Consider the following 122,914-nt stretch of genomic DNA (forward strand, 5'->3'; position numbering starts at 1 on the left):
GATTATATATATATATATATATATATATATATATATATATATATATATATATATATATATATATATATATATATATATATATATCAGAAACATACACAATATAACCCGATAAATATAATATCTGTGCTTGCCTACTTTTGATATTCAAGTACATATAAAAGAAAGGACTGTCATTGTTTAACTGAAGTAGAAATATGAACAGAGGACTTTTATCACAGTAATAACATTTTTTCCAAGGATATCACGTACATAATTCATGTATGTTGTGCACACCTGCTCACAGAATGTGTTTTCTTCATGTAACACAATCAAATATGAGTGCATATTTTTATTAAACTGCACTAGATAAATAATTTGTGACTGTCCTAAATAGCAACTGCCTCCCACAGTATGCATATTCTTGTTTAGTAGACATACTCTTACTCCAAGCTTAGTACTACAAGCCAGTTTTACATCAACAATTATAAGTAAATGCAGAGACTACATGTGAGAGTGTGTTAAAATCTCAATGCAAGCCCACTTAATTATTATAGGTGACTTTCTTTCCGAGTCGACCTTCCCTACGTTCCTTTGTTAACTTCAGGATATGTTTGCTGATGTAGTGATATGTCATAGTGATGTTTTTCAATTAGTGCATGTGCATTTTGCTTCTTCAGATATGGCATTAGAGACATGAAACACACTAAGAGTATGTTCAATACAGGAGCTTTCGCTGTGATGAATAAGTCACTAAAATAACAGCAAATCCGTGAATTTTTGAAATGAAAAGACACATGAGCAGAAATATTTTTCTACTTTGGTGATACAAATGACTTGGCAAACAGATGTGAAGTCTATTTTTTCCAGAAAAGTTAAAAGCAATAATTTATAGAACAACAAGTGGTGAATTTACCAAACGGTACATGTTATGTTCCCGGGGCAAGTCCAGACCTGTCTTCAGTGGGGGCACAATACATGCAGAAAATGGTTTCTCTGGTAACCCTGTCCAACAAAGCTATTGTCCACTACGAACAGGTTGCGTGGGTTATAACGTAGCCTACCAACTGAAACATACCAAACATGGAGAAATGCTAAGGACAATGATGATCCTTTGTAGTTTGGGTATTTTGTATCTATGGAGTCGTTTTTATTTATTTATTTATTTACTTATTTATTTATTTATTTTCTGTTTGAACAATAGCAAAGGGTAGTCTACCTTACATCTTGGTTACCTTGATCCCCCGACCAAGGTGAGTTCCAGTGACGCAAGATAGCTATCTAGCTAGATGTTTAGGCCAACCTTAGCAGTCGGTACTTATTAACCAGTTACTTGTTCGCAAATAATGTCCAAAAGCTGCTAATACCTGTCTAAAAAGAGATTACCGGAATAATGGATTACTAAATTCATAACATTTTTTTTTTTTAATCATTAGCTAATATATGTCTAGTAATAGTTCATTGGCTGGTTTCCATAGGACATATCGGAAGTTATTTTACAGAATACAGGAATCTGTAGTATATAGGTTTTCTTTATTTTTAGTAGGCTACTAGGAGAGATCCGTTCTCTTTCTGTGACAATAACCGTGATATGTGTAAAATGACAGGGCCTATTTATGAAGCATCACCTAGACCAGAACTCCCACAGTACTGTGCTTTGGCGTGCGCGTGCGCGCCTTTCCTCGTACAACTGTGCGAGCAGCGCCCACGTTCCCGCGCGCAGTGGCTCCCGCCTCTGTGGGCGCTGAATTTAAAACGTGTCACAGCTATAAAACGTTTCGTGCTATAAAGCCCGAAAGTGTACCGTGGAGTCCGAGCGTCAAAGTCGAGGATGGCAAAGATGGCAACACGGACGGCCTTCAGCCTGCCCTGTTCATTTACGTTTTCTCTTCGCGTGGTAATTTGGTGAGTAGGTATGTGACCACTTTTGGCTACTTTTCTTGTTGGATCAGAACGACCAAAGCAAACAGGTGCATATGTAGGAAGTAGCCTCCTACTTTCTGTTCCGTTATTTTTGTCACCTTTTTTGTTTGTTTTGTTTGTTTGTTTGTTTGTTTGTTTATTGATTAATTTATTTTATGGACAGCAATTCATAACGTTAGAGTGGCTACTTAAGGTACTTTTTTTTGCAGAGGCAACTGGTCTGCTCACCTGAACCACTCCCAGTGATGTGACGCCACCTGGACCGTGACAACCAGATACACAGTACCGACAACAGAGATGAGAGACGCAATACTGTGGAATGACATTCCATCAGGTCAAGTCTTTTTTCAGGAGTAGTAGTTAGTCATTTTGGTCAACTCTTCCTGTGGATATATGTAAAATGTATCCACTTGGTTGTGCTTTTATTTTTTCTTTATTTTGCAATTAGAAGGCTATACTTATATTACTAAAGAATCTGACGTTTGTTTTTAAAAAATACATTTTATCCAGATACATAATGGTCTAAAACTTAATTGTTACTTAAAGTAATGTTCTTTAATTTAATTTTTATCACATTTTATGGATAACTGAACATGCTGTTTTTTTCTCTACTCCAGTCATCCTAAAAACTGGGAATTAAAGACAGGACTCAACATACTAAACAGATACAGTACATGGAGTTACTCAACTTGAGTTTTTCATTCTTTTCAAACTATTTATTTGCCAGAATATGTATCTATGTCTTTGTGTGTACATTTCATCTGTGCCTGAAAATACCTTAGGTTACTTATGAATGAAACTCCATATGGCAGAAGTGAACTTGCACACATTGTCTGTTTGGTGTACTTTTCTTGCTGCTGTTCTTACCAGGATCGTCTGTTGGGGTTGGTATGTAGGCAGTGTTGTTAGCTGATTGTTTTATACAGTCTGCAATCACTAACCATACTGCCAACACAACGGCCTTCAAGCAAACCTGGATCAACCCACTTCCTTTGCAGCCGCTGTATAGCCTAACATATGAGACAGAGTAATAACGTAGGCCTATTTGTTGTCATGGTTTAATGTCATGGTTTAATATGAGACTCTGAGACTGAAAAAGAGTAGCCGACTGTTTGGTCATCAGGCAGTGTAGTTAGCTGATTACAATGGTCAGTAATCACTAACCTCACTACCGGCTGAACAACAGGCATTGCACGTTTTAATTTATTTTTATTTTATAAGCTTGTAAAGAAATGCATATTCATAATAAATAAAAGCCTCGATTAATAAAGTGTTTGGCTTTTTCATTGTCTGTCTACATAGCCCGTGCGTGATGACATGTTTTAGTTAAGTCGCTAGTTTCAGTGAATGAACAGCTGCAGTCAGTGAATGAACAACAGAGATAGTCTAGATGGCAGAAATTCAGTTACTTTATTTGAACTATAGATAAGTCATAATTTTAGTTCTATTAAACCGTACGCACCTGTGTTATTTTAAACAAAGCATTGGCTGATTTAATTTATTGCTTCTAGTTAATATTTAGAATTTCTTGGCCACATTAATAGCGTCCCCTTAGCAAACTGCCATGTTTATTTCTCAGTTGCCCCATTCTGTCTCTAAGCAAATGCACGGACTAACAATAGCTTGCCACAAATAAACAAATTGAGCACGTCATTTGAAAACTATGCTTGCTTTGTGTTTCACATAATTTAAGCGCACTCTTTCCTTTGTCTTCAGGAAATTATCGTCTCCTTGACTACCGCGGCAAACAACGTTTGCTCGCCAACCATTTAGCGCTTGCAACTTGGTAACCGAGTAGAAAGACACCATGAATGAACAGCAAGGTATACACATTTCAGAACACCTTTCTGATTTTGAAAAACATATGATATTTGAAGGGTCATCGCAAGAAGACGTAGCTTACGCGAAGGTTTTCTGGAACTCTCTCTGCTTGCAGCCACCAATAGAGTCGAACTTGTTCTCTGTAGACATTAGACAGCGGCTGAAGATAGCCAAGGCAATGCGACGTGAGTGGCGACGTTCTGTGTGTTTGTTTTGTGTACCAGTGCGTAGATTGTCAAAAACAGCCCAAATATTTTAGATGGCTTGTATTAACCCCCTTTTGAGAATATATTAAGAAGGGTAGAGAAAAAATAGGGTAATTTAAAATTAGCCTGTTTTGGCCCTGTATGTAGGCCTAAATTAAATAGTACTTCTATTGTTTCTTTTTCTTAGCTACCCAAGAAAGTCTCAACCCCCCTACATACTCCAGTAAGTACCCTGTTTTCATCTAGGCTACATGTCCAGTCCCTTTTTTTGTTACTGCAGCTAATCTGACTATGTTCTCGACCAGAAAATGACGAGGTTCTTCAGAAGGCTTCCCTGAAACAGAGGCAGGACGAGAAGAAGAGATATATGGAAATGGTGAGGACTAGTCCCGCTCCAAAGCGCATCAGTCCGAGTTGAATTCCTTGATCAAGCGTTAAGTTTTATTAGGCTTGAATTGGCCCTAAGTGGAATGTCCGCGTCATGACTGCCTTAACGCTGACTCACGCAATAAATAGGATATGATGAGAAAATTCAAGAGAAAATGTTCCAAACTGCCGCCGCAGACCAAGTGATAACGTGGCAGATTGGCTCTTATTCCTAAATAGAGTACATCTGCATATCACTCTCAAGTGCTTCGTTATGTATCATAGTGCTCTTTCCTACTCTGTCCGAAAGAGGCCTCCATCACTTCTATATGAAAAGATGCAACGTAACAGTTATTTTGTTTTTCTCAAATATAAACGTTACAGTGGAAGTAAAAGAACATTTCAATTTGCATAAAATACGAACCTATTGAAGCAGGCCTATATTTATTTTAAAGTTAACCCAATTTTTATTCGAGTATTTAGAGAAACGAAATAACGTTCCTCCAGGACCATGGTGCAACGCAAAAGAACGCAAGTGCAGACAACAATAAAGACGTAATCAAGCACCAATAATCATTATAACATATAGGGCAACACCTACCAGGGCATGGTACTGAGTAAAATTAATTGATATGCAAAAGATTTAACATATATAAGTATTTAGCAGATATGAATACAGCAACAGCAGGCACTGAAGTAGCAGCCAGTACATCATGTAAGAATACACTATTTATTAAATGGAATACAATATTTATCAAAAGCTGTAGACTTTTAAAGCTTCAGTTATTTCTACAACTGACAACTAACAAACTAACTATAATACAGTTATAGACAGCCTACAGCATACAGCATATAGTCCAGTGAAAATTATGAAAATTATGTTTATATCATGCTGCATTACATAGTAAAAAGTAAGCATGTCGACCAGGATCATTTCTGAAAAAAAGAGCTTTTCTGGAAAATACAGCACTTTGCCATTAGATTGACTTGCAAGTTGAGCACATTATAGATGTGTAATTATACTGATGTAGCATAAGTCTAATTGCATTTTTCTTCTACTCTCCATAACTGCAGACAGCACTGATTGCTAGCCAGCATGCAGTGGGCAGTTATAAATCTGGGATGAAAGATGGTTTGAGATCAAAGGGGGGCATTTGCTGGGTGTAGACCTGGCAGGCAGAATCTGCTGCCTTTAGGCAAAAAAAAAGAGCCAGCGCACTGCATTAACAAAATGAGCCTCCTGCTGGCATAACGGCGCACTTAGGTCTACAGCATAAAGTGGCTTAGGCAGTATCATCCCCCCACACCCCTCCCACCGCCTCACCCCCCACCCCAGTGATTTAGGACAGCCCAGACTGGAACTGCCCTGGCTGGACTGGATTACAAACAGTGCTATGAATCCTTTTTTCAACTGTGGAACATGAGGACAGATAAGAAGATAATATCCAGCTTGCTCATATCTATCTTACACATCATGAACCATTGGCAGCCTTATTAAGTATAGCTCAGTGCAGATTCTGGGGAGGGTCGTCACTTTAAACAGCCTGATCCCCCTGTTTACGGCTCCTGATGTGCTGCTTGCCTCATGTTACAAGCTAATAAACATCCTCCCGACTGAGTGTCTATAGTCTGCGTGCACCTGATGCTTTTGCGACAAGACTAATGTGATAAAAGGAGTCTGGAGCGCTTTGATTTAGAGCACCCCATTGCTGTCTGTCCCATGTAAATTCTCCCTCTGCAGCACACCAGGGAGCCAATCCAGTAATGCTATCCCAGAGGCCGGCGTCTTTAACAGGCTCCTTAGCCCCACTTAGCCATGCGTTTGCATGGTGATTGATGTGCCTGTGGAGTCTCTGTCTCCGCAGCCTGCTAACCGCAGCCACTAATCGGATTAACGGGCCTAGGACTTGCAGCATGTGCTTACGGATCAGTCCATCTGAGAAGGACTGGGAGAATTTAGGAAGGTAGAGCTATCCTTCTGGGGCATTCCGCTAGAGTAAGAAGGTGAAGATCATTCTGGTTGAGACTGAAGCTTTAGAACAGATTCAGGATGCTGGCAGTGCCAAACAAGTGTACTTGAGCTCTGCTGGATTAAGAAAGGGCGCACAGAAAATCTTCCAGTGAAAATTGTATGCTTGAAAATGATTTGTGCCACCCTGAGTCAGGTGTTACTGTTATTCCTAACATTTAGCATGCCACCATCACAGTTCCTCTTGGCTCAGTAACAACTGAACCCCCAGTGTTGGTTGGATGTCCCAAAGGATCATGAAGTTCTAAAATTACTTAGTGTGAATGTTGAAATGTAACCTGCCTTGTATGCATTGATGTTAATTTCACACACTTTTAAGCTCCTGTTTTTTTTTTAACCTGATTGCGCCTTCATCAGCCAGCACAAGTCTGATACAATAAAAGGGAGTATTACTTTCAGAAGTAAATTAATAATAATAATAATAATAATAATAATAATATCACATAGCTAGATAGATAGAAAAATAGAAAACATATTTGGCTATGATACATCATCAGTGAGGATTCTCTATCAGATATAATTTTTGTTCAATGATTTGGTTTGAACAAAGTCTAAAATTTATTTGCTACATAAATGTTTCATTTTCAGGAGTCAGAATCTTATGTATTTGCCAGTGTGTTCTATATGGACCCATTGGTAAGTATCCCCTGGTCATTATCCATCATCTATCTCTCTTCTGTGCAACCCCCACCCCAACCGGATGATCAGCCTGGAAGTCCCTGGATGGATGGCCCTCTAGAGACCAGATTTGCTTCATACAACTGCTCTTAACTAATTGCTTCCCAAGCCCCTCAAAGGACAGAGCTATATAGAAATATGCAGGATTATTAGTAGGAGGAGCATTTTCCATCACTGAAACTCATCACTTGGTACTAGATCTAAAGACAATCATTTTAGCACCCAGTATAGAGAATCTGAATACGAAGATTTAGAACAAAAAGGTTTACACAGTAGATTCATGCTCAGATGGATGCATACTGTGTGTAATTTTATTCAAACAAGATGGTGAATGGAAGAACAGGTTTATTTCACTTTATGAGTGGTTTAGAGGAATGTACTATGAGTCTTATTTATAGCTAATGATATTATTATTTATAGCTAATGAATTTATAGCAAGTATTTTTGACATTGCATTACATTACTATAACTGATTAACCTGCTGTGAAATTATGTCTGCCTGACGAATGGCCACCGAGCTTGTATTAGGATTGGAATTAATCAAATGACATTAATTACAAGCCAGCCATGTAGCAAGAAACTGAGGATGTTAAATCAGTATTATAAGGCTTGTTTGGCAGTGGCAGCCAATGGCTGCCAGCAGAAGCTGGCTACTGCTTTCTTGGTATTGTGGAGATCACATGTACACAGGTCTGCGCTGGGCAGAGATACAGGTAGCTGAAATCAGCAGCTGTTATACAGCCCAGTGTTGATTTGTACTGTAGGTCTTACTGTGTGCCAGATCATTGCTTGCGTTTTTGTCTCAAAGGCGCAAAGACGAGATGTGATCATAGCGCTCTTAAGGAAGCAGAGAGAAGAACGAATTAAGGTAAGGTAGACTACAGATGTGAGACCCACTTGGGTCCTTTTATTTCTTTCTAGCTGCAAACTGAATGTGTGTGAAGCACTCAAGTGACTTTTCACTATAACAGCCTTTGCAGATTCTGAAGGAGCAGAAGAGTACTTATCTACAGATCAGAGTGTTTCATTTCTCTCCTGTCCATTAGAGTGTCCTCTCTCTCTCTCTCACACACACACGCACACACCACTTCTGTCTCTTTCTCTCTCTCCTCAGCACTTTTTCCTCAAAGCCTCAGCATTTCTGAGCGTGCCCGCCCCCATCTCAGTGTTGGGGGACGGAGTGGGCTAGAACATGTCTCTCTGCCAAGCTTTTATATTTCTCCCGTGAAAAGGGTAGTGGTTTGGAGCTTCTAGGCCTTATCATCTTGGTCACATGGAGTCGGAATGTCCAGAATAAACAGCACATGATCTTGCACACATTTTGTACATGTTTTAAGCCTTCTGCTGTTATCATATAAACAAGACATCTCTATTGTTACATGTTCCCAGCTAAACCTGTAAATGTCATGTTCATTCACACAACCATTTTGCTCTCCACAGAAAGAGATGATATCCCTTCAGAACAAGCCGAGACGATCTAAACCAACTGAGAGGTATAGCAGAAAGCCGACCATTAGACTCATTTAGAGACACTGCATCAGATAAATGATGCTTTAAATTGCTTACGATAAGAGGCATGGTGCATAATAGAGCCCTTCATTGATCGGGTAGATGTAGAAGCAGTAACTATACCCTGACTAGGAATTTACTGCTGGGGAAAGTGGGAGGAGAGAACTGTTATGCTGATACTGCTCCAATAAATCACTTGTAATTAAAAGAAAGGAAAACAAATAATACTCCTTTTTAATTCAGCATAGACATTGTTCACCTTTAACCGTACAGGTAATGGGAAAAGGGTTTGCATGTGTGTCTGTGCACATGCAAGAAACATAAAGAGACCATAATTTTTTTTTGCTAAGCACTAAATGTTTATTAAACAATTTTATTTCATTTAGCCATCCAGAGTCTTGAAATTTGCTGATTGATAGGGTGTTGTAAGATGAGTGATTCATTAAACTCATATTGATCATAAGTGTCTGATCTCCTCCCCTCTTTAGAGTTTCTCTCAAATGTAGAGCCCTGGGGAGTTGAGAGGAATCAGGATGGTTCAAACCTATTGATTTACTACAAGGACAGATAAAACATTAGTTGATTAATGTATGCTTCATATGGAAACACTTTTCCTCAGTTACCAAAGGTGGCAATACTAGTAGTGGTATTAGCTGGGAGCTAAAGCTTAGCACTTCTCAGCTGTTGTTAAAAATCTAATAGTGTATGTATATTTAACAGAGAGCCATGACAGTGCTGTATGAGGGGGGTACATAGGTTGTGGCAGTGGTTTCCAGTGCCAGTCATTTGGGCCCTATCCTGTTCACTTTTTTTGCATGTACTACACTCTATCTCAGTCGTTTGACGATGGGTTGAATGAATTGTGCTAGAGTAGGAAAATTAAAAAATATGCAAACGTGATAGAGTCCAGGCCTGGGTTATTGTCAGTGGTACGGGTGCCTGTACAGTGTACAAACAGTGCAGCACAGCAGCGAGTGGATAGACGACAGCATGGATTAGCTGGAATAGGGTAAAGCTTATTGATTATTTATGTCACTCAAGCAGCCTGCTTGCTGCTAACTGTGATCCATTGAATTGTGTTTTTATAGGCTTTCTCTGAAGACACCTGGAGAGATTCTGGATCAGAACATAGTGGATGTCCAAGAGCTAAAGTAATATGTTTCAGACATATGAAACAAACTAAAATGATTTTGTACAATGTGAGTTTGTACAGATATTTCTTGCCAACATCTCTATAAAATACATTTTTTAATTTAAAATATGCTATTCATGTGTAAGCCTGAGAGTAGAAGCCTTGTACCTGATAAGGTTGCCACTTTAATAACCTCTAAAGAGAGGATATCGCACTAACCAACAGGACATACGAGGGTTTGGGGATATGACACTACTACGCACAAAATTAAAACCATAACCTCCTAGCTAGATAACTGTAATTATTAAGTATTTCACCTGCTGATAAAATATATCATATAAATTAATGTTTCAATCACCAAGCTAGCACCTATTGCATTATTTAAGCCTGGCATAGTGGATATGGCAGGCATGAAATTCATCATTCCAAATCTTGTGGAAAAACTGAAGTAGTTTGTCTTTTTGGTAAGTTTACACTATTGCAAACATCCTAACAGACTAGCAATATTAATTAGTTAAAGCAATTAAACACAAGGTATTTACTTTGACGTGTATCACCTAGTCACACGATAAAATAATATTGATCGATAGAAAACAACTACCAGTTCACTCCAAAAGGATGGCAAAAAGGTTACCCGTCCAGGCAAAGGACAGGGCTTAGAAAAACAGTACTGTCCGGCCTAAAACGTCTGGCCACTATATCCTAGAAGCTCGCGATGTAGGCTGCTCGACAGTGACTTCGCACACGGTCAGTATTTGACCTGCTGATAGCTGATGACGTGGTGGTGATCGTCACTGAAGCCATCGTCGCTCGCCCGCGCATCATTCCAGCTTTCTGTGCGCTCGCAGAGATGCCAGCGACTGGCCAAAGAAGGGGTCTCAGTCTTCCATGAACAGAGCTCCCCCTTGGATATTCCCGGACTTAGGTTTAGTGCCAAGGTGTTCAGTGTTTTGTGTGTAACGGAGGCATGAGAAGAAACTAATGAAATGGATTTGATGACAGTGGTTGGTTTCGCTGTGCTGACAATCACTGTTCCAGCATTAGGAGCCAAAGTGCTCCGTGGTAAGTTCACATTTTCAAGCGTTTGTCCTAAATGGATTTATGTTCGAATATTCATCAGCATAGATATAAATCGCAGTTTTTAGTTTGTTTTATGCGTCTTGAATATAGAGTTTATTAAAAGTGTAACCTGTTGAAGACCCCTCCACTTACAGCAAATACTGCTGTTTGATTAGTAAAATAACGCAGACAAGTGGTTGATAAATAGACAGCGTGGATTATCTGGGTATGCAATACTGTGCGTGGTACTGCTTTGCTGCTGTAGCGTACGAAGCGCATTTTGCAACAAGTTGATATTAATTTTTATTAGGCTATATATTCACTTTATGCAGTCCATGTGTGTTTTTTCCATAATACCTGTAACCAAGCAGATGGTCCTTTCTGTAGACGTCCGAAATTGAATCTGGGAGTCGTGTGTGCTTCTTTTGATCATTAAAGAGTTTGTCCTTCCTTTACTGCACGTAAACCTGGCGTTTGGTCCATCCTCGTGTTTTGCAGAGATTTACGAGCCTAGAGGTAGGTCAGTGCAGACCGCTCTAATGAGAGATTAAAAATTGCATTCGTTGTATAGTGAGAATTTTTTTATTCTACAAGTAATGTAGAAATGGGTTTCTTTTAAAAATATTACATTGTCAGTTGTTCGAAAATATTGTTGTCGAAAATATACTGGTTTTTTTTCTCGATCTGTCCAGCTTTTAATTTAAATATTTAATTGTCATTAACATCCCAGTAATTGTCACACTCTGACAATGTTCTAACTTTAGGAAATCACTTTCCATAGGTTCATGTGTGCATGTGTACAACACAGCCTAAGGTAGCATGGAATTATCCATCTATTTCACATTACGTTGGACATTTTTGTGAATGAACACCGTGCGCACGCCTCTTCCCCTTTTTACAGGGCAACGGATCTGTAAGCGCGGCACTGATAAGCCCTGCTATAAAATCGCCTACTTCCAGGACATTCGTCGCAAAGTGAACTTCGAGGAGGCCACCCGATCTTGCAGAAGCGACGGAGGAGAGCTCCTGAGCATCGAATCGTCCACGGAACAGAGGCTGATCGAAGGTTTTATTCAGGAACTGAAAGCTTCGGACGGAGACTTCTGGATCGGCCTTCGCAGGGAGCCAAACTACGAAGAGACGATCGGAGACTGCGCATCTCAGTACTACTGGCTGGATAGCAGCCGATCGGATTTCAGGTCGGAGACATTTTCCACTGAGACTGCCAAGTTTCCATTCCAAAAACGATACAGAATAGAAGTCAGCAGATACGTTAGTTTAAAACAGTTAGAAACATTTCCTGCGGTGGAATAATTTTGCAGCGCCAGGGTTCTTGCTCTAATTTGTAGGGGTCTAAAATGGTCTTGAATGGTCTAATACTCATATATTAGTATATGTGTCATCGCTGAGTGCGATCGTTCTCCTGGGGGCAGGAATTGGCACCGGGACGAGCCCTCGTGTGGCTACGAAGTGTGCGTGGTAATGTATCACCAGCCGTCAGCTCCTCCGGGTCTCGGAGGCCTCTATATGTTCCAGTGGAACGACGACAACTGCGAGACCAAGAACAACTTCATCTGCAAGTATACCAAAGGTACGCAGCCCTTCGTATGCTTTTAGGAGCCACGTGTTTTTGTCGTCGTTGTTGTTGTTTGGGGGGGGGGGGGGGGGGGGCGCATTAGTGCCTATTCCATTATGCATTTAGTAATAATTTTAATATTCAAATCAAAGTTGAGGTTATGCTTACACTGCCCCTTTAATAATTTCTGTTGTACTCTGAAGCAAATCTGCTTTTTGATCTGTAGATCTTCCATACACCTGAAACTGGAGGAGACCTAGTTAGCCCATAGTCCTGAGCACATTAATGTAATTCTGTATATCTCCAAAGCCCCATTCTAAGTTGTGGACTTCTGATTCTGGTATGAATCCCAGCCATATCACTGTGATGCACAGAGGACCATTATGTCACCCCCACAAAGAGTGCATTGGACACCCTGTGTAGGCGGAATAAAGATCAGCTCAGACCTTGACCTAGTCCAGACCCAACAACAAAATTCATAAAAGATTCAGCAGTCATAGGACTGTTCCAGGGTGTTTTCATGCAGTGATAGTTACTGTGATATGCTTTCAGATAGAGCTCCAGTCCCCACCACTGCAGGGAACAGAACACATGCAGGTAATTTGTTAGAGAGATTGGAATCACTGCAGATGTGTACTTGCAGTAAACATTATTGATGTTTTATGAATTCTGTCGCTGAGTTTTTAATTCACAACCTGCCAGTCAGTCCAGGGTTTTGCTCTGTCCCAGATCCTAAGACAGTAATAATAGTGAACACCTGGGACAAGTGTACTAGGATTACTGAGTTATAGCAAAAACATGGACTCTCTGAGTTAGAGTCTCATGAAACATGTACACCATGACTGAAAATCATAAGGCATGTCGCATAGGTGCAGGCAAATAAGGACACCTAGTGGTTGAAAGATTAATTTGGAAGTAATATTTGGAAATCTTGGCACCAACATTGTCGTCATATTCCGCACTTTGTGCTGTACTAGTTCTGTTCATCCTTTAGGTCCCTTTTTCTTGTTGTATGTAGGTTCAGTTTATTAGAAGAATATTAATGCACAGCCATGAGTTCTGATGCCTTACTGTATTATTTTCCTCTTTTGTTTCAGACACGTTGCCAACAGCAAAAGTACCTATGAACCCCTCGGTCACAGTCTCCGATGATGATAGGATGAAGGTCGTTGTTTCTGAACCTACAGGTACAAAAGTTACGGCTGAATATGTTATATGAATAAGGTGAATTTATTCTTGATATTGTTTAATTGTGTTTATTATAAGACAGCAGGGTGGTTTTATCCCTTAAAGCATAGCCTTTTTTCATTTCTTTCAGATAACGTTCTCAACGTTGCATACTTTGTCCTCCCCACAATACCACTACTACTGCTCCTTATAGTTGCAACCGGAGTTTTCTGCTTCAAGCTGTTCACAAAAAGGTTTGCCTTTTATATTTCTTTTGTAATAAATGTTGATTGGAAGTACAGGATGGTGCCAAAAATGTGTACATTAAAACATGTGATTGTAAAATGCAAACCCTTTGTAATGTATTCTAATCTGTCTGTTCTTTCTATCTCTAACAATAGGTAAAATAAGTAGGTATTGTAATCTACCTGTCTACCTGCTCTAATCCCAGATTAATGAATGTCTTAACGAATGGCTGAACATGTTCTTCCTGAGAATATGTTCAAAACACATTGTCGCAATAGGTGGTTTGTTCCAGCATGACATCATCATTGTTGCCTCTGCAGGAAAAAGGAGCGTGAGGAAACCTCAGTTCAGGAGCCTGGCTACTGGGCATCGAATGATCGCTGCCCCAGTCCCAGCCCGGACGTGTACAACGTGATCCGCAGGCAGCACGAGGCGGACCTGGCCGGCACGCGCCCGGACATCAAAAATACATCGTTCCTGGGCTCGTCGCCCGACACGCCCACTGCCGACTATGACAACCTGGCCGGCCATGACACGGAGAGCGGCTTTGTCACACTGGCCAGCACTGAGAGTGGCTTCGTCTCCAACGACATTTACGAAACGTGCACTGGTGGCCGCAGCGGCAGCAAGTACTACCGTGAGCATGGCTGGCTGGACAATGAGCTGTATGGCTACTGAAGAAGAGGGGGGCGTGTCGTTGGGGGCGGGGCTGGACAACAAGCTGTACAGCTACTGGATAAGAGGGAGGCGGGTCTTTGGGGGCGGGGCTCGGCAACAAGCTGTACAGCTACTGAATAAGAGGGAGGCGGGTCGTTGGGAGCGGGGCTGGATAGTTTGCCGCTCTGATTAATACAGTAATGCAGCAGACACTTGATCAAGCAGCTCTTTTCCTTCTCACTTCCTTTCCTTTCCTTGCCTCTTTTTTTGGCCCTGCACTGCTGTTTGAACTTGAATGTTCAGCCAGATGATGGATTGGATGCCACCTTTCATTAATGTGAAGTTTCCTAAAGGCAGGGATTGATGACCAAAGTGGCCCAGAATTTTGGATTTCTCTAAATCCGTTTTTTAAGGATTAAGCTCAAGGCAATCATGGATGAGCATGGACTCTGGCATTGGCATGAAATCAAAGACAATTAATGCAAAGAAAGATGACACACAACTGTTATAAGTCTGTTAGAGTTTCTCAGTATGTTCTTGTTAATTCATTTAAAGTTAATCCTTTAATGACTGTTTATGCAAAGGGCTTCTGTTGTTGTATGCTTGTCAGCATCTTTATGGATTCCCATTACCACATATACTGTAGGTACTGTATGTTTAAGGGGATGATGTTTTTGGTGTTCTCCATCCCCTAATATGATTCTTGTAGGAATACTTACCATCTTCTGGTACCAAATGCCCCTGACTGCAAACAGCTGAGTCAGACTAATGTCTAATGGGGCTGAGGCAACAGGAAGTGAATTTTGTGGAAGAGCTAAGAGCAAGATAGTTGTGTATGTGCTCGCCTCCTCACTGGTGGGGTTGCATGGTCTTGTAATGCTGATCCTTCCATGTTGCAATGTTTGTTGTTTTGGGCTTGAGGATTAAAATATGACCTTCTGTACAACGGCTTGTAGACTGCCTGAGACATGACCTAAATCCAAATATTCTCTGCATTCTCTTTCAGGAACACAGGCATGTGTCTGCAATAATGTTGATTAAAACTATGAATAAACAAATTAAATCAGGTTTTATATATATATATAAATTTTATTTATTTTAATTTTTTTTCTATTAGGAGCACAGTGGCTGCTCCTATTTATGTGCATGAAATTGTTATAGCAATTTGTACGCAGTACAACCAGTAGATGCCGCTGGACACACAAGCGTTCTCAGTTCCCTTATATATGTACGCATTATAAAGCCTTATTCCGAGTTGTAATATGTTCACAGTGCAGATACACAATATATAATTAGTATAGGGCCTTCTTTTTAATGCAAAAGTAAATATCCTGGCTTCAATGTTAAGAAAGGTGTTTGAGGTGAACGTTATATAGTGGTTAATGCTTAATGGCGTGCTTCAAAGCGCATATTTTAGACGTTAATGAAACAATCTAGTTGGCAAATATTCATACATGCTCGTCTGCGCTCGCGAACTTACTGTCACCGAGGAGAAAGCAATAGCTGCTGATTGACGTATGAAGTGGATAAGGTTGTCTTGGTTACTAACTGCTCGTGGACTGTGGAACTGCTTCTGCGGGATCCGCCCCCTTTATAAAATCCCTTTAGCACTGACGTCAATACATGTGGAGCGCCAGAACGTCGCTGCTCACGCCGAGCATCGGGGCGGCATGCTTTCCCCGCTCATGATCGCTGTGAGTGAGGCATTCTGCGGGTGAGCGGAACCCGCGTCGGAAAGCGAATGTTGAAGGATCACCGGCACTGGTCGCGGCACATTCAGCATGCCTCATTCTGAAGTTAGCACAGACATGTGACATGTTGTTCAATTAGAAGGAATTCCATTTCCCCACCTCTCGTCTTCTGGAATCACAGGTGTATATGCCCAAGCACTTCACAACTCCATAGCTAAGGCCACAAGAAAACTACGGCCATGTCCGAGCCAGATCAGAAAGCGTGTCAGCGGGCCCCGGTTCGTGTCGGATTTTATGACATTGAGCGCACGCTGGGGAAAGGGAATTTCGCAGTTGTGAAGCTAGCGAGACACCGAATCACCAAATCGGAGGTAAGTGAATACGTCCACATTTTAAAATCTAGGCTATAGGTGCTGCTGTTTGCGTCAGCGTAAATACATCAAACTTCTTAGTTTACGAATATGTGAACAAGTGGCATTCTCAGGTTTACCGCAGCGCACAAAGGAATAATGAATAAACGAACTAACTTTATAAGCAGGATGTATTACCGAGTCGCGTGGTGTGACTGCTGTGTAGAATTCAAAGATAAATTTGCTGGAACCACAGCTGTTGCAAAGCTGCAACCACATTTCAAATGCTTTAGTCTCAGAGTGCGTGACCGTTTGGGTACTTTAGTTTTTTATTTGACCGTTTGCAATGGAAAAAAAAAAGCGAATATAAGAATAAGTAAACAAATCTGATATCGGTGTGTATGTCAAGGACTGACATTTCGGAGTAGGCAACTTGCCATGAAAAGCAACAGACACCTTTGTAAAGTTTTAGATTGACAGGCGATGCAGCCAACAACATTCATCAGAGGAAACTTAAAAATTCGTGCAGATTTCCTAAACATGCCACCGTCCGTGAATTTAACGTTCAAGTCAAAGTATGTCACCCGCTTAGGAAAAAAAAAAAAACCCTACCTTGGAATGTCCTTAATACCTATTGGAATGTGGGAGCATTACAGACTACTGCGCGGCTTAATGGCATGACGTCAGCGCATTTGTCTTCAGGGGGAACTTGATGTTTCTCTGGTCTTGGTTCTATAGTGTGGCACTGCACGAGGTGCAAAACCAGCTGCCATATGTTTTTGCAAAGCTTACCATATGTGATCCTGATGAGCATTGCAACATCATACATACCTTTGCAATACCACTGTATTCTAAATTATGATGCCATGAACAAAATTAATGTAAGAGAGTGAATTCAAGCTCGTCTTGCTGGAAATTGGCTTTGCACATTGATAAGCAGGTAGCGACATGTCTGCAATGCTGAAGTGGTAATTAACATGTACGTCATCATGCAGGTGGCCATAAAGATCATAGACAAGACACAGCTAGACGCTGCAAACATGGAGAAGATCTACAGGGAGGTGGAGATCATGAAGCTGGTGGACCATCCGCACATCATAAAGCTTTACCAGGTGCATCAACGTCGCCACTCTTCAATGCTCCACCACCAACATCCTCCCGTTTCACTCCGCACCTGGTGGACAAGACTACCTTCAGCCCCAGGCCAGTTTTAAAAGAGGGATTTTAGTAGTTTTCCAAATTTTTCATTCATTCCTTGACCCAGGATTCTTTGCCCGGGTGTTTTGTTACTGCTCAGAGCCGAGTTTATTTTCCTAGTGCTGGAGAGATTATCCCTTCGTCATCAGTCAGTGACCTTGACACTTAACCTTCAGGGCTTTTCTCACATCTCATTGTGTGAGATTTGAAGGAGAAATGCAGGTTTCCTCTCCACAGATGCTGGCTACACAGCAGCAGGACCCACTAAGCAGGTGCTACTGTGGCATCTGTATCCTTAGCCATAATCACCTCACGTGCCCCCTACCCCCATGGGTGTCTAGGTTCTCTAGCTCCACAGGGCGGCAGGCATCGCTGCGTCACTGGCTTTCAGGTCTTGGGGAGGGTGGGTGTATACCAGTGGTGGTCAACAGAAATATTTGTATGCATGTGAAAAATCCACATGTGTGTCAAAGTTTTGCAGTTTGAAGTAGTCAAATGTGGGCCATGAAAAGCAGCAATTACCTTTGGCTGTGCAAACCTCTAGATTGACAGGCCATGAAGGGAACCACACAACAGATGTATTTAAGTATGCCACTTTACATGGATTGACTGAGTCAAAGTTTGTCACCCAAAAAACAAGGACAGCGTAGTAATGTTCTTAATACTTACTGGCATATGCTAACATCAGATACTACCGCTTGGCTTCATTCCATGGCATCACCTCACGGCGGTGTTGATCCTCACTGGACTCATTCAGTTGTGGCCCATATTGGATTCATATTCGTTGGATCCACCAAGAGCAAAGCGTTTACTGCCGCTGCCTCCTTACATTCTGCAGAGAAAGGTGTGGCTGTTTGAAGCCCTCAAAGGAGCTTGTGATGAGTTCAAAGCCTGTTGTTACGTTTGTGCTGGAATTTCTGACCGTACCCACCATGGGTGATATTTTAGGTGGGCCAGGGTGTAAAATGTATCGAAGCATTCTGATGTGTCAGTCCAAAGGTGGAAATTCAACTGCATTTTGTATTATTATAATCAATTATAATAGCATTCACTGAATTTTAAATTATGCAGTAATTTTTGTATTGTGCTTTCTTACACTAGATACTATACTCATTAGCTACATAAGGTGTCCACAACTAGTGCAAAATTCCTCTTGTGTTAACTGTTACACCAGCCTTGAACATACAAAATGATCATGCTCCCTGTTGAGCTTTGACGTCTGTCTGTATTGTGCTGTATTTCAGGACTCAACAGTCAAATATCACATCTAGCTTGTAAGCCAGCTCCCCATGGTGTAATAAAACACCATGTGGTATTATCACTGTTATGGTGAGGATTTGAGCTTTTTTTAATCCTACCATTTTCAGGGGCCTTACAAAACGTTTTCCCTCCCACCCGAGGGTTTTTCAGCATGCGAAATCCAGTTTCCATTAAAGCCAGACCTGCTCCCTCGATTATGATTGTTAAAGATGGTTTTGCGGTTTCATGCTAACATTTTTATTTTTACTGCTCCTTTGCGTCATTGGTTAGCATATCATGTCTGCACGAAACTTTCTGAGCACGAGTGGCACTTTTGCTCTCTTTTAACAGGTCATGGAGACCAAGAACATGCTCTACCTGGTCACGGAGTACGCCAAAAATGGGGAGATCTTTGGTAAGTGTTCCTCTTTATTCTGCACAGCCGATTAGAGGGAAGCCTTTAGGCAGGAGCTCACAGAGACCACGTGTTGATGCTCCTCAAGGCTGTCCAGTCGTCACACGTGCCCTGAACAGATGCCATGAGTTTGCCCCCAGTAATCAGTAGCGCCGCCAGAGAAAGGGTCGTGGTGCTCAAGCATGTTTGCTCTGTCCCTGTAGGCTGCTGCCCATTTTTGTTTATTGCTGTCCGGTCCCGTGCGGTTGTTAAATGGGTCAACTGAAAGTGTAGTTTTACACTCTGATACACAGACAAAGTGTTCACTGGTTGCTCTAACCAGATTGATGACTATCTTCTTTAAGATGAAAGGTCATACAGTAGCAGAAGTAGCAGATATAAAATGGGAAATGAAATACATAAATTGAAATGGAAACTTTTTCACAGAATGTTGCGTTTGATATTGGGAACCCGGCAAGTCAACCAGACTGGCCCTGTAGTGCTTGCCAAGCGTCATGACTGGTTTAGGTTAGCGCTAGCGTATCTTCAAAGCGCCTCACGTTCTTGGCCGGCTTCCCAAAAGCTGGTACAATAAGTCTGCCTAGGAACACAGTTCAAGGTGTCGCGGAGAATAGATCGTTATCAAATGTGGGTTTTGTAATACCCTGCAAGCGGGTGGATGTAGGGGGAAGGACGGGGGGATGAAAGGTTACCCAGAGAGGAGTCAGCTTCTCACGCCAGACTGTTGGGAAGTAGAGCAGTCGGGAACTGAAATGACGTTTGTGAGGCCGAAGTCCAAAAATAAGAGGGGGGGGAGCTGAGAGGAGGGAGTGTGTGCGTGAGAGAAGGGCTGCTTTGATTCAGCTGATGTACTGTCAGACGCTACCAACTTTGGCTCTCCCTGAATTGAAGAATCTTCTTATTTCTTCAAAGGACTTGCAGAGGGTGACTGCAAAGGGGAACGTGGCCTCCAGCACATGGAGCGTTCGTCCTTATTCAGTGTGGCACCATTATGAGGTGCCCATGAGCTAATGTTTGACAGCATAGTATGCAGGTGTGGATATAGCCTCATTTTTAGTTCATCAGAGATTAGCTGTTTTTGTTTTATATTTTAGCATACTTTGCTTGCTTATGTTTTGCTGTGTGTGTGTGTTTTCAATCCGAAAAATGAGCTTCCAGAATATTTGTGGCTTATTTGATCAATCTATCATGTGCATATGCAGACATGCTGTTCCAGCATGTCACCCCAAAAACATATGTTGATTTTTCTAACAGTCCTGATATATGCGTATTGTAATTTACGCTGGGAACATGTCCACACCACTTTCTGAAATGGATGACTTTTTGAAAGTATACTCCGCTTGTTTCCTCTGCAAGCAGTCTTTGCTTCATTTATTAAATAGTATTTTGAGTAATATGCTTGTTTTATTATGTTCAGTGAACATTCATGCTTATATCATATGATGCAGAGAGCGTGGCACAACTGACAAAATTTAATGAAATGAAACAAATGATTTTAATCAAAATGGATAGAAAACAGTTGTACTACAAATGTATCTTAAACCTTAATGCTGATGCTTATTTTGTTCAATGCTGATAGGTTTGACAAATGCAGTCCTAAAACTTTTTATGAACCTTTTCCTTTCCTGATTTGTTTTCAGTTAATGTGCTTGAATTTGAACATGCATTCCACTCATCTGCCCCTCAAATTCGTCACCTAGTCCTTTCTTGTCCCCAGCACTTTTCAAAGCAAAGTTATGCCCTTGTGTTCTGCTAATTTGAAGGACATGCTTTAGAGCATGTTTTGAAGCCCTGTCCCAGATCCTAACCTGGACCAGATGCTCTGTTCTTGGCTCGAGGTGTGGCGTGAATGATGCTTTTGGCATATACTTGTCATCTGTCAGCTGACCGTCATGCACTGTCCCATGCTTGACACACTCGTCAATCTTCTTGTCACACTGACGCAAGGCATATTCCCCCAAAGCCTCCCACACCTTAACACACACACTGGGCGCATACCCTGTGGCGCGCGCAGCGAGCGGCACACACGGCTGACAGCTGCAGGCTCACGCTGACTGTCGAAGCACAGAGAGCTGCTGTTTCATTAACGCCTGGCACGTATCTCTCGTTCTCACTGTTCACTCTTCCCCACCCCCCCCAACTCCCTCACTGCACCCTCTTGCGCTTTCTCCCCTGTGGCCTGATCTTCTGGCCTCTCACTTGCCCCAGTAATCAGCAGACTCTGATGGGCTCTGGAACAGGATTTGTTTGGAGCCCTATATCAACTTTTTGGTTTCCTGTTTCAACAAGATGCCCTGCTGCTGTCTTCCTGGACACATGTAGTGTGATTATCAACAAAAATATAAATTTTTTTCATGCTATCCACCCTGTAATGCCTGATCTGTGCATGGGTTCCCCAGACCACCTGGCCAGCCGTGGCCGGCTGAGCGAGGCAGACGCCCGTCGCAAGTTTTGGCAGATCCTGTCAGCGGTGGCGTACTGCCACGAACAGGGCATCGTCCACCGGGACCTGAAGGCCGAGAACCTCCTGCTGGATGCACACATGAATATCAAGATCGCAGGCAAGTAAGCACTGGTTTACACACACACACGCGCGCGTGCACACACACACACACACATACATACATATACATATATGCACTGTCAAGGTCACACAGCAGTTGAAGTGTCTGCTACAGAGCATAAGGGACATGTGACACTCCATAATCAAGCAAAACCAGAACTCATGAGGCAGGCCTGGTTAGATGTTCCAACAGATATCCATTCAATATGTTAAGCTAAGCAAAATGGTTCGGACTGGGCAGGGACAGAATAGTGTTTGCTGAGTGGAAGAATGGCATTCACTGTTGATTTTGGTTTAAAATTGTTTCCCTTTTTTCCACAAATATATGAATACAGGATTGAAAATGGATGTTCACTTTATTTTGGTGCACTAAATGTAGGTTAATAATATGTTGTGATTTGGATTATTAAATTGTCCCCATAATCTGGTTATATAGGGTGGTATTTACTGTAAAGATGCAGACCATTATGCATTAAAGACAAATCCCTAGCCATCTTCCTTCAGGCATACCACAGTACGTATGTACATGTGTATACACACACACACACACACACACACCAGCAGCAGACAGTCTCAGAGCCACTCTTGTATCTCATATTTACTCAGTGACGTCAAGTGGATGTGAGGCCAGCAGCACTGAGGAATGAACTAATATGCTGTGAGATCAAACGCACACACTTAGGCACGCACACACTTAGGCACGCACCAACACACACGCACACACACACACAAACTGAGCTTGGTGAATCACCGGGCCTCCCACAGTTTGTTTTATAATGATTTATTATATGCATCCTAGGGCTACATGCTACAGACAAGACTTAGCAATTGTTTTGCTATTAACTTGCAACATAATGGATCTCTTGAACACCATGGGGTCAAGATGAGGCTAAACAGTTGTGACATCGTTTAATTTACTTCGTCTTTGATTTGTTACTAGTTTTGGGACTTCTAAGATAATTTTTGTGCTCTAAGAAAAATTGTGGACTCTGTCAGTGAATCCTTTTCTGAGTGCCACTGCTGTAGCCAACAGTGTTTTGTTTAAATCTACTCTTAAACAAAATTCATTGTATTGCTTCCTTTTTTTGTTTTGTATTACAGATCAAGATGTAATGGTGTCACAGTAATGTTAAACATACAGGTGTGTGGGAGAGAACCATCAGGAGCAGCCAAGCTAGTTTTGTCCTGAAAACTTAACACACCATTTTTGAAAAAGATACATACAGTGGCTCCATAAATGCCTTCACACCTCAGCTATAATGTCCTCTCTGCACTAAAAAGATAAGTGTGAATAAGTAGACAATGCCATCTTCCATTGTGGATGGCTGACATACATGGCGATGTTGAGCCCCCGCTGTGATGTCACATGCCCCCCCCCCCCCCCCACACACACACACAGCCTGCTATAATTCTAATAACTATGCTATAACATAAAAAACTACATTTATTACTTGTTACTTACTTGGCAATGAACTTGATCCATAGAACTGAAGTGTTGAATCATTAATTGTTTGTAATCAGTTATTTTAATTTCTTTTTGGTTTTGTTTAGACTTTCATTATTCATGTAAGCATTTTAAAAATAATTCTTACAATAATGCTTTATATTATTGTTTTTACTTTGTAGAATATATATCTCCGGTATCAAAATAAATTCATAGCAGTGGAGATGCATTTTAATTTAAAACTATTGCCTATTAACTAGAAGAAACACTTTAGTAACCATGTTATTTTAAAATGAGGACGTCAAACAAGGTCATACCTGGTTTATGTGATTTTTTTACAAAAACAATCATGAATTTTTGATAAAGGGCTCAATTAATTAATAGTAATTGATGTATTGATGTAAATTGAAACATCATTGGAAAAAAAAGTATAACAAAGCATATAAAAAAATTATAGTACCTTTTGTAGGCCTCCCCCACAGCCCCCCACCATCATCCAACACAGCTTCCCTGTTGACATCTCCCAACCCTAGTGTGAGTCTGTCCCATTAACAAATTTGCTTTTAACCCATCTTTGCTCCACCCTCCACTAACCTCAACCATCAATCACTTCATCTAACCTAAATTCTCCTGCTCGGCTGAGACATGCTACATTTTATGCTTGCACATTTTCTCAAGCGGCAACCTGCATGATGTTTTCTAAGTAAATGACTGCTGTATTCTGACGTTAGAGGCTGTGCCTGACTGACCTGACGGAGTAAGCGGCGGGGAGCCACTGAGCATTGTTCCCTAGGAGTCGGTCCACAGCTGCAGTGTAGAGAAATTGTGTGTGTGTGTGTGTGTGTGTGTGTGTGTGTGTGTGTGTGTGTGTGTGTGTGTGTGTAGGAATGGTGGGGAAGACTGAATCTGTATTATAAGTGCATTATAAGGTTTATGGAGATTTATGAATGTATATACTTAAATATTTTTATCAGATAGCCTGTGGTATTTTTTTGCTTCCTCATCTCATTGCATTATTCTTATTGGCTGTTCAGTGTTGCTCAGTGCTTCAGAATAGTATAGATAGGGTTAACTGCCCCAGCATGCGCTGGAACACTCACATTGAACCTTGTGTGTCAATAAAATCTGCGACCTGCTAGCTCCGGACGCCATGACCTTCTTGGCAGCCTTATTCAGAGCAGTAAATGTCCCCCCACTGACTTTCACTCTGCTGCCCTTTCTCCCCTTCAACACCCCCCCACCCCCCCACCCCCCCAAAGGGTCCAGCTGTTATATGATGGGGCATGTTGGATGCCGTTATAATAGCATAACACCATGCCATCATTCAGTCCGTGTCAAATTCACCCTGACTGCTCCGACATGGTTCCTCATCAGCCCCAGCATTCCGACATGGTCAAGCCCACACCCGGACTATAATCCCTTCTCTTTGGCAGGAAGGTGTGTACCGTGTAGTGGGTCCAACACCCACTCTGGGTTATGTAATGAGTGGTGGCTCTTTGCCACCCTGTCAGTCACGTGTAAGAGGGTGTGTGACTGGTCTGTGCAGCTGTTTGGCTGGACTGGCCACAGACTGAAGAAAGTCTTGTGAAGCCTTCAGGTTCTTGCGCCCATCGGCTCCGCATGAGTCCTCTGCCCATCCCACTCAACTGCCAAGCCGAACTTCGTCCAAACAGTTGGCGCTTCTGTTCCATCGATTTGTACTGCTGACCACTCGTGTCCTGCTTTCCACTTTCAGACTTTGGCTTTGGGAACTTCTTCCGGCCCGGGGAGCCCCTGGCCACATGGTGCGGAAGCCCCCCCTACGCAGCCCCGGAGGTGTTCGAGGGACAGCAGTATGAAGGGCCACAACTGGACATCTGGGTAAGAGGGCACCCAAGAACTGCCGAAGTTCCATAAAAGACAAACCCAGAAGCACAAAGTGCCTGGTCCTATTCTCCATTTCGTCTGAGATAGGAGACTGAGAATTACAATACCCAAGCAGCACGCAGGCACCAGCTCTTAAATCCAGGGGTGCTTGCTGTGTTCTGTTGATGCAGAGCATGGGCGTGGTCTTATATGTGCTGGTGTGTGGAGCTCTACCATTTGACGGGCCCAGCCTGCCTGTTTTGAGACAGAGGGTCCTCGAAGGCCGATTCCGCATTCCTTACTTCATGAGTGAAGGTAAAGTAAGTGGTACCTCTCACTGTGCGTGCAGAAAAAACCCTAATCACGATCACTGTTCTTATTCAAGGCCCTGCTGGGCTTAGACCATTTAAGGCATATAACCAACAAAAATATAACTCAGTCTCAACTACATCAAATTGATTTAAAACAAGGTAAAGGTTCACAACGTTTTCAAAGCTTTGCCAATATGTTGTTAAGTATGTGTGATTGGTAGGGTCAAGCTTCATTCCTGGGCTTTGACGCCAGTGTTTCAACACGCTGAATTATTTGTGTTCAAATGGGAGTGAACTAGGCCAAGGTTTAGAGCCCAATCTTGGCTAACACACTCCTGTTATGTTAATAGTCCAAACACATGACTTCATTGTTCTTATATTTGCCTATTGATTAGCCTTAGGGTTGGTGAACATGGTTTTAAAAAAAAAGTGAACCCCGCCTTGCAAAACCCCACCCCTCCCACGCCATCCAAAGGAATCAGTCACTGACTGTCCCTCCCCCAGACTGCGAGCACCTGATTCGGAGGATGCTGGTGCTGGACCCCACCAAGAGGCTGTCCCTCAGCCAGATCCGTGAGCACCGCTGGATGGCGCATGAGGCGCTGCCCCAGAGGCCAGTGCTCTACCAGCAAGGGGGCGTGGCCACCACTGATAAGGCGGGGCCAGCAGAGCACAGCGAGCAGGTGCTCCGGCTCATGCATGGACTCGGCATCGATCAGCACAAGACCATGGAGGTGAGGGGCAGCTGGGATCAGGTCAGTACTGGCCTGGGATGATTTGTTAGAGGTCCTACCCAGTTGGAGATGTGTTGGCAATATGCCATAAACACAAATGGTCAGGAGCTATTTCAAATGCAGGGAAATACTGTAGCCTCTGTTTTGGGATTTTAGCTTAGATATAGGATGAGCCAGCCACTTCCATATAAATGTAGACTGTAAAAAGTGTGTAATATAACCTAGCAAAGGGTTTTTGCCTTAACTGAATTCCATGCAAAAATATATTCCAGTTTGATGTCTTCCAAATCCTTCCTCCCCATCCCAAAGTCTCTCCAAAACAAAAGCTACAACCATTTTGCTGCCATCTACTACCTCCTGGTGGAACGGCTGAAGGCGCACCGGAGCAGCTTCCTCGTGGAGCAGCAGCTCAGCGCTGACCAGCGCCGCCCAAGCACCATCGCCGAGCAGACCGTCGTCAAGGTAACCGTCACTCGCCAGACACTGTTGCAAGAGTGCAAATAAAAGTCCTGTGGAGGAAGTGCATCGTTCTTTTGATCCTGTTACAGGGATCAGTAATTGTACAAAGTGTGGATTTCTGGTTAGATTGGGATACATTTGCTGAAAACTAACAAAAGCTGTTATGCTGAATTGCTATCCCTTGCAATTGTAGAATTAAGTGTATTAGTAATTTGTTAATGGGGGAAAAAATTCTATTACATTTTTTATATATTTAAAATGTTTTATTTGAGATCATCATGCAGTCTTGATGGCTTGTCAGCTCTGGTATAACTGTTTCCCTTTCCTTTTCCCCATAGACCTCGGTTCTGGCCCAGACGGGAGTCCCTCCGCACCTGCGCTCCCCTGTCCTCCTGCAGACCTCCACCGACACGTTCGGCTTCTCACAGCAGCCAACTTCTTCAGAGCAAGCTTTTGCTGAGGAGGAGGGGGACACTCCCAAGGTGAGTGTGAAGCTTCTGGAATGGGTGTAGCATGCAGCCCAGAGAACCAGAGCTAAGCCAGTGCTCCTCAATGGGTACCGCCGGATGTTATCAGTTGGGCCTCATTTATCCATGGCTCTGAACATCCATTACTGCCACTCCATCCAGGGCTCTTCCTTGTGACTCGTCGTCGTCGTCATCATCATCATCATCATCATCATCATCATCAGTGGAGCATCAGCCCCTCTCCTGCTTCCTAAAATAACCCCGCCAGAGAGGCAGCGTTTAATGTGCGCACGCGCACACACGCACACACGCACACCTACCTAAATTTCCGGGACTTTCCATCCCAGCCTGGCCTGGCCTTCTAGTGGGGTTGGTGGATAGCTGTTTATTAGTCGATGGCAGGTGGAGGTCCCACTACCGCACCATGCCAGCTGCCAGCAATTACGCAATGCACCGCGTGGGGGTGACCCACCCATGTCTGGCCAGTGCAGCATGCTCGCTCGCATGTGCCTCTCTCTCTCTCTCTCTCTCTCTCTCTCTCTCTCTCTCTCTCTCTCTCTCTCTCTCTCTCTCTCTTGCGTGCGCTCTCTCTCTCTCTCTCTCTCTCTCTCTCCCCCACTCCCCCTTTCCCTCCCTCTCATTCCCTCCCCAGCTGTCAGTAGGTGCGACTGAGTACCACCTTTCCAGCTATATCAGGACCCTGGTTGTCACTAGGCAGTCGCCATAGTTACCACATATTTAATTCCTTGCACTGTGGCTCAGCCTTTTTAGCGATTCTCATAAGCATAAGCCTGTTTGTACTTAAAGGAGTACTTCACCCAAAGATGCCAACTAATCGTGCATGAAAGTTAGAACCAGTTAGCATTGTGCAAAGAAGACCGTGCTAGTTTATACAGTCTTTCATTCCATTCTCCTGCTAGTAAGAAGTAATAATGAGGTGGGTTGAAGGGTCCAGAGGTTTTGGTCGACCACAGAAACCAAAATGACACCAGAGCAAAGGATGCTCCACAGTCCCTGCCCCTGTCAAACGCATCGCCAGCCATCTGCTTCTCCAGAGACGGCCGGGTGCCAAAAGCCCAGGGGCATGTGGTGGCACATGGGAGCACTATACACATTCAGATTAACAGATCAGAAGTTATTAACTGGCCCAAGGTAAGAGTCATGGAATGGTTAACACAACTTTTTGGGATGCTTATTGGAATTCACAAAATGTAGGTGCTGATTCCACAGCGATTCATGAATCAGGCACCCTGCCCCCCCCCCCCCCTTTTTTTTTTTCCTGATGCTTTTTATCTCTCTGTGTGTGATGCTATTGTGATGCAGATGGTGTGTGCGTGCACATTTCATCTGCTTGTTCATAATATAATGCTCTCCTCCTTGTCTGTCCTATTTGCATATTGTGTGAGGACGGCAGCATCTCTTTCCCAAGCACCGCCTATCTTCTGCTGTGGGCATGGCCATGTTTCCTGCACCACCTGACCTCCCACTGTCTCAGCATGTGATATCTCTCCACAGGTGGACGGTTGCCTACTGGACCCACAGCCACCAGATGCTGTGTGCAAGCCCAGTATCTCACTCCCGGCCGACGCCATGAAGACGTCCGTCGACAAGGGCATTGAGGCAGAGGAGGAACTGGCTGCACCCATTGCCGCACGACGAGCCGCCCGCTTCAGCCAGCGAAGGCACACGCTGGCAGAGGTCACCAACCAGCCCGCCACAGGTCTATCTGTGTGTGTGTGGTACAAATTCTGACAAAGTGAAATACACTGCATACTTGTATAAATGGAAATATGTATGGATAGATGAATAGATTTAAAAAATTGTATATTATTTAAATACATTTATAAATTAAAATCCAGAAATGCTGAAATCTATGGTAAAATATGATACCATAGAGGCAACCGTGCTCTGTTACCTGTATGCTGTTATAATTGCAGGGAAGCTGCTTTCTATGGGTCTCAACCCATCTCTCGGGAGCATGGACTCAGAGTATGATGCGCACAGTGACCTCAGCTTACCTGAAGAGACTCCTCCTCTTGGAATCCCATTAGTTGCTACGCCCGTCAGTCAAGCGGGCCCTACGTTCGTCTGCATGAAACCTACTAATCCTACCGTACAGACCTTGAGCTCAGGGGGGCGGAATACTCACAAACATTCACCAGCCAGCTTCTGTGAGGGACGCCGTGCCTCAGACACTTCTCTCACACAGGGTAGCTGTTTGTTTTTTTACCTCAACTGCACAGCCATACCACTGTTGTTTCTGCTGGTTTCGGTTTACTCACAAATTCGGCATCACCGTTCTTATCATTTTCTCTCCCTCTCCCTTTCTATCACTTGCAGTCGCTATAAAAACCCATCTGCGTCAGCCTGTCCAAGTCTATATTTTCAGGCCATTTCTGGATCATTTAAGAACCCTGTAGAGCCACCTTTCTCAGCCCACACTAAATGACACACTCAGATTGACTGACTCCTGACCTCCCATTCATAAATAAAGTGTGAATCAGGAAAGTGAGGGGTGTTGATGACTCATTTATTCACTATCAAGGCAGTATTTAAAACTGTGACTCAGCATAAAATCATTCGGCACTTGCGTCTCCATTGCTTCCTAGGTCTTGTGGCTTTCCGTCAGCACCTCCAGAACCTGGCCAGGACCAAGGGCATCCTGGAGCTGAACAAAGTCCAAATGGTACCAGGATCAGGGGCTGGAGATGCCAGCTTTCAGGCTCAGCCCCACGTGAGGACAGTCTCAGTCATCCTCACATACATACTGCCCTTTCCTTACCAGAACTAATTCAGCACAAATGCTTCTATCCTGAAGCTGAGCTCCACGTTCATGTCTGTACCAATAGAAGGCATTGACGATTATCGAGTAGCACTTCTACAAGTGGACCATTTTGTCTGGGCCTACAGGGAGAAGGACATCAGGTTTACAGTGGAAAGGACATGGCAGCGTTCTCTATTAAAATGCATCCTTATCTGCTGTCCAGAAGACAGTCATTGGAAACCCAGTATCTCGCTCAGAGACTGCAGGTATTCTCGCTTAGTGTACAGCTGCTAGACACTGGCATTTGTTGTTGTTTTTTTTGTTTGTTTGTTTATTGCCTACCTCTGGCTTAGATTAAACTCAAGTCGACATTCTTTTGCGTTCTTGGAGATGCATGTACAATCTGGTGTAAAACAGTGGTGGAAAATGAATCTGCTGCAACCACTCAAGTTACTGACCAAGATCTTGGCATCTAGAGTTCAAAAGATCGTCTGTCATGTTCATGCAACACAGAAGTAGTACACAACTAGAGGTCAAATATAATGAAGATTTGCTGGGCTGTGTAAGTATTCCATTTCGTAGATTCAAATCAAACTGCAGGTCCAGACCCATGGAGATTCTCTGAAAAATGACAGTGTAGTTTTTGGATTGATGAGGGGGTGTGTGTGTGTGTGGCTTTTTTCCTTCCAGAGGGCCAGTCTTCTGGCCAGTGGCAGTGGACAGATGTTCTGCAAGGAGCCTGCACCTCGTTCACTGGAGCAGCAGCTGCAGGAACACAGGTCAGGACTATGAGAATCTGCACTACAAATAGACTAGAACTTTAGCTTTTAGGAAATCTAAAGACCGACACTACTCATTAAAGTAAGATCACTTTCCAGTGCTAAGGCAAGACTTTGACCTGAGCTGTGGAAACCCCTGAAACATCATGGATGATTTGTCATCCTGTTGCCAGGCTACAGCAGAAGAGGCTCCATCTCCAGAAACAGTCACAGCTGCAGTCCTACATACACCAGATGCAGCTGGCTGAGGACCAGTACCCCCCTGGGCAGGACTGCTTGGACCCCCAGTACGGCACCCCGCTCCCCAGCTCACCCTTCTGCCGGACCCAACCACTTGCCCCGCTCTTGGAGCCCGCCGCCCCAACCCGCTCATACGGACCCCAACCAGGTCCCTACCCAGATATCAGCTTTCCCTCTGCGGCCCCCTCTTCGGACTGCCAGGCACAGTGCCTCTCAATGCACACTCCGCCTACTGGCACTGAGCCTCTGTACGCCTGGAGCCCGGCTCAGTTGCCGCTGCTCCCGCTCGACCAAGGCGACACCCCTGCAGCCCAGCCCACCCTGCAGACCCCCTATTTGGACTCTGAGATGATGGACACGGTGGAGGCCCAACAAGGCTGTGTGCTTGTGAACTAAATCATTTCTCATTCAGTTAGGAGCACAATGGGGCTAGATCTCAGGATGAGTGGGGCCGCTTGGCGCTGGCCCTCGGGCACAAATAAGATATTGTTGTAGTAATTTGAAATCGTATTGGTCCCACAGATCTTCCCCTTTTGTGGTCCTGATCCCAGAATGGGACAGGCTATGGAAAATGAATGTCTTGCGTTGTCTATTGTAACACCTGTAGTCTTTTAAAATGAGCACAAAGAGAACCTGAACATACTCTGCAGCACTGTTACAATAGATTTCTGAATCAGTATTAAAGCAATATGTTCTTCCTAAAATGCCCTGTTTAAAAGATGGGTTGTTTTTACCCAGTTCCATTTTACATCCTTAAACTGTTAGTTGATACTATTTCTGTCTGAAATTAAACAAAAGTTGGTTATTGAGACCTCCTTTGAAAACAAGAGCAGTATGAGAAGTGGGAATAAAAGGTAAAAAAAAACAAACAAACAAACAAACCAGTGATTCGAAGAAGTGAAGCCTTTTAGGCACTTTTAAATGGAGGAGGCATATGGGCTCATTTGTGAAGGATGACAACGTATAGTGAGAGTAAATAGATCTGCCCTCACAGTTCTATTTCACACACCTCTGAACAGATTCACTTTGGTTTCGTGGGAAGCATCAGTATGAGTCAACACAACAGAACAGTTTGATACTATTCTTACTGGCCAAAAAGGATGTTTAATGCATGTTAACACTATGGCTGTTGGATATGCTCTCTCCCCTTTTGAAGTTGGAGTGCTAGTGAGGTGCCTTTGTTTTCCTACTACTTTTAAATAGTTTAATCTTTTAATCGGGTACTTGCAATTTCCTGGTGGGGAGAGTAGTCTTATGATTCTCTGCCCCTGCCCCGAAGCCTGCCTATTTCCACTAGGTGGGGCTTGGGTGTAGAAGATGAAGCTACATGGTTAAAGTCCACATGCCGTCTAGAAGTATAATAGCAATATTTTGCAGCTCTAGTAATGTCTCTGGCTCCTAAAATAGGTGTCAGTAGTTAAACGTGTTTTAATTAGTTTGTACCATTTTGTCAGTCAGGAAAATCTCATCACTTTGTTAGAATTTATAGTCAAGCTTTTGTTGACTATACTTAGGTTGTGATTAAACCTGATGAACAAATTAAATTGGACTCTTGTCTTTTGTTGTCCTCCACCCACTGTGCCTAAAAGGTTCCTTCATATAAAGTGTGTCCAGTATACCATATCTATTCAAAAAAGGATTTTTGAAATGACATCATTTAGGGAATTGAAGGAGTAGCTAGACATTTACCCAGATTACAGTTCTCTCTGAGTTATACTCGTGTGCAGGAGCAAGAGCATGCACTGGAGAATAATTTCTTCCCAGCCCTGCTCAAAACTCCTAACACACCTTAAACCCACAAGAGTTGGATTTCTGATATTTTTCCCTTTGTCAGTGGTGCAAGAAAATAAACATTTCCTCATAAACCCTTTTTAAAATTAATTAAAAAATGTGTTGAGGGTTAGTTGGTTGAAAGAGCAGCTCAAAGTTTTCTTAAATAACCAGGGAGTGAAGCTTGGGGTCAGAAGGCCGCAGAACCCCCCCAAATCACAATCAGGACAAGGCTGATGAGTAAAGCAGTGTTGCCACTTAAAAGGTGTGTCGTGATGTTCTGGTGAAGCAGCTGTTCACCGCCAGACATGACAGCAGCTGGCACAGAATCCAAACCCAACAAATGATGGCCTTGTCACAAGCCCTTACCGCAACAATAATATATTAGACCTTGCTACTAGAGATCAGGGAGGAGGGGAGACCCATTGATCTCTAAAAATAAAGTTGTCAAAGCTCAGAAAACCTTTCCTGACAGCTTTTTTCCTCCCAAAGGTCTGATCAGGGCTCTTATGTATTGTCAAATTTAAATAAATGAATCCATTGTAAAACAAGCCATTCAGCAGTGTGACAAGATTGGTAGAAGGAAAATAACTCCTAAGCTGAAGTCAGAAGTGTTGTGTACTTGCATAAAAGCTGCATGGTGTTTCATTGTGACAGAAAAAGCAACACTGAACATATCACTTTTCTTCATCACCCAGCACTGGAGAAGTTCATTCAATGTGTTTAGACTGAAGTTTTGGGGAAAATATACAGTGTTAAAGGAGGCTCCGAGACCAAAGGTAAATTTGGGTTGTCGGGTTCTTTATTGAATCTCCCCTCGACAGAGGGGAGTGTGGGTTCATATAAAACCAAAAGCACAATCACAACAACAAAAGGGACTACTGTCTGCTGTCAGAAGCTTGGGAGAATGAGAGCGCTGGCAGAGCATTATTAGGGAACAAATGGCCTAGAGGGCGGGCTCGATGATCCACAACGGCCGTTCTGTTGCTAAGGAGGGTCTGCCTGCCACAGTGCAGTTTACCTCTGAGCAATAGGGACTCATGCAGAAGCTTGAGAACAACGTACAAAGGTCTCACTCAAATCTGTCCAACATGAACAAACCCAAACTACAATGAGAGGGGGGGAAAAAAAAAAAAAAAAAATCATCTATGAAGACGTATGGTGTAACTGATGGCACAGAACAGCTGTGTGTGCCCTGAAAGAAAAACAGAGAGGACTACCATCCTTGACCGTCTGAACGGTTATGACCGTTACAAGACATCATCTGTAGTGGTCCCATTCAGCACAAGCCTTCTATCAGGGCTCTACTGCAGAGCTGGAATATGAATGGTATGGGATGGACATATTGCAGCCAATGTTTTCAAGAACCTGTCGAGGATTAGCAGCCACTTGAGAAGGGAACACAGAAGCTAAATGCAAACTGTGGTCAGCAATGGGAAGTCCAGACATTCAACATGCACAGGGCAAGCCATGCCAACTCAGTGAGTATTTCCTGGCCCTGTGCTTGTGTTCATGGCACAAAGGAACTAGAAAGGATATAGTTATAACTGTGACCTCCAATTTACCACGATGATCATCATCATGATGACTACCCTCTAAAAGACAGTCGTGTACATCATTTGGAACCTTGCACTATCTTTCAGATAAGTAATTCTCAGATAAGTTCACCAAGTAATAAGACGACATCTAAAAGTGCTGCCAATGGGGGAAGGTGTTAGCAAGTGAAGAGGGCAAATTAATAAAATATGAAAATAGTGTATGTATGTAGTAGGGAGAGGTTGGTGGTGTGTCAAAAGTATACGTTCATACAATTGGAACGAAGGGTGAAGTATTCAGGATCATTCACGGCTTTTTGAGAGAGAGAGAGAGAGAGAGAGAGAGATTTTCTAACAAGCCTAAACAAAGCAAAAGTTTCCTTTCCAACACCTCTATACAAGAATGCCAAACATAACAAGCATCCTTTCCTATAAACAGTCCATTGAATGATCCAGGATGATGGTCAGAGTAACATGGGTAATGAGGGCAGCAGGTGCTCCATTAGGCCAGGGCAAGAACTAGAGAAGAGAAGGAGAACACAACCATCAGTAGAGGCTACGATGCCAACACTCTGGCAAGTTGCATATAGGATCCTGACTGTGGTGGACTGGCCACTTACCGCTAATGGCTTCTTGGGCGAAGTATTTGACATCTATGTCTTGGTCTGCAGCTAGTTTCTCCAGAACTGGCTTCACCTCAGTCTGCAGAGAGCTGAGAGAGAGAAAAAAAGGCCCTGATGAGTCTGCTGTTTTTATGCGTGCCCATTTTTTTTAAGCTTTTACATCACACACGTACTTGCTGTCCAGAACGGGGCCGATCTTCTGCAGGGACTTGGCCACATTGAAGCGCACGTTGGCCACCTGGTCGTTGGACATCTTGAGGACGACAGGGAGCATGTGCTTGGTAGTGATCTCCTGGCCGCATGCCTCCGACAGGGCCTGAAAAAAGCCGCACGCACGCCCACCAAGAATGCTTATGTAAACGAGCTTGCATCTGCTCGAGGGGCAGTAATTGGGTGTGTGACAGAAGACACAGGAGGCCTGCTCACTTCAAACATCACTCACATTCTGCCCACGTTTTCATCAGAGCCACACGGGTCACTAAACAGACATCTTAAACTGCTTAAACTCCCCCAGCTTTGAGTCACTGCCACAGCAACTGTGGAGAGGGAGCAGGGACTCACGTTGATGCAAAAGAGAGTGGTCATCCGGTGCAGGTAGTTGGGGTCATTGGCCATGCCCAGTACTTTGGGCACGATGGTGTTCTGAGCCCACTCCGCTCCAAACTTCTCCACCAGCTTTGTGAGGTTGCAGGTGGCCGCCTCTCTGATGGCGTAGACTACAGAGCACAAGAGTGCATTATACATTAAACTGAGGATGTGTGACTGCTATTCCATTTATTGCAATGAATATACAGCCTAGGCAAAATAAGCTTTGGGGGGGGAAATGCCAGCTGGCAACGCAATTACAGGGTCTTCTGTGTCGTATATCTCAGTGACTGATTCACTGAAATGCAATATATAATTGTAATTTATCGTTTATTATAATTATCACTACTTTTATCTATTAATAATAATAATAATAATAATAATATTATTATTATAATTATAATTATTATTATTATTATTATTATTATTAACAGTAATAATTATTAATTAATTAACAAATCACCAACAACAATCATCATCGGTTACTACTACCACCACCCTGCCCAAATTCAGAATGCATCTGTAGGGGCAATCACTACTCCTGAAGCACATTTTCAAATGACAGGGAATGGATGCAATCTTTAATGTTCAATCTTCAGAACACCAACTGGAGTACTTAATAGCAGGTAGGAAGCGACCAAGGTTGCCACAGGTCTACAGGAAGCCACAAAGAAACAGTCAGCGGTGTCATGAATATGCATGAACAGAGGTCAGTGGAGAGGACATACCATGGTCGACCAGCCACGCCATGCACAAGGAATTCAGCTTCTCATCAAAGAACTCCACTCCCTGCAGAGGACAGGGGGAGAAGCGGTCAAACTCACGAGTCAGACTGCCGTGATCAATACAAGGTGTAGGAGCGGAGCCTACATGGAGGGGTCGGCCCAGTTCAACTGCCCCTCTCCAGGCGAGCGGCACCAAACATCAATTCACTCACAGACACCAAATTAACATAAGTGACCATCACAGCTGTCATTAAAGGCCTTTGCCTTTAATGTGCAAGATTACGCTGATGGAAAGTCTGGCATCAGGATTGGCCATATCGACTGAAGACAGCAGTGGGGCAGAGGGGAGCAGGACTCACAAGCTGGCCTGCCAGGAGGGGCATGTACTCGATGATGGCCAGCCGGACTCGCCACTTGGCGTCCTCGGCCAGCTCCACGATGGCGGGTAGAAGGGACTGGGAGAGCTGGCGGATGCCGATGACCTCATTCACGCAGTCCAGGTTTGAGATTATGTTCAGACGCACCTCTGGACACTGGAGGGGAAGGGGGTGTGGGGTTAAGAGAGCTCATGTGTAGTATCTGCTGAGAACATAAGAGGGGACATGGGTTACAATAATTATGGAAAATGAACCAAGCCAACAAAAGTAGCTTGGAGTCTTCTGAGAAGTTAGAGCAGCTTTTATTCTATTTCGCAATTCAGTCAGCAAGGTGGTCTGTGCCTTCAAAGACCCGGTTAAGAAGAACGAGCAATGCAGGTGTGCTGGCCAGAGAGTGGAAAAGAGAGATGAAACAGGAGAAAAGTGCAGTGCACTCGCCTATTCATCCCTCACTTCAAGGCTTCCTGCGAGCAGCAGGATCAAAGTAAGCAGTTATAACAACATGCTGGAAGATGACGCAGATCACCACCCAGAGGCCTGGTCCAGGTCAAGTACGTGCATGCACACAGGGATCCGAGCTCCCTACCTCATCTTTGAGCTGGGCCAGGAAGAGAGGAAGCAGATGCTCGATGGTGTTGTCCTTGCCCAGGATGGTCGATAAGCCCATGATCACAGAGGCCAGTGCTGATTTGACATGCTGATTTGTGTCTGAAACCAGTTCCTACCAACACACACACACACACACACACACACCTCAGGGGCGTTAATGAGATATGACATCTGTATAAAATCCAACGTGAACAAACCCCACAACTCAAATTGCAGGAGTCATTAGGACTAAATAAAATAATATAAACCCTGTAATTACAGAATTCATCCGTTTTAATTGTAACTATGAATACTACTGTACCATGGAGCTCATCAGTGGGGACGAGGGACCACAGGAAGCATTGGCTCAGGTGCTCTCTGATGGTGCATCCACCCAAACTTTGTTCAGGCTTTTTACTTAAACAATAGCACGGAGTCTAATTTCTTATTCTGATATTGGCATTTGAGAGTGAATCACACAAGAGGCATACAAGAGGCACCTAATCCCTTCCATCAATCCCACAAAAGATCTGACGTACTGCTACAGTGCCATGAGTCAACATGAGCTATGTGGGAACTGGCAGTGGCTGCCGTTACCAGCAGACTGGGAAAGATGAGGCAGCAGCTACAACAGCAGCAGCTATCAGCCTGTCAAATGCTGTCACCCACGTTTTTGCCAACAGTTTGGTCTGCACTTGCCATGTTAACAGAAGGTCAGGGCTGAGGCGGCGTATGCCAGACTTATTTGATCTCGACCATAGCCGCTTAAACCTGGGCACAGATGCAGAATGGGAGTGAGCGTTGTGCTTGCCAGAGGACCAAGAGACAGCTCCAGCTTCCTGAGCTAATAGCACACAATGTACAGCTTTGGGAGTGATGAATAAGCTGTGAATCGCAGGGAGGGGGTTAAGAATCTGTCAGCATAAGGCCTACAGAATCACAAAAGTACAAAACTCAGGGGTGGAACAGGTAAAATCAGAAACATGAATCTGGTAGTATACAGAAGGGATCCAGTTACTGTGTTAGTGGATGAGTAATGTACCTTGACGCAGGGAAGAATGTGAGTCATGATGATCGTCTCTCGGCTGTCTTCCGGTAAATTTTCACAGAATTCTGATGGCGAAAAGAAAAAGAAAAAGATAAAAACAAAACAGCTACAATAGAAACTTTGATTTATGGGCAGTTAATCTTAGTTAACTTTAGTTAAGAGTCAGGTTAACTGGTTCTTAGATTCACCTTTGACCTTATTGGCGGCAGCAGCCCGCACCTCAGCCTCACAGTCTTTGAGAAGATTCTGGAAAGCTGGTACAAGGTCATTCTTGGTGATTTCTGGACCAACTGCCTTTTGTAACTGAATTCACAGAAAACATCCATTAAAACACCAGCAATTACTATTACTGTATAGTCACTACTATTTCTATTAATAATAATAATAATCACAAAGACCATTAATTATTGCTAATAAGCAACAGACCATAGGTGCATCAAGAAAGGATCAGTAAGTTATGCATTACATAATGGGAATACAAAATAAATCATGAGGAGGTTCAGCAGCCTTTAACTGCTGCAAATATAGCCTGGTCTAGCAGCTGGTCGTTTGGCATTAAAATCGATTCAACATGGTCAAGAGTCAACATCATGCAAATCCCGAGCGTCTTTGAAGCAATGCCTTATGCATGCCGATGGCACTACAAGGAGAATGCATTAGAGAAGACGCTTTCATGGCGAGTCATGCATGTCCCTCATCTATAAATTTACCATTCCCGCTTTATCCATTTGTACATATTTGTGCATTTCCTTTTTAAATAATTTGTAATCATGCCAAAATGGTTAAACTGAATCAGATTTTTTGATGCGTTATAATCACCATCTAAACAAGTCGAGGCCAATGCTTTCCACTCTCGCCCCTTACCTCAGAGAACTTGTCAGCCACCATGTAGCGCACCCTCCAGGACTTGTCCTCGGCAGCCTGGCGCAGGGTGGGCATCACCAGCGTCTCGAGGTCCTCCTGGGGCAGCAGTGTGGCAATGCTCACACATGCTTCCACAGCCAGGAGGCGCACAGAATCCTGCAATCATCACCACCACCTGAGCTCAGCAGAACTGCTACACATGCAGACATGCTCAAACTGCTAATCACTAATGTGACTTAACCTGTGTTAAGATAGCCAACCCCAATGATTTTCATTTACTGTAAAGCTTATTAGCATGCTGGGTGACATACTCCTTTAACCTCAAGCTGGCTTGCGTGTCCCACTATGTGGTTCTCCACATGAAAGGCAACGGCCTTGGCCAAAAACATGTCAGTCAAGTCAGCCTGGGCTTATGAACGACACACAACTAAGGGGCAGTCATTCGCAGAGGTGCTGAGATTAACTGCCACACATCCTGCCACTTGTGCAGAGTGCACACAGGAAGGTGCGATGGCCTGACCTGTTCATCAGAAGCCAGCGCCGTGAAGAGGGAGATGATGTCGCTCTTGACGTAGTCTAGCTCCAGCACCTTGGCAAACTCGCCCAGCTTGGAGGCCGCTGCACGACGCACCATAGGGGTGTCATCAGAGCACAGGTTCCGGAAGTGTCTGGGACAGAATTTCATGATTGTGTTAAGTGTTTGACAACTAGTATATTCAGAAGCACAAAGCACTTTGCTTGCATGACTGATGAAGGACCTCTACATGTTTAGGACAGAAGTCTTTTATCAGCTGTGCAAACAAAGTGCTTATGATGTTCCAGAAGATGAAACTAGTGTCTATAAGCATCATATTGCGAGACACGAAACAGATAGCTGTAGCTGCAGATAAGGATGTAGAGATAGTAAAAAAAATGCAATGGAATATAGTGCAGCAAATGTTTCAAACTGCGTTCTCAGAGAGTCAAAGCACTCTGCTTTCTCTCATCTTATTTATCTTTTAAGGCAATTAACAGCTGAAGTAGTGTGTCAGAGCAGAGGAAACACTAAACACTGCTGTCAATGTCATCACTGCCAAAGTGTGACAGTCCTCTGTCTTACACAAACGTGACATAGCCATGACCGTTTTAGATAGTGGCACGGATTGCAGATTTAATACAGGTCACCTAAGCGTGAGAAGCATGTTGCTATCAAGAACAAAGGGTGGGGGGTGGAAGGCCAACTGACTGGCGGATCTCAGCCTTGACGGTACTGGACACGCGCGGGTAGCAGACGCTGAAGAGGCCGCAGGCAGAGGTGCGCGAGGTGAACCAGTCGCCGCTGGCCAGCCGCTTCACCAGTGGCTCAAAGTGCACCTCCAGGTCCACGGGCGAGTGCTCATGCGAGATCTTGCGCAGCGACTCCACCGCCTTGTCACGCACCACCGTCTCCTCCACCGTAGCAAGGCTCTCCAGGGGTGGCTGTGGGACAGAGGGGAAAGGAATTGTGGGGGTGACAATCAGATAAGACTTGGTGGAGAAAAGCTACATGTTTTGACCTGGCAAATGCCAGGGTTTAGGGCTTACAAGGAGGCAGTGGACGTATTCGGGACCTCCGACCAGCATGGTGAAGTTGCCCAGCTGCTCGGCAAGGGCAAGAAGCACTTCGTCCTCATCGTAGATAGTATCTGGTCATGACAGGGCACAAAATTAACCATGACAATTCATGCTGACGTGAGGCCAAAGTCTGATAAGATTTCTGGGTAAGTTACATAACTCATAAAGAGCCTACCTGTGAGGAAGGGAAGGAGCTCAGTGCGTGTCCTCTCCACACCCAGAGCCAGGGCAATTGTTGAGAGCTTCTTAATGCTATTCAGCCGCAACTGTTTTTTAGGAACATACACAGAGCTGTTAAAATACTAAACCAAACTATGCCACAATTAAGCCATGTTCCACCTAGTGAACCCAAACAAGCAACAATGAATGGCTGCTGAGTGAGTGAGCGAGCCACATGTCCTGATAATAGATGGAAGCACATTACATTCTGACTTATCTATGCACCTTGAAGAATGAATAATCACTCAGTTTTCATGGTTCAAAGTTTTTATGGTAACCTGAAACACGGTAATTTGAATCATGTTTAAATAACGTTAGTGTACTGTGTGGCTAACACATTACATATAGTTAACTGCTAAAAAAAAAAAGTCACTGACATTTCTTATGGCACAGTGAATGCAATTTTTGTAAGTCCTTGTGTTCTCAAGGAAATGTACAATTGTGTTGACAATTGTAAATACAAAAAAAAATAAAAAAATGTCCATGAACTTTTCACGTTGCCTTCGGGCAGATTTATATTTCCTGCGATAGGCTCAGCTAAAGAACACGGTGTGTGTGTGTGTGTGTGTGTATACACATACACACACACACACACACACACACACACACACACACACACACACACACACACACACACTCCTATGAAAGGGGTGAACACTCAATAGCAATGAAAGGTATAAGGCCTGTTAAGTTTAAGAAAACTAGCTAACTCTCTGACAATTTGGAATTACATCAGTAGAATGAAACGTTAAATTGCTTGTTTATTCAGTTTAATGTAGTTAGACACCTAGGCATTTATCTAACTTACTTTTCCTCACCATTTACAGATGAGATTGCGAAAACAGTTCCTGCAGTGATTCAGTATGGATGTTGTGCTTGCAGCTAGATGTTCGGTTAACAAAATAAATTAGCTGGCTAACTAGGTGCCATGAAGTTTTGACCACTGTCCATTTAGTTTATAAAAAGATAACAAACCAGCTAAGATAGCTAGCTAGAATAAAAAGTCAGTTCTTTAGCTAGTGTGTCATCAATTCATAATCTTAAGCATAGCTGGAAAGCTAGTCAAGGTTAGCAATCACAAGAACCTGGCCTGAATCATTATCTTAAAATTCAAGACAAACTAATAAAACTACTAAACATCCCTATTACTGAACCCAAAGACTCTGTTTTTGTTGTGAATAACCATTTAGCACTGCTAGCTAGCTACTAAATGCCGTATAATGTAGCTGTAGATAGCTGACCAAGCTAGCTATCTTAGCCAGTGCTAGCTATGTAGCAGACAGAAATATATAACGTTATCTTAGCTATGGGACAGGCCTGAGTAACAGTAACGTGACCACACATTAGTTCAACCTTAACTTCAGACTTAACAATTTAGGTTTTAAAATGCCCGAACACGTACCTGAACATCTTCATTCCTTAATTCATCAATAAGTACCGCAATGGGGTAAAGAGAGTCATCACCGTCAGCTCCCGCCATCTTGAATCAGGTTACGGTTGGTGCTGCGTCCGACTACGGGGTTTCCTCACAGGAGTCTATCTCAGACCTCGAGACAGGCGCAAAACACGCCGATTGGATGGTAGACCTGCGCGCTCCTTCGCAACAGCAGTCCCAATAAACTTCGTAATTTCTAAGACCTGTGATTCTAAATAAGAACAAATTGTATGCTACAATTTAGGACATAGTGTTTCTCGTATGAATTAATATGTTTTTCAGCCAAATCAACGAACACTGTGATCTTCAGCATATTTATTTCATATATACACATGGGTTATATGAAGCTATGTCAACGCTAAACCTGGCTGAAGAATACGATTTTAAAATAAGTAAATACATTTTAAGTGTAGTAAGCCAAGCTACAGCAAACATATCTTACAGAAGCCACAGATAACATATTGAGATGCTGTCCGTCTAATAGAGGAAACAGAGTTCTTTCCCTGACGCATTGTCCGCTATCGTTTTGCACTTTGGCAATAAAGCGGTCTACTGTAGGTTTGCCTCAGGGTCCGCGATTGGTCTAAATATGCATTGTCTATTAAAAGCCGATGCCTGACTGCGCATTAGCCTCATTTACTTCACAATTTTAAATTTGGGCAATATGTGTTTTATTTTCAGTTCAGACAGTTCAAATTGCATGACTAACATTTTTTTTATATGTTGTTATAATGACAAGGTCTGTGCCGTGTTTTAGGAATGAATCGGGTGGCTTTGAATCTCAAAGTCCCTTTTTTCTTTAAAATTTTCATTTTTGTATAAATCTGGCCCTCTGATTGTCCATCCACGACTATACAGACTGTTAGTTCTGCTAACACCTCGGAGGTTCCAAAACACTTTTTTTTTTGCCTTAGTGGGGACAAATACAAAACAATGTACAAACTTGAAAAAGGTACATGTTACAAATAAACCTGGTCTGGAGTTCAAGGGTTTTTCTTTCCAAACCTCTCTCTCCTTATGTTTAGACTAGTAGAACATTACTTTTGTCCATATAGCTGATTCATTTTCTAACTTGCAATGGTCTGCCCTATAAGTTTGATTAACAGATCTCAATGTTGCAGGGTGCATGAATAAAAAGAAACCTTAAAATTAAAGCTCTTGTGTATGCCTTTCTAGGGAATATCCTGTGAGCCATATGACAAATTATGGTTGGTGCCAAGTGCAGTGTGCACATAAGAAGGTTATATGTTCTGACAGCTGATTGTTTTTCATTCTTTCCCATATGCAAAGTAATAAACACAGTGTGAAACCTGTTCATGAGCCTAAGATGCCACATCCATCAAATGAAACCAGGAGGTCACATAAAACAAATGGATCATAGACCCATTTAAAATATCCAGACAAGAATTTATGTGGGCCATCTGTCAGCCATTCATTTGCTAATTTTCACCCAATTAAAACATACTGAAATCCATTATTCAGGTTGCTATGCTTGCTTTCATTTGATGATTTTTAAAAATGAATTATTACACATCAACTCACACTCTGGTTTTAGTTGCCCTTCCACATGGTTGTAAGGGCTACTTTGCCGGTCCCACAATAGTGACAAAGATAAAAGTTTAGGTTGAGGAAACTGGGTCCCAGGATCAGCATAGCAAAAACAGGCTTTACCCAAAGCTCAAAAGAACACAGTGGGTCAGATTACAAGGGACCCAAGGAAGGTCTCCAAAGTCCCATGTGACACAAACAATACAACCAGTATCTTAACAGCTCGAGGCCTAGAGTAATTCCTGGGGCTGCGCTGATTCACACCAACAGAGCCAGGTGGCTGATCCTTTGAGGACAAGCTCATGAGCAAATGACACAATACACTTAATTCGTCTTGGTGACCTCTCTGACCTCCTGAACCCACTGCACGTCTCAGAGGAGGTCAGTGGTGCTCTGCTTGGCCAAAGTAAAGGACCACTGAGCTACTAATGATTTAGTAATTTGACCTCAGACAAAGCTACATTCAACAACCTGACAGGCTTGGAGGACTGAAAAGGCAATTCCTCATCACCACCATATTCATATTTTTGAATAAGATGTTTACTTTAAGATGTTTTTATACTGTTATTGACACACAAGTGTTTCTGGAAGGCCCCTTTGGAAAGGACAAGAGATAAAGTGACAAACGTGGATCAGCAACTCATTTAATAACTGCAAGTAATGGATTTATTGTGATGTCCTACTCCCAACATAAGCACTTCAGTTACTGCAAAAAGTGGGCGTGTCATGCCAGAAGGGTCATATTAATACTATAACATTGTTATGAGAATGTCAGGAAAGTATGCAAAGAAACATGTGGAAGTAATCTAGCCACTATTCATAAAACTTCACCCCATACACATTTCTCATCAGCAAAACCTGTTTATACCCAGAATGCCTTGTGTCATCCACAGTCGTACAGTGAGTAGACAAAGGAATTACATAATAAAAACAGTTATGACATTGTCCAGAGCTATGCTAGATTAAACACGTGACCTGAGTCAAATCATAAAACAACTATTGGTATATGCACATATTTGGAGAGGGTCCCTCCACTAAAGGCAGTAAATTATTCTGGCAGAAACAAACAGCAAGGGCCATGGGCTGGAAAATTTTTTCCCTCCATGTTGCAAAAGGGCACCTGCGTCACTGGCTACAGTGATAACGGCAGGATTTGAAAAGGATCCCAGATCCCTGTAGTGTCACAGGGCTTAATGTGTCATCGTTGTGTACATCTTAATAATCCCCAATCCCAAATGTATGCATCCCCCCCCCCACCCACACAGAAAGGCTTGTGCATGTTTACATACATGCACTTCCAAGCAAATTTTGCATATTTATGTCTAAGTGACAGTAGTGAATCATTAGGCCAATCTTTCCTCTAGAACCAACAAAGAGGGAGGGCTGTTAATCAGTGACAAACACGTTTATTCAGTAGCACTCAGGCATCTCATGGAAGTGACATTTCACTAGATCTTAAAAGAACTCTAGAACTTAAAGGAACAATGCTAACACTAATGCTAACTACAAATGTAACCTAATAGGCGACAGTATTATTCTAGTTGGCTCCAATCCAATTTTCATGTATCCTTTGCCATTTTAGAATGCTGGGTGACCTATTATTGTAAAAAATACTCAAATGTCAGCACTATAAACACTTTATGCTGACAAGATTTGTTTCCCTAATCCATAAAATCGACTGTTACAGAGAAGAAAACAGAGATATTCACACATTAGCACCTGGTGTTCATCAGTTCGAGGAACAGTCTTTGCTCACCATGCTCATCAAGATACTCTTTATTAGACTCCATGAAACACAACACTGACATGACTCTTATTGAGGACAAGACAACATCATGTGAACCACTCGAGCATCAGACCCTCGCTCATCATCCACTCTCCATGGACGCCAAATTATGGTCAGCCAGCGCGACTGGAGGAACCTGACACACTGTTGATGTTGCCAGTTTGGTGAAGTCGCAGTAGGGTATGGCAAGGGTGCATATGCACTGGGATCCAGGGAGGGCGGGGCTCCCTGGAGCGCCAGTGCCAGCTGGGTGAACACAGATGGCAGCTGAGACCAGTGGCAAGGTCCAAGACCTGCCGAGTTCGGTTCATCAGTCTGACATCAGGCCAAGATTGCGGGGATGCACATGCCCGGCCTGGTGAACAAGGAGATCTCCTTAAAGGGGGCTGCAGAATAAAGATCCTTTAGTCATAAGAGTACGGAAGAGGCCAGTAGGTCGAGATTGTCAGCAGTGGTGCATAATGGGAGGAGGCATGGTTGAGAAGGGAGTGGAGCTGAGGGGGTCAGTAGCAATGATCAGGGCAGCTAGTGGTAGACATAATATGGTTAGACACTGCATGGTTTGTTGCTTTTGCTCAAATGCACACGTGTGAGCACACAGAATTCAGAAGAAGGTGGACAGTGAAGGCAGGACAAGACATGACATCACAAAACATCAGGTTCTTGCTCACCTTCTAGTCATGAACTGAAACTGATGGAGGAAGAAGCCATGAAGGAATGTGAAAGTAGGGGAACAAAAACAAAAACAAACAAACAAAAAAACACCACAAGGTGAAGAGACAACGGGTCAGCCTGGTGTTTGCTTTCGGCCATGTTTTGTCCGCCGGGGTTTAAGGATTACATATCTGCTGTAGGTGGTGTGCTGCTCAGACAGGAATGGGACGAAGAACGCCCTGAAGAACCTAGACGACCTGTGGAAGACAGACATGTTAGAGGCAGATGCCTAATCTCTTGGGCTCTGCAGACACATAGGTACATGGAACATGAGGCCGGACTACAGTCTGCCTAGTTCTACGGGAGGCCTGTTGATTGCCTATTATTGCAGTGCCTCCTGCTGTGTTGGACTCTGTGACAAATGTATTTACTAGAATGGTGTAAGCTAGGTGAAAGACATTTCCAGACGGCAAGGCCATGGGCCAGGCCAGTCACCCAGCAGGAATGGTTGTACAGACCAGACACTCCCCTAAGTGATGATGTCATGGAACTCTAATGCTGGACTAGATCGCCATCTGTTGGACAAGGGCAGCCACTACAGTAGTTAATATCAAAGGCTACATGAAATGACACCTCAGCAGGATTTAATATTAAACCTAAAGTAACACAACTGTGAGTAAGATTCAGAGAGAGATCAACAATTTAGAAAGCTACCCACCCCCATGCCTGCATCTATAAAAACATCAGCAGTCAGCCAAATCATGGGAACCTGACACTTTCCAAATTAATTTATTTCAAACTTAGCTTGTACTGTGGAGAGCTACTTTAACTTCTCCATGAGACACGGCATCTAAAACAACACATTTGCCCGAGTATACTTTCAGACTGCTCGAACCACCTGAGCAGAAAAATGAACACAACCACAGGCTCGCTCTCTCACCACCCCCCTGCACACCCTTTCCTTAAAGGCTTACTTTGAGGAGTCCAGGAAGGGTTTCTCTGCGATGACGCTCCACTCATCTTTGTTGGCAGTGTAGCGAGGCTCGCGTGGGGACTCGGCATCAGTGGCCAGGTCCACCAGGTAGTGGCACTGCTTTAATTCCACCTGGGGGCGAGAGTGTCCCACCGGCCCACCAACAGTCACACCCATAGGCCCCTCTGCCACACAGTGCTTTTACAATATATTAAGTATTCACTGCCAATGAACCCCAAAAAAAGAGAAATTAAATCCTTGCCTGGAGGAAATTACTGAAAAAAATACTTAAGACACTGTACACTGAGCTGTTATACATGAAGAAACTTCACACTGTGTTGTGGTAGTACCATGTATTATAATACTGTTCAAATACTGTCATGTATAACAACACAGATCACTACTGTATGATAATACTGATGATAATACTGTCTTGTATTTTAGACCTCTTCACACAGCACTTTCCCAAATCTAGCATAGTGTTCTCTATCAGTAGATGGCACTCTAAGCGAGAACGGGGCTGAGGGGCCCACTCACATATCGGGACGGCTCTTCCCGGTTCTGGTCGTTCATGTCGGTAGGGAGGACGCGTGTAGCATCAGGGCCTGCGGCAAACTGCCTGGGCAGCTGCCCCCGGAACTCAGACTGGATGAACTGCAGCTGCCAACTGGTGCAACGGGCAGACAAATACATGAACGAACAAACAAACAAACAAACAAAAACAAACAGGTGAGTACAGAAAGAAACAAAGAAAAAAAAAACATGAGAACAGGAAGTAAACAAAAAAGAAAGAAAAACAGGAGAGAACTGAAGGAAAAAAGAAAGAAGGAAAGAAACAAACAAATGAAAAAGACAAATAGAACCAAAGAATCAAAAGCAGAAAAACAAAAAAACAAATGGGTGAGAACAAGGAAAAAAAAAAAAAAAAAAAAAAAAAAAGGTCACACTGACTTGTTGGGCAGCAGGAAGCTGCTGGGGAAGCGGTGCCACTCCTTGCCCACACAGACGCTCACAGGCCGGCCCTCGGGCACCGTGTGCATGCCCGGCTCTCTGGCGAGGCGGTGGAACTCAGGATACAAATCCAGTGGCGCGTGATAACCTGCAAGAAGCCGCCAGGCCAAACCCCCAAAAAAAGAACAAATGAATAAAAAATGTGCAGGTTTATGAGACCATGGGATACGAGCGCAAACATTTGAGGAGACACTTAGGCTTTGGGATGAAAAGTGTGTCCAACAAGGTTGTGAACACCAAAGACGAGAGGAGGGTTGAAATGATGCAGGGGAACAGCTGCAAAGATGGCAACGGTGTGGCAGTGGTGACGGTACGGCAGATTCACCTCGGAAGAGAGCGACCGAGCGGGAGAGGGAGAGGACAGCAAACAGCAGCACAGAGCTCAGGGCCAGCCAGCTGGAAGAGATGGTGTAGTGCTCCAAACGATAACGCTGGAACATGAAGTGGTAGCACTTCTGCCAGGAGCGCACACACACACAAACACACACACGTCAAGCTTATAGCGCCGAGGAAACATAATCTACAAAAACTCAAGTAAAGGGTTTTGTTGAGGTAGCTGGGACTGCTTAGGATAATGTCAGACTGTGCCATATTACCTGGAGGGAGGAGAGGGCCACAGCACCAGACAGGCAGATGAGGGGGTAGATAGGGAAAAGAAAGCGTTCCTCCTTGTGGGGGCGGGTGAAGAAAATGACCATCCACAGGTACATGGGTGACAGGGTCAGCCAATAGGGGCGGCCAAGGTTCTGCACTGCAGCCATGCGATGAAGCAACCATGGGATTTAGAGTTCACTCAGGAAATGTACATCACAGGGCAAAACAGTTTACACATCCATCTCTCTCTCCCTCACTCTCTCACCTTACTCACCGTTGAACCTAAGAAGCAGAGCCTCCATAAGTGCCGTGAGAGGAAGGGAAAACAGGGCCAACACAAACACGATGTTAAAGTTGAGGAAACCATTAACAAAATAGTAGTGCCATGGCTCAGTACCTACAAGAATCAGAATGAAAAATAATCTGTTTCATTATGACTTCTTCATGTCACATTCATAAGTAAAGGAGGTATAAATGAAGATCTTTTCTTTGCTGTCCATTTTGATCTCATTTCATAACAAACAATGCATGGGGGGATATTAAAAGGCGCTCACCATAGAGATCTGGCCCATGAGGAGTGAAGACATTGTAGAGTATTATATTGAGAGGAGCAACTACAACCTTGCCATAATAATAAGTGTCCACCACCACAACAGGAACCTGTGAGGAACATACATGGTCACAGAACAGCATCAACTTTTCAGAGTGTCAAATTTCTACCAGTACTAAAGAAGAAATTAATTTAAACCTGGAACACTTCCTATCCATGGAAGGAGTAGCCTCTCATGACTGTCAGCCACACAGCACTGAGCAAGCCATATAGGTATGAGGTGGTGGAGAGAACCATCTCAGGATCCTTACCAGAAAGAGCACTAGGGCCACTACTGCCCATGTTATGAAACTTTTCCACTTTCTCTTCACCAGCAGTAGGTCAAAAGCAATGGGTATTCTGCACAAGAAAAAAACAAAAAACAATCAATCATACAGGTTTGTTCAGAAAAGCATTACAGCAGAATCACCTTCAAATGTTATAAGAATACCTTCACTGTTAGGCTTTGTATTTTATTAAATCAACAATAAATAAGAAACTATTTGAATATTGTATGCATTGTACTGACAACATGCAAAACGCTTAGTGTAAATTACTGTTTGAACTCATCATTATTTCATTATATATTTCATATTTTTTGTGTCAAAGTTCTTTCTGGTGCAAACCATTGAATAGTCCAAATGCAAATTGCAAATGTCTGCTTTTTTCCTCCCCAACAAATCTACTTATTCCTGCTTCAGTTTCTCAACATCAAAGCTGTGCAGAAGGGACAGGGAGTCTGCTGTCCGGAGCTCACCCAAGCAGGGCACTGAAGGGCCAGCCCACGATGGTCCCTGCGGCAATGCCCAGGACTGCCAGGCTGGACCAACCCTGGAACCAGCCAGTCATAGCAACCAATGTGCTGTACATGCAGAAAGTACTGGGCAGAAACGCTGAAAGGATAATGAACACACGCACGCACGAACACAAATGCATCTCGAGTACAACATTTCTATATCCTTGCATCATCATGGCACTAAAATTCTCTCTCACCAATTCATAATTAACCTCCATCGTAGATGTAGTTTACTGGGTTTAATGTGTTTATGTTTGCCAAACACACCTGCAGAGGAGCAAAACATTCCCGCACTTAGGACCAAGAAGGCCAGCGTGAGGCGACCGACGTGCAGGCCAAACTTCTTGCACACAGCCCTTCAGTTAACAGGAAATCACAGCCTGATACAGTATCATCACAGCCTGATACAGTATCATCACAGCCAAACCAGTGGCAAGTAAATACAGAAAAACCCATCCAAGACATTGCTGCTACGTACAAAGTCAAACAGCGTACAGCATGTCACACTCACTTGTAGAAGTACAGCTCACATACGCAACACGTGAACGCCAGCACACAGCGGAGGAAATAAAACACCAGGACCTGAAACGAAATGGGAGTCAGCACCATAGCAAATGGGTCATGTAAAATGAGCAGAAAGCTAAATTCAAATAGACAATGATGTTAGAGCTGAAACTGCCTGGCAAAGAAGCTTCCAAACTGTGCTATCCTTCACTCTGTTTAGCTCCACAGGTTCAACTGGACATCAGTTCATCTACTTCTCAGGCGATTTTTGTTTTCCACAGATCAAGTATTGCATTTTCATGGCCTAACGGGATGATAAAATCAATGACAATACCTTAATTATAAATACAGACCATGCAATCTGAAGTAACCACAACAATATGTGAAACTAAGTTTTAAAGATCCTCCATCATGGAAAATTGAACTTCCCTTGCTGTCATGAAAAATAATTTTGAATTAATATGTAAATATTGTTTATGTTTCAAAACACACCATTCACTTCCCTAGTCCATACATAAAATCTAAGCTGCAAAAACAGCTTGTTTTGAAATCTCTCATGTCAAAAAAGAACAAACTCATTTTCATATCTCTACCTATTTAGCACAAAGCAGTGCAGCCCTGCCCACATACACTGGTGTGCTCAGGTACGTTATAGCTCAGATGCTACATTCTTGACAACTGGGAGCTCTAATTTTTCCAACTTGGAAATTCGTACTTAAAACATTTACATGTTTTTTTATTTGTTAAGACATTTCGATAATACATCATCAACTGCTCCAAAAATTGTGACATCACTTTGTTCAAAGAAATCTTGCAGAAAATTACCAAAGTACCAACCAGTAGTTTGTGATTTCATATATAATCTGAAACTTGAAAAAGTGCTTAAAAGTAAAAAAAAAAAAAAAAAAAAAAAAAAAAAAAAAAAAAAAAAAAAAAAGCATTATTTGTTGTTCTTACTTTTTTACTGTGAGCACTGCCATTTTGAAGTGTTATAACAGAATCTCAAATCAGAAGTTGGAGTTCTCAAAAAAACCAAAAAAACAAAACAAAACCCACACCTGACTTTCTGTGTAGGAATTATGAGATGACTGGCTGTTCAAATAGATTTTTCCTGCTTGGGAGTCAGAAACATCCCATTTCCCACTTGATCTTGGATGCAGCATGAGGGCTTTTGGATTCAGGCACAGTACATGGCAGTCAATCAAAACAGAGCTCATTTATCTTATATCCGTCTTTAAGGTGCAGAAACAGGGATAAAGAGAGTTGGGAAAATTGTTGAATAAAAATGATCACTGGCTTTGGAACATAAAGCCTCACAAACTTTGCAAGTTGAAAACAGGGAAAATATGAAACAGAATAAAAGAAGAATATGGGCTCTTTGACTTCTGTAAAATGTCACAGACCCAAACAGCAGATCATATTCAGATCATATAACTGGACATAACAGAACAGAGAGAAGGCTTGCGGTATGTGGGGCATGTCACACCGGGATACAAACAAAGGCCCATTTCGTTCACCTTGTTGGTCTGCAAAATCTTGGCATGAAAGCAAGTAGGTAGGGCATGGAGCCACAGGTAGGCATAGGAGCGAATGGCATAAGCTGGAGAGTACTCCCACGTCTGCATGCCTTTCCCATACAACAGGTAATGAGTCTGAAAAAAATGGAGAAAAATGCTTCATAATGTCATATACAAACCGAAAATTAATGTATGGTCTAGTTTATCTCAGCCATACATTTTGACCCATCAAACAAACCAAAAGTCTCCATGTGCTAACTTAAAACCAGCTCGGTAGAGGGACTTTTACGTGAAGTAGAGAAAGGCCAGGTGCAAGGCCAAGTTGGGATTGGCCAGATCAGCTTACTGGCTCCCAGTAGTTGAAGGTCTCGTCGCAGTCCGAGATGTTGCTGAGCAAGGCTGCACAGAAACGGGCTGACACCAGACACTTAAAGGCCGTGGAGCCCTCAGGGGCCCACACCTGCCCTGCCTTGCTGGACGACCTGAAATGGTATACGGGTGGAGCATAGGAGGTGATATCTGGAGAAACTCTTAAGAATCAACCAGTGTAGTTTGCTAGCTAACAACGCAGGGGATCTCTAGAGCGTGTCTTTTGTATCGGATAAGCGTTGTATTTTTATTGTAACGCGTTTTAACTGACGCGTACTATAAAGGAAAATTCATCGTTCTAGCTACGATGTGTGCGCGCCCATCTAAGATTTCCAAGTACCTACATTATTTATGTTATTTTACATGTAATTTTTAATGTACAAACTGGTAAATTAATAAAATAAAGGACTGTGACATGGTCTCACGGGAAGTATACTACAAGCTAGGCTGTGACAGAATGAATGAATGAATGAAATAGCCGCGCTACCAGTGAAATTAACAATCCTAGAGAGATTTGAGAATTTGAGAGTGAGGAATGACTTATCGAATAAACAAATAGCTACGATATGCAGCTCTTTGACTTTGAGCAAGTTTCAGAGCGAAGTGTGCGTTTTCGGAGTTTGGTAGGTTACTAGCTAGCTAGGACACATCATTACACATTACTAGCAAGCTAGCACAGTCCTGTCAATCAAAATAATTCATGTTCAACGACAAACAGACTATTTTTCGTTACTCACTCATTTCGTAGATCATTTGATTTACTGTCATCGACACCCTTTTCGTCCTTTGCGATTCGGCTTTCACTGACAGCTGAAGTGTTCGCGTTGCTAGAATCTTGTTTGCTTCCCCGTCTATTTCGCTGACGGACTGCCTTGGTCGCCATGTTTTCTACTGGCAGCCCTTTCACGATTACCTTCAGTTTACCGCATTCGGCCATATTTGATTGGGGAATGTAACGACACGTTACACCGCCTCGAAATTTGAGCTAAAGTTCTTTTATCCTGCCAAAAATCTATATCGATTAACTGCACTCGTTCTTATACCATATACATTTAACTCAGAAGTGCACTTAAAGGTCCTATAGTAGGGACGTGTCCCCGGGACACTGGCTGTAACTAAACAGTGGGGACCGGCCATTCACATTCCGAAACCATACCATGCTGAATACTGGCACATAACATAAGCAGTCCCAGTTACTACAATTATAAATTAAAAGCATAATAATTCGATTTCAAATGGAGACTATTCCAAAGGTAAAATTTTATTATTTTGTATAGCAGGACATTCAATGTACACTTTTTGGTCATAAATTAATTAATTAAACTAAATCTCAACAAATGATCTTATTAATAACTCAAAGTCTCTTCTGACTAAGAAATGTAGTTATTCAGCATAAACATCTCTAATTATGCAGCATTAGCCTTCTGCTAAGATCTTCCAAAAAGTAACTGTTATTAAAGGGAACTTAAAAGTACATGACTATGTTACTCAATAGGTACAGTTAATAGGAATCAGCTGATTATTACAAAATTACTGCTGGTCACATGGGTTGCGATGTCAGCAAAATGAAAACTCAACTCCAACTTGCATATTATAAATTTAAATAATTTAAATAATTTAAATAAATTTTTAAACTTTTTTTCCCCTTTAAATTAGAACACCAAGATTCTAATCCTCACATTCCTCCTCATTCACTGACAAAGCCAATCACGTGCATTAACAGAGACTATTTTAACCATACGTCACTATACCAACCGTGAAGATGTTGGTAGTACAAAAATGAAAATGTCACAGTTGTACACGCCTGAGGACTGATGTAAGGAAAGGTATCAAGGTAGAGGTCTGCCTTTCAGCATTTCACAGTCTTAAGAAAGTCCTGTTATCTCATTTTGCTCAAAGATCACAAAACTGGTCTTTTAAAACATTATTTACATGTTAAAACAAACAGATTTTGGAATATCTGGAGCATAACCATGGTTGATTTGAAATATAAACATAGTGCCTTTGGATCGCCCTCTTCTGACGATTACCTGAGGGTGACCTGCAGACGAAGAGGCAGAAGTCTGCGCAGCTGGTTTTGCAGTTCCAGGACCTGACTGCGGGATAGTGCACGGTCGGGTGACTGGTATGTTAGCCGGTAGCACAGGCTAGCGTGGCCCATGTGCGGGTGTCGGAAGCGGTCCACTAGCTGCACGTCCTTCACAGCACCCCCTGTGGCCACCCGCACTGCAGCATGGAAGTCCAACTCATCGAAGGCATCTGGCTCCACCCAGAAGCTAACATCATGCCTGTAAATTGGTGGGTGCAGCGAGAACGGGCGGAAGGGCCCTGGCAGTGGGCGCTGTTCAAAGAATGCCAGGAAGCGTGGGTCGGTGCTCCAGAGCAGGCGCCACTCGGGCACCGCAAAGGTCAGAGCAGCCAGATGGTCCAGGTCAAGCAGCACCACACAGAACTGGAGGGAGCCCCATCCCTCAGAGCCTGCCATGGGCACAGATGCTATCCTGCCCAATTCCTGCAGATCCTGGGAGTGGATAGTCACGCGGCACTCCTCCCCCAGCCTCTCTTCCTTGTAGGAGGCATCATAAGGCAAGAGCAATCCTTCCAAGCAGTTCCTGAGGCTCAGAAGGGGCAACTGTTCAGAGGGCAGAGCTCCCACCAGAAGGAGCTGGTGGAGGATGGGTGATTGGCTGTGCGAGATGGGGACTCTGTGGAAGACAAGGCCGCTCAGGGCATGAAGCGTCCCCGGGCTGAAGTCCTTGCTCTGCACGATCTCCTGCACGTGCAACAGCAGTGAAGGCCGCAAGCAGTAGCTGCCGCTGGAGTTTGCCACACTCTCTGCTGACCCGTAGTCTCTGTCCCTGCCTTTGCGCCAGCTGAGGGGCTGCATTTCCGTCTGTTTGATCCAGTAGACATCTGGGGGAGTGAGGTTCGAATCGCAGGTCCCAAGCTGTTCCTGCCGGCAGCTGACCAGCTCTGGGAAGCTACCGCTCACTATGCACACAGGCCACAAAGATTTGACCTCTCTAAGAAACTGCTCCAGCACGAGTTTTACAGGATGGCGTGACTGCTGGCCAAGGAAGTCCCTGATAAATGAAGATGGGTCAACAGCAATGAAGTGTTACAGCTCATACAAAAACAGTTATGCTAAGCATTATTATTAATTTTTGTCTGAAAGAAACAAAATCTAAAAACACCCATAAGTGAACAGCCAGGTTGGCCAGTTAAATGGATACATTTTGTGTATCCCTGCCACCAGCAGTGTAATGTGGGTTCTACTCCTCTTAAAGTGCATCCACAGCACATGAACAACCCAGAAGTTGGGATTTATCCCTACCCTTAAAAATATCCATCAGAATACCTGTTTGAGCAAAGATCTGATTAGGATTCATCTTAATAATGCAAATGGATTTTTTTTTTATCTAAACCTTCAAAGTGGAGTAGAGATGTATTAATGGATTAGCACATGTACCTGTTCACATATTCATTTAGCTCCTCTGGAAGCTCATATGTAATGGTCTCTTTCCCCATTATTGTTTCAATTTTAATCTTCTCTGGCATGGCGTATGGCAGGCTACGAGTGAAAATATGGTTCAGAGCCCCATCTACATGAAAACCTTTGTCCTGACTCCTGTAGAAAGTAAGTGTGTAATGAGTTAAGAGGCATCCCAACCATCATCACTTCAAAGAAATCAATAGTCATCATGAACTGAAATATGTCTGTTCCTTTAGAAAGCAACTCCTTACTTGTAACCTGTGCATCGGTAACCTTGACATTTATCACCGTCAAAGGGGCGGACCTCGCTGAGGATGAGGCCTGCCTCTGCTGCCATGGCAACTACCTGCCAGCTATTGTGCCACTCTCTCATTGGATTGTCGCGTGGTGTGCCGCCCTGGCCGTTGCACAGAGTCACGTGCACCTCCCCGCTGTCATCAAGTACTTCAGCTGAGCTAAAAGAGGCGAGCAACCTTTTAAATTAGTGTCGGTAATGGAAACGGTCGATTGTGTTTAGGCCTGCACTACTGGGCTACTCTTGTGTAACACGCAGTTTATATAAACACCCAGACTTGAGAGGGTTTCAGTTACCTAACAAAGAATTTAGCCAAGAGCGTCCGGTTCTTCTGGACTCCGCTTTTACGACCGCAGTGTGGGAAATTGAAGATGATGCAGTCGTAACGCTGGTGCCGAATGTGTTCGTGCTCCTTTAAACGCGTGCAGTCCACCTCAAAAAGTATCGTAGATCCTGCGAGAACACACGCACACACAGGTCTATGTTTTGTCTTTCATCCTACCCACAACCTGCAGCTGGGAGATCGAGAAGGCTATTTAGTTAGCCGCTTCATAGCGACCAACTCTCGGTCTATCGGTCTATATTCTCCCTTGGCCACAAGCATAAATCCACTGGGTAATGACACCATGAGTGGAAAGAATTATTTGCTAAATCACTTACAAATTGGACACAGTCTAAGCTTATAAATGAAAACAAGCGTAAACGTACGTGTCGAAACGTCTTTTCGTTAACACTTGGAACAGAAAGCACGATTCAACACTGCGAAGAAGCCTAACCTCTGTCCCGGAGTCGCCGGAGGTTGTTCGCGGCGTTTTCCTGGGCGAGCGCTCGCACCTCGGTCTGAACACACGTGGCCGTGATTCGTACGTCGTTCCCCGCGGTCTCAGAGAGAGCAGCCGAAAAGGAGAAGTTGCCTTCTCCAACTAGGAGCACTTCTTGCATCTTGGACATTGTATTTCGCTAGCAGATCTCCCTCGGATCACTCGGCTGCCACTTTATCAAAAGCGTAAAACTTTCCCGATCACAAGATTTTATAAGCATGGCATTTTAGGTTCGTAAAGAGAGCGGGTTTACAATTATGCGATACCTGTACTTAAACCTTAGAAGTGGATCAACATCACCTCCACGCCACGGCACAGGTTGAACGTAGTCAAATAATCCATTATTTAACATAATGCAAACCTCTGCCAGCGTTTTGATGACTTACCCATGACATTTGATTATCAATACAAAAGAATGGAGAACGGTTTTCATACCAGCAGATCTTTGTTTTATAGTCCAGTTGCGTAATAAGCCGATACAGGACAGAGGGCAAATGCAAATACGAAGCAAGGCTTGCTACCCATGATCTAAGTTTCATTCCCTGGGGATGTAGAACTGCAAACTGTAGACGGTGTCCGAACAACATATGTCAAAAACCATATCTTCACCAGAAACATACTCTGCAACTGACTTAAAATACTCATAAGTAATCCAATAGCTAGCAAATAATTTTTTAAAATTCAGTTGAGGAGTAACAGTCAAAGCAGTCCGGGGGAAACCATCAAGAACCAAGAGTGCGCATTTTATTAAACTGAGATAAAGTACTTACATAGCGCATAGTCAAAGTCAGGACCATGTAAATAAATCCCATACGCATTGTAGTTAAATAATTTAGTCAGTTGTTTTTATGTTGCCTCCTTTTCGGCATCGGAAATAAAACATCGACACCACGTTGAAACGTCAATTAGATTTAGGCCAATGAAATGACATTAGGAGTATGTGGAGCTTTAAGGGTTGGAGATTTGCCAAAAATAAAAATTAAAAATAAAGTTATGAAAACGCTACAGAAAATTGGTAATATCATAATTAGAACATGATACATAATAAAGTTCGTTCACATTATTGATAATTTAACAATAATAAAATATACAACAATATATATGGAAGAAGTAGATAGCCAAGTTTTAAAAACGAAAACGAAAGTTTGTCTATATTTACTCCGCTGTTGCAAAGGTAGGAACCACCAGAATTACCCTTTAAAACCGTACATATTTTCGTTTAGTTTTTATATATATTTTTAACAATCTGTTTTATGTCAATATCTGTGGAAAATAATGTGACGTAAATAAATCCTTCAGCGCACTCGGTTCTGTTTTACGATGATAAATTTGAATGAGTAGAGCAACATTGTTTGCGATTCTCATATGTAAACTCTTTTTTATCCTTATCTAACACACACATACACAAGCTTTGAAAATCTTCAATATCTTTATCCTGGGTTTATTTCGTGTGTCATTCTTTTGTGTGTACAGACCAAGAACAAGATGTCTTTTATCACTTTCTATGGTTGGGAAGTGGAATACGATGAGGAACGCTGCCTTAGTGCAGACCAAGAGCCAAAGTCAGGCAGGAGCTACACCATGTACCATGGCACCAAAGTCCAAACCGCACGACTCATTATCCAGAATGGCTTCCAGCAGTCCTCTGATGGCATGCTGGGACCTGGAGTTTATGTGAGTCGAAACCAGAAGAAAGCCGAGCGCTATCCAATAAACTCACACTTCACTAACAAAGTTGTGCTAAAGTTGAGCGTCAACTGTGGAAAAATCAAGCGTATCGATACGGACAACCACCCTATGCAGAAGACCTGGCATAACCACGGCTTCGACACTGCCTGGGTCCCACCCAATTGTGGCATGCTCGCTGTGCCCAGTGGCCTGGAGGAAGACTGTGTGTGGGACCCAAAGCGCATCAAAGTGATAGATGTTGCCCTGGCGCCCAGCACTGCCATCCAGGCCGAGCTGCAGCAGCTCATTCGCCAGAGCCAGATGGCCCCAGCTGCCACAACTAGCCCAGGAGTCTGTCAACTGTGCAAACGGAAACTCTGCCCGGCGCATAGCACCCAACCCTGCTGGGGCTGTGGGGAGACCATCTGCACACTCATGAACAAACATAAATGTGCTCGATGGGGTTAGGAATCTCTTTAGATAACTCCATGCCAAAATGAATTGAAAAAGATTAGAGATAAAAGATAAACCTTGTTTTACTGGTCTTTGGTCACTGGTGCACAGGACTTGTTTTACTGACACTGATTTCAGGTATTTTCTTGAATGGAGTGTATTATGCATAATATACACCTTGCAATAAAAAAGTGACAATCATATAAATGTATCCTAAAATGATTAATATTGATTAACTAATTCTTTTCATTAATGTTGGGTCTCTTGCAGTACTACAGGGGGAGAACTGACAATAATAATAATAATTAAAAAAAATTTAATTTACAAAGAACACAGACTAAAATGGGTTGACTTCTGTTTAATTTGTTGTCAATACATTACAATTAATCATGATAAACAGAAAAACATGTTTTACAATTTACAATGCACAAGTTTAGAAGCCTTTTAAACTAGAATGGTCCCTTATTTGGGCATTTAGTTTCTTTACTGATAGCAAACAGTATTCTACAACTGCTCTTACAGGTCTTGGATGTATGCTCAGCCAAAATGCACAGATATGCCATGCCATTTCTGAGAGCCATGGCCAATCAGATCATAACTGTAAGAATTCCCATCAATGCAAAGACAAAAAGCCTCATGTCAGTCTTTAGCTGGTCTGGGGTTAGCTTGTTAAGACAGCAAGGGGCCTTTCCCATCGTTCTCTTGGATAAAGTCTGCGGTCCCTTTTCAGCTGCTCTGCTGCTCTTTATGATGTATAAGGCCCTTAGAAATAAGGTCAGGTATCTCCACAGCAAGCCAGGGTCCAAGCTGAGGAACAGTACACACGTGTCATTTGTACACTGAAAGTAACTGGTTCTCAATATTGCATCAATCCTATGGAGATCTTTAACTTACTCCTAGGGCCATAAGATGAGCCAATCCAAATTTTGGCACATTTCTTGCCCAAAGTGGTTTGAAATGATCTGTCAAACAGATCTTGCCACCCCTTTAAAAGAAAAAAGCAAAACCATGCTCAAGACCCATAGTTAAACATTTAAACAAGGGAAAACAAGAATATATACAAAACCAACCTGTACATTTTTGCAGTCTTTCCATCTAGTTCAGGAATAGCCACTTCAGGTGCTGTTGCTGGATACGTAACTGGAATCTGTAAATGTTATTTTACATAAGCAGTTCATCAAGAAGTAAGATGTAGATAGAATATTCCCCCAACAATAAAATGGGGCCTTCTGTGCTGTACTTACATCGAATTCCATGTCAAATTCATACTTAAGAAGCTCATGGATATACCAGCATTTCCCAAACCACCTGAAAATAACAATGAGCGCTCAGATATCGATTCATCAGTGTACGGGAATCTATTATGAACGTAAGATTACCTCGTTCCCTCTTTGTTGGACTCCAAACGGAACCAATCGTTGTCAGCTTTCTTATTATTTTCAACGTACTACAACATATAAAACATGAGCTTCATCTTACAGATGTCCAGAAAGTTCTAAAATTAACAATGAACAAATCACATATTGTCAAAGAATTCTCATACTGTCTAGCCATAAATAAACGCTATCTAGTGGACTGTCCAAAGTGAAAAAATGACACGTATGGGTAGCTGTTAGCTAGACAGCTAGCAAACCCTAAGCAGTTTACCCAGCAATTCAGATAGGTTAGCATAAGTTAGCTATCTAAACAGAGCGCAGTGGACGCCTAAGAAAATATCTTACTTTGATCAGGGCCAGATATTCCTCTCTGAGTCTCTGAACCCATAACTCTTTGTCTCTTGGTCCAGAATTCGTTTTCAGCAATGGTATTTCAGAAACTACTTTCCTAGTGGCTTCATCTGCCATGTTGACAGCTAAGATAGTTAACCTGGGTAGCGTGCCTTCTGACGTCACATAGTATTTTACCCAAATTATCTTAGCTATAAAGAGTGAAATCTTGCGCAAAAATACTTAATATTTCAAAGACATGCTTATGAATGTTATTTTCAAAATTATCTCACCAGGCGTTTTGTTTAGCTCTCCAATTTCCATACACAGTTGTACATCGGAACCATGTTGCTACACGTAATTTCACCGGATTGAACGTTTAGTTGCACCGTTCAGTATAACAGACCTGTCATCTCTTTGGAACCTTTAAAATTGATTAGGTTTCCTTCCGTTTGTGGGTTTATTCAGGCTTCATGGTTCATTATAAGTTAAACAGATGCTCGCACATCAATATTTCCGATAGTGTTCATCCAAACCAGATTGATACAGAGTAAGTAACACTGGCAACCCAGTTCAAACTGCAGCATTGGCGGCGATTGGCATTCGAGCGATTGGCATTCAGCATTCGAGCGATTGGCAAAGAATGTATTGTCATTAATATTCTGTCATAGACGTATGAACACTGTACATACTATAGTTGCTAGATATTTTTTTTTCATTTTGGTTAGTAAGCATTATTGTCATTAGAAGTCATGTTTTCTTACGTTTATTCTAATTGTGCTATTCTTGCGTTTTAATTATTGTAAACGTTAATCTTGAAGTGTATCTGAGATTCAAAGATTTACACATTCTGAATGTACACCATCCTGACAATGTGACTTGCGTTTTACAGATAAGTAGTGGCTCAGTTAGGTTGGAAGCATCTCACCTTTGGCTCCCTGGTTCCCATGGGCAGTGTGCTGGCCTTGCCATCACGGCCAGGGCGGCAGAACTCCCCCTTTCCCCATGACAGGCCCTTCTCACGGTGGGACAGGAGGGATGGCCGGCTCCCAAACCCAGGCAGCTTTGATGGCCTCCACCGAAACTGCAAAGGTAAATAAATAAGAAAAAATTTTATAAAATGTTTATAAGATACAATAGTAAAGTATAAGGTATAATAAACATTAGCCCAATATCAAAGAGACCCTTCTGTAATGGTTGCTTTGATATTTGAATAATGCAGTCTGATGTTCCAGAAAAGACACACAACTATATTTTGGTCTGCATAAAGCTCTAGAAGGACAATGACCTTTGCTTTCTGCCTGTGTGTGTGTGTGTGTGTGTGTGTGTGTGTGTGTGTGTGTGTGTGTGTGTGCGCGCACGCGCACGCGCACGTGCGTGTGTGGTGGTGTGTTGTTGTTTTTTTTTGTGTTTCATATCTTATTTTTTCCAAATGTGACTTATAGATTATGTGACCAAGTGACATCACCATCACTCATGTCTGCAAATGGTTTGTGTTTGTTTAGATGTGTTTCCACAGCAAATTGAGGGTGTTAAAATGGTCATAAACAAAACTCTCAGCAGCTTTTTCAAGGTTTGGCCCTGCTTTTTTCAAGTATTAGCTAATTCTGATTCTTATTAATCATCTCACAGATAAACAGAGGGAAGTAATGTAGTTAATTTTGTCCTTATCATATTAAAACTTGGATCATGCTTTCCTGGAAGTATCATTTTAAGATGATAAACAAAACATAAATTAGTGCTCTGTCTGATGTTTATATCTACATTTGGGACTAATGAATTAGTGTGGCATTTAATCCTTCTTTTAATATAGGTCAGCCATACCTTTCACCTCAGTGCTGTTGCGCCATCAAGCTATCGCTTCCATGTTGAACACCTCCAATCAGATCCTGACAGTAAAGAAACAGTAGGTCTCTTATAGTTGCTATAATCTCTATAATCACCTTTTTTTTCTCTCTAAATGTGAAAGGATTTTGTGTTCTAAATGGCATGTCTCATCATAGAGTTCCCCTATGCTCATTGGGGAAATGGACTCTTCTGGTAGCTTGAATGCCCACTCCTTATTCCACCTGAGTGAGCGAATCAGAGCAAAAGCAGTATTTCAGGTAAGTCCTGGAAAGGTACACAATCTATTTCAGGCAAAAACAATTAAATGCAGAAGTTACTGTTGTCTGTGCATTTTTTCCAGACACAGCAGTCCCAGTTTGTCACATGGCAGTTCGAGGCAGAGTACAGAGGACGCGACTTCACAGCTGCCTTCACTATGGCAAACCCAGACATCTTCAGAGAATCAGGTAAGGGCAAAGGACTGGCAAAGCCCCCACATCCATGCTTTAAATCACTGAAAAAACAACTGAATGAGGTTAAGTGAGTTCTAAATTCAGACTGGAGAAGACTGAAATAGTTTCTGGGGAACTGGTTTTCATAGTCTCATCAAACAAACACTGACATCCAAATAGATCCGATGTTTCAATGGCTAAGTTGCTCTCCAATTATGGTTTATTTAAATATGTTTTCCTAGTAAATAGTTAGTAATTTACGCCTTGGAATATAAGATGTAAGCTGTAGATAGAATATTTCCCAACAATAAAATAGGGCCTTCTGTGTTGTACTTGCATCAAGTTCCATGTCAAATTCATACTTAAGAAGCTCATGGATATACCAGCATTTCCCAAACCACCTGAAAATAACAATGACCACTCAGATATCGATTCTTCAGTGTCTGGGACTCTATTATGAATGCAAGCTTACCTCGTTCCCTCTCTGTTGGACTCCAAACAGAACCAGTCGTTGTCAGCTTTCTTTTTATTTTATGAGCTTTTATTTTATGAGCTTCATCTTACAGATGTCTACACAGTGCTAAAATGAACAATTAACAATTTAACAATCACATATTCACATACTGTTGAAGAATGCTGATAATGTCTATCCATAAATAAATGCTATATATTGGACAGATTAATTCCCAAGTGAAAAGTGAAAAAATGACACGTATGGGTAGCTGTTAGCTAGACAGCTAGCAAACCCTAAGCAGTTTACCCAGCAATTCAGATAGGTTAGCATAAGTTAGCTATCTAAACAGAGCGCAGTGGACGCCTAAGAAAATGTCTTACTTTGATCAGGACCAGCTATTCCTCTCTGAGTCTCTGAACCCATGACTCCTTGTCTTTTGGACCAGAATGTGTTTTCCTCAATGGTATTTCAGAAACTATTTTCCTAGTGGCTTCATCTACCATGTTGATAGTTAACCTAGGTAGTGTGCCTTCTGACGTCACGGAGTATCTTACCCAAATTAACTTAGCTATAAAGAGTGAAATCTTGCACAAAAAATACTTAATATTTTAAAGACATGCTTATCAATGTTATTTTCAAAATTATCTCACCAGGCATTTTGTTTAGCTCTCCCATTTCCATTCACAGTTGTACATCGGAACCATCTTCATTATTTGCTTTCTAGTAAGGGATATTTAGTTTAGTAAATAGTTCGTAATTTCTGAGTTACTCCTTGAAATATATTTACTTGTTTCTTATGGGTACAGTTATCATGGTGGCACACTTCCTCCAGAGTGTCTCTCCACAGCTGGTTCTTGGAGGAGAGTTGGTGTATCACCGAGGAAGAGCTGAAGAAGGAGGCATCCTTACCTTGGCTGGCCAGTATTCAGGTTAGCAAGCAGGGCATTTACAACTGCTATATGTTAGCTTGTTTTGTTTATTTTACAGATCTATGGGAATGTTATTGTTATACAATAGTATACCCACAAATATATACATTATCTGAGATCTTAAGTGCTACTAAAAGAGAGATTCTTGTTTTACTCCAGGGCCCAACTGGGTGGCTACACTAAATGCTGGAAAAGGAGGTGCCCATGCTAGCTATTATCATAGAGCCAATAAGCAGGTATCATGGTGTCTAAAGACTATGACATATATGGTGGCCAGGAAATGTGTGTGTATGTGTGTGTGTGTATATATATATATATATATATATATATATATATATATATATATATATATATATATATATATATATATATATATATATATATATATATATATATATATATATATATATAAACACTTTTACAGTCTTCGAAATAATTCTTCCAAGATCCAGGTTGGAGTGGAATTTGAGGCCAGCACTAGGACCCAGGAGACTACATTCTCCTTTGGTTATCAGATGGAATTACCTGAAGCCAACATGGTCTTCAAAGGTAAGGATCTTAGGCTTCCTGCGCATTTCTCATGAGCAGAGATCTTTAAGAAACTGAGAGGCATTTATATGAAGTCCTTCTGTTAGGTATGCTGGACAGCCGATGCATCATTGGAGGTGTTCTCGAAAAGCGCCTGTGTCCACTTCCTGCCACGTTAATCATGGGTGCCTTCGTCAACCACAAAGGAGACAAGGTGCAGGTCGGCCTGGGGGTGAATGTGGGCTAGATCTTGTCATGCAACCGTTTGGACACTCCTGTGCCCTGCCATGATTTGGTGGAATGTTGAACTTCAAAAGACCCCTTCCAGATGTCCATTGAATGGTGCATCACAGACTGCAGCTAAACTGACAGAAGCCCCTTTTCGTTATTATGGATAACCACACTTTCTGTGACAAGCAGCAAATGGAAGGAACCATTCCAGATGGGAGAACAGCGGTGGTCCAAATACTTCCTTGTTGGTGCTGTCCTTCCTAATCAAATAATATATTTGTTGCTACAGCCTGAATGAGTCTCTTGTATTCAAAAGTCCTTAGGTACATTAATAATGACTGTTTAAAACATTCTTATGGGCTAATCATTAAACACATAATTATGGAAGAGCCAGAAGAATCATAAATTATATGCATTTTCCCCTTTTTAATGTGTTTGGGTAATTTCAGATTAAATATGGAACAAAAGAAAATTGGGTTCCACTTTTTGTCCTGGACTGGATACAACCCTGATGCAAAAACCCTTTTATTTAATAATTATGTTTATATATGCTATACTGCAAAGTGGCATTTGCATGCAGAAATCCTCTTTATGTTCTTGGATCTTTTGGTACTCTGATTTGAGATTATACTGCACATGTAAAATGTACATTGAAAAGACGAATGTATTTAAATGACAACTAATAAAAATCAGTTGTAGCATTTAGGCTGTAGTAGTACACAGTAAAAATAACAACCCAGAAGGCAGACTTGCAAGGAGGGAAAAAAATCCTAACTCATAAATGCTTTAAATATGAAGTGTGGAAGTGGCAGATTTCCACTCTTATAATAGGAATAATCAATTGTCAATCAACTTGTCAGTCGTTGTTCATCTTTTCCTGTTGGGTTTTACAGTTGGTTGTTTATTTACTGCATGTAATATGAAGAACACAGGCTTTGCTGTTCGTTACAGCATCCTGGAAAGTCAGATTTACAGGAGTTCTTTTAAAACAGTGGATGTAAAGTAAGTAAAGACTTTGCTTTGTGGCCAAACACACAAAATCAGCAAAATTTCAACTAAATCATGTATATGCACAGGATTTAACATGTATGTATGTATTTATTTATTTATTTATTTGTTTGTTTTTGTTTGTTTGTTTATGTGCTTGCTTATTTGTTTATTGTTTGAGTGGGCCTGTTGAACGTTTACCATAACTTGCTTGTTCCAAGGCATTATGCTACTCTGTAATGTGATTGGTAACCTGGTACTTAATTTCAAATTAATAAAATAAACATCTTTTTACCATGAGATGCAGTGTTCTGATGGTGCTTCTGAGGGCATCATATCTTGGTGTAAAAAAACAGTAAGTGCAATTATCACTACCATTTAAAGATCTTTGTTTTATGATGCTTATGGGAAAACTAGCCCAGATAATTTATTTTCTGATTCATCCAGTTCTTGGTAAGTCAAAAGTAGCTGCCAGCAATCTATTACACACTTACCAGACATTTTATTATAGACTTCCTCATAGAACCAATGTTTGGTTCAAGACTAGAGAGCATTTACACAGACTCCTATAAGGGCAGAGCTGTTGAGCAACTGCTTTAATGTCATGAGTTCATAAATCCATACTTAGCTCATGTACATTGTATAGAAAATGTATTCCATGTTATCCTTTGTATGTTTAGAGTACCTGCATGGCGATCTGGACAGGTAAGATCAAACCAAACTAACTAGAAATTCCTGTTTCTGTGTTATTATTCAGTACATGTGCCAAGGCTGGATATGAGAAATATGTTTTCTTTTGTCTTTGCTTTGTTTTATGAGGAAAATATTCTTTTCAAAAGTCTTTGTATAATTGTGTGATGTCTAATTCAAATGGCCTGTAGATGCTGATGCTTTTTATAAAAACCTTTTTGTTTTCTTTTGAAGAAGTGGGTGTGCTGAGAGACCGATACAAACAGGCTATCTGTCCCCACAGGTTAAAGGCCTGTCACGCCTCCTCTGGGTAGGCTTTAAGATGAATTTGGGAGTGATCATTTCATTTTTGCACTCTGGTGCCCATGATGAGGCTTAGCTGAGCAGAAGAACAGGAACGGTCTGGTGAGTATAAATTCGCTGGCTCCATTCTTTCTAGCTCAGGGACACTCAGCGTTTCTATTGCTAATTCTGTAAATCAGCTTTGGTGTTTGAAAGTGTGTGTCATTGTTTTTACTGAGAAGTTAAATTCTGGATCTTTTCTAAAAGAGTTTCTGTTCCCACTCAGCCTTATGTAGCTTTCTGTCTTGCCATGCTTCTTAAAGGTCTGAGGGAAAAAAACAACAACAATTCATGTGCATTTTGACTTTTATATTCTGTCAGCCTTCTGCCTTGAAATGAATAGTTTGGGATTTTAGCAGAGTTTAAGACAACTTAGTGTACATTATATGTATTAAAGGGAAGGCTTACAATTCATTACCATCTGGGCATTCTGACCTCCCTTTTAAAGGATTAGAGGTTGGATGGAAGCCCTGCACGATGACATACTGCACAGCCTCTATTTTGACACTGCTCCTGAATTACTTGGCATCATCTGAAGGTAGTGGTGGGCAAGCAAAAATAATCCACTATATGACATGAAATTTTCTGAATTTTGTGAAAGAAAAAAATGATATCACAACTGGATGACTGTGACAAACAAATCAATTAGGGATGAATATTATCCTACTGGTTGTTTTTTTTTTGTTGTATTTTTATAATCTGATTGTTTATATTTCTTGAAATAAATGCTTATTTATTTTCAGTTTAGATTTTCAAAAGATTTGCAAAAAATGCAAAAAAAGTCCTTGTTTACATACCAAAAAGAAATCAGTGTACTACAGAATAGTGACCATACTATTTTTAGTTATATTACTCATCAGTCTGTAAAACTCAGTTAAATGTTGTGTATGACACTTTCATTTGTTCACTTATGAAATATGTACAGAGCACTTACAAGGGACTGTGGCAGTCTGTAATTAACCGAAAAGCTGAAACTATATGCAAAGCAGTTTTACCAGTCTACAATTTCAGTGTAGTCTACCATTTCAGATGCAGCAAAGGTTGAAGTGCTTGTGTTGTGGTAGGTGCCCTCTCAGCCCCACTCAACTTGACTGTGGACGTGCTGGATTTTCAGGCTTATGCTCAATGGAACCCTGGAGCAGACAACCCTGCTGGCACCAGATACTGTCTTGAATTCATTGACATTGAGCATTAGTAAGTTCAGTCTTTTTCCATCTAGACAAATACACTGGTCATTTATTTCTGAGCATTTTAAATGTCCCTAATGGCTAAATATAAAAATCTCTGACTGAGATGAGTTTCCTTTAGAAGGAAAGAATTGTTTGTTTCATTGTTTATGCAGTTCAAAACCAGTATGGAATTCACCGGAAGGCTGCACTAATATCACCTCTACGCATTGCCACTTGACTCTCCATATCCTCTGGTTACACTACTTCATAAGGGTCAGAGCAGAATGGGAACAGGAGAGGTCAAACTGGACATTATGGCCGATCACGATCCAGCCATACAAAGACAGTTAGTTCAAACCCATCCACAGCAACACATTAGAATGTGTATTGGCGAGTCACTTAGCATTTGTTATGCTATATCATGTGTAGCGGGAAGAGGTTTAAGAGCTGATTGGGAAGTCTCAAGTCTGTCTGGAGGTGGCAAAAACATATATCCTGACTCTAAATATGACATCAGATATTTAAAATCAGAAAGTTCCAAAAAGTACTATTTGAATTTGCCACATGCTAAGCACTATGCTGAATCCAAACTCTAGAGAGAAAGAGAAATGTATTTATATTTTCTCTATTTATAATTAGACTTTCTATATGTTCTTGTAATTTAAATATTATGTGTATATATACACACACAGAATATACAGGTGGGGGAGGTGGGGGGGGTTTGTGGTTTTGTCTGTTAAAGCTGATTTAACTTTGGTAGAATACATTAAATTAAATAGCACTTTAAATTTGATCTGTTTAATTGGAATTCAAATCTGAAATATGAGAGATCATCTGTTTAGAAAAGGTACTGTAGATATGGGCTTAATTCATCACCATGGCTCACTCTGCAGGTCGACTGAGTCCTCCAAATCTGGTGGTGTCCACCGACCAATACTCCATATACATTCAGCTGACCCACCCGGTACAGGGGCTCAAGGATGTGCCCCTAAGATTCTCCATTGATCTCTTTCAAGTGATTTCTGACAATACAACACAGGTGAAACAGCATTTCTGGATTTCTGATGTAATTTCTTGACCCAAATGTTCCTATAACTATTTTAAGCACAACATGAAACAGAATTAAAATGTAGTATTGTATTAGCATATAGTAGTATGGTTTAACAGACATTTCATTACTTTCTTATATATTCCAATTCTAAACTCCACTGATTGCTTTGTTTTGCTGATAGCAACCTTTAAGATGTACACAATTTCTAGAGATTCATGAGTTCATAATGAAAATCTTTATCTTGTTTCTATCTATTGAAGCATGTCGCACAAGACACAAGCACAGGGAATTGCAGCTTCTTGAACCTGCCACCAGGCAACTACTGCATTAACACTTCAGCCTTCTATGCGCAGTGGTCCCAGCGCGTCAATTACAACACCACCCATTGTTTTTCATTGGCTGAAGTCCACACTGGTACTAACCACATTAATAGGGAGCTTTTTGCTATCTCTCACTTACATAGAAAAACCTGTGCTTCATTGAAAGTTATTTAAAGGGACACTGAATTAATGCAGCTCTCGCAGTGAATGCTTGGGTGTCATTTGGAGATGTCAAATCAGCTGGAATCAGTTTTAGGAGAATGTTAGTCATCACCAAACCTGTAATTGGTGATAAGAAACAGGCAGGCCTTTCTTCTACACCTTTCATGTTTATATATATATATATATATATATATATATATATATATATATAGTGTGTGTGTGTATAAAATATATATACATAATATTAAATATATTAATTATTATTTCTTATTTTCATTCGTAAATAGAATAAAATGTTTCTATTAAATGACCTTTTACAACTCCCTTGTTCTGCAGGAAGAGTAGTATATGTCATATGGATGGGTTTAGCTCTACTTCTGATTTTCACTACTGGAATTGCCCTGAGTGTCATATGCTGCAACGTGAAGCCCCAAAGTAATAGGAACTACACTCCCAAAGCTCTGGTGCGTTGAACAAATTCCTTCATGAATTTTTGAGGTGATGTTTTATACTGACACATAATGATAGTTATTCAAGGTTTACCTTAATGGTTCAAGGTTTCATTTTCATTCAAAATGCAAATATTCTGTTGAGTGGGTCTCTGTGTCTTTGTAATCACAAAGGCTTCTACAATTTATAAATATATTTGCATTATCAAAGTTACACTGGATAACACCAAAACTGGTATATCAAACAAAAAAACAGTTTCAATGTCTTACTTCTTGTGTTTTACAGTACATTATAGAAGGAACTGCCATGATCCTAACAGTCACTCCTGATGAATGCCACACTGTTTCTCACTCAAATACAGCTCATTCAGATACTGAAAGTGAGGAGGAAGATGACAGTAGCTTGAGTGGCTACATTGTGAACATGTATTCTGCAAGAATAGCTATCAGGCGTGGGTCCTCCACCAATGACCTGGAAGCTGCTCACTTTACCCCGAGAGTGGATGACTCAGAGAACGATCTGTCTCGTAACTCCGACCTATACAGTAAAGCTGTGAAAATAGAGGAACCCGAAGGAGATCTGTTACAGCAGGACCCCTACAGCTGTTTGCCAATGGAGCCCATACAGTTCTCAAGTGTCATCATCTCCAGTGTTGCAAGAGCCTCTTTTGACAAAGACAATCAAGAAACGGGGATTGAAAGTCCTTTGAGCAACCACGCCGACATGGATGCTGAGGAATGCGCAGAGACTAATTACCAGTCAGAGGGAACAAAATCATCTGAAGGAGTGACAGATTTTCTCTATCCTGAATTTGGATTAGGAAATTACGAGCCCAGGCCTGACCCCCGTTTTATAACATGGTCCAAGTAAGCTCACGGTGTTATTCCGCAAGTATACTGACAAATGTACAGTGAAGATGGACTGAATGTTGTGAAGAAATGTGCATACTATATTACAACTATACTGGTGTATAGGTAAATAAATGCAGCTAATTAATTCATCAACGAATGGGTGCATTTCAGACCTTGAACTGAAATCTCATTACCTGTGCAGAATTGACACTAAATGTTTTGTTTTTTGTTTTTTTGCTTTTTGTGATTTTAAAACATGTGCTTTTATAGTCATACAAATATTGTTTAAACCTGGTGCTATGAAGTGTCAGTTTTTTCACCAATTACTACCTCTTATTGTTTGAAATACAACAGTATTTAGTATAGTAAATTGTCAGCAGGTGCTGGTTACATCTGGGCAAAATGTAACTATAAAATAAATACATTTATCACTATTTTGAAAATGAGCATTTATGTGATACAATAAATTCCAAATAAATACAGATAATGAGTGAACTTCATGCCAAAATATACTATATTTGGTCCATTTAATCTTATTTACATTTTTGGTCACATACACACATAATATTTACAAAAAGTAAGAAAATGTTTGAAAATTTATTTCCCCCCCCACTTTGTTTAGTAGTTTTTCTCTTGTGGACTTGTTCCTTGTCATTGGATTGCTCACTCTCACTCTCCACCAAAGAGAGAGGAGAAAAATCCTCTCTTGCTCTCCTCTCGAGGTAAACGGAAGGACTTGGTCTGGCGAGTGCCTCTGTGCAGGGGCTGCTGCTGCTTCTCTCGCTCCTTCTCCTTCTCCTTCTCCCTCTCCTGCAGCTGCACCTGCTGGCAAATCACCAGCCGCATGTCCTCCTGAGCAGGGGAATCAAGAGGAGATGCAGGAAATGCAGGGATCGCATGGCACACTTTGAATATGTTGCGTGAAGCCCACGCACACTCCTCCTCTGAGTTCCTGGTGTGACGTTGCCAGCGAACAACATCTCACTCACCTGCCACGACTCCACTTCTTGAGACAGCGCCACCTTGTGCTTGATTGTGTTCAGGAGTTGCTGGTTAAGCGTGTCACGTTCCTGGCGTGCCAAAATGATCTCATTCTCCAAGGTACTATGCAAGGCGAACACACCAAAACAACACGTCTAAAGTATTGCCCAGTGGCAGCACCCCACCCATCATCACACATTAGTAAATTCTTTGTGAAACAGAGTTGCAACATCATTGCGATTTGGAAACAGTCATGCATAGAATTTAGGTGTATCTTATATGGTACCATGGCCACCGGCAGTTTCGCCAATGAGAGATTTCACCTGTATGCTGGCTTGCCTGGAGGATTGCGAAATGGCTTTAGCTCCTCCCTCACTGCTTCTAATTCAGCTTGACTGGCCTCCAGCTGTTAGAAAAACATTCAACAGCCGGGTTGGGAGTCAGCTGATCAGTCTTTTAACCATTAGGACACTGAAAATGGACCAACCTCTTTCTTCAGTTTATTAATCTCCTCTTCTTTTTCTTGTAGGGCAGCAGAATGGGCCAAGATGGTTTCCTTGGCCTGTTGGACCAAATTGCATGCAATTTTTAAATGTACCTCCCACAACTACCTAATCTAGGGAGAGAGAGCGAGAGAGACACTGGAGGAGGAGAGAGTAGTGTCCCTAGTAGTGTTGACAGTGCTAACAATTATAATTATGAAAATGAAAGTCCAAACACAAATATAGATAAATGCACATTATATATATCATATGTTTTACATGGTATGATGTATTAGTATCAGTACTGGTTGAAGATGGCTATTCCTACATAAAGCTACTAAAAGGTGTGAAAGAACAGTAAAGACACATCACACTTTCACTCTCACAGAAGTAAAGACAAGCTACTTCTCCATCACACCTTCTAAAGGACCGTCACACTGTTGCTAAGCTATCCAGGTGTATCAATGAGACACACACTCAACTTGCAGGAGTGAGTGCTACCTGGGACTGTTGAAGCTCATTCTGGAGGGACATAGGGAAGCACGTGCTCTCCTTGAGGCTGGCCTCATCGCCCAGGGTTTGGAGTCTCTGCTGGAAGCTCCGGTTGGCCGTGCGCAGCTGGAACACCACACTGTGTTCCTGATCCAGCTGTGGAAGACCATGCAGGCAGTGTGCAACAGGCCCAAATCCCAGATCAGACAAAAGCATACTTCCCCTTACAAGCTTGGGATATTCTGATGGTTTTTTTTAAAAAAACCAATAAAATAATAAATAAATAAAGGGCTTTGCAAGAAATTTTTATTTAAAGGCTTACTTATTCCTGTAGAGGGAGTCTTTAATAATCTGGGATTCCAGATTCTGCAAATATGGAGTCTATACTAAGACTCAGGTTGTTCACAGTAGGGATCATTAAAAACAGTGTAAGTGAGTCAGGTAATGCAGAGTCATGTTTCACTTCAGAAACACCCGATACATTAACCGGACACAGACGGCCTGAACAGGTTTTGCTCTGTTTCTCTTGTATCTTCCCCTCTGTCTTCATGTCTTCCATTACCTCGGCATCCCTTTCTTTCATTTCAGTCTGCAGCCCGATGACTCGTTCTCTGAGACCATCCCTCTCTGTCCTCAGTCTCTCATTATCCTCCTGTGCTGATGTCAGACGTTGGTCCGTGTTTGTGCAGCGCTCCTGTAAAACTCTGTTCTGTTCAACAAGAAAACTGTATGAGAAGAACAGAAATACGTTGCTATGTGATCCTTCACTTTATTCACATGGTCATCTCACATGACCGGCCTTAGGGGCTGATATCTGAGCAGGTTACTCTAGTTTGCTACAACTGGTGGTGGAGATATAACATGGGCCTTGAGCTTGGCTGGGTCCCTGGTTAAATGTGATGGCAAGCTGCCCGTGGTTAGCAGCTCATGCCACCGAAATAGGCAGGTCCGGGGCCACAGCATGGGCTTGCACTAAACCACGGGGGACCCTTTGCTGAAAATATTTTAAAAAAACTGGGCCTACACTTAATTTGAATGCAGGTGTGTGTGTGTGCGTATATATACACACACCTCAGCCTGCAGGCTATCCAGGCGAGCAGAGCTTATGGACCGACTAAAACTCGTGTCTTCCATCTCCTCTCTCAGAGAGCGCAGTTCAAGACGCAAAGAGTGCTCTAAAGACACTGCCTGAGAGAGAGACACACACACACACACACACACACACACACACACACACACACACACACACACACACACACACACACACACACACACAGAGAGAGAGAGAGAGAGAGAGAGAGCGGAGAAAGAATTATTTTTTTATAAAGGCAAATATGCAAGGACTCATCTCTGATGCATATCTTCTTTTCAGAAACTTTGAAGAATGAAAACCAAACCTGCTTTTCTGCATTCTACCTTGTAGATGGTATTTATCCAAGCAACTGACTGAACACAACTTGAGCAATTGAGGGTTAAGGGCCGTGCTCAAGGGTCCCAACAGTGGCATCCTGGCTGTGGTGGAATTTGAACTGGCAAGCTTCTAATAACTAGTCAAGTACCTTAACCACTGAGCTAACACTGCCCTATTAGCACTGCTACCACTTCTGTAGATAGATAGATAGATAGAGAGATAGAGAGATAGAGAGATAGATAGAGAGATGCATACATACATGCATACACCAGCTTGATTATATTTTTAGTACATCTGTGACAGTGAATACTTTGAAGCATTCTGATTGGTCACCTCTGCTAGCTGCTCCACCAGCTTCTGGTTATGCTTAGAAAGTTGTGAGAGCTGCTCATTCTCCTCACGGCGCCGTTCACGGCCCTGACTGTGCTTCTGCTCCAGCTGCTCATGGAGTAACGTGATGTCAGCCTGCAACTCCACCTCCCGCTGCCCTGCCTCCAGTTCTCGCACTTCCAGGCGCCGCTGGAGAGTATGCTTCTCCTGCTGTAAGACCTGAAAGCACCCCCCACAACACACACACACACACACACACACACGTACATCCACACACTTATTGCCACACTACAGCTAAATACCTTGTTTAAGTAGCCAATTGTCCAAATTCCAAAGATATAGTGAATCCCAATAACCTCCTGTAGTATAACTTGGTTGGGAATGGTTTCCCGTTACACATGCAAAATGGGTGTAACTGCATGCTCTTCTCTCTCTCACACAGACACAGACACACACACAGATAGACACTGGGTGTCCTATCTCTAATCATGTGCTCTGATGAACAGGAACTGCAGTGGGTCACAGGCATTGTGTTTCAGTTTTGCAGAGCCCAACTGCCCTGCCTCACTCTCTCATATGTGAAATTACCACTGCTGTGTTCATTTCTTTCTTTTTTATTTATTTTTTGGCAGAAAGAAAAGTGCCTGTGATCCTAACCTCCATGTCCTTCCTCATTTGCTCCAGCTGAGCCTCCACCTCCTCGTTCCTCTCCAGCAGGGCACGGCCCACCTCGGCAGCCAGGATTAGGTCCTTCTCCAGCATTGTCTGGCTGCTGTCGCCCCCGGGGGATGCCAGCAGGTCATCCTGCCTCATCCCCATGCCCAAGACATGATGCCTGGTGGAGGGCGTTGATGACAAGAAGGGGAAGAAGGAGTCCTCCAGGCTGGGAGAGGGCAAGCTCTCCTTCCTGGTTGAGATCATTGCTGCTTTGCGTCTGGTTCAAGTTGGACTGATGCCCCAAAGGCCCTGCTGGTTGCTTCAGGTCATTTGGTTGTCACAACATGCATAATACCATCTTCAGTTCTCAAGAGCAAGAAGTAATGCAGGCGTGCTGTGTCCGTGTTCTTTATCGGGTTGAAACCTTGAGCAATGACCAAAAGGTGGTGGTCCAAAAACCATTTCAATCTCAAATGTTAACAAATTACTATTTACTTGCTAGTCAGTTTAAAACCTTGAGTGCTTAAAATAATCACTGTCTCAGATTTCCTTCATTGTGTACATTTTCTGAACAAGGTATCCCAGAAAACATGTAATGAAAGGTAATATAACCAGGAAAGAGACCATTCCTATTGTTGTCTGTTTGCTACTTTTGTGAAGTGGGGAAGAACAACAAGAGCTGTAGTGTTTCCCCACATTCCCGGAGTCATTTAAGTCTCCTTGGTGGCCAGCTACACCCTTTTGAGTCACACCAGACTGGTTTTGTGTTTCTGAAAGCATGAGTGGCTAGGCTTGCTCAAGCCAAAACAACTCCTGATGCACTCATTTAAGCTTACTTTAAACAGCCACATAACAGATGATCAATATGAAATTGTCATGTTGAAAAAAGGAACTTTCTTGGAAAAGCCCAAACTGACATTCACATCATGAATAAGAAAGCAGGCTGTGGCAGATATGACTAACTGGCTATGATGTAAATCAGCTCCTGTTTGCTAACAGGTGCTTCAAAGTTGGTCTTCTGCAGCCTGGCTTTTGAACCTAGATCAATCCATTAACCATGCATGCAAGTTTTATCAGTGAGACTGATTAGAGCTTAATATTCCACCAAGACTCTCACTGTATCCTACCACTATCTGTCACAGGAGACACATTCAGCAACACAAAGTACAAGACCTACACCTCTTTCAGCACCTGCATTTAAATTCCACAAGCTTATCCAATTTTATAGTTTCATAAATAAAGAGAACACTGTCGTTTCACAAGTTGCTTTCCCACCTGTCATGTTGTTTTTCTTACCTGAGAAGTTCCGGCTTTGCTTCCAGCGTGTACAGCACTTGGGAGGCACTGCTGGTTGCCTTGTAACCAATGTTCCGCAATTAATGACCACGCCCCACCCTCTGCTGATGACCTCATGCAGATGGGCGTGGTGTAGAGTTCATGCAAATACAGTGGTGGTGGTGATGGGTGGGTGTTTCCCACAGGTAGCACAGAAATACAAAGCCTCTTCAGGTGAGATCCTTCAGCAAGAAAACCACACTGTAAAACTGTGAATAGAGAGCCATTATGCTTTGTTCATACCTAAGAAATATGGCTAAATAAGGGTCAATATTTGGATCATGACTGAAATCAATAAAAACAATGCATGATCTGCTTAGTTCAGACTGTATAATACTAATTCAATAAGTCTTGCCAATATGTTCAAAGCAATAGTTTAAAACAAACAAAAGTAGATTTTCATTACTTCTGCTGCTACTTGCTTACAACATGATCCCATTTGAGCTGCAAAAGCAAACACGCTTTTGACTGTCAAATAAATTGTTACTATATGACTGGTGACAAACCGCCTTCTGGTAATAAAACTGACATGCTCTATGCTGCCACTCAGTGGCTGAAGTAAACCTCTCTCTGTCGGAGCCACATCAAAAACAGTCATGTTTTTATACGGAAACAACCACCAAATAATACAGTTCTGCCATAAAAAAACAAATTCTTTCTTAAGCATTCAGTATCATTTGCTACTCTGCTTCCAGAAAAAGTCATTAGTAGTTCAAATTAAGATATGTGTAACCAGAGAGACCACAGTAGCTCCCTTGAGAAGCCCGGTCTGTTTGTTTATTTTCTGGCTTGTAAAAAGGGAGGCATGTTCACTTCTTTTCATGGCCTCCAGACAGTGTGGCTAGGTGTTAGGGACCTGTGCTTCTGCCTCCCTACAGAAACAGTGGTGTCAGTGTGCGTCAGTGTGGGGTCACATAAAGTCAAACCTATCCACACAAGCAGGAGCCTGTGGAACCTTGCTGTGCTATTTCCTGTTTTCTGCTCAAAATATTTGACCTATGAGTGAAAGAGGCTAGTTACGTTTTAGGGACAAAGTCCAAGTGCTGGGTTAAAACTCGCTCTTCAGAAGGAAACAATAAAGTGGCTGATTTGGAAAATGTGTTATTTCACATAATGACTCAGGATGTTATAAACAATGGGCAAAGAGTTAAGTTACAGATAAACAGAGATTTATTTTGCAAGGTAACATGCAATCTCTTGTCCTGACATGCAATAGCTACAACATAATTTGTTTCCAGTAGCGGCTTCCTCAGTTACCAATGCAGCTGAGCCCAAACTAAATAGGACAGTGCTCTCTATATTCTGTTAGGCTAAAGCTGTACAGAAAACCCAGGGTTTACTTTATTCTGTGCTTGCAGCAGGAGCACGGGAGTGGTGTGGCATGGGGGGCAGGGCTCCAGCCAGAGCCCCTCCTCTGCCGGGATCCCTCCTACCCCAGAATCCCTGCGTGCTGTAGGGCAGAGGCATGCTGATGGAGGGACGCTACATTAACTGGGCCCTGCTCCTGGTGCTGGGTGGCCTGCTGCCACTGGATGTGGGCGCCGGCAGGCAGATGCCCAAGCTCGCTGACAAGAAACAGTGCGCCGACGCCGAATGCAGCCGTGAGTAACTGTGCCTGTATGCATGATGTGTTGTGTGATGCCCAAGAGTTAGTGCTATGTTGCATGTGCCTCTCACACACAGAATAGTTACAAACCATACATATATACTGTATGTCCACAACCATAAATTAATGATTTATTGAAAAACAAACCTATGATGGGGGCATGTCCTTAGCAAAAATAAAGTTTTGAAACCTCCTGCATTAAGTGCATAATGTGGATTAAATATGGATAATATGGTCCCCAGATCCCATCCTCATTGCGAGAGCCCTTCAGGATTATTATCCCCAAGACTGCCGCTTCATCCACATCCGGCAGGGCCAGCTCGTGTACGTCTATGCCATGCTGAAGGGCCGCGGCAACCTCTTCTGGGCAGGCAGCGTGAGTCGAGTCTCCACACAGAATCCCTTCGCCCGCTGTAGCAGGACGTGATGCCCAGAAACGCCTTTACTCATGGACAGTGGATTTTGTTCTTGAATGAATGTACTCAGAATGTAGTTCGGACTGTGTAATTTCATCAGGTACTAGCAGCGAGTGTAAAGGACGACTTTACATGGACCAGGCTAAGAATGACTCCTGTGGTTCCACCCTGGCAAAAGTTGCTAATCCTCTTGCTAAAATGAATAAGGTTTTGGAAGGTATTTGAAAGCTTTAAAAATGACCTGAAGATTTCTGTGCTTGACCAGGTCCAGGGGTCTTACTTCGGTGGGGAGGAGGCACAGTTAGGCCATTTCCCCAGCAGCGTGGTGGAGGAGACTCATGCTTTAATGCCAGCTGATGTTGAAGTCAAAACCGATGTGAGTGTCGCAAGATCATGTTTTGGTGCTTTTCTTAGGTTTTTAGTACTGGACAAACAATTGTATGTGAATGTATACTTATATGAGATTGCATGCTGTTTTTATCTCTTCAGAGATGGGACTTCTTCTGTCAGTGAGGCACTGACAGCTCAAAGAGTGGTTCACCTATTCAGCTGAGCATATCTGCACCCTTCTCTTTCATTTTAAAAGCTAATAAACTCAGATAGTGTTTGTTTTTATAACAGATGAAAGTCATACATTAAAATTCATTGAGAATACGCACAAATACACAAATCATAAACGATTTAGCAAATGAAATAGCTTATTAAAAAGCAGGAAAAGTAGTGCTTTTTACTATTGCTTTTAATCAATAAACTTGAGGTGCTACTTAAACGTTTCCTGTTTGTTGCTTGCGAAATTCAGCTATTACCTTTCAGCACGTGTAGGGGAGTTGAGAATATCATCTCGGCGTGTTGAGAAAAATATTTTCCTGTAATAAAACAATCAAATCCATTTTTTAAAATTATTATTTATAGTGTTATCTTATGGCCACGCTTGACTTATATAGGAAACGACGTCAAAATCGATATACTACATTCAACAAATGAGTATTGTCATACGAGTATGTACTGTCGTATCAGTTTATACATGGACAAATACTTTGGGCAGATTGAGGATAATATCTATAATACAGCATGAGGCAGAAAATCTGAATGGGATATTATTTTGGAATACTATTTAAAATGATAGCGCACACTTTCCTCGCGCTGTCGCGTAGTCATAGAAACGAGTAACTACACAAGAGGCGTGTATTGCGATGTGCAACTAGAGAGGTTTTGCTACGCGGGCATATCAAACTATACGCAACGTTTGTAATTTCGCACGTAACTTGGTCAAAGTGTTTTTTTTTCAGTGTTTCAAGACTGACCTAAAGAGACGAAATCTCCCTGGGGCGCTCGTTCCCCGTACACTGTCCTAATATTGATATGGAATCCTCATGGATGCAGAAAAGTCCACCTTTTCATTACATGCTTCGGGCCTCTGGACAAAGTGAGGTTTGGCACGATTTCACCGAGGAAGCCAAATTTCGCCAGTACGGCTGGCGTTGTTCTACAAACGAGGACACCTATTCAATTGCTACACTCATGGGAAACTGGTCCGAGAAGAAGCTTGACGTCAGGCGTGCTAAGTCAATACATCGCCCATTGCTATCGCAGGTTAGTAGCTACTGCGGTATACAGAAAGGTTATATGCAACAGGGAAAAGACATGCCTTTATTTCAAAACGTCGCACGCATTATTTTTTTTCGCAGTTCTCTCACTACTTTGAGACAACGTACTCTTATGCTTATAATAAAGAAGAGAAACGCCCGATTTATAGAAGTGAGTAATCGCTTTATATATTCCAGTATCTTCTATCTTTTTTAAAATTGACGTATGCGCTGTAGCATGAAAAAATGCTACTTAATTTTGAAGAAGGTATCTGTTGTGTGTCGTTTCAGCTTTAAAGAGAGAGCCCAGAAGCTTTCCTGGTCATCAACCTGAACTGGACCCTCCCCACACCAAGTGTGCGCCAAACTCCTGCTACAGACTAAACTTCAGCTGCTCGACAAGACAGACCCCAGCGCTTGGGCAGACGAGCGCTAGAGATCCAGGCACTCTCACTGCTGAGGAGTCCCAACAGTAGATTCAAGTCCCCTTTCTGTTTCATACGTCAGTATGGTGTGCACGAAGCACTGCTGTGAATAACCCAATAGCAAGATCCTGTTAGGTGGTAAGCGTCTGTGTGGTGGTCTCACATAAATGCTGACAAGGTTGGATCACATGACACGTAAATCTATCAGAACAGATATGCAATATCAGATGTTGAAATGCTTATCAGATTTATTGGTATCAATGCTCAGACCTTAGCAATGCCTACATAGAGCAGTAAAACGACTACTTAAGTTCCATAAGAGTTATTAAACAGTTAACCAAGTTACCTGTTGTTTTTGAATTTTCACATGATTTTTAATATTTCATCACCGCTATTACGCAAACGTAGAGCTATCTTGGATACATATTGTTCGGCGCTATCAGCCATGAGGCCTGTTGATGCTGTGAACAGAAAGCGCCGAGGTTCTCACCACTGGGATATAGGCCTTTGGCACGATTCCGAGACAGGTTTTGCTGTTTACCCTATTTCTGGTTTATTGTAAGTGAATAAAATAAACTGGTCCTAGAACAGTGTATAAGGACAACTTCGATCCCGAGCATATGAAACGTCTACTTGTGCGCTCACTCCACTCACTTGCTCCACCTAGTGTTAAGAGTCCAATTGTATGAACAGATATTTTCTTCATATGTGGAGAATATATGAGGAAATAGTTTTTTAAAGTAGATGAAAACCTGTTTTAGTAAGTGTGCCTTGTTGAGAAATGGTACTGTTATTGAGTTTTATCAGCTTTGTGGATGGCAAATACACACAGACTTGAAATTAAAGTTATAAACATTCTTGCCTGCTCATACATGCTCTCACTCTTGGGCTGCTATAGTATTTTGAAATCACATTTATGTTTAGGAAACCCTAACACTTCTTGATCATCTCTGCCACTGATTTTGCAGTTTTACCATTTAGATCAGATTTCATGTCCCCTCTCCATTTTACTATACTGAGCCACATTATTGTTCATACACTCAGTCTGTTTTTCCTCAGGCTCACAATGATGTTTTCAGTCACCACAAATGTCAGGCTTGACCAGAAAACTAATATATCAGGAGAAACAGAAACCATCAACAGAAAGAGGTCACTTTTTTCATAAAAATTCTTATCCCTCACTACATGCACCCGATCTCTCTCTCTCTCTCTCTCTCTCTCTCTCTCTCTCTCTCTCACACACACACACTCACTCACTTTTTTCTTTTTTTATCTCTCTCTTTAATATATAGATATGTAATCTATAATTTATATTTACCCATTCTCTAGGCACAACTGCATCCTCCCATTAGATACAATTAAACAACATGTGACCCAGAACACATTTCTCACTTCTTTCAGAGTATGGGATTATGGTCTTAGGAATTCCATCACATTGTTTTTTCAGATGTGCTGATGTCTTTGCACCATTTCATCGCGGTCAATGCCCAAAAGGCCAGTCTTCCTACACCCAAACCCTCACAATATCCAGCTCCATGCATCTACTGTTTGTCACTGACTGGCTGCGGGAGACAAAGATCCCTTTTGTTTGTGCCATTTTGTGTGGTGGAGCAATAAGTTTTATAGTTAGTGGTCAAGGAACACAAATGGTGCTTATGTAGAATAACTGTGTTTCTCTACAAAAATGGTCAGTTTGTACTGCCCAACTGGACAATGTGGTTATCATTTGTGCGGTAATTTAATCCTTTGATGGGCATTAGCTTCTGTAGAGAGTATGCCTCTTTGCTTGTCAGAGACTAGATGGATGGTGATGAGTGTTCCTCCCCGAGGCCTGATCAGGCACACATGCAAAGATAAGGGGCGGGGCTTGGGTGGGGGTGTGTCAGCGTGGTGGGGATGGGGAAATGTGGGGTCAACAGGCTAGCATGATATGGTCTGTAGCAGATTTACTTCTTGATGGCAGGCTTGTCCTCCCGGGCGATGGGGATGGAGCGTTCTGGGGCTTCAGAGGGGCTGCGGGGGGCTGTGACAGTCAGCACGCCATCCGAGGAGAGTGAGGAGGTGACTTTGGCTGGGTCCACTCCAGCTGGGAGCCGGTACTTTCGGAGGAACTCCCGCGAGACAAAGCCATGGTCATCCTGAATGATAGGAGGCACGAATTTGACTTCTTGCATGGAGGCTTTAAACATACACTACTAGCCTGGTGTCTGAAATACACACCTAAATTTCAACTTAACATCTGCCTGACCAGCAAGGTCAGTGTTTCCAATAAATATTTATGTTCATGAGGAGAGAATGCTATGCTTGTTCGTGGTTACATGTTGGTGCAAGGATTTACCTGACGGTCCTCGTGTTTAGCATGAATCTCAATGTAATCTCCAATGATTTTTACTGCCAACTCCTCAGGGGAAAAGTGCTTCACATCCAGATTAACTATAAAATGGTCCTTTTCCATTTTCATCTAAAAGAGCAACATGAAAAAGACTTGCTGTGTATTATGACTTGTTGTTATAATAAAAGAATAGGCGTTTCGCTTGTTCTTGAAAAGCCTGCTGTACCACACTACCTTTATAACCCTCATACTGTTCTGACTTATGTCTCCAATTTACATGAATATGACAGTGATTTACATTTTCCACTGAGATAGATAAGCACACCTAAAGTTTTCTATGAACTAAAGAAACTGTCAAGCTACAATGTGTTCACTTAACGTAACGGTACATTTGGTTAAAATTTAGGAAGTATGTTGCTGCATTAGAAAGCATGCAACTAAAATATTTAAAATTATTTAATTCAATTTGGGGATCTATAGAGAATAAATAAGATCTATGAAATACTGTGATGGAGAAAAACAACTTTAAGTCTGTGTTTACTTTGGCTAGTAGCACAAGCCATCTCTTTGTCTGAAATATAAAAAATAATGTGGAGCTATATGTACATGTAATTCCAGAGATTTCCCAGATGTCCCCAGATTGACCACAGGTTGATTTGACAGGAAATAGCAACAATGAAAGGCTCCTCATTCCTATGATGACATGGAAAAACACTCACACTTTCCGATCTACTACTGCCAGGCACAGTGGCAGCAGAAGCAACTGTACCAAATAACTTTTACTTATTAGCCTGTAAGCACATCAAAGGAGAATGTTACTATCTCTTTTGCTCTGGCTCTGAAGTGGGTAAGGTTTGTTCTCATCTCATTAAGACTTGTTTGTGGTGAATCAATACAAAAGCCTGCTCACCTCTGAGAGCCCACTTGCCACCCAGCTGGGCCAGCGGAAGAAGGAAGATCGGGGGAAGTACAGCGAGGGGTAGGGGGTTAACGCATCACTCTCTGGGATATGTTCCCCGAAGTGCTGCTCAAAGATCCGGCTGGGGAAGAACGATGGCCAAAAGGAGCGGCGGAACCAAGGCTGCTGAATCGTAATGTCCATTTTGGCTTGTGACTCTAAACGATGCCACACTGCTTAAGAGAATCCTGGTGCCTGTCCTGCCACTGCACTTATATAAGCCATCAGTGATGGTCGCAGTGCCAGAGCCGGAAAGCTGGTGATTTATCTGGAACAATGATGTAAACTGTTTGCCTACCCCCCCATCCCTCCCACTCTTCTCTGCTAGCTGTCCTGTCCCTTTCTTCCAGACCCCTCCCTCTGTGTAGTTATCTAAACCAGTATTATGATTTCATTCAGTCAAATACCAGCTGGATTAAAGTGCAGGCTCTGGATAGTGGGCATTACCCCACCACCCACACATGTTCATGGAACTGGAAACTTTGCTGACCAAGACTTGCCATTGCTGAGGGAAAAGCCTCTGGATCTTTGGCTCCATTCTTGCAAATACCGAGGACCCAGTGAGCTATCTTTATGTCAGGGAAGATTAATTTAGATTATTTTCCATGCCCCAGTGCAGCCGTACACTTCTGAGGTCTGAGCCCCCAGTGGAGACCTTTTGTCTTTGGGGGAGCAGTGGATGAAAGACAAGTTTTTTCAGAGGCAGCTGGTAACCATTGCCGGGGTCATCTTGTGTGGCTGAGCCCCTTGCAGAGTCATGCACCTTCAGAAGGATGCATTACCCCACTGCCTGGCAGCAGTGGAGGACTTACACGAGCTGGCTCGAGTGCCAGGCACTGAAACCCTGGCCAGTTGGCATCAGAGCAGTCAGAGTCAGTGATTTATAAAGTCTCCAATGACTCAGTGTAAGAAACGAGAGAAAGATTAAATTTCATTAGTTAAAAATGTCTGCTTGTGCATCCGTTTTCCTGAGTCTCATATATGATGACACTTTATCCTTTAAGCTACAGAACAGGTGCCAGTCTGCTTTTCTTTAGGAGAAAAATGAGCACAGTGAATATTGTCATGTTAAACTGTTGTCTGTCCAAGTTCCAGTATTGTATCACTCTGTGTAAACCCCCTTGAAGCCACACAACACCAGCATGTGTGCCACAAGCTATTTCTAGACCCTCTCACTCTCCTGCCTTACTTGTACTCTTAACTGTTTGGTGCACTATAGCAAACTTTCAAGCAAGAAAGGTGCTACTTCCCTGTCCTTTCCATACTGCATACCTGCTACCGCTTCAATATGACTGACCGCACCGTTCCCCATGCCTACCCCATGAGCGTCAACTATGAGATGAGCACACCCGCTAGGATCTACGACCAGAACTTTGCAGAAGGTAAGTGAGCCTTTATGAGCATTAACACAAACACTACAACATGTAGTTTCAGGTAAGAATTTCAACAGGTTTTATTAGTTAAGCCAGTTTCACCTCCTAAACCTTTAGAAGTATTATGCTTACAAAGCTGAAGAAGGACCTCTGTCCAAAGCATCTTTTATCTTGAAAGTTTGTGTACTACACTGCAATTTTACTGCCTCTCTGTCTCTCTGCTCTGTGATGACAAGTTTATTCCAGCAATATAGTTCTTCAGAGGCTCACGTAAATCAAAGAGAAAATGTAAAAGAGAAAGACTGTAAATAAAATAATAACTTCTATACTTTAGAAGTTCTATACTTTTCTATACTTGTATACTTTGCTCTAATATAGCAAATCTCTTTAAGCTGTTAAATACATGTCTCTTTAAGATGTCAAATGAATGCTAAAAGTTCATGCAAGCTGTTTATTTGCCAGTGAACCAGCAAAACATGAGCCAAGTGAAGTGATGATTACCAGATCCACCATGACAGCATTTCATACTGGAGTGAAACACAAGGCCTGGGCTAAGATTTATATTTAGAATGCCATACATGACAAAGACTCCAGTGCCACCATATAAAAATAACCTGTTCCTCACTGCTGGACTAATCTTAAACAGACTGCTATATCCACAACTGACCAAGATTCAGTGGTAGTCATGTCATTATCTATAAATACTGGAAGATGTATCCCATAAAATAAGACCAAAATAAAATATTTCCTGAATGAAATCTGATTCTTGATCTAAGGCTTCCAGTGCTCATTGTAAACATTGTATGATGTAAGAGTTTGATGTAGGGGAGTGTAAGACTGTCTGTTTTCACCATGCTGGAAGGGAGAGAGTATGACGATGACACGGTTCATAGATTAAGGAACAGCACCCTAATCTGACACAAAGTTGCCTATTGTGGCCTCTGCCTTATGACACTGGCACATTTTTCTAAGCGTGCTGTAATCAAGGTGCATGCCTCAGAAAATCTTGATGCCTCCCATGGTCTTTCCGTGGATCTCTTCATTTTTTAAGATTAATGGGTATTTTACCCCCCCAAAAAAGACTAATTGTAGGTAGAAAACTGTATTGGTAAATTATCACAATAGCATAATGCTAACTTGTCCTTGCAGTCTTGAATTTATAGGTGAGGTATTTCTTCTCTTCAGTCGACACCAACTCTGAACTTCCACATTTGCCAAACTGAATGTTTTATTCCCACCCTTCTCCATCCACTTTTGGAGTATTCCAGCCAATGTAAAATCTAGCACGGGTTACAACTGTTAGAAGACACATTGTCACTTAGAGTATCATTATTACATGATGCGAACTCATGACTATTGGTCTTGCTTTTCACCCTGTACCTCTTCTGCACAGCATTGTCTCCTCAGGACCTAATGGTACCGGTCCTGTACCACGGTTACTACATCCGTCCCCGCATCACCAAGCAGCTGGACCGGGGCTTCTCCCAGGTGGAGATCGAGGATGACTGGTACCGTGTACAACTGGACGTGTGCCAATTCACCCCAGATGAAATGAGTGTGCGCACCGTGGACAACCTGCTGGAGGTGAGCGGGCGCCATGCGCAGAGGATAGACCAGCACGGATTCGTGAGCCGAGAGTTCACGCGCACCTACATCCTGCCCGTGGGCGTGGACCCACTGTTGCTTCAGGTCTCCCTCTCGCATGATGGGATACTGTGTGTGCAGGCGCCAAGGAAGGTGCAAGACGTGGAGCCTAAGATCAATCGGCTCAAGATTAAAATGGATGAGAAGGGAGAGAAGAGCTGCTCTAAAGTGGACTAAATTGGCCACACATACAAGTCATGTTCTGAAGTAGTTAACTGGCTTCTGGACAAAGACAATATTCAGCCATTTACTTGATCACACAGCCCCTGTTCACTTTTCCAAGCTTCTTGGCCTTGAGAAAATCCATGAAGGGTAAGGAGTTGACATTTTCCAGTGGTGCAGCCTCAGTTAATCCTGGGTAAAATAATTTGTCTGACAAATTAGAATTAGCAAAGTTTTAGGTGTACTCAAGATGTTTTTAAAGGAATGAGGACCAGGATCTCTCTTACTAGTAGATGTGTTACTCAACCCATAAATGGCCGCTTTTAAGAAAGTATCAACTGATTAAAGTGGCTTTCTTAATATTTTTTTGAGTGTAACATAATTTCTTCTTTTTGACAATAGCAGAAAAAACAATCAAACTTCAATAAACTACCAGAATTCCTGTCACCCATCATCTGACTATATCTGTCCTTCCATGCATCGGAAGTATTTTGCTTCATGATTTCTGTTATCCCTGAAAACCTGATTTTATTGAGATTAGGCACCTAAAGCACTGGGCCTACAGCCAGTGTGTTTAAGGAAAATCTGCTCATGCAGGGAGTAAAAAGACAAATACAAACTGAGCTAAAGCTGTTCTGACCATATAATCACTCTTCCATTTCAAACCCCATGTGCTGGAGTACAAAGCTAAATCAACAAAAGTCACTGTCTGATTACTCATGGACTGCACTGAATATAGATACAAATGACCGCAACTGCTGTTCCTACTTTTCTATTTAAAAAAAAAACCCTCCTTGACACTTCAGTTTATATTTCATCTTATTTTTTACAGAACCAAATGGTTGTGCATTAACTGACACCAAGCCTGGAACATTATGTTCTTTCTCTGATAAAGAAAATGCCAGTTGTTCAAAGAAATATATACACGGAATGGCCACTTTATTAGATACAACTACTATTTGCAGCTTCCCTATATGGAAAATAGACATGTGACCTCAGAATACAGAAATAAATCAAGTGAGCAATTTTCCATTGATAGGTTTCAATGCAAATCCACAATAAAAAGGGAAAATCAAGCGATTTGAGTGACTTTGAATGAGGCATGGTCATCGGTGCTAGACTAGCTGGGACAGGATTTCCTAAACTGCCAGCATTGTGGGTTTTTCTCATGCAATGGTGTAAAGAGTATACTGAGTATGGTGTGATCGTGGAAAAACATCAAGCGATAGGGGATCCTGTGCATGTAAACAACCTTTTGACAAAAGGTGTCAGGGGAGGATGCAATGAATTATTCTAGTGAACAGCCGTTGCACAATTAAGCAAATTGCATCTGAATACATCACTGGTGCTCCAATAAACATGTTGAATCACACAGTTTATTGTTGCTTAGCACAGATAGGCAATAACAGCAGATGAGCAGTTCGAGTGCCATTACTATATAAGCAAAATAGAAAGGCAAGACTCTAGTGTGCAAAAGAGTGCAAAGATTGGATCACTGAGCAGTGGAAAAACTTTATCGGATAAATCCAGGTTTCTGTTGATGCATGCTGATGGCAGGGTCAGAATTTGTAACAGCATGAACTGATGAGCCATTCCTGGCAGGTGTCAACAGTTCAGGCTGGTAGAGTAATGGTGTGAGGAATGTTTTCTTGGCACACCTTGGGTCCTCCGATACCTATTGATGGAAGTTTGGACAGTAGGGCTTACCTAATCATTGTGGCTGACCACATTCATCTCTTCATGGTAGATACTTAACCTATGTCAGAAGGACACTTTGAGCAGGACAATGCAGCACAAGGGATGTATAGTCATGGGTTGGTTCCAGGAACAAGACAGCAAGTTTTCCTTGTTCCTCTGGCCTTCATAGTTCCCAGATCTTAATCCTATAGACCATCTCTGGGACGAGGTAGAACAGGCTGTTCAAAGCATGTCAATACCTACATCCAATTTGTGGCAACTGCGATCTTGTCCACATTGGGCCAAGATTCCTGCAGAATGATTCCAACAGCTAGAAGAATCTATGCTATGAATAATTGCTGTAGTTCTGAAGGCCAAAGGCCCTGTATCTTTGCCAATATCACAACCACGTTCACCTACTAATAGGCAATGTCCAATTCCAGTGCTACATAGATCTGTTCCTATGCCACAACCTCCTGCTCCTGCACCTTGCTCCCTCCACACGTCTGTCGATGATGTTGCAGCAGTGCATCCTCCACTGACACAAGCACAATGACAGCAGCCTCTTTCAGACTGCATCACATGCCCTTCCCTGCTGAGGATTACCCCCATTGGCAAGTAGAGCATAAAGTAAAGAATACAGCAGAGCAAACTGTTTCTTCCAAGCAACATCTTCCTTCCTATGGCAGCAACTATATAGTTGCTCTATATTTGCCACTGATCAGGATCAACAAGAACATAAGACTGACTTTTTTTGGCTGCCTTACAGTTGATAACCCTCCTGTGCCATAGGTCACTCAGTTTAGCAGCTTCAAAAACTACACATGGCAGATAACCAAAGTGGTGACCCATCAGCAGAAATGCTGAGATTAGTCTTCTCAAACATGCTTAGTACACCAGCTTTCATTTTCACGAGATGAGATGAAAGCTTTACCAGCAGGGAATCCAGGGAATGTTGAGAAGAAGATACTGGATTCTAAGAGACTGATATGCAATGAAGCAACACCATCATAGTTGTGCTGAATGCAAAAAATGGCAGTGGAGTCAGTTGTGCCAAGAAGTAGAGGGGATATGTGTCATCTGATGAGATTGACACTGACTCCATTACAGCCATCAGCCTGTTAATGAGGGGGGCAGACTCAATCCTTCTGCAAGGCGTGTAAAATGCTCACCTGTAAAAGCTGGAAGTAGTCAAATTTCTGGTCACATTTCATCATGAGCCATTTGCCGTCTTCAGCCCAGAAACATGTAGACTATAAAAACTGAAGATCTCAAAGTATGACCTGTAGTCATGACTGTTGATCACACCTGCCTAGATTTATGTGGCCTGTAGATCTCGTGAATCACACTACATCTGGAGCTGGTTGGAAGATCGGCTCTGCAGCAATTCAAGTGAAAGACCAGGCCTAAGCCTGACCTGTCTCCTGGTTGGTTTGCCTGCCATCGATTCTTAATGTCACTTATTGATTAAGGTACTTGACTAGCAATCAGAAGGTTGCTAGTTTAATCCCCACTGCTGCCAAGTTATCAATCTTGGGCCCCTAAGCAAAACCCTTAAACTTCAGGGGCTTGCACTGAAGCATCAGGTAAATGGTAATTTTTTTTCAATAGTCAAATTTACTTTTTAAATTAGGTGGAGGGGAAGCAGTGTTAAAAAAGACATTACTTTGGTCAGGATAGTCAAGTGACCAATATGCATGATGTGAACCCTTCATTCCCTTTCGTCTTTTGATTTAGTCTCCTGCACATTGTGGAAATTAATAGGCTCTGTGCCAATTAGATATTTGTTACTTGTGTGCATCCATCGAAAAAGACCACACAAGAATGCATACTCTATAAAATCTTACAAACAAAATCTACTAAAATAATAAAACTTCTGAATCTTACTTTTTTTAAATTCTAAATGGTCACTCATGTGTTTTTATACTACTAGATGAGGTACCATGCCAACAAACTATTAGGAAGCTTTTCCAGAAGGCCCTGATAAAAAACTTTTAAATAAGCAAAACCCCAAATCCCCACTGCATGTAGTTTACTGAAGTGAGTGGTTTTGCCTGCATGATTTGAGACTGAATTGAGACTGATTTTAGAGTTCTCCCCACTTTCCCAGTAATATTACAGTAAGACTGTAGATACAATTTGAACAGAATTATAGACACTGAAATTGATCCACCACTGTTTAATATTACTTGCATCTTGAGCAAAGCTCTTCTTTACTTGTATTGCATTCAGTGTTATGGAAAAACAAACAAACAACCCCCCCCATGAAACAAAAAAGCCTAAGAATCAAACTAGGCAAACTACAGGTAGTTAAACGTTCACCAGGATTGCTTCAAGGTTGGCCAAGGGAAACCTCACCACTGAGGGGCGTTTCACAAAAGGACAAAGGTAGCACACATATTCCAGTACACCTGCAGCGCTCTGGTTACCTCGGAACAAGGAAATGAATCAGGCAACAAATAAACTGTAACTGTTAGTCTCTTAAAACATGAGCAACTATGGGAAACAGTGTAACGAAATCCTTGGATAAGTAAGTGGCCTGTGTTAAGTATTTTGTATATGTATTGCTAAATAGTGTTTTACAGTGTGGGAAGTTATCTGTTGCATAATTGAAATAGGCTGGCGACTGATTTCTTTTGCATTCGCCAGAGGAGAAATCGTCGATTTTAATTATAAACGGTACGCCAAGTTAAAGTCAAGCGTTTGTGGTCGCACTTATTATCTTATTTGTGCCGCGACAGTCTGGAACATTTTTCTGCGTACAAATGCCCTTGTTTGCAGGAACGTTACTCACATTTTTGTGCGTGATCCGTTATTTTCTTTATAAAAGAAAATTATACGAAACAAGACTCGACGGGTATCAACCACCAATAACCAGCTATTGGGGTGTTGATTTGCCCTAAAATATAATGTGATTAGATTGGTTAAGACATGTTTATGTATGGTATTTTTAAGGTAGGGAAGGGCTAATGAGAATCCCCAGATCACGGTCTATCAATGACCATTTCAGCAAACTTCAAAGCTCAACGGGTAATATGAGACATATGACGTGCATCCGCGCGAGAGTTTGGGCAGATCCTAGGATAGACACATTAATCATGCACAGAATACAAAGAGGAACACCGCTTCACTAGAATACACTGTCGTATGTGCCACAGTCGGATTTTATTACGAGACGATTTCAGGCCCATTTGTTTAACATCCATTTAAAACGTTTACTCCCCTACATCTCGCGTAATTCCAGACCCCCAGCAGTGTAGAATTTCCGGGCGGTTTTTGATCTAAGCCCACCTGTTCATTTAAAAAGCGGTAGCCAAGCGGCTCATTTAAATGGTCTGCTCACATACCTCCCAGTATTGGACACATGAGGGTTAAGCAGTGGTTCGAACTGAATTTTGCACATCTGGTCTGCTTGATGGCGCTAACAAATTTGATATTCTATTTTGTTTTTTCTTTGTTAGATGGGGTTTAAATTCAAGCAAATTCTCTCTGAAGCGGTCAGTGAGTAAAGGTAAGAAACGGTGCTCCGGGTAATCCACATTAGTGTACTTTTAGCCGAAATTAACCTCTAGTCAACCTGGGTGTTCCACCCATGATCCTTATATCTGATAGGTTATCAAATGGACTATATTGTGAAAAATGCCTTTCCTGTAACACGAAAATATCTAAAATCTGTACCTAGAGATGTTTCTCAATTCAGCAGGGATAGGATTAAAAAACAACTTTTTTTGTACATCACATGAGCTATATGTATTAATTTTTGCATAACGTGATTGTCGCCTTGTTGTGATAGGTTGGATAAAACATCGCAAACTGATTGGGTTTTTCCATCCACAATTTTCACATATACACAGTTGACACATGAATAGCAATAAGTTTGTTTTTCATATAAGCATAGGCTACTATGTTATTTGTTTTTCTTTAAATCTTAAAAATAGATTTAATATAGGTCAAGATACTCTTAATTCCTTTCAAATAGCTCGTTTATTGTTTGCTTGAATAGCCTACTTGGGCGTATTAGGTAGTTAGCCTATAAGTAAAACAAAAAAACTATGTTGGATGTTAATTGAGGGAAGGCTTCTGACTTGGGTTCATTCACCATTCAAGAGTCACAATGATGTGTTTGTCTCAAATTAGGTACTGAATTCGTGCATGTGTAACACCTAGGTAATTGGGGAATATCTACTTAGTTACCAAATAATCTTACTACTCAAACTTCATGCAGCCCTGGCCGTTAAAACCTTTTCTTCATATCCTGTCTAACTAATTTACACATAGGGTAGAATGGCATAAACCTTATTGAGGTACTTAAGCAAATCAACTAATGAACGTTAATGAGCACATGGGCTTGCTTATGAATAGTAATGAGCTCTGGGCATCCTCAGCAAAAAATGAACTATGAGTTAAGGTCGGAAGAGGAACCCTATGATTTAGTTAAATACATAAATAAACTTTTAAAATTTTTTTTATTTCACATTAGTTATTTTTCACAGGCACTAGAATAATAACAATAATGAAACATAGTATGGCCAAGGTCTGGATTGAAAATCTACACTTTACCTGTGTAAGGATAGACTTATGCCTTGTAATACCAATACAGTGGTGACTATAACATTAAAATATTTTTGTTTTTGCCTCCTTCAGCTCCACCTGCAGTCTCACCCCATCAGGTATCTACTCCTCAGACTGACTGACTGTTGGCTCATTTACAGTTACTGCAGCTGGTTTGTGTTTTCTTGGGGTTGTGTGTTGTTAACATTTGTGGGATAACCTTATTTTGCAAATCGGTGGGAGGGTAGGCAGTCTAAACTTGGTTTCTTGTTGTTTTCACCTTCTTGTCCTGTCTGAATTGCAACAGCATTTTCATCTGTCCAGTGAGGAGCTGTGTCCATTCTATAGCCTTATAAGCAATTTAATCCATAAATGAACACAAAGTCCTCTAGGTAATAAAAATAGACCTAGGATCACATAGCTAATGTGTTCATTTATGAACACTTGAGTGAGATGGATGAGGAACTGGTCTTAGATCATGCTTTCTCTCTGAAATGAACTAAATAATGACAATTGGAATGGTACACCTTTGTCATATTGACCAGACTACTGCAGTTATTTTGCACTCATGGAGAGCTTTTGTTTTTGGTTTTTGCATCAGGCTGCAGAGACACACATATATGACCCAGTGGCTGTGGACAGCAACAACGCTAAAGTCAACAGGAGGAGGGAGCCTGATACAGAGGGCTTACACTATGCCGATATCCAGGTGCTTCACTCTGCACGCCCGACCAAGCAAGAGAAGCAGAGGAGGGGCGTGGCCAATAAGAACACCACTGAGTATGCAACAATAGACTTTCTGAGGGGTGTTAAGACACCTGCGCCCCTAGAACCTGCAGATATACTCATCCCCCCTGGAGACCTGCAAAGACCGATGGCTAAGACTCGCTGCAAGAAGAGTGCTTCCTCAAAGCGTGCTGTATTGGTGTGAATCTTTTTTTTTCTTCTTTTTTTTTATGTTTATAATAATAGATTTATTATATATATATATATATATATATATATATATAGATATATATATATATAACCGTTTGTCTGTGTTGTATCTGTATTTCCATTTACATAATTGCAAGTTTTCCAAATTCAAATTTATTCAGTATCTTGGATTTGATCCATATCCCCACCATGTGCCACTTTGCATAATATATACAGGGAATAAAAACTAACATTTTGAAAAGATGGCAGCATGAGATTTGTATTTATTTTTTGCATAAAACTATATTGTGCACACCATGTCAGAAGCGGGAGGTATTAAAGGGGAAATAGACTTTTCGAAGGCTTGCATGCTGATTAGCTTGATAAATTGCTGTTTTTTTTGTAAGTTTTTTTTTTCTTTTTTTTTTTTTCTTCAAAGCATTAATATGACAGGCTGAGGAACTTGATTTAGGAGATCAGTTGAATGATCCCATGAACTGTGTAATATGCTCTTACATCTAACTCTTATTAAATATATCCTGCACCTATACTTACTCTTAGCCCTAACCCTAACCAAGCATTATGAGTGCTAAACTCATATAACCAGTCTACCTTTTCAATATTAGGATTTCACTATCTAGGCTTTTTAAAAGGCGAATCAGGCTGTGATGCCTGAAGTGTGGATAGATAAACGGTGCCATGGCTATCGCAATTATTTTTTGTAAAGTTATTTAAAGTTATTTGAAGAATGAAGTCGTATCGTAATTTCGCATCATTGAGGAATATGTAAAAATTTAACAAAAAACCTAACTAATGACAAATTGAAAATCTACGCTAACGTATGCAGACCTTTTAATTGGACATTAAAACATGAGTAGTGATAGCTAACTTGATAACCATAAGAATGCATGCAGCTGGTAAATGGACATAAAAATGATTCACATTTATATTCAGTAGCTGTTTTGAGCCTTACGTTGTTGGGATAGCTAACCTTTTTTGTTATCTAAACTAGCTACATTTCAAAACGAGTGAGCTTCGATAAGATTAGCTAACGGATTCAGTCATTCATTTTGTTTAGAAACATGCAGGCAAATAGTATTTCTCAAAGAATTATGCAGTTCGTTGACCGAGAAGAGCGCCATCGGGTTGGAATTCAGGTAGTTATCTTACCTACGTTAACTAACGCTAGCTCGTACATTAGCTATGCTGTTGGCATTTAGTTGAAAAGACGTTAGCTAAGATAGCTAACTATATCGGTTGTGGCTAACGTTTACCTGACTTTAGAGATTTAGGGAACCTTAAAATTAACCAACTTGCTGGGTACTCTAGCCAGATAGCTAGCTACTAATTCTAACTTCATAAGTGTGTGTTAAAGACACCTTTCCAGCGTCTTGCTCAGCAAATGCAAGACATTTTAGGAGATGGAGGAATTTTGAAGGAAGTGGTGCACGCAGGAGAGGGCCCACTTGTACCAAGGGATGGTTCAGTATGCAGTAAGCAACGTAACCTTAAATTATTATTGATAATATATAGTATTATTAATCCGTGATAGTCGATATCACTGTCAAAGTGATCGTGTGGATAATACAACTCTTTAAACCACTTTCTTCAAATGACTTATTCTATAAACCGAACAGTTAATTTTTCTGGATTCTTGGAGTACTCCGATGAGCCATTTGAGTCTACAACCCACGTTAAATATCCTAGAATGATGAAGCTAGGTAGAGGTAAGATGGCAGTCCTAATGTCATTGTCATCAATGTCACCATCAATATCATTAAAGTATTAAGGCCTGCCACCTTCATCAGATGTGACGGTGTGTGGCCTTGAGCTCGGCCTGCTGACCATGAGGAGGGGAGAGTTCTCCCGGTTTCTTCTGCAGCCCAGTTATGCGTATGGAGAGATGGGTTGCCCTCCTCTCATTCCTCCTGTAGCCACACTGCTGTATGAGGTGCACATCATTGACTTCCTCGACTCGGCCCAAGTGGATGAGTTCTTTGCTTTGTCACCGGTAAGATTATAGCTGTCGTGGTGCGTTTATGTACACCATCTTCATTTTGTTTTCTGCTGTTCTGCTCAGAGTACATTTCACGTGTTTTTACCCTTTTTAAAAATCCTTTTGTTTTCATCTTTTACCCTTAACCTTAATGTATACAGCCACACTTCAATAATTCTGAATAATTTTGCTTTTGGTTTCATTTTGTTTGATGAGTAAAAGAACTATCATTCTAAAACTATACCACAGGAAGAGCAGAACTGTGTTCCTCTGCCTACGCTGCTGAGTGTTGTGGACACAGAACGGAGCTTTGGCAACCGCTGCTTCAATCAGAGACGCTACGAAGATGCCAAAGACCGGTACAAGCAGGTGTGTTCAACATGTGTTTCTAATATCTTCGAGGTTCGGTTTCTGAATAGCCTACAGAGAGAGCGGTAAATTCAGCTGGCGAAATGGAGTCGCTCTCTCACATACTGGATCTGGGCTTGTTTTTCTCTGTTCTTATTTCCCACGGCTGCACAGGCCATGACCCTCCTGCGGAACCGCGAGCCGGCCTCCGAGGAGGAGAGACGGCATATTAGGGAGGCGAGTCTGCCGGTCTTGCTCAACCTCTCGTTCACCTACCTCCGCCTAGAGAGGCCACGGAAGGCCATGAACTATGGCCACAAGGCTCTGGAAGTCAGCCCAGGCAACACTAAAGCACTCTTCCGCTGCGGTCAGGTGAGAAAACCGCTCGTTTTGGGCTGACCTTCCCAGAGATGTAAGCTGATCTTGGGGCTGCTGTATAGGAAGGTGTGAAGAAACACTCAGAAAGCTATTGCTTGTCTTTGTGTGATATATGAACATGTTGAATGGATTTAAGGGGGCAGGACACTTACCAAATAATGCCCTGCACCCCAACCATTATCAAAATGTTTCACAACCTCCATCTTTTAAGACAAATATTCACTATTGGCCCTTTTCCATTACATGGTACTGGCTCATCTCTATTGTACTCACCTTTTTGGTTTTCCATTGGGAAAAGTAATACCTTGTACTTTTGTCTCTGTCGAATTTTTTTTGCCTCTGTCAATAAAGCTGAGGCAATAATTAGAACACTGAAAACTACTGATTGGGCAGACAGAATCGTCAATACAATGAAGCATGTTGTGTGAAAGGTGTCACAGCTAAGGTTAGCTAGCTGGTGCTATTGTTCATTCTCTATTCAGCATTGACACTCAGTAACGTTATGTATTTTTGCAAGTAATTCAACCTCTCCTCTTTGTCAAAATTTGAATTATGCTGTAACCTAGATGTATTTTCGAATGCAAAGTAGCCAGGGGGATGTTCACTTACTCTGACAATAAGAGGTTATTATATTTTCTTTAAATTAGCTAACAAATTTGAATAATTCCTTTATGCTGTGGCTGCAAGATGTATGACTGACCATGTCAAAACCCCATGTTTAAAATGAAGATATCATGATTTAATGTATTTGCCTCATTTTCTGCCTAGGCTTATTTGGAAATGAAGGATTATGAGAAGGCGCAAGACTATCTAACAATGGCACAGGCTAAGAAGCCATTTGACCCCAACATTAATGACTCATTAAGGAAGCTGGCAAGGTAGGTTTTCAGGAAGTTCCTGAATTCTGTGTGGAGTGCTCAGTTTGCCCTCATTTAGAAAGCGGAACCTTTTTGTGTGCTTGAAGTTGTTACAAGGACTGCCTAGACAAAGAAAAAGAGATGTGCACCAAGATGTTTTCTGGTTTCAAGCCAGACAAGTGAAGGTAAGCAAGCAAATTTTATTTTGTGCCTTTGCTCATAACTTACCACAAGGGGGCAGTGAAAGTGCAACTGGTGGCACAGTTAAACCTGATGTTAACTGTGTACTTAAACAGGCTCCATATTAATATGTGGTTTACTTTTTCCCCCTCTCTCATTCCGTCTTGCTTATGGAAAACAGGGTTTATGTATGTACAGTTTGGTGAGGTGACTGAAGAGTGTGAAGACTGTCGGTCATCTGAGTTAGTAAATAAAGATGGCAGAAATGTGACCTCCCAAACTGAATTGTCTTCTGTTTATTTGTGTATATTATGTGCATAAACATTAACGTGTAGTACACTGATTTTTATATAAAAATCAGTGTACTACACGTTAATGTTTATGCACGGGCTTTAACCTGTTTTTCTATTCTGTTTAGAACCACACAACACTCTCTGTGTGTGTGTGTGTGTGTGTGTGTGTGTGTGTGTGTATATGTGTGTGTATGTATGTATGTATGTATGTATGTATGTGTGTGTATATTATATATATATATATATATATATATATATATATATATACAAATAAAAATATGAAACATTATATCAGCAGGCATCAAATTACACAGTATACATAACCCATATCTATGCGAGGAAACCGCGGCACTTTGTGTGCATCCATTAATTTGGGCTTAATCCATATGCAATGGAAAATACTATAATACCAAAAGCTAAACAAAATGTAATAATACTGTATACTACAACTGCATAATTGTACACAAAATATGACTGCACACTACCACAAATGCTCAATGTCTTGGCATTAATTAGAATTTTACTCTCGATGTAAGAACTTGCGCCTCTATGCACAACTATAAAGTCAACTTACCTATATGCACACAAGTAATAAATGGGAAAGAAAGTCAAAAAGGAGTGGGATTAGTTCTCACATGTATTATAATCATGTGACTGTATTGACCAGTCAATGCAATGTCCTTTTTAACAGGGCATATAATCTTTTAACATGCCCTATTTGCTCAGAAGCTACTTTATTAGAAACACTAACCTATGTTTGTACATGCTGTAGGTGATCGGTTCAAGATTAAAACTCACCTAGTACTTTACACAGTTTGGTGTTGGCCCTCCTCAACAGTTGCCAGTTCCAACCACAGTATTACATAGTTAACCTTAAGGCTGACCACTGTGAACTCAGGCACTGTCATATAAAAACCCCACCAACAGCATTGTGCCTGACAGTTATACCAGCTCATATACCACAGCCATGCCCCTGTTATGGTAATGTTACCGCTTTGTTTAAATTGATCCACCACCCAAATTAGTTCTAGACAGCAATGATTCAAAACACAGTACCAAGTTAGTCTAAGTGTAAGGTATATGTTTATAACAAGAAAAGAGGAAATTCAACAAGGAGGCACAATTGGATTGGATGTGTATTTTCTACACCAAAGGTAACTTTTGTTGGTACCCTACCATGGGTACATGTAACTATTAGCTATTGCTTTTTATGCTTTGTTTGTTGTTATTTTTAACTTGCCAATTTGGTTTAACAAATGTTTTATATATGAATTTTAGAAGAATGTATATAATCATTCTTGTATAAAGATTTCATTACTTACTGTATTATTGTATCTGTGTAACTTTGTAAACTTGCCTCCATTTATGTAGACACACTGGACATGTTCTCCTTTTTAATGTAGCATAACCTTTCTGCTTCTATTCTCTGTGGATTACTGCATGCCTTTCTGACAGGCTTCACCTGTATAAAATGGTTAGTCTCCGTTTGACAGCAAATAATCTCTGAATGCAAGAAAACCACTGCTCCAGGCACTCACTGTGGCAATGCATTATCACAACATACAGCCAGTTATCATCACTGTTTCAGGGCCTGTAAACCAGTGTAATCCATTAGTAATTGCTTCAAGCTGACCCAGCAGTTTGTGCTCAAAGGATGACTAAGTCAAGGCAGAATGGATGGACTTGAGCAAATTGTGTTTAGGCCATGTTTGCAACTTTTGTTATGGTAAACTCAGAATTTCATGTTATATCCAGCACAGACATTTTTAGATGGAATGCTTCATTCAGAAATGTTAATATAGCTGATCATGAATGAAAACAAGTAGGACCAGGTTAGCATTAAGCAGATGAGGTCATGGTAGCCGGCTGACACCAATTTTCATTCATTGTTGGCCATGTTCGTGTCAGTATTCCACTAACGGGATCTTAAGCCATTTTATGCCCCCCCCTCTGCTGGGCTGCATGTCTTGGCAAGTCTGAGGCCTTCCCTCCCTTGAGTAAAAAAACATTTAAAAGAACCCCCAAAATGACAGCCAGCAGAGCTGTGTGTGCTACGAGCAGTATACTGATATGAGTTTTTAAGGTGTTCTTAAGTAAGCCACCGTGGGGCTCCAGAAACTTCCCATGTCGACATCGGTTACAGAGCCAATCCAGTCACTGGTTACTTTATGTTTGTTATGTTCTGCCCAGCTCCCAACCTTCCTGAACCAGAAATCAAGTACACCGAATCCCTGTTCAGTGCTGCTTGAGCTGGGATAAAAATCTGGCTCGTCTAGGGGTCCTTGAGGAGCGAGTTAGGAAACACTGTTTTAGTGTGTTCTGTATCCACTTTGCAGATAGTTCATGGCCAACTTGGACAAAAGCCAAAAAAAAAGAATAAATGACAGACATAAAAGTCTTAGTTTAATTCTTCCACCTGCAGATGGAGTTTTTAATGCTGTTCTCACTGAGGTTCTACTCATGGCAGTAGCACAGTGTTATGGCCCAGTCTGGGTTGAATCTGTAGCAGGGGTGGTAGAGGTGTACCAGTGTAAGTGGGGGTCAGTCTGTTCAGCTCATCCTCCTGCATGTAAATGCTGTGTTTTCCCCTCTTCCCCACAGCTTCAGCCTCTTGATGAGCATGGCGTGTCAGCATAATTATGAAGTGAAGTTTATTATTCTAGACCCTTGTGTCGGTGTTTCGGGCTCTGCATAGGTGGGGGTTGTTGACGGTGCTGGGCTGCACTTGCTCAGTTCAAAGCCAAAACAGTGTGTGTCAGCTCTGCTGTTCTTGCGCTGCCTGGCAGGGGTGCAGGGTGTAAGGGGCCTCATGTAGCCTGTGCCTGCTCCGTCTCAGACAATTAAGTCCAGGAATGGGGTATGTAAAAAGACTGTTCTCAAATAGCAGTTCTAACACTAAACATTTGAGCTTGGGATACGTGTGGGCCCAGGGTTTTGAGAGAAAACATTTTTCCCTCAAAATGTATGTTTTTGAGAGAGACAAAGTTTTATATTTCAAAGGGATAATATATTGAGCATAATGTATGAAAAGTCTCTTCAGGCCATGTATGTATATGATGGAGAAGAGACTGTTGCCAGACTGACATGCAAACATGTTAGAGTGTGAATGTGGCGCCACTGTTTAGCGGTCTGTTTTAGAGACCGTCGTGTTTAGACAGCGTAGCAACAGAGACGCTGTCCTTTTGTTTGTCTGCAGGGTTCTGCGTGCAAATGCATAGCAGATAGCATCTCAAAATAGAGACAGGAGACGGGGCTGAACACAATGGTCCTCACTGTCTTTGCTAGCCCTAGCACGTTCCTGAACAGGGGAAAATTCGTGTGTCTGTGTTTGATCCGACGAGGATCCGGAGGAAGGGTTGACCTGATAAGGTGATGTTGCACGACATCACTACAACACAGACAGATTTAGTGAGGCCACCCATCAGTACAGATATTATCAGAGCCAGAATTCCATCAGCCAAATCTGGAAATGAGACACTGCCTTAGCAGGCCGACACTTGAACTGTACATATAATTATACTACCTTCCTAGAGAGACTTGGGGGGGGGGGGGGGGGGAAACACCATTTTTCACCATGCCTGATCTCTACTCTTCCATCCATACTGTATAGACATTATACCCATAAACCCAATGACCAGTGTCACCTATCACCTTGCCCTTTAAGTAAGCACCCAGTCGTGATTGTGTGAGTGATGACAGCTGGTTTGCCTATGAATTCAAGGAGGCTGAACATTAGCGTGAGGAGCAGGACGATGCGGCTCAGCGGGACCCTCCAGGTGTCTGCCTGCTCGCCGGCGAGGCCACCTTGTGCTCTGCCAAGCTTTGGGATTTTACAGCCAAGCCCTTTGGCTGGTGACTATGTCGGGACTGCAGGCCTTGGCCTGGCTGACTGTAGCTGGTGTGGAGTTGAAAGTAGTGGTGGTTGTAGTGGTGGTGGGGTACAAAGCAGGGGGAAAAGGTCTTAAAATCATAGTTGTCGTCTCAGTGTGGCCATAACTATGATTCATGCTCCAGTAACTTCTATGAACACTGCTTTCTATTTATTCCCTCATCTCTGGCCTTGCAGATCAATGTCCTATTCATAACATTGCCCCTGATGGCAGAAGTCCTGTCTTTTTCTTTCTTTTCTTTCATTTTAGCCTTATAGAAGGTAAGTCTTTCTCATTCTTAAGTTGTCTTTTTCTCCTTTTGAAACTTTATACTATATGAAAGGTGTTTTTTAATGTATTCCTTTTTCTCTGTCTCTGTCTTTCTGAGTGTTTAGATTAAATGTACTCCCTGAAGTCGAGAGTAACAGAAGGCTACATTTAGAGTAGGCAGAGAGGGACAACAAGGAAAGAAGGTGAACATTTTTCCCTTCCCCTGAGACACAAAAGAGGGTTTCTCAGCGAATGGGTTGCCTCTACTCTTATCTCCCAGTATGAGTTCCGGTTGGGCTGTACTTTTTTTTTTTTTAAAGCTGTTTTTGCCATCAGTACATTACAGCTACTTTCAGGTCTCAAAGCATTTCTATTTTTTTCTACTGTACATTTTTCTACTGTATTTCTTGCATAAAATGAATCTTATTAATTTTTTTTAAAACTTGGAGAATATTGAAGAGGGCTTTGTGGGATTGGAGGAGGCTGAGATATCTAGCAGGGCATAGTGCTTCTTTGTTGATGGAAGCTAAGAGCCTAAGGTGTGTGAATATTCAGTTGGGACATTATACACTTTGGTCCTCTAATGCAGATCTCTCCATCCCCAAATTTAGACTGGTGTCTGTAAGAGGCAGATCCTTTAGTGTCATGGCCCCAAAACTATGGAACACTTTACCTCAATCTCTCAGTCTCTGCTCCACACTCTCCTCCTTCAAATCTCAACATAAAACATACCTCTTCTCCCAACGCTTTTCATAACCTCTTTTCTTATCTGTATTTGTTAATTATTGTGTTGTCAATTTGTGTCAATTTTATTTGTTTACTTATTTATTTTATTTTTACATTTTTTCCCCCGATATCATTGTAAAGCAACCTTGTGTCTATGAAAGGTGCTATATAAATTGAACTTAATAATAATAATAATAATAATAATAATAATAATAATAATAATATTGGGACCCGTGAGGACAGACTAGTGTGAGCAGTGAGGGGAACCTATGCTGTATTGATGTTTTGCAGCTTAGGGTGTTGGTGGAAGAATTGCTTAAGTCGGTGGTGATAAAATATGGACTGAAAGTGGGATGAGATCTTGCGTTCAAAATCACTGCTCTTTCACAACATGAGCCTTTGTTCCTGTGACTCGGTTAAACAGTCCCTACGGTGGCCCCTGATTGGGCGGCTACCCTGCTGCTCTGCCAGGAACACAACGGCTCAGCAGAGACTTAACAAGCTGGTGGAGACCATCGCCTGGCAGAGAAATGCCCCTGTGTCTCAGCCCCCCCCCCCCCCCCCCCCAAAAAAAACCAAAAAACAAAAACAACACAGAATAAACTGACTTGAATTCTGCCTGGGGTTGATTTTCATTTGATTGTCATCTCCAAACTACTACTGCTGTGTTTATGTGCCCCTGGTAACATAGATAGCTTTTACATCCTGGCTTGGTGTGAATGTATACCTTTGTGTTGTACCTAAAAGACCACGAAACATTGATGGTTAATTCTAGTAAACAGTGATTAAATGTAATATAACCAAGAATTTGCCAAAAATGTCCACACTGTAATTCAATTTATATCCATGGTTAGGGGGGTTATTCTGTGCTAAAAACAAAAGACACACAAAATGATTGAGTGCCTATAATAATGGCACAACACCTCAAGCTGAAAAAAAATGTTAATAGTAGTATTATTTCGTTACATAGATTGTAACCACTTCCGATTAATCACTGGGGAAAAGCCTGCCTTATAACAGATGCTTTCTCTAGTGTGCCTCACCTAATCACATTATCATAATGGTGACTAATGTATTAAAACTGATGTCTGATGTTTTCATCTTCAGGAAGTAGGCTGTCAGGTACCAGTGCCACCTCGAGCTTGCTGGGGCAGGATATGGCAACTTTAGGGTATTGCTTTTTTTTTTTGTTGTTTACATTTTTTTTTCTTAATGGTATAGTGTTTCTTATGTGCTGCACATCAGTATTCTGTTGTGGGTGGTTTCTCCACCTTAGTTTATGTCACTGACGTCCTGATGTCTGAGCTTCTTGCGCGATTTCTTGGTTCTTGCCAGTGTAGTTCAGATATTATTACCCTACGCGGAGGTCGATGCCCTTGCCAGTTCTTTTCTTTTTCTTTTTTTTCTTTGCTTTCAGCACAGACCAATTTACATGGGAAGTGTTCGTTTAATTTCACATCATAATTCCTCACAAAGATACTTTTTTAGAACAAAGGCTGGTACTGTGCGGCAGTCGCTGCCTTTGCCAAAATCGTCTCCGTGTTTTTCCATCTGTGTCCCATCCCGTTGTTGTTGTCTCTCCCCATCCACCCCCCCCCCCCCCCCCCCCCCCCGGAATGATGGGGGGAACCTGAGCTGTGTGTGTGTGAGCTTTGGTTTACGCTAGACTACCAGCAAAGGGAACAAAGGCAGATTATGGTAAGATGGAGGGTTGGGGGGGGTTGGGGGAGAGAGAGAGAACGAGAGAGAGTTGGATAGATAGAGATATCATCCTGGTCCACACTTAACACCTATACCATGCTCATGTAAGATACCAGTAGTCTACAGTGCCATTCATAACATTTGCAACAAACATAATTTATTATTTGATTTCATTGCATAGTTTTACATTTGCACTGAACCAATTTATATAATGTTAACAAGCACATTCTCCAATTTTAGAAAAAGGATATTTATATACATTTTAATTTTTACAATGCGGAAATGACAGTTGCTTCATTACTGCAGATAGAAGAAAGCTTTGAATATGTAGTCTTGACTAGTCTCTTGGTCCTCTTGGAAGTCTACTTTTGCTGTTTGTCCACATGGTGCTAGAGGTGGGCCAGTGAAAGTCAAGAAAATAATTGTAAACCTGATCAAACAGCACAGAAAGCAGAGCAAAACAGTAATAAACATCTTCCCAACCTTAAGCTTAGCAATATCAACTGTTTGCACTATTAAAAGGAAAGAGAGAAGTGGTGAGTGTAGTGACCATACAAGTTGGCTATGGAATACCTTCACCGCTTGTAGTGGGAATTCTCATACTAAAAAGTGCTGTAATTTCTAAATGGTAAAACTAAACAGTTTACAAATCTGAAAATGTACACATTAAACACATGTGACTCATTTAATTACAAATTTAAAACAAATTAAAAGCAGAAGCAAATAATAAATTATAGCTTTGTTTTAAATATTATGGAATGCATTGTATTTATTTTTTAATGTAATGTCAAATTTAAAAGAATAAAGAAATCGGTACCAACTCCCTGCTGGTATGTAAAATGTGTCGCTTTGGTAAAAAAATTATTAATACATTTTCTGGCCTGCATAATTAGCAGTTTAAACAATGCAATTAATTTAAGACAACATATAATGAGCTTGTGACAGAGTATTTATACGGGTCAGTGATTTGCTTAACAGGGATGTGCTGTAGCCACTGCTTTGGCTTCACCTGCTAGGTTGGCGCAGAAGCGTACAGAGCGATGGCCCTCCATCACAAAGGCGTCCCGGTCATGCGGTCCAGGCACTCGGCTGCGGTCTGGAGCCAAACTATCCCCACGAAACCTATAAAGAACTCTGGCTGAGTGAGATGCCACCTGATTCCTCCAGCCGTCCGCGCCGTATTAATAGGAGTCATTAGGTCCTCATGACTTGCTGGCGATCCAGTGCCATGGTGGGCAGAGCCAGAAAAGTGGCGGTGCGGGGCTGGGGGCGGGTTGGTTAAGGCTCGCCAATTTATTTTGATAAGCCAATAATGGCTGGCATCTTTCATGCTGTCAGGATTGCGTTTTTAGCGCACAAGTGACCTGGTCACGGGCTCATGCTTTTTGTGTGTCACATTGTTTGAATACAAAGGCCAGTTGTCAATTTTGCTCTGCAAGTGCCTGATGCTTCACAATGCACAGAGACATTCAAGAGTGACTGTTTTGGATCGGCACTGGCTGCGATTCCTTGTTTTACATCCTGTCGACTAAATTGGCTAGTATTTGCATGTCTATTGGTGGTCGGTTTATAGCCCTGGTTAGAATGTGCAGGCTTTGCACACAGGGTGTCCGTTTGAGTGCTGCATGAGGTTCATCTCTAAAATAAAGTGGAAAATGATCCCTACTTGGCGTACAAGTGATTTTCCATCAAGTATAGATGCCCTTCGTAGATGAATGACTCCATCACCGACCACTCCTTGTCTGTTAATCAGAGAAAGTATCCATCTGCTGAAACCTAATGAAGGGACGACAGGCATGTACTCACGGAGTGGGCAAGTGTCCCATTTGAGTGCACTGGAGGTGGGAATGCAGGACTGTGTGATGATCATGGGAATGCATGAAAATATGAGGTCTTTAAAGACTGCAAGGCGTCATCACAATTTGCTAGAAGCTGGCCTGTGCTCTGGTCTGCTTCTCCCCACCACTTTGATGACTGCTCTGGGCAGTGATTGGCTGTCACTCAAGCGAACACATGTCTGTCCAGAGAGCTGCGGTCGAATGACGGATCAAACCTCAGTGGGGAATTCTATCTGAGTGTTGTTGTTTTTTTTTCTCCCCCTCAGTGGTGAAAAATGTAGATTTTTTTCTTTAATGGTCAAAGTTGCAGGGATTTAAAAACAAATTTTTCTGTAAATATGTTTTTTATGGAGCATCCAGTTGTAGGAGAGTAAATGGAGCAAATTGAGCTCAACGGCCTCTGCCATTTATATTCATACAGTGTTTGCTTTCCTTGGCGCTGTGTGCAGTGTTCACGGCTTTGGCCTGCCTGACTGGGTACTGCCGTCCGCTGCCAGAGTGGCAGTGTGATGAGCCTCTGCTGCTCCCAACCCGCTAACGCTTGCATCGGGCTCATTCATGATCGTCGCCCTCTCACGGCAACAACTAGAGCCAGCAGTGTCACTCTCCACCTCCGGTGCTTTGGTCTATGGACCTCTGAGCGTTTTTGTGCCACAAATTATAGCCCTCAGGACTCTGCCCATTTCTTCACTTTTGGGTGTTAACATGATGGTTGCATGTGTCTGTATTTCAGATTTATGACCAGCTTCTGTCTTCCTTATCAATGTAGTTGACAGCAAAGTTTTCCTTCATTATTTATAAATCCCATTTGCCTTGTAAGACCATGCTTTGTTTATACACGTGGCTTATAGTCATAATTTGAAGCAGGTTTTAACGATTGGATCAGCCAAGGCCATTTCCGAAGAACACCTCAAGGTTTCTCTTAATCTTCCAGCTTGGTCCTGCTCCTCGTGCCACGTGGACAGTGTTGTCCAGGCCACGTCTCCTTAATGAGACCATAGAGAAGATCCAGGAAGAAAGTGCAGAGCGTGGTTGGCAGAGAGGCTTTCAAGTCCTACATTTGTAACTTTGACTGATTGCCCTTGTAGATGCAGTTTCCCTGCCTTTATTTTTACCCTATTCACTAAGCACGAAGAATAGGCTCTTTCACGGCCGAGCGGCGGATGCTTGTGGTAGGGGGCTCAAAGAGCCTCTCTCAGACACTTCTCAGCCCAAACAAAAACAGAAGGGAAAATTAATCATATTTCATTTATCAGAGCAGGAAACTGACCACCCACGGCGTAAAAACAGCATAAAATTGTGAGAATCGATCCTCATTTGATTGTTTTTTTTTCTCCCCCTGCAAGAATGAGAAGTATGTGGCCCGCTCCCTTAGTGCACTAGCTGAAGGCTCAGTTTAAGGGCTAATGAATCCCCACCACAAGTGGTTCAGGGTACTCCGTTCCGTGCTTAGCATGAGAATGACGCAGAGGGGTCGGGCGATGTAGCACAGGTGCTGATCCCCTCACCTCCGACCTCGACTGGGGCAGTGCCAGCAGGTACTAAATGGGGGTAAAAAAGAGGCTACAACAGCCCTGAGGATGAACCTTCAGGTTTGTATTTGGGATGAGAGAGGGATTCATATGGAAATGACATCGGTGGCACTGCACAAAAGAAGATGTGGCAGATGGAGAATCACTGTAGAGTGGGGAAATCTGAGACAACTCGCTTCTGCCTACGGTTTTAATGACACCACTATGTTGAGAAAAACGTCATGGCCTGAGGGCATATTTTAGCACACTCGTACACACAAAGCAGTATTGCTTGACCTGGAAAAAAAAAAAAAAAAAAAAAAAACTCCAGTAGGCAGAGGGATGTAAAAACGCTGCTTGGTTTATGACCACTAGATGGGAACAGCAGGCTTCTGTGCCCTGGAGTGGTTTTATGGATACCTGAGCATTCACAGATGTTGCAAAATTACATACATTCTTTAAAACACTGTCAAGTAAAGGAAATATATCTGGTTTAATGAACTAAAATGTATAATATTGATTAATGTTGCTTTAATTATTGTTATTTTTTAATGTTGTAATGAAAGAGTATACATTTTATACTTCGTTAACAACCCAGCTTAGTTGATCCCATGAGTGACAGCTGTCCAATATTTGCTGTAATTTTAATTAAATAGAACCAGTTCCAATCAAACTACGAAGTATAGTCAGGTTATCCAGCATTTCAACCTCGGTCCAGTGTATTGCACCATCTAGCTATTTTCAACTCAGTTTTGCATATTATTTGGCTTATAAATGAATTCCCTGACAATCCTTGGCCATGAAGAGAAAGTGACTGTATGCCTAGAATATTTTGGATGAGCGCTGCGTCCAGGGAGGAGCTTGTCGCTTCGATACCTTACTCCCACCCAGCGTTTGAGGATACAGCTACGGGAGAGGAGAAAGTTTAGTCTTGCCATGCGCTCTACTGCGAGAGCGTGACAAAGTTTCGACGCATGGATAATGTACACTAAAACGGCGTGGGACACACATTATTTGTTCGTAAGATCCAGGAACGCCGCAGTTGTAACGGATAAAACGCATACAACGTCGAATGTAAAAAGCAACACATGCGTATCGATAGAGGGAAAAGTTTAATATGCGTTACCGGTACACGGCTTGTTTTCGGTTTGACATTCAACGAACGGAGTACTTACCGTTGTAAATAAATATAGTGAGATCTTTTTGTGTGAAAGTCGCGCCTGGGAACCTCGTGGAGCCAATTTTGGATTAAATGACGTAGGTTGTGGATGTTTTACCCAAAATATTATTGTTATTACTGCGCAACTTTATCCTATCTTTGAAAATGGACCTTTGTTTTAAACCTGACAGACTATGAAAAAGGTTTTTGCCTAATATGCATGGATAGAATGATCTACTGATTTATTTTATTATGTGGAGGACTTTATAAACTACTTTGTCTACTAATGATTGCTGTGGAATGCTTTAATTCAGTGTCATTATTATGGCCTATTACGTGAAGATTGTGATATTATTGTGGTGCCAGCTAATTGATGTTGCATCATTACTGGAGATCGGAGCTTATGATATTGAGCGAGGCAGACCAGTGAAATGTGAACCCATTACCATTCCCATGTGCCAAGGCATAGGCTACAACATGACGCGAATGCCTAACTTCATGAAGTATGAAAGTCAGGAGGAGGCAAGCATCAAACTGAACGAATTCGACCCCTTGGTGAAGTATGGCTGTGATGTGCACCTCCGTTTCTTCCTGTGTTCCCTTTACGTCCCCATGTGCACGGACCAGGTGTCCACAACTATTCCGGCTTGCCGTGCTATGTGTGAGCAGGCACGGCAGAAGTGCTCTCCCATCATGGAGAAGTTCAGTTTCAGTTGGCCAGACTCCTTGGATTGTTCAAAGCTACCCACCAACAACGATCCTAATGCACTGTGCATCGAGGCTCCGGAGAATGACACCATGCCCGAGACAAAAAAAGGGGAGGGTATGCTCCCAGTGCCCACACGGCCCAGGCAGCCTGGTGGTGGGAGCGGGCGATTAGCTGGCAGCGGGTCCTGTGAGAACCAGGAGAAGTTCCAGTATGTGGAGAAGAGTGAATCGTGTGCCCCCAGATGTTCCCCCATGGTAGATGTGTTCTGGTCTCGACAAGACAAGGACTTCGCCTTCATCTGGATGGCTGTGTGGTCTGTCCTGTGCTTCATCTCCACGGCCTTCACTGTCCTTACCTTCCTCCTGGACCCCCAGCGGTTCCAGTACCCCGAGAGACCCATCATCTTCCTCTCCATGTGCTACAATGTCTACTCCGTGGCTTTTATCATCCGCTCTGTGGCCGGTGCCGAGAACATCGCCTGCGACAGGGAGAATGGGCAGCTGTATATTATACAAGAGGGCTTGGAGAGTACTGGCTGCACCATAGTCTTCCTCATCCTCTATTACTTTGGCATGGCTAGCTCTATCTGGTGGGTGATTCTCACATTGACCTGGTTCCTGGCAGCTGGCAGAAAATGGGGCCATGAGGCCATCGAGGCACATGGAAGCTACTTCCACATGGTCGCCTGGGGTGTCCCTGCTATGAAGACCATAGTCATCCTAACCATGCGCAAAGTGGCAGGAGACGAGCTGACTGGACTGTGCTATGTGGGCAGCATGGACAACGGTGCCCTGACTGGCTTTGTTCTCGTCCCCCTCTCCTGTTACCTGGTCGTGGGCACCTCGTTCATTCTGACTGGCTTTGTAGCTTTGTTCCACATCCGCAAGATCATGAAGACAGGAGGCACCAACACAGAAAAGCTGGAGAAGCTCATGGTTAAGATCGGGGTCTTCTCCATTCTTTACACAGTGCCCGCCACCTGTGTGATCATCTGCTACGTCTATGAGAGGCTCAACATGGACTACTGGAAGTTCCGAGCCCTGGAGACCAAGTGCGTCTCATTCCCTGGCCGCAGGACAGAGGACTGCTCCCTGGATTCCTCAGTGCCCAACGTGGCTGTGTTCATGCTAAAGATCTTCATGTCCCTGGTGGTGGGCATCACTAGCGGTGTCTGGGTGTGGAGTTCCAAGACTCTGCAGACATGGCAGGGCCTGTGCGCTAGGAAGCTGTCGATGCGGCCCACCCGCAAGCCCTGCCCCGATGTTGGCTGCCACTGCCACTACAAAGCAGCTGCGGCGACAGTGCATCATACGATCAAAATGGACCCATACACAGACAGCCCCACGTGTGTCTGAGACTGCACCTGTGTGCAAAGGAAAGTGTTTGGTTGGGGGGGTGGTCTGCTATGGCCGTGCCGAGACCAAACAGACAACGTGACCCAGCGGGAAGCTCGGGTGGGACCATAGGACAAGTTGCTACACCTGTCAGTGGCACCATTTGTCAGGATTCAGGCAGGACACACGCATGCACATTTCCTTAATGGGAAAGACTGTAGCACAACATTCTGTGGCACTTAGGTTCCTGCAAGTGTAAATTCAGACATTTATGTATAATCCCCCAGCAAATGTTTATTTATTAAGACTATTTAAATGTCTTAGATCTGGTAGGTTTGTACGGAATTGTACATAAGAGCAGATATTAAGCAAAGTTGGATTTAAGGGATTTGAAAGTATGGCAGATTCATAATTTTTTTTGGACAGAAGAATAATAAAACTATATTTTTCACAAAGTCCTTGTAAAAGTTTATTTATTGGCACATATTTTAGGGGGAAAATGGCATGCAGTAAATTTCTTAAAGTTATGTGTAAAGAGGGTCTCTGCATGCTCTGTTACCCCAAGTGGAAATGAGTTTTGGGTGCTTTCTCAAAATTCTTATTTTGTTAGCACTTCTGGAGGAAATGGATTTTGGCATTGCTAGAGAGACAGAGAGAATGAGCATACTTGTAGTGCAAAACCACACTGAATCTAAGCAAAAAGATCATATTTCTCATAAGTGTGGTGGAAAGTAGTTTCTGAATGATCCCAAATTCCAAATGAATACAGTTGGTACACCAATACAGTTCAATAATCTACTGAAAAAAAATCCTTAGTGTTTCACTGTATGTTACATTCTAATGTTCATTTCATTACCCATTATTTTTCCCTTTATTAAATATCTATCATAAAATGCCAAAAAAACAAACAAACAGTGGTTGTGAAATTGCATTTTGGTATTATTCCTAACAGTGGAGTGTAGCCATTACTTTGGGATGGGATACGTTTTTTTGTATCCATCTCCAGCAGACAGGGTCACACTTTCTTATGTGACATCAACTTATTCCAAGGGCCACTTTTTATTTTAATTCTATCACAAGGCTGTTATCAGCTGATCCCAGCTTTGGCTACTATATGCCTTAGAGTGATGTGGTCAGAGCAGTTCTGTACAGCATTCCGGTCCGGTAGTGCACTTTGTAAAACCTTTGGCTGTCTTTAAGGGTGACTGTAAATTCTCATGGATCGTTAAGGTGTTTATGAAGTTCTCTTTGGATTCTCTGCTGGCTTACAATTTACCTTTAGAATGATTGATTGCATGGGATAAACTTCAGATTTCCATGGGTAGGTGAGAGAGGGAGGGTAAAGGGACTTGCAACAGTTGCATTTCAGTCAACTTTCCGGAACTGGTCCTTGAATTTTATTTCAGATAATTTAGGTCTTACACATAGCAACGGGAACACATATGTATTAATAGATTTAGCTATTACAGATTTAGCCATAATTAGGCTCAGAATTTCCAGTTTAATTTAGTCCATGATTAGGATTATTATGTGTTTTTTCCTCATTTTCTTTCAGCAAAATACCTTCCTGATGAGCTCCTGGTCAGAAATGTAAATATTTATTCTATCTAGTGTTCTGCATTGTCTGGGTCACCTCTGTATCTGATTGTACCAACTTTGTCCACAGCTTGGCAGCACTCCTACCTTGGATCCAAACCCACTGTTAAATTTGCCAAAAAAAGAGCCTTGTTTGTCTTGGCCACTGTAGCTGGAATTCAATGGTGCATAAACCTCATGTACAAGTCTTCATAAAGTTCAATTAATTCTTGACTGTTTTCTGGTTTCAAGTTATACACCAACAGAATACACAAACACCTGGTGCTTGTGTCAAGAACAGCTAATGGTTAAAGCTTCTGTAAGCTTTTATGTTGTTGGTTTTAAGGAAACCTTGGCTAAATTGGCTTTACATCCAGATAGTTATCATCAAAAGAGTTTCTCTGAGAGAAAAAAAGTCTGTTACTGCCATGGGATCTGTAACCAGCAACTACGCATTTTGACATGGTCCCACTGTATTAACCAATCAGGAAACCTTTATACAAAGAGGAGGTTGTTAATGTCTGTCAGTTATTTGGTGTCTACACATATGTAAGTATAGAAGGGTAGGCTAAATTTGGCAGATACTGAAGTTTATTTATCCATATTTCCATATACTTTACATGGCATAAATGATATGAAGTTTGGACCTGCCTTGTGTAATGTTGCAGAATTAATGCGGCAACTGTTAACGTAAACTCCAACAAACTGTTGGTTCAATGCAGCAATATTTTTGTGGATTGCTTGTAGGCCTACAATCAAGTATATTACTAGCTTACAAATAAGTTTACTACTAGCTCATAGGCATATAAACAGCTTAGAGCCATATTGGCATCAAAAAGTAACCTGACACTGGTTTATTGTCTATTTTCCTCCCTCACATGCCATATCACATAAACTTGCAATTCTGCCTACCTACCCTTAGTGATAGCTGTTTTCATCAAAACATAATGGAATGCATATTGTATATTAAATTCAGTAAAATAATACACAGACTTTAAGATATGCAATTATACTATAAGATATGCAATTGAAGGTATGATTAGCATATTTATCCCATAAGTATATCGGGGTCTGTTTGTTCCAAACTGCAATATATTCTTGTACATATTTTACAGGAGCAATTTGAAAGCAAAGCTATAAATTGGTATGGATCCTGTGCATCCGATTCTCGTTAATTATAGTTTTCTCTAATCACACACTCATCAGCTCATTATCAAGACCTTGGCAAGTTAGGTTCTGTCAGTGCAGAGAAGAGATCCATCTTTGAGATGGATTCACCTCTGTACCACCTGTTTTAACAAACAGTGAGTCTGATGACCCACACAGTTCTCAGTTTTCATGCATGACCGTTTCCCCAGTCTCGGCTGAGAGGGAACTCCTTCCTAAACCCTCACAGAGATATTTCTCATGCAGATTGCAGCAGGGTGTATGCCGCTAGCATGGCAGCTTTAGGTCGAAGTGGTCACCTGACGCTGCAGCGTTACCACTGAGTGAGTGCTTCGTTTATACAGCAACAGACTTCATTATTTCTCCTGTCCGAAAAGCTGAGCATAAAGGGTCCATTGTACACCTCAATGTTTAAGGTTCGCAATTCTATTTTATGGAAAGCGTTGCTCAAAGAATCCTCTTTTGCTGCCGTTGAATGAATGTTAATGACCTTGTAAGTGAGCATGAGAACTGGACAAGATAGAATAGTGTTGTAATTGTCCAGTAGCTTGGAAGAGAAGCCATGTTTCTGTTTAAAGGAGGATCATTAAAGCACCAGGGACTTTCCCTCCTCTTTCAAAGGAACAGAGGGAAGGAAGAAAGGGCCGGTGCTCATTACCCCTACCCCACGGGTAGGATCCCTTTCCCTGAATGTTTGAAGTGGAAATAAGGGCCATGGTGAAAGTCTATCGAGGAGCTGTTGCCACTATATGGGCTTTTTTAGCTAAAAGATTCGGCTCAAGCTGTGAGTGTTGTCCACATGGTCCCACCTGCCCATACACACTCGCATTCATTTAGGGTCTTTCTCTCTCACACACACACACACACACACACACACACACACACTCACACACACACACACACACACTATTTGTTTTTGATAAATAGTAGACATTGGACTTGAAAGCCTAAGGTAAGAGGCATGTCGGGCTTTGTATTTGCAAACCTGCTAATGTGTAACATCTCATACTGTTCGAGGTCAAGGGGAGTAAGGGAGTTTGCGCAACAGGTGTTTGGCTGGTGTCTAACAAAGAATGGTACTCATTTTCTGGTAGGCTCAATCTATGAGGGAGAGGTCCTTCGACTGTATTCACCTAGATCTTTAAGCCTTCTGTGGTTGCAGTATTGCAAGGAGGGTTTTCAGGTGTGACATCAATCCTACAGATTAGAAGCATGTAGGTATTGATGAGACCATACACCAGAAACATTTGGATTTAGGCATTAATTTATGAAGACCAGAAGCCATAATGCACACAGACTGACTGGAGTAGTGTTTTAGGTTGGATGGTACTAATATCTACTAATATCTAAGATGTATGTAAAGAGTACATACATTTTTATCTGTTGGCCTCTTCTTTATAAAATATGACCATAACCTGGAGATGAAGCTCTTGATGTTTCATGTCTAGCTATGAGATCCAAAGAAAGTGAAATGGATTTCTGAGTGAGTACCTAGAGTGAGTACCTAGACAGCCTGAATTCAAGGCTGCACCATACAGAAACGAGACCAGTTTTAAATGAGTTCATTCTATACTCGTATTGGGAATAACCCAATGTCCAAATTAGTCTCTGGACCATGTGTTCCTGGAAAGGTATTTAGAAATTTTTATGGTGTTTTCTTGAAATAGGGCTGCAGCCCCTCTGGCCATGCTTGTTTGTTTGACAGCTAAGCACAGCCCCACTGTCGGATTCCGACGGTCCTCAAACCTCCAGACAGTTTCACCTGACAAAAGAGCCTTTGCTGGGCCTTGGCTTGGGGATGTGCGGCACAGAGAGGGCTTTGTGCAGCGCCTGGGCGCTGGAGACATGCAGTGCACCTCTGCTCTCCAAACCATCAGGGCCCCTTCAAACACAAATGAAAAAAGCACCTTTTTAAATCAGCCTGTTTTTTGAGCCTGTCATGATCGACATGAATCAGGTTGCTTCTAATGAAAAACCTCTGAAGCCCGCAGTAAACACGAAACAATCTTTGGTTTCATTTTGGTTTCAGCACAGTCAAGTGAATGAAGTGTTGACGGCTATCCATTCTCTGTTAAGCCCTGGCAGAGTCCAGCATGCCCCTGTTAAAACAGAGTCAGCTCATGGTAAGGAAAAAGGCCTCATTATCAGTATTAGCAACAGCCTACTGGGTTTTTATATCAAACTCTGTTTACAATTGAACACTGGCCTCGTAAACCGGCTATCCCACGGGGGTCATGTCAGTGCTCCTGTTATTAGCTGAGATGAATCACTCAGGTCTAGTAAATCACTAGGCCCCATCTGAACCATGTGCTGATAGTTAGCCCCCCTCACACTAGCTATGCTAACGGGCTAGCTCCCTTGGATGCCCCTCCCCCCCAGAGAACTCGGGCCTGGCTGGCGTCATCTATCCTGGCCCATGAGGCATTCATGTAAAGTGTTTAGCAGTGTCTCAAATAGCTCCCCTCCCCAGCTTGGCTAGACAGTTGGCTTCATTTGCTTGCACGAGGAAGCTCATAAAGGTAATTAAGGTGTCTCTGAATGAGCAAGCTAGTCAGTTTGATGGTGGCCAAGGGGATTGTGAAGGCTTGTTTTCTTGGCGTCATTTGGCGGTGGACTGCAATTATGTTTTCCATGATCATTTCGTAGAAGAATAATGAACGCTATGATTGTGTGGACAGTTACTTTTAAAAGGATGTCAGACATTTACTTGTGATAGAGAGCATGTCACAGTGCTGCATTCACACAATATTTGCAGACGTCATTTAAAAGATGGTATTTTAATTCTCCCTTTTACACAGTACATAAGCGATGTACTGTGTAAAAACAGCTATTTTATTTCTCCTTTTCATATGACATTATTTTACATTTGGATAGCTTTTTCCAGCCATACAAAAGATTAATATTTTGTTCCTAGCTTCATTGTTCATATATCAGATGTCAAATATGTTTTACTAAGTAGCTATTTACATGTTACACAACATATGAGAGGTGCCCGGAATGCCTCTGTGCTCAGTCTAACATCGGAAGTATAACGATGTAGGTCTCAGAAAGACACAGTAATTGTGCCAGGAAGGAAAGCAAACATTACTGTTGGATATTTATCTTAAGCTGAAGGCCATATGGCAATAAGCCTCTCTGGTTCAGGGTGGAATAGTAGCACCCGGAGTCCAAACTGTTATTTTTATCAGCTTTTAATGAAATGTGGAGTGGATGCTAGACATTGGTGTGAGGAGTGGCAAACTAGCTGTGCCTGCAGTAAAGTGCAGGCAAAACTGCATTTGTGCAGCCATTACTGCACTGACCAAAGATCAGTTTCATGGTGTCTTTTATATGATGCCTACCATTTCGGGCTTGGATAACTGAAACTAGCCTGAGATCAGGGAACGAAAGCCCACTATCTTAATCCATAGCATAAGTGCCAGTGCCTTGGACATAGTCACCCACGCTATTGGAGGTCCTGATACCTTGTCTTCTCCTTCCATCTGGATTGCATTCATTTAGATGTATTGCGCATTGGTCATACACTCCTTTGCCTGACCCCAGTGCTCAGCGTAGTGCATTGGAGTGAACACTGCCACTCCCACCACAAGGATGCGAGCCAGAAGCCTCGCCCAGACCCCTGCCCAGACCCCCACTGTTCTTGAGCAGCTGCGCTCACTGATTCATCTGTCTTCAGGATGAGCCAGGGGAGAACCGTGCTCCCACTCATGCTCAGCAGATGACGTCAAGTAAATGATTGGTGACTGTACCTCCTCTGGATCTTTTATTGCTGCGTTCCATCCACTGAATTACAATCAACCATGCTGTGTTTTGACATGGTGACTGGGAGTTCTCTTAGGACCCCACTTTATAGTTTCCGCAGGAAATTTGCACTTTAATTCATTTTGCAAGACAAAGACACACATTATAATGTGTGCATCACCTCCAGTGCACAGGCTCTACCTGAGCAGACTGTCTAGGCATTAGTGAAAGCACTCCATGGACTGAAAAGAGTTAGTGAGGTGGAAAGGTTTATAGCAGACCCAGCAGCATTCTTGCTGTGGTTTGCCACCTCTGAAGACAGCTGACATGAACAGATCCTCTTAGCTTCCTATGCATAGTGCAGCACCAGACTGATGGGTTAACATTCACCCAGAGATCTCATTACTGCTGCATTAATGGTTCAAGTTTCTTTGAAAGAACTTTGTCTCATTATTAATTTGCATCCCTGGAAAGAGATGTTTTTGGGAAGTTCTTGTTTAATTAACAGAATCTTGCGCTCACTTACTGTAAAACACTCCATGGGTTAGGCAACCGTGATGCCATTAGTACCTAGGCTCCCACAGGTGTCGGCTCCAGCCTGACCCGCGCCAACAGGATGTGGTTTCTCTGGTGCCCCCCGCACTCTGCCTTGGGAACACTGCTGACTAATTGGGAAAAGCAGTGCTGCTGGGTTGGGGAGAGTGAATAGGGGGGAGAGGCAGGGGTGCAGCGGTAGTGGTGTTTGGCTGAGCTAAATCAAGCACACATGGCCATAATCTTGCCATGCTGCATCAGCAATTTGCACAGAAGCATTTGACCTCTGTGCATGATTTTTAATGCATTTGTTTATTTATTGTCTCATAGCTGATTCCCAGCAGAGCTGACTGATCTGATGCTGATTCAACATGTCAGCAAAAGCAACAGAACCCTTATATGAGGAGTGAATGCATATCAAAGCCAATTAATATACCATTCTCCAATAAGGCACTGAAGCCACCTGTACTGAATACAATGAATCATAATGAAAAGGGTGATGCAATAAAGCAGTTACAGAAATGTCAGAACATCAGCATTAATAAAACCACTTTTTGTGTTTTAGTATTAAAAACAATATTTAAATATTAATACTTGTTTGCTAAACATGGGAATGCAGGGTCTTGCTTAGCGGACAATGTCCAGTGTATTACCTCTGGCATATATTACATACAATTAGAAGATGTTGTACTAACTACATTTGATTAATTTTTGTAACCAGCATATAACCAGCTATTGAAAGGAGGGTGGCCCATCGGTTTTTCACACAGGGGTATTGGGTTTTGAATATTTTCTCTTAACCCTCCTATTATCTTTGGAGCCACATTTGACCTAATTCAATGTTTAATGTGTTTTAATAAATTATTGATATTTTTGCTTCCTATTTAATGACCTTTCCTAGTTTAATGGGGACAACTGGGTAAACATGTGTGACAATGTGTGTGAGACAAAGAAGAAGGTGTGTGAGACAGAGCGGAATACTGAGGAGGACCATGAGTATGAGGGTCCCTCCAGTGATGAGAAGGAGACCCATTGTGCTGACACCCCTGCTTCTCAATCACCAGCAGATACGTAACCTTCCAAGGCATTATGGCCTCTCTCCCCTCTTGAATGACGTGGTAGACTTAGTGCTGCTAATCTCATCAAAATCGTTCCAGGTCCCTCAAAGTGTGCTTTCAAGCATGTCCAAAACATTAATAAGCATCTGGCCTCTTCATAATACCATCGGTCAAAGGCTATAAAGTTGAGATGACAAACTTAGAGGGGAGGCGTATGTATGGAGACAGTTGGAAAGACTTGGATGTGACCCACTTACAAATGTACAATGGGTTGGTTTTTTCAAGTAAAAAGGTGAAGCAAAAGGTGGAATGCTGACTTTGGGAGGGCAATATTCCAGCAATATAAAGATATTCCATGTTTCTCCCCATCTCATACACTTTGATGACAGAGAACAAGGTACGGCTGACAAGAATGACAAACTTGCAACAGTACAGAATGTGTGGGATAAGTGAGCACAGCAATTACACAATACATTATTATCCTATTATATTATAGTTTTAAGAAATTGTATTTCTTTTCAAAAGTTATAAATAACAAAAATCTGTACTCAGAAATAATACAAACCCAATAATGAATCAGAAAAGATCTTTCTTTCTCATTTTTAGGTCAGTCAGTGAAATATTATGGTCATTTGCATATTTTTCCATAGCTATGCTGGATGGGAGGGGGTATTTTATTTAAGGGACTATTTAGGTAATAGGCAAAGAAACATAAAGTACCTGACACAAACTTGGGTAATAATTGTAATCATTTTCTGGAGATTTAAACACTTTCATGGTACTGTATATATAATTATTATTGTATATATTCTTACATGTAGGAAAAACTCTTTGAATGTTTATTTGAAACAAAGCTTTTGTATCACTTAATGCAGGTTTAGTTAAAAGGGCCATGCTGGAAAGGTGAAATATTTGAAGAACTCAAAATCATTCATGAGTGCCGTGCTGTAAATATCCTATGGCTGTAAATATCCTATGGAAACAGATGGAAATAAAGAATACTCCGGCAGTCCTTAAAAAAAAAACAGGAGCCCCTCTGCCAGCAGGAACTGTATCACTTCACAAATATCTGCTGGAAATACCATTATGACTGCAGGCTGCAGGTGTCTCAGGACAGGTGGCTCTCTGCCAGCAGTTTTGTTTAGGTGGAGAGTGCAGAGGGCTTGATGAACCTGGTTGATCAAGCCCTGCATAGGACTGAATGAGGGAATTAATTGAAACTCCAGATACAGCACTGAATGTCCTGTTACAATGGCAGCATCATAGGCTCAGCTCAGTGCATGGGTTTAACAGAGGCCCATGTGCCACGAGTTTGACTGAGGCTCACGTGCCTTGGTGCCCTTGGTGCTGGCAGGATCTCCCCTGCTATCTTTTGCTGTGTGATGGAGATGTTTGTGCTCCAGATGAGGTGGGGGCCAGTGGTGGGATGTGGTGCACAAGACAATTCTCCTCTCTTTATTTCAAAAATATTATAAACCAGGGTTGACTAAACAATAGTCCTGTCCCTAGAAAATGCAAAACTGCTTTCTTTACTTTAAGGTGATTATTGGACAAGTAAGTGTGTGTGTGTGTGTGTGTGTGTGTGTGTGTGTGTGTGTGTGTGTGTGTGTGTGTGTGTGTGTGTGTGTGTGTGATGGCATGAAGTGAACATTACCTCCAGAGCTGGCCAGAAACCAAACATTCAAGTTTGAGGTCAAATATGGGCAAGCGATTACATATTCATATTAATCTTCATTTGAAAACCTTCACATGCTCTTACAGACTTCTTGTCTCCAGAAACACTCACTCACACACACACACACACACACACACACACACACACACACACACACACACACACACACACACACACACACACACACATACACACACACACACACACACACACACACACACGTGAAATGTCAGTTTTACATCCTTAGCCTTACCCGTTATAGCACACATAGCATTAACATCACATCGCTGAGGAAGGCTTCATGTAAGAAGGGTTTATGGCATGTGCCAGGGCCCCACGAGACTGCACTCACACCCATTCACGCCCCCTTTTCTGCAACTGCTCAAGTGGTGTGGTCTGGTAGCCATGCTACTGTGGCTCCCCCAGTTCAGGGGGGATTTGGGGGGGTGTGAGCAAGGGCGCCCAGCAGGCCATAAGGCGGACTGGCGCCGGAGCCACGGGCCTGTGTTTTCCCGTTAGCTCATCTGTCAGCGGGAAGTGCGGGGCTGGATTAAGAGCCCTTGGGGCCATGTCTTGTTTGTTTCCCTGTCATTACCCTCCCTGTACACACACACACATACACACACACATGCAAGTGGGTGTGGGCACACACACACACGCACAGTCAGCTGTCACCCTTTCAAAAGGTCAAATTAACTAGCTAAGTCGATAGCAGGGCCTGTGTGTCGCCAGGCGCTGGATCAAAGTATAGCACATTAAGCAGCTCCTTATGTTGTGCATCTTTAGCTCATGTAGATAAAAAATTGGCCTCTGTTATGGGCATGTGTGTATGTTTGTCATGTATGTGGGGTGTGTCTGTGGTCTCTGTACTATGCTGAGAGAAGGTGATGGTGGAGAAGGACAGCAGGAACATGCCCAGGCACAAGGGCCACTCTCAGGACAGCGCCTTTGAGCTGGATCTTGCTTCACACTGGCAGGACACTTCTACTCTGCTCCCTTTTTTTATAGGGTACGTGCGGTAGTGGGAGTGGAGATCATTTCTATGAAGATCCAAGCCAAGCAAAGGTACTAAGAGGTGGAAAGCAGGGATTTTTTTTCCGTAGACACACACCTTTAAATTGTGCAGATACATCAATAAGTCTTTGTATCCTTCTTTTTTTAATGTTCTTTTATACATGTTGTTACATGTTGTAGTTACATGGCCTTAGTTTGAGTCTGTTTTGTAGTCTCACCAGAC

General features: G+C 42.2%; 18 protein-coding genes across 35 annotated transcripts; 12 read left to right on the plus strand and 6 right to left on the minus strand.

The window, feature by feature from the left end:
* Positions 1 to 1,756: 1,756 nt before the first annotated feature.
* On the plus strand, positions 1,757 to 9,708 carry hoatz (HOATZ cilia and flagella associated protein). Of its 3 annotated transcripts, XM_081720014.1 has the most exons (9): positions 1,757 to 1,889; positions 2,109 to 3,722; positions 3,836 to 3,905; positions 4,114 to 4,149; positions 4,232 to 4,302; positions 6,910 to 6,957; positions 7,808 to 7,867; positions 8,440 to 8,492; positions 9,597 to 9,708. In XM_081720014.1, exons 2-9 carry the CDS (start codon positions 3,711 to 3,713, stop codon positions 9,661 to 9,663), a joined length of 417 nt encoding a protein of 138 aa, XP_081576140.1. In that variant the 5' UTR covers positions 1,757 to 1,889; positions 2,109 to 3,710; the 3' UTR covers positions 9,664 to 9,708. The 3 variants fall into 3 exon arrangements, with proteins under 3 accessions (XP_081576140.1, XP_026887636.1, XP_081576139.1); XM_027031835.3 differs by having other exon boundaries at positions 1,805 to 3,722; XM_081720013.1 differs by lacking the exons at positions 1,757 to 1,889; positions 2,109 to 3,722 and having other exon boundaries at positions 3,729 to 3,905.
* Positions 9,709 to 10,274: 566 nt separating this feature from the next.
* On the plus strand, positions 10,275 to 15,408 carry layna (layilin a). Of its 4 annotated transcripts, XM_035526710.2 has the most exons (8): positions 10,283 to 10,702; positions 11,198 to 11,215; positions 11,601 to 11,898; positions 12,133 to 12,290; positions 12,828 to 12,872; positions 13,373 to 13,462; positions 13,594 to 13,696; positions 14,009 to 15,408. In XM_035526710.2, exons 1-8 carry the CDS (start codon positions 10,627 to 10,629, stop codon positions 14,364 to 14,366), a joined length of 1,146 nt encoding a protein of 381 aa, XP_035382603.1. In that variant the 5' UTR covers positions 10,283 to 10,626; the 3' UTR covers positions 14,367 to 15,408. The 4 variants fall into 4 exon arrangements, with proteins under 4 accessions (XP_081576137.1, XP_081576138.1, XP_035382603.1 ...); XM_081720011.1 differs by lacking the exon at positions 12,828 to 12,872 and having other exon boundaries at positions 10,275 to 10,702; XM_027031820.3 differs by lacking the exon at positions 11,198 to 11,215 and having other exon boundaries at positions 10,285 to 10,702.
* Positions 15,409 to 15,972: 564 nt separating this feature from the next.
* On the plus strand, positions 15,973 to 32,387 carry sik2a (salt-inducible kinase 2a). 5 transcript variants are annotated; one of them, XR_014125055.1, is made up of 16 exons: positions 15,973 to 16,407; positions 17,382 to 17,498; positions 19,174 to 19,237; positions 21,637 to 21,798; positions 24,980 to 25,104; positions 25,281 to 25,404; positions 25,905 to 26,155; positions 26,444 to 26,596; positions 26,932 to 27,075; positions 28,576 to 28,780; positions 28,998 to 29,270; positions 29,670 to 29,794; positions 29,971 to 30,090; positions 30,301 to 30,386; positions 30,515 to 30,603; positions 30,777 to 30,827. XR_014125055.1 is itself a non-coding variant. In XM_081719952.1 (15 exons), the coding sequence occupies exons 1-15, from the start codon at positions 16,276 to 16,278 to the stop codon at positions 31,237 to 31,239; spliced, it is 2,547 nt and encodes an 848-aa protein (XP_081576078.1). In that variant the 5' UTR covers positions 15,973 to 16,275; the 3' UTR covers positions 31,240 to 32,387. The 5 variants fall into 5 exon arrangements, 4 of the variants coding, with proteins under 4 accessions (XP_081576078.1, XP_026887622.2, XP_081576080.1 ...); XM_081719952.1 differs by lacking the exon at positions 30,301 to 30,386 and having other exon boundaries at positions 30,777 to 32,387; XM_027031821.3 differs by lacking the exon at positions 30,301 to 30,386 and having other exon boundaries at positions 25,905 to 26,134; positions 30,777 to 32,387.
* Positions 32,388 to 33,393: 1,006 nt separating this feature from the next.
* ppp2r1ba (protein phosphatase 2, regulatory subunit A, beta a) lies at positions 33,394 to 42,313 on the minus strand. The gene is made up of 15 exons (XM_027031830.3): positions 42,173 to 42,313; positions 40,727 to 40,817; positions 40,522 to 40,622; positions 40,184 to 40,416; positions 39,479 to 39,626; positions 38,959 to 39,114; positions 38,283 to 38,397; positions 38,089 to 38,159; positions 37,045 to 37,179; positions 36,441 to 36,614; positions 36,085 to 36,145; positions 35,333 to 35,487; positions 34,945 to 35,087; positions 34,769 to 34,860; positions 33,394 to 34,667 (listed from the first exon to the last, which is right to left on the minus strand). Exons 1-15 carry the CDS (start codon positions 42,248 to 42,250, stop codon positions 34,651 to 34,653), a joined length of 1,770 nt encoding a protein of 589 aa, XP_026887631.1. The 5' UTR covers positions 42,251 to 42,313; the 3' UTR covers positions 33,394 to 34,650.
* A 2,083-nt stretch (positions 42,314 to 44,396) lies between these two features.
* On the minus strand, positions 44,397 to 53,650 carry alg9 (ALG9 alpha-1,2-mannosyltransferase). 5 transcript variants are annotated; one of them, XR_003412189.3, is made up of 16 exons: positions 53,284 to 53,650; positions 52,524 to 52,659; positions 52,178 to 52,312; positions 50,668 to 50,738; positions 50,424 to 50,512; positions 50,118 to 50,253; positions 49,633 to 49,720; positions 49,326 to 49,431; positions 49,046 to 49,168; positions 48,774 to 48,928; positions 48,503 to 48,632; positions 48,118 to 48,265; positions 47,704 to 47,833; positions 47,168 to 47,298; positions 46,211 to 46,450; positions 44,397 to 45,925 (listed from the first exon to the last, which is right to left on the minus strand). XR_003412189.3 is itself a non-coding variant. In XM_027031839.3 (15 exons), the coding sequence occupies exons 1-15, from the start codon at positions 53,481 to 53,483 to the stop codon at positions 46,327 to 46,329; spliced, it is 1,902 nt and encodes a 633-aa protein (XP_026887640.2). In that variant the 5' UTR covers positions 53,484 to 53,650; the 3' UTR covers positions 44,397 to 46,326. The 5 variants fall into 5 exon arrangements, 3 of the variants coding, with proteins under 3 accessions (XP_026887640.2, XP_081575155.1, XP_081575156.1); XR_014124847.1 differs by having other exon boundaries at positions 44,397 to 46,064; XM_027031839.3 differs by having other exon boundaries at positions 44,397 to 46,450.
* Positions 53,651 to 53,791: 141 nt separating this feature from the next.
* fdxacb1 (ferredoxin-fold anticodon binding domain containing 1) lies at positions 53,792 to 58,047 on the minus strand. 3 transcript variants are annotated; one of them, XM_081719032.1, is made up of 6 exons: positions 57,926 to 58,047; positions 57,111 to 57,327; positions 56,631 to 56,787; positions 56,291 to 56,494; positions 56,016 to 56,174; positions 53,792 to 55,629 (listed from the first exon to the last, which is right to left on the minus strand). In XM_081719032.1, exons 2-6 carry the CDS (start codon positions 57,283 to 57,285, stop codon positions 54,573 to 54,575), a joined length of 1,752 nt encoding a protein of 583 aa, XP_081575158.1. In that variant the 5' UTR covers positions 57,286 to 57,327; positions 57,926 to 58,047; the 3' UTR covers positions 53,792 to 54,572. The 3 variants fall into 3 exon arrangements, with proteins under 3 accessions (XP_081575158.1, XP_081575157.1, XP_026887633.3); XM_081719031.1 differs by lacking the exon at positions 57,926 to 58,047 and adding an exon at positions 57,591 to 57,919; XM_027031832.3 differs by lacking the exon at positions 57,926 to 58,047 and having other exon boundaries at positions 57,111 to 57,919.
* A 152-nt stretch (positions 58,048 to 58,199) lies between these two features.
* gig2p (grass carp reovirus (GCRV)-induced gene 2p) lies at positions 58,200 to 59,483 on the plus strand. Its single transcript, XM_027031833.3, has 2 exons — positions 58,200 to 58,329; positions 58,629 to 59,483. Exon 2 carries the CDS (start codon positions 58,641 to 58,643, stop codon positions 59,289 to 59,291), a length of 651 nt encoding a protein of 216 aa, XP_026887634.1. The 5' UTR covers positions 58,200 to 58,329; positions 58,629 to 58,640; the 3' UTR covers positions 59,292 to 59,483.
* A 136-nt stretch (positions 59,484 to 59,619) lies between these two features.
* ufc1 (ubiquitin-fold modifier conjugating enzyme 1) lies at positions 59,620 to 61,160 on the minus strand. Its single transcript, XM_027031838.3, has 6 exons — positions 60,998 to 61,160; positions 60,656 to 60,723; positions 60,521 to 60,584; positions 60,347 to 60,423; positions 60,171 to 60,261; positions 59,620 to 60,083 (listed from the first exon to the last, which is right to left on the minus strand). Exons 1-6 carry the CDS (start codon positions 61,118 to 61,120, stop codon positions 60,003 to 60,005), a joined length of 504 nt encoding a protein of 167 aa, XP_026887639.1. The 5' UTR covers positions 61,121 to 61,160; the 3' UTR covers positions 59,620 to 60,002.
* A 179-nt stretch (positions 61,161 to 61,339) lies between these two features.
* On the plus strand, positions 61,340 to 66,689 carry si:dkey-71l1.1 (mitochondrial import receptor subunit TOM40B). The gene is made up of 10 exons (XM_027031837.3): positions 61,340 to 61,532; positions 61,875 to 62,074; positions 62,488 to 62,555; positions 62,796 to 62,888; positions 62,986 to 63,087; positions 63,171 to 63,276; positions 64,522 to 64,644; positions 64,804 to 64,880; positions 65,091 to 65,193; positions 65,280 to 66,689. The coding sequence occupies exons 2-10, from the start codon at positions 61,930 to 61,932 to the stop codon at positions 65,417 to 65,419; spliced, it is 957 nt and encodes a 318-aa protein (XP_026887638.1). The 5' UTR covers positions 61,340 to 61,532; positions 61,875 to 61,929; the 3' UTR covers positions 65,420 to 66,689.
* Positions 66,690 to 67,258: 569 nt separating this feature from the next.
* Positions 67,259 to 71,855, plus strand: crfb12 (cytokine receptor family member B12). 2 transcript variants are annotated; one of them, XM_081718950.1, is made up of 8 exons: positions 67,259 to 67,485; positions 67,871 to 67,960; positions 68,487 to 68,616; positions 68,765 to 68,937; positions 69,485 to 69,630; positions 69,903 to 70,056; positions 70,461 to 70,588; positions 70,860 to 71,855. In XM_081718950.1, the coding sequence occupies exons 2-8, from the start codon at positions 67,900 to 67,902 to the stop codon at positions 71,442 to 71,444; spliced, it is 1,377 nt and encodes a 458-aa protein (XP_081575076.1). In that variant the 5' UTR covers positions 67,259 to 67,485; positions 67,871 to 67,899; the 3' UTR covers positions 71,445 to 71,855. The 2 variants fall into 2 exon arrangements, with proteins under 2 accessions (XP_081575076.1, XP_081575077.1); XM_081718951.1 differs by lacking the exon at positions 67,259 to 67,485 and having other exon boundaries at positions 67,530 to 67,960.
* Positions 71,856 to 72,004: 149 nt separating this feature from the next.
* Positions 72,005 to 78,591, minus strand: bicdl2 (BICD family like cargo adaptor 2). The gene is made up of 10 exons (XM_027031823.3): positions 77,075 to 78,591; positions 75,779 to 76,202; positions 75,125 to 75,340; positions 74,452 to 74,568; positions 73,943 to 74,089; positions 73,390 to 73,536; positions 72,894 to 72,968; positions 72,730 to 72,812; positions 72,415 to 72,529; positions 72,005 to 72,277 (listed from the first exon to the last, which is right to left on the minus strand). Exons 2-10 carry the CDS (start codon positions 76,040 to 76,042, stop codon positions 72,095 to 72,097), a joined length of 1,347 nt encoding a protein of 448 aa, XP_026887624.2. The 5' UTR covers positions 76,043 to 76,202; positions 77,075 to 78,591; the 3' UTR covers positions 72,005 to 72,094.
* On the plus strand, positions 78,579 to 79,904 carry mia (MIA SH3 domain containing). The gene is made up of 4 exons (XM_027031829.3): positions 78,579 to 78,714; positions 78,962 to 79,095; positions 79,401 to 79,511; positions 79,625 to 79,904. The coding sequence occupies exons 1-4, from the start codon at positions 78,579 to 78,581 to the stop codon at positions 79,646 to 79,648; spliced, it is 405 nt and encodes a 134-aa protein (XP_026887630.2). The 3' UTR covers positions 79,649 to 79,904.
* A 593-nt stretch (positions 79,905 to 80,497) lies between these two features.
* Positions 80,498 to 81,197, plus strand: cfap68 (cilia and flagella associated protein 68). The gene is made up of 3 exons (XM_027031828.3): positions 80,498 to 80,728; positions 80,824 to 80,893; positions 81,013 to 81,197. Exons 1-3 carry the CDS (start codon positions 80,498 to 80,500, stop codon positions 81,195 to 81,197), a joined length of 486 nt encoding a protein of 161 aa, XP_026887629.1.
* A 179-nt stretch (positions 81,198 to 81,376) lies between these two features.
* Positions 81,377 to 84,674, minus strand: cryabb (crystallin, alpha B, b). 2 transcript variants are annotated; one of them, XM_027031826.3, is made up of 4 exons: positions 84,389 to 84,528; positions 84,085 to 84,171; positions 83,485 to 83,607; positions 81,377 to 83,284 (listed from the first exon to the last, which is right to left on the minus strand). In XM_027031826.3, exons 3-4 carry the CDS (start codon positions 83,605 to 83,607, stop codon positions 83,093 to 83,095), a joined length of 315 nt encoding a protein of 104 aa, XP_026887627.1. In that variant the 5' UTR covers positions 84,085 to 84,171; positions 84,389 to 84,528; the 3' UTR covers positions 81,377 to 83,092. The 2 variants fall into 2 exon arrangements, with proteins under 2 accessions (XP_026887627.1, XP_026887626.1); XM_027031825.3 differs by lacking the exon at positions 84,085 to 84,171 and having other exon boundaries at positions 84,389 to 84,674.
* An 878-nt stretch (positions 84,675 to 85,552) lies between these two features.
* hspb2 (heat shock protein, alpha-crystallin-related, b2) lies at positions 85,553 to 88,067 on the plus strand. The gene is made up of 2 exons (XM_027031831.3): positions 85,553 to 85,818; positions 87,203 to 88,067. Exons 1-2 carry the CDS (start codon positions 85,725 to 85,727, stop codon positions 87,628 to 87,630), a joined length of 522 nt encoding a protein of 173 aa, XP_026887632.1. The 5' UTR covers positions 85,553 to 85,724; the 3' UTR covers positions 87,631 to 88,067.
* Positions 88,068 to 88,222: 155 nt separating this feature from the next.
* On the plus strand, positions 88,223 to 95,265 carry LOC118241585 (uncharacterized). The gene is made up of 4 exons (XM_035527504.2): positions 88,223 to 91,822; positions 92,754 to 92,803; positions 93,937 to 93,962; positions 94,445 to 95,265. The coding sequence occupies exons 1-4, from the start codon at positions 91,791 to 91,793 to the stop codon at positions 94,772 to 94,774; spliced, it is 438 nt and encodes a 145-aa protein (XP_035383397.1). The 5' UTR covers positions 88,223 to 91,790; the 3' UTR covers positions 94,775 to 95,265.
* A 532-nt stretch (positions 95,266 to 95,797) lies between these two features.
* On the plus strand, positions 95,798 to 98,794 carry fkbp6 (FKBP prolyl isomerase 6). Its single transcript, XM_081719930.1, has 9 exons — positions 95,798 to 95,915; positions 96,134 to 96,251; positions 96,396 to 96,485; positions 96,567 to 96,769; positions 97,004 to 97,123; positions 97,277 to 97,474; positions 98,249 to 98,358; positions 98,445 to 98,522; positions 98,699 to 98,794. Exons 1-8 carry the CDS (start codon positions 95,841 to 95,843, stop codon positions 98,518 to 98,520), a joined length of 990 nt encoding a protein of 329 aa, XP_081576056.1. The 5' UTR covers positions 95,798 to 95,840; the 3' UTR covers positions 98,521 to 98,522; positions 98,699 to 98,794.
* A 10,826-nt stretch (positions 98,795 to 109,620) lies between these two features.
* Positions 109,621 to 112,382, plus strand: fzd9a (frizzled class receptor 9a). The gene has a single exon (XM_026995941.3). The coding sequence runs from the start codon at positions 110,209 to 110,211 to the stop codon at positions 111,946 to 111,948; it is 1,740 nt and encodes a 579-aa protein (XP_026851742.1). The 5' UTR covers positions 109,621 to 110,208; the 3' UTR covers positions 111,949 to 112,382.
* Positions 112,383 to 122,914: the final 10,532 nt, after the last annotated feature.

This window comes from Electrophorus electricus, chromosome 8, assembly GCF_041902795.1.
Source record: "Electrophorus electricus isolate QZ-2024a chromosome 8, ASM4190279v1, whole genome shotgun sequence".
NCBI classification, from domain to species: Eukaryota; Metazoa; Chordata; class Actinopteri; order Gymnotiformes; family Gymnotidae; genus Electrophorus; species Electrophorus electricus.

What these genes read in the sequence shown, in the direction of transcription:
- hoatz (XM_081720013.1), top strand. Translation starts at nt 3,764, where the DNA reads ATGATATTTGAAGGGTCATCGCAAGAAGACGTAGCTTACGCGAAGGTT. An exon ending in GATAGCCAAGGCAATGCGAC is followed by an intron (nt 3,906 to 4,113) that starts GTGAGTGGCGAC and finishes TCTTTTTCTTAG; the next exon opens with CTACCCAAGAAAGTCTCAAC. An exon ending in TGTTCTATATGGACCCATTG is followed by an intron (nt 6,958 to 7,807) that starts GTAAGTATCCCC and finishes TTTGTCTCAAAG; the next exon opens with GCGCAAAGACGAGATGTGAT.
- layna (XM_035526710.2), top strand. Translation starts at nt 10,627, where the DNA reads ATGGATTTGATGACAGTGGTTGGTTTCGCTGTGCTGACAATCACTGTT. An exon ending in AGCAGCCGATCGGATTTCAG is followed by an intron (nt 11,899 to 12,132) that starts GTCGGAGACATT and finishes TCCTGGGGGCAG; the next exon opens with GAATTGGCACCGGGACGAGC. An exon ending in AGGGAACAGAACACATGCAG is followed by an intron (nt 12,873 to 13,372) that starts GTAATTTGTTAG and finishes CTTTTGTTTCAG; the next exon opens with ACACGTTGCCAACAGCAAAA.
- sik2a (XM_081719952.1), top strand. Translation starts at nt 16,276, where the DNA reads ATGTCCGAGCCAGATCAGAAAGCGTGTCAGCGGGCCCCGGTTCGTGTC. An exon ending in GCTTTCAGGCTCAGCCCCAC is followed by an intron (nt 29,795 to 29,970) that starts GTGAGGACAGTC and finishes CTGGGCCTACAG; the next exon opens with GGAGAAGGACATCAGGTTTA. An exon ending in ATCTCGCTCAGAGACTGCAG is followed by an intron (nt 30,091 to 30,514) that starts GTATTCTCGCTT and finishes TTTTCCTTCCAG; the next exon opens with AGGGCCAGTCTTCTGGCCAG.
- ppp2r1ba (XM_027031830.3), bottom strand. Translation starts at nt 42,250, where the DNA reads ATGGCGGGAGCTGACGGTGATGACTCTCTTTACCCCATTGCGGTACTT. An exon ending in AATACGTCCACTGCCTCCTT is followed by an intron (nt 40,417 to 40,521) that starts GTAAGCCCTAAA and finishes TCTGTCCCACAG; the next exon opens with CCACCCCTGGAGAGCCTTGC. An exon ending in CCACTCTCTTTTGCATCAAC is followed by an intron (nt 35,088 to 35,332) that starts GTGAGTCCCTGC and finishes GGCTTTTTTCAG; the next exon opens with GCCCTGTCGGAGGCATGCGG.
- alg9 (XM_027031839.3), bottom strand. Translation starts at nt 53,483, where the DNA reads ATGGCCGAATGCGGTAAACTGAAGGTAATCGTGAAAGGGCTGCCAGTA. An exon ending in TCTGCTTCTTAGGTTCAACG is followed by an intron (nt 48,929 to 49,045) that starts GTGAGTAAGGTG and finishes GCATGGCTGCAG; the next exon opens with TGCAGAACCTTGGCCGCCCC. An exon ending in AGCTTCCTGCTGCCCAACAA is followed by an intron (nt 47,834 to 48,117) that starts GTCAGTGTGACC and finishes CCGTTGCACCAG; the next exon opens with TTGGCAGCTGCAGTTCATCC.
- fdxacb1 (XM_081719032.1), bottom strand. Translation starts at nt 57,285, where the DNA reads ATGTCCAAGATGCAAGAAGTGCTCCTAGTTGGAGAAGGCAACTTCTCC. An exon ending in TACCGATGCACAGGTTACAA is followed by an intron (nt 56,175 to 56,290) that starts GTAAGGAGTTGC and finishes TACTTTCTACAG; the next exon opens with GAGTCAGGACAAAGGTTTTC. An exon ending in CTAAATGAATATGTGAACAG is followed by an intron (nt 55,630 to 56,015) that starts GTACATGTGCTA and finishes TTCATTTATCAG; the next exon opens with GGACTTCCTTGGCCAGCAGT.
- gig2p (XM_027031833.3), top strand. Translation starts at nt 58,641, where the DNA reads ATGTCTTTTATCACTTTCTATGGTTGGGAAGTGGAATACGATGAGGAA.
- ufc1 (XM_027031838.3), bottom strand. Translation starts at nt 61,120, where the DNA reads ATGGCAGATGAAGCCACTAGGAAAGTAGTTTCTGAAATACCATTGCTG. An exon ending in AATTTGACATGGAATTCGAT is followed by an intron (nt 60,424 to 60,520) that starts GTAAGTACAGCA and finishes TAACATTTACAG; the next exon opens with ATTCCAGTTACGTATCCAGC. An exon ending in CTCATCTTATGGCCCTAGGA is followed by an intron (nt 60,084 to 60,170) that starts GTAAGTTAAAGA and finishes ACTGTTCCTCAG; the next exon opens with CTTGGACCCTGGCTTGCTGT.
- si:dkey-71l1.1 (XM_027031837.3), top strand. Translation starts at nt 61,930, where the DNA reads ATGGGCAGTGTGCTGGCCTTGCCATCACGGCCAGGGCGGCAGAACTCC. An exon ending in CTCTCAGCAGCTTTTTCAAG is followed by an intron (nt 62,556 to 62,795) that starts GTTTGGCCCTGC and finishes CTTTTAATATAG; the next exon opens with GTCAGCCATACCTTTCACCT. An exon ending in ATCCTGACAGTAAAGAAACA is followed by an intron (nt 62,889 to 62,985) that starts GTAGGTCTCTTA and finishes GTCTCATCATAG; the next exon opens with AGTTCCCCTATGCTCATTGG.
- crfb12 (XM_081718950.1), top strand. Translation starts at nt 67,900, where the DNA reads ATGACATACTGCACAGCCTCTATTTTGACACTGCTCCTGAATTACTTG. An exon ending in TTCATTGACATTGAGCATTA is followed by an intron (nt 68,617 to 68,764) that starts GTAAGTTCAGTC and finishes TTGTTTATGCAG; the next exon opens with TTCAAAACCAGTATGGAATT. An exon ending in ATTGGCTGAAGTCCACACTG is followed by an intron (nt 70,057 to 70,460) that starts GTACTAACCACA and finishes CTTGTTCTGCAG; the next exon opens with GAAGAGTAGTATATGTCATA.
- bicdl2 (XM_027031823.3), bottom strand. Translation starts at nt 76,042, where the DNA reads ATGATCTCAACCAGGAAGGAGAGCTTGCCCTCTCCCAGCCTGGAGGAC. An exon ending in TTAATAAACTGAAGAAAGAG is followed by an intron (nt 72,813 to 72,893) that starts GTTGGTCCATTT and finishes TTTTTCTAACAG; the next exon opens with CTGGAGGCCAGTCAAGCTGA. An exon ending in AAGAAGTGGAGTCGTGGCAG is followed by an intron (nt 72,278 to 72,414) that starts GTGAGTGAGATG and finishes TCCCCTGCTCAG; the next exon opens with GAGGACATGCGGCTGGTGAT.
- mia (XM_027031829.3), top strand. Translation starts at nt 78,579, where the DNA reads ATGCTGATGGAGGGACGCTACATTAACTGGGCCCTGCTCCTGGTGCTG. An exon ending in ACCTCTTCTGGGCAGGCAGC is followed by an intron (nt 79,096 to 79,400) that starts GTGAGTCGAGTC and finishes GTGCTTGACCAG; the next exon opens with GTCCAGGGGTCTTACTTCGG. An exon ending in ATGTTGAAGTCAAAACCGAT is followed by an intron (nt 79,512 to 79,624) that starts GTGAGTGTCGCA and finishes TTATCTCTTCAG; the next exon opens with AGATGGGACTTCTTCTGTCA.
- cfap68 (XM_027031828.3), top strand. Translation starts at nt 80,498, where the DNA reads ATGGAATCCTCATGGATGCAGAAAAGTCCACCTTTTCATTACATGCTT. An exon ending in ATCGCCCATTGCTATCGCAG is followed by an intron (nt 80,729 to 80,823) that starts GTTAGTAGCTAC and finishes TTTTTTTCGCAG; the next exon opens with TTCTCTCACTACTTTGAGAC. An exon ending in GAAACGCCCGATTTATAGAA is followed by an intron (nt 80,894 to 81,012) that starts GTGAGTAATCGC and finishes GTGTCGTTTCAG; the next exon opens with CTTTAAAGAGAGAGCCCAGA.
- cryabb (XM_027031825.3), bottom strand. Translation starts at nt 84,580, where the DNA reads ATGGACATTACGATTCAGCAGCCTTGGTTCCGCCGCTCCTTTTGGCCA. An exon ending in TGGCAAGTGGGCTCTCAGAG is followed by an intron (nt 83,608 to 84,388) that starts GTGAGCAGGCTT and finishes TTGCTCTTTTAG; the next exon opens with ATGAAAATGGAAAAGGACCA. An exon ending in CTAAACACGAGGACCGTCAG is followed by an intron (nt 83,285 to 83,484) that starts GTAAATCCTTGC and finishes CCTATCATTCAG; the next exon opens with GATGACCATGGCTTTGTCTC.
- hspb2 (XM_027031831.3), top strand. Translation starts at nt 85,725, where the DNA reads ATGACTGACCGCACCGTTCCCCATGCCTACCCCATGAGCGTCAACTAT. An exon ending in CGACCAGAACTTTGCAGAAG is followed by an intron (nt 85,819 to 87,202) that starts GTAAGTGAGCCT and finishes TCTTCTGCACAG; the next exon opens with CATTGTCTCCTCAGGACCTA.
- LOC118241585 (XM_035527504.2), top strand. Translation starts at nt 91,791, where the DNA reads ATGGGAAACAGTGTAACGAAATCCTTGGATAA. An exon ending in GAAGCGGTCAGTGAGTAAAG is followed by an intron (nt 92,804 to 93,936) that starts GTAAGAAACGGT and finishes TGCCTCCTTCAG; the next exon opens with CTCCACCTGCAGTCTCACCC. An exon ending in CTGCAGTCTCACCCCATCAG is followed by an intron (nt 93,963 to 94,444) that starts GTATCTACTCCT and finishes TTTTTGCATCAG; the next exon opens with GCTGCAGAGACACACATATA.
- fkbp6 (XM_081719930.1), top strand. Translation starts at nt 95,841, where the DNA reads ATGCAGGCAAATAGTATTTCTCAAAGAATTATGCAGTTCGTTGACCGA. An exon ending in AGTTCTTTGCTTTGTCACCG is followed by an intron (nt 96,770 to 97,003) that starts GTAAGATTATAG and finishes ACTATACCACAG; the next exon opens with GAAGAGCAGAACTGTGTTCC. An exon ending in CCAAAGACCGGTACAAGCAG is followed by an intron (nt 97,124 to 97,276) that starts GTGTGTTCAACA and finishes ACGGCTGCACAG; the next exon opens with GCCATGACCCTCCTGCGGAA.
- fzd9a (XM_026995941.3), top strand. Translation starts at nt 110,209, where the DNA reads ATGGCCTATTACGTGAAGATTGTGATATTATTGTGGTGCCAGCTAATT.